The sequence below is a fragment of the Erinaceus europaeus genome, chromosome 16 (assembly GCF_950295315.1).
Source record: "Erinaceus europaeus chromosome 16, mEriEur2.1, whole genome shotgun sequence".
NCBI lineage: Eukaryota > Metazoa > Chordata > Mammalia > Eulipotyphla > Erinaceidae > Erinaceus > Erinaceus europaeus.
This window is the reverse complement of record NC_080177.1, coordinates 72,021,135-72,157,569: the sequence shown is the minus strand read 5'-3', so window position 1 is coordinate 72,157,569 and position 136,435 is coordinate 72,021,135. Positions and strand designations below refer to the sequence as shown.

At 39.3% G+C, this 136,435-nt stretch overlaps 13 protein-coding genes and 1 non-coding gene across 15 annotated transcripts; 11 read left to right on the top strand and 3 right to left on the bottom strand.

The window, feature by feature from the left end:
* Positions 1-10,067: 10,067 nt before the first annotated feature.
* LOC103127174 (olfactory receptor 11H12-like) lies at positions 10,068-11,082 on the top strand. Its single transcript, XM_007538068.1, has one exon. The coding sequence runs from the start codon at positions 10,135-10,137 to the stop codon at positions 11,080-11,082; it is 948 nt and encodes a 315-aa protein (XP_007538130.1). The 5' UTR covers positions 10,068-10,134.
* Positions 11,083-22,215: 11,133 nt separating this feature from the next.
* LOC103126318 (toll-like receptor 11) lies at positions 22,216-24,968 on the top strand. Its single transcript, XM_007537218.2, is given in 4 exon segments — positions 22,216-22,498; positions 22,501-23,847; positions 23,850-24,142; positions 24,144-24,968. Coding segments are annotated over 4 exon segments (2,748 nt in total).
* An 8,215-nt stretch (positions 24,969-33,183) lies between these two features.
* Positions 33,184-34,152, top strand: LOC103127163 (olfactory receptor 11H6-like). Its single transcript, XM_007538059.1, has one exon. The coding sequence runs from the start codon at positions 33,184-33,186 to the stop codon at positions 34,150-34,152; it is 969 nt and encodes a 322-aa protein (XP_007538121.1).
* Positions 34,153-37,320: 3,168 nt separating this feature from the next.
* LOC132533639 (small nucleolar RNA SNORA44) lies at positions 37,321-37,448 on the top strand. Its single transcript, XR_009545496.1, has one exon. It is a non-coding gene; the product is annotated as a small nucleolar RNA SNORA44 (small nucleolar RNA).
* A 1,455-nt stretch (positions 37,449-38,903) lies between these two features.
* On the bottom strand, positions 38,904-39,493 carry LOC103126308 (CGG triplet repeat-binding protein 1-like). Its single transcript, XM_007537206.3, has one exon. The coding sequence runs from the start codon at positions 39,425-39,427 to the stop codon at positions 38,969-38,971; it is 459 nt and encodes a 152-aa protein (XP_007537268.1). The 5' UTR covers positions 39,428-39,493; the 3' UTR covers positions 38,904-38,968.
* LOC132533366 (uncharacterized) lies at positions 39,494-39,796 on the bottom strand. Its single transcript, XM_060174165.1, has one exon. The coding sequence runs from the start codon at positions 39,654-39,656 to the stop codon at positions 39,579-39,581; it is 78 nt and encodes a 25-aa protein (XP_060030148.1). The 5' UTR covers positions 39,657-39,796; the 3' UTR covers positions 39,494-39,578.
* A 3,130-nt stretch (positions 39,797-42,926) lies between these two features.
* Positions 42,927-43,883, top strand: LOC103127153 (olfactory receptor 11G2-like). The gene has a single exon (XM_007538049.2). The coding sequence runs from the start codon at positions 42,927-42,929 to the stop codon at positions 43,881-43,883; it is 957 nt and encodes a 318-aa protein (XP_007538111.2).
* Positions 43,884-45,586: 1,703 nt separating this feature from the next.
* LOC103127145 (olfactory receptor 11G2-like) lies at positions 45,587-56,146 on the bottom strand. Its single transcript, XM_060174199.1, has 2 exons — positions 55,221-56,146; positions 45,587-45,680 (listed from the first exon to the last, which is right to left on the bottom strand). The coding sequence occupies exons 1-2, from the start codon at positions 56,144-56,146 to the stop codon at positions 45,587-45,589; spliced, it is 1,020 nt and encodes a 339-aa protein (XP_060030182.1).
* Positions 56,147-73,776: 17,630 nt separating this feature from the next.
* Positions 73,777-74,718, top strand: LOC103127135 (olfactory receptor 11H6-like). Its single transcript, XM_016193929.2, has one exon. The coding sequence runs from the start codon at positions 73,777-73,779 to the stop codon at positions 74,716-74,718; it is 942 nt and encodes a 313-aa protein (XP_016049415.2).
* Positions 74,719-83,017: 8,299 nt separating this feature from the next.
* Positions 83,018-87,412, top strand: LOC103127124 (olfactory receptor 11H6-like). 2 transcript variants are annotated; one of them, XM_060174164.1, is made up of 2 exons: positions 83,018-83,042; positions 86,466-87,412. In XM_060174164.1, the coding sequence occupies exons 1-2, from the start codon at positions 83,018-83,020 to the stop codon at positions 87,410-87,412; spliced, it is 972 nt and encodes a 323-aa protein (XP_060030147.1). The 2 variants fall into 2 exon arrangements, with proteins under 2 accessions (XP_060030147.1, XP_007538088.1); XM_007538026.2 differs by lacking the exon at positions 83,018-83,042 and having other exon boundaries at positions 85,997-87,412.
* An 8,795-nt stretch (positions 87,413-96,207) lies between these two features.
* On the top strand, positions 96,208-99,970 carry LOC103126298 (olfactory receptor 11G2-like). The gene is made up of 2 exons (XM_007537195.2): positions 96,208-96,227; positions 99,070-99,970. The coding sequence occupies exons 1-2, from the start codon at positions 96,208-96,210 to the stop codon at positions 99,968-99,970; spliced, it is 921 nt and encodes a 306-aa protein (XP_007537257.2).
* A 10,280-nt stretch (positions 99,971-110,250) lies between these two features.
* Positions 110,251-111,189, top strand: LOC103127113 (olfactory receptor 11G2-like). The gene has a single exon (XM_007538021.2). It carries the CDS (start codon positions 110,266-110,268, stop codon positions 111,187-111,189), a length of 924 nt encoding a protein of 307 aa, XP_007538083.1. The 5' UTR covers positions 110,251-110,265.
* A 2,350-nt stretch (positions 111,190-113,539) lies between these two features.
* On the top strand, positions 113,540-114,472 carry LOC103127102 (olfactory receptor 11H4-like). Its single transcript, XM_007538012.3, has one exon. The coding sequence runs from the start codon at positions 113,546-113,548 to the stop codon at positions 114,470-114,472; it is 927 nt and encodes a 308-aa protein (XP_007538074.3). The 5' UTR covers positions 113,540-113,545.
* A 13,030-nt stretch (positions 114,473-127,502) lies between these two features.
* On the top strand, positions 127,503-130,047 carry LOC103127090 (olfactory receptor 11H6). Its single transcript, XM_060175591.1, has 2 exons — positions 127,503-127,512; positions 129,053-130,047. The coding sequence occupies exons 1-2, from the start codon at positions 127,503-127,505 to the stop codon at positions 130,045-130,047; spliced, it is 1,005 nt and encodes a 334-aa protein (XP_060031574.1).
* Positions 130,048-136,435: the final 6,388 nt, after the last annotated feature.

Below are 136,435 nucleotides of genomic sequence, written 5' to 3'. Positions count from 1 at the left end.
ATTCTGCCACTTTAGATAGTGCTATAAATCATTGATCCTCCACTAGGAATACATGTAAAAAAATCAATGGAACCTTAAAAAATTGCATGCTTAGACCTTGTCCTTGAAGGTTCCAATTCAGAAAGTAAAGGATTATTCTCAAATATGGGGTTTTGGGACAAAATAAGCTAGTTTGTGTAATTATAAAACTGGAGATCATACAACTTTCTAGTTCTAGATGGGAACATGAATGCCCTTCAAGTTATGTGGTCCCTAAAATGTCTCCTATCCTGTTAAATGTAGATCATCAACATAGCCAGACACAGATGAGTTATCTAGTATGTGCACACATTCTAGCTGAAAATTTCTCACTCCAGCTGAGACACTGATAATACTGTTTTTGATAGTTATCCTGATGTGTTTTAAGTCAACTTTGTGATCAGCATTCAGCAGCATATGGTCAGGAATAAAACTCTTCCCTAGTCCTGTTCAAATTCACTTCTTCCATTATGCTTCTCCAGTGTTCCCTGATGCCTTCCTGCTGAAGTCTTCATTGTCCATATTCCAAACCAACTAAAAACTCAATGAGTCTTCTTTAATACAAAGACAGTACCCTAAATAAAGGAAGCTCTGATCAATACCCCAATTAAAAAACTGTCACTGCCAAATACCCCAATTAAAAACTGTCACTACCAAATCTAATGTAATTATATTTCTATAATTCTATTTGCTATCCTACTCATTCCATTTACAAGTAGTAAAATTATAAAATGTCTCTATGGAATCCTATATTTCGATACCTATTTGCTGTGGTTCTTTAATTACTACTAAAATCCATGTAAAAGATAGAACTCAAATAATGCATTCTCACTAAAGATTCTGATAAGAGACTACAGTTACCTAAAATATGAGAATGACCTCAAATCTTCCTTTCTTCTTCTCCCCTTTTCCCTCCTTTTCTCTCTTTTCACACATTATATTCTACGTCTCAGGGATCACACAGCTCTCTAGTTTTCGATATGAGTGGAATGTATCTGGACAGATTTGATCAAGACAAATCATATTAGAGCATGAAGAAAAGGAGGTACAGAGGTCAGGGCGGCACACACAGTTACCAAGTCAAGGACCCGGATTAAAACCCCTGAAGCAGGGGAGCTTCAGGAGAGGTGAAGCAGGTCTGCAAGTATCTCTCCTCTCCACCCCCTCCTCAATATCTATTTTTCCTATTAAAAAAAGGGGGGGGAGGACACCAGGAACAATGGATTTATTGTGCAGGCACAGTGATAACCCTAGTGGCGATTAAAAAAAAAAAAAAAGGATAGAAAAAGAAAAGGACACAGAGGCAAAAGTATGTCAATAGTTAAACTAATCTTCCAGTTATTTAGTATTTAAGGAACTGAATTTATATGTAAAATTCTAGGCTTGTGGGGATGGTTCTTGAAAGCAGAATCTTTTTTTTAGACAGGCAATATTTTGGGAAGGAATTTGTAAATTTGATTGACCTCTAACCTTCTTCCTCTTTCATTTTCAGTCAGACAAAGTAGCTTCTTTACTCAAAGACTTTCTTTTCACCCACTCCTTACTCTACTTTTCCAGGCCTTGCTGTCTCAGAGCTGTACAACACAGCCTCACCACTGTCTTCATCCAGCTCCCACCCCCATGCGCACAATTCCTTCTAATTAGAATGCCTTCCACATTTGGTTTCAGTTCTGTTTATCATCTGAGTCACTACTTTTGAAATTAAGTGAATAAAAACTATCTTTTATATGTTTTTCTAATTTATTGCAGTGGATGGTTTTACAAAATAAAATTAGAACATATATTAGAAACACAAATGTATCCTGTTTTTATAAAATTAGCTATTTATGTTTCTAAATGCTTAATTTTAATTTTTGTATCTCTAAACTGAGGAAATGAATACTTTAAATGGCATTTTTAACAAATATTTAATGAGGACCAATAAATGCAATACATTTTTTAAATTTCTTTATAGGGGGATTAATGTTTTTACAGTCAACAATAAAATACTGTACATGCATAACATTTCCCAGTTTTCCACATAACAATACAACCTAGGTCCTCCTCTGCCATCATGTTCCAGGACCTGAGCCCTCCCCTACACCAGAGGCTTACTTTGGTGAAATATAGTGCAGTACATTTCATCATGCTGATTAACAAAAAGAACTTAGGATCTTGGAGAGGAGACTACATAAGCACATAAATAAGCATAACACAAAGCAGTTTATGATTTAATTTTTAAAGTTACAAAAAGATGATAAAAGTGAAAATTCAGAGATGGAAAAGTTGCTTTGGCTAGGGGAATAATGGAAAGAAAGTGGAAAATTGTCATTTGAGTTAGAGTTTGTAAAATGGGAGGCGTTTTATTGTTTGTTTTGTTTTTGTTTTGTCGCTTGTATATAAAAGGATTTCAGATAAAGAAAATGACCACATAGAAGCAAGTGTTGGAAAGGAACTCTAAAGCAACCAGAAAGACAGAAATCACTAAAGTTAGGGCAGCAATCAATAACATTGAAAATAAGAAAACCATACAAAAGATCAGCGAAAGTGAATGTTGGTTCTTCAAAAGAGTGAACAAAATTGACAAACCTTTAGCCAGACTCACAAAACAAAAAAGGAGAAGACACATATAAATCAGATAGTAAATGAGAGAGGAGGTATCACAACAGACACTGCAGAAATTCAACATATCATGCGAGGCTTCTATGAACAACTATATGCCACCAAGCTAGAGAACCTGGAAGAAACGGACGATTTCCTAGATACCTACCAACTTCTAAAACTAAATAAAGAGGAAGTAGGTAACATGAACAGGCCCATCACAGCTAATAAAATTGAAACAGTTATCAAAAATCTTCCTAAAAATAAAAGTCCTGGACCAGATGGTTTTACAAATGAATTCTACAAAACCTTCAAAGAAGAACTAATACCTCTACTTCTAAAAGTCTTCCAGAAGATTGAAGACACTGGAATACTCCCTTCCAGCTTCTGTGAAGCCAACATCACTTTGATACCAAAAGCAGACAGGGACACAACCAAAAAAGAAAACTACAGACCAATATCCCTGATGAACATAGATGCTAAAATATTGAACAAAATTCTAGCCAGCCAGATACAACAGTATATTAAAAAGATTGTTCATCATGACCAAGTGGGGTTTATCCCAGGGATGCCAGGTTGGTTTACTATACATAAATCAATCAACGTGATCCACCACATTAATAAAAGCAAGACCAAAAACCACATGATCATATCAATAGATGCAGAGAAAGCCTTTGACAAAATACAACATCCCTTTATGATCAAAACACTACAAAAAATGGGAATAGATGGAAAATCCCTCAAGATAGTGGAGTCTATATATAGCAAACCTACAGCCAACATCATGCTCAATGGTGAAAAACTGGAAGCATTTCCACTCACATCAGATAATAGACAGGGCTGCTCACTATCACCATTACTATTCAACATAGTGTTTGGAAGTTCTTGACATAGCAATCAGGCAGAAGCAAGGAATTAAAGGCATACAGATTGGAAGAGAAGAAGTCAAACTCTCCCTATTTGCAGATTACATGATAATATACATAAAAAGAACCTGAGGAATCCAGCAAGAAGCTTTTGGATATCATTAGGCAATATGGTAAGGTGTCAGGCTACAAAATTAACATTCAAAAGCCAGTGGCATTCCTCTATGCAAACACTAAGTTAGAAGAAGTTGAAATCCAGAAATCAACTCCTTTTACTATAGCAACAAAAACAATCAAATATCTAGGAATAAACCTAACCAAAGAAGTGAAAGACTTGTTACTGAAAATTAGGAGTCACTACTCAAGGAAATTGAAAAAGACACAAAGAAGTGGAAGAAGTAACATCATCAAAATGAATATACTACCCAGAGCCATATACATATTTAATATACATATTAAATATACATATTTAATATACATATTAAATATACATATTTAATGCTATCCCTATCAAGATCCCAACCACATTTTTTAGGAGAGTAGAAAAAATGCTACAATGTTTATCTGGAACCAGAAAAGACCTAGAATTGCCAAAACAATCTTGAGAAAAAAGAACAGAACCGGAGGCATCACACTCCCAGATCTCAAGCTGTATTATAGGGCCATTGTCATCAAAACTGCTTGGTACTGGAACATGAATAGACACACTGACCAGTGGAATAGAATTGAGAGCCCAGAAGTGAGCCCCACACCTATGGACATCTAATCTTTGACAAAGGGGCCCAGACTATTAAATAGGGAAAGAAGAGTCTCTTCAATAAATGGTGTTGGAAAAAAATAGGTTGAAACATGCAAAAGAATGAAACTGAGCCACTATATTTCATCAAATACAAAAGTAAATTCCAAGTGGATCAAGGACTTGGATGTTAGACCAGAAACTATCAAATACTTAGAGGGAAATATTGGCAGAACCCTTTTCCATGTAAATTTTAAAGACATCTTCAATGAAACGAATCCAATTACAAAGAAGACTTCTTCTAGCGTTTCCCCTTCTTCCGTAGCCAGTCAACAGTGTCAGGTTGAGCCTGATGTAAAGTTTCGAGACCTCCTTTGAATCTGGAGAGGTGGCAGTCGTTGACTTTGTGGGTCATAGTCTGTCTGGAGCCGCAGGGGCAGTTCGGGTCATCTCTGGCTCCCTAGCGATGGAACATAGCGGTGCACCGGCCATGGCCTGTTCGATAGCGATTGAGGAGGGCCCAATCATAACGTGCTAGGTCAAAGCCGGGTTGACGCTTGCAGGGGTCTGTGATGAGGTGTTTGTTCTTTACCTCAGCTGACTGCCAATTCTGTTTCCAGAGACTGGAACAGAGAAGTTCAGTGTAGGCGTAGGGGACCAGATTGGGTGATGAGATGTCAAGTGTTGGACAGGGTGGGCGAAGATATCCAAGTATATTGGCAGGTCCGGTCCAGCGTAGACGTGGGAAATGAACTTAGATGATGCCGCATCCCGACGAATATCTGGCGGGGCGATGTTGCTAAGAACTGGCAGCCATGGAACCGGGGTGGAACGGATGGTTCCAGAAATGATCCTCATGGAGGAATATAATTTGGAATCGACCAAGTGGACATGGGGGCTACGGAACCATCCTGGGGCACAGTATTCTGCAGTGGAATAGCATAATGCCAGAGATGATGATCGTAGTGTGGAAGCGCTCGCGCCCCATGAGGAGCTGGCCAGTCTTACAAAGAAGACTAAGGCAAGCATAAACCTATGGGACTACATCAAATTAAAAAGCTTCTGCACAGCTAAAAAAAACTACTACCCAAACCAAGAGACCCCTCACAGAATGGGAGAAGATCTTTACCTGCCATACATCAGACAAGCGGCTAATAACCAGAATATACAAAGAACTTGCAAATCTCATCAACAAGAAAACAAATAACCCCATCCAAAAATGGGGGGAGGTCATGGACAGAATATTCACCACAGAAGAGATCCAAAAGGTTGAGAAACACATGAAAAAATGCTCCAAGTCTCTGATTGTCAGAGAAATGCAAATAAAGACAACAATGAGATACCACTTCATTCCTGTGAGAATGTCATACATCAGAAAAGGTAACAGCAGCAAATGCTGGAGAGGGTGTGGGGTCAAAGGAACCCTCCTACACTGCTGGTGGGAATGTCAATTGGTCCAACCTCTGTGGAGAACAGTCTGGAGAACTCTCAGAAGGCTAGAAATGGACCTACACTATGATCCTGCAATTCTGCTCCTGGGAATATATCCTAAGGAACCCAAGACATCCATCCAAAAAGATCTGTGTACACATATGTTCTTGGCAGCACAATTTGTAATAGCCAAAACCTGGAAGCAACCCAGGTGTCCAACAACAGATGAGTGGCTGAGCAAGTTGTGGCATATATATATATATATATATATATATATATATATATATATATATAATGGAATATTACTCAGCTATAAAAAATGGTGACTTTACCATTTTCAGCCGATCTTGGATGAACCTTGAAAAATTCATGTTAAGTGAAATAAGTCAGAAACAGAAGGATGAATATGGGATGATCTCACTCTCAGGCAGAAGTTGAAAAAACAGATCAGAAAAGAAAATACAAGTAGATCCTGAACTGGAATTGGCGTATTGCACCAAAGTAAAAGACTCTGGGGTGGGTGAGGAGGAGAATACAGGTCAAAGAAGGATGACAGAGGACCTAGTAGGGGTTATATTGTTATATGGAAAACTGGGAAATGTTATGCATGTACAAACTATTGTATTTACTGTTGAATGTAAAACATTAATTCCCCAATAAAGAAATTTAAAAAAAAGAAGGAAGTGTTGGAAACCCAAATCTAGTCAGAGGATTAGATACTGTCCAATTTATCTTTAGAAAAGTATAGGGTGGAGCTGGGTGGTGACACACTTGGCTGAATGCAATGTTACAATGTACAAGGACCATGGTTCACACCCTTGGTCCTACACTTGGCTGAATGCAATGTTACAATGTACAAGGACCATGGTTCACACCCTCGGTCCTACACTTGGCTGAATGCAATGTTACAATGTACAAGGACCATGGTTCACACCCTCGGTCCCACACTTGGCTGAATGCAATGTTACAATGTACAAGGACCATGGTTCACACCATCGGTCCTCCTCTGCAGAGGGAAAGCTTTGTGTGTGGTGAAGCTGTGCTGTAGGTGTCTCTCTTTCTCTCTCCCTCTCTCTCTCCCCCTACTTTCTCAATTTCTGGTGTCTCAATCCAATAAATAAATAAAATAAAAAAGATAAAGAAAAAGGAGTAAGACTTCTTTTTTAAAAAAGTGAGTGAAAGAAACAGAAAAGGTGATTTAAAGTCAACTAATGAACAACTTGGAATACTTTTTACGAAGGAAACTATTGATGATTTTTTAAGAGAAAAATAATATTAAGGGGAATTTCATTTTTTATTATTTTTTAATTTTTCATTTATTTATGTATTTATTTATTTATAAAATACAAATATCAACAAGGCCATAGAACAAGAGGGGTACAACTCCACACAATTTCCACCACTCCCTCCCTTGAAAGCTTTCCTATTCTTTTTTTTTATTTAAAAAAAGAGAAATTAACAAAAACATAGGATAAGAGGGGTACAACTCCACACAATTCCCACCACCAGATCTCCATATCCCATCCCCTCCCCTGATAGCTTTCCTATTCTTTAACCCTCTGGGAGTATGGACCCAAGATCATTGTGGGATGCAGAAGGTGGAAGGTCTGGCTTCTGTAATTGCTTCCCCACTGAACATGGGCATTGACTGGTTGATCCATACTTCCAGGCTGCCTCTCTCCCTAGGTGAATTTCTAAGAATTGCAGCAGTACAACTAAAAGGTAACATAAGGTCTAAGCAATTATTTTTCTTCCTTAGTCTTTCAGTAAGTATTTTTCCTTAAATAGTCTACAAGTCTGCAATCCACAAATTAGTGTGCCTAGGGTAAAACACCAAATGCCCTCATTTTACTATGTGATTTAAGTATTCATTGTAATGTGGGTGTTTTAATCTATGTAAACCCCAGATATATGAAGTAAAAAATGGTAGAGATACTAGACAATGAAAGCACATGGGACATCACATGCTCTGCTGAAGTATTTCAAGTAATAGAAATACTTACACTTCTTTCTTTGACTCCAGGGTTATCACTGAGGCTCAGAGCCTGCACTATGAATCCACTACTCCTGGAGGCCATTTTTTCCATTTTGTTGCCCTTGTTATTGTTAATGTTATTGTTGCCAATGCTGTTATTGTTGGATAGGACAGAGAGAAATGGAGAGAGGAGAGGAGGACAGAGAGGGGGAGAGAAAGAGAGACACCTGCAGACCTGCTTCACAGCTTGTGAAGTGACTCCCCTGTAGGTGGGGAGCCAGGGGCTCGAACCAGGATCCTTACCTGGTCCTTACGCTCTGCACCATGTGTACTTAGCCTGCTGCACTAGCGCCAAGCCCCAATACTGACACTGCTAGCTCTTCTCTCTCACATCTGAAGAATTCAGCCATACTGTCCATCTAAAAGTCATTTCTAGATTTTATAGATTTTTGTAGTCAGTGTCCTACAGTGTTCTGATAAGAGGCATGTTCAGGGTGGTATGGCCATAGACTCCCACAGTATTCTGCACCTCAGCAACCTCCTCACTGGATTGTCTTCACTTCACCTTTTAGCTTCCAAAATTTGCACAGTGATGTGTGAAATGTTCCTGATCTCCAGAGTATAAAGTTTTGTGGCATGTTGTGTCTGTTTTCTCAAACAATGCCTTTTGGAGTTCATACAGTAATAGAATCCCAGAGATGGTTTATGGATTCCATACATTAATCGTAAGTGATGATGATTTAGAGAATATGGTACTACTTTGACTTATTCCTCCGAGAATGGGTAATTATAAATTTCTTAAAGCTCCATTGGCTTATAAAGTTAGAGCCATCCTAATGTTATAAGGCTCTGTCTCAAGAGAATATGTGGCAATAAAATGATGCGGCTGGAAATAGAAGGGTCTGATACAGCCAGCCGGTACTTCAGCAACAATACCAAGAGTCATGATAGCTCACCTTTTGAGCTTCGCAGAGTGTCCTGGCACCATTCTATCCCTTCCTTTCCATTCCATGATTTCTTAATGTTGATTTACAAGTGCTTCCAACTTGATGGATTTTTCTTTTATCAGTAAAATAAGTACAAACATAACTTCAACCAAATCATTCTAAAAGATTTATCAGAGCCCTGGAGAGATTGAAAGGATTCCTTTTGGAAAAATGAAAAGTGTGTTTGTAGCTAAAATTTAATCCTTTACAGATTCTTCAGGACTCACAATCTTTTTTTTTTTTTTAATGAAAGAGCGAGATACAAAGAGAAAGACCATAGCACTGCTCAGCCCTGGTTCATAGTGGTGCTGGGGATTGAACCCAGGACTCACATTCTTATGTACAGACACACACAAACACACACACACACACACACACACACACACACACACACACACACACACTATCTCAAAGCTCAAACAGATTTTTTCTGTGATGCAGGAAGTTTCTTAGAAAATAATGCACTTAAAAAAAAATAATGCGCTTGATTTTTGTCATGTGATTTTTTTTAAGTTTTTGACAAGAAGGCAATAAATTTTTCAGAATTTTATAAGGACAAAGCTTCAGAATTTTATAAAAAGGACATCAAAACAAAGTTTCGGATCTACTTTCATTTTTGTCGAATTTTGTACAGGTGAAAGTGTAAGCAAAAGCTTAAAGCCTGATTTTCTATAGAAAACACTGCAATTTCACAAGACTAAAAGTCAAATTGGTAAGTAGCATTGGGGGATTTCATTTTATGGTGCTTAAGCTTACAGGAGCAGCAAGAAAGTAGAAATAGCAGCTTTAAAATCCTGACTAGCAACTTACTGAACAATATGGACATTTAATTTTCATATTTAAATATGTTAAGGATTACATTTAACTTATGAAATTCATGAAATTTTTGTACCTTTTGTACTAATTTCATGAATTTGTACTGGATCTATTGCACTACAAGATGATTTTACTCTAAAAAATTGGTACATTTATTAAGTTTTAATTTTCTATTAAATTTTATCCAGAAATGGCTATAGCTCATCCCTGCCCCCAAATCACAAGCTTACAAAATGAGTTTATCTTTAACTAGTTTCATTGTGGTAGCACAATAAAGAAGATAATTTAGAATCAGGCAAATGTTTTAGTTTTATACAGTTAGCTACCAACTATGTTCTAAACTTAAGGAATATAGTCAATAACAGTGAGACTACATATTTTCCTAACTAATGATTCCTTTGAAAAAATGACCCTAGGGCCAAGTGGTGGCAAACCTGGTTGAGCACACATGTACAGTGTGCAAGGACCCGGGTTCAAGCCCTCAGTCCCCACCTGCAGGGGGAAAGCTCTGTGAGTAACGAAGCAGGGATGCAGGTGTCTCTCTGTCTCTCTTCCTTGCTATCTTCCTCATCCCTCTTGATTTCTCTCTGTCTCTATCCAATAAATAAGTAATAGTTTTTTTTTTAAAAAAATGACCCCCACATCCTTTTGTTTTCTTTAAAAAGGAACACATTTGAAATTGTCCTGCTAACTCTATGTCTCTTGGTCTTGCAGGTTACTAACAAAATGAATGTCTCTGAGTCAGAGTCCAGCTTTGCTTTTGTAAGAGAATTTACACTCTTAGGTTTTACTTGTGAGTGGAAGATTCAGACCCTTCTCTTCTCACTCTTCACTACAATATATGTTCTGACTGTAACAGGGAATGGGGTCATTGTATGTGCGCTGTGGTGTGACCACCGACTCCACACACCCATGTACATGTTCCTGGGAAATTTCTCCTTTCTAGAGATCTGGTATGTCTCTTCTACAGTGCCCAAGATGTTGATCAACTTCCTCTCAGAGACAAAAACCATATCTTTTGTGGGATGTTTCCTCCAGTTTTACTTCTTTTTCTCTTTGGGGACATCTGAATGCTTTCTTTTGACCATCATGGCCTTTGATCGGTACCTTGCTATCTGCTGTCCTTTGCACTACCCTAATGTAATGACTGGGCATCTCTGTATCAAGCTGGTCATTATCTGCTGGGTTTGTGGATTTCTGTGGTTCTTGATCCCCATTGTTCTCATCTCTCAAATGCCCTTCTGTGGCCCATATATTATTGATCATGTTGTGTGTGACCCAGGGCCACTATTTGCATTGCTGTGTGCCTCTGCCCCAACAGTCCAGCAGCTTTGCTACACTCTCAGCTCATTGGTTATCTTTGGAAACTTCCTTTTCATTCTTGGGTCCTACACTCTTGTCTTATTAGCTGTGTTGCGTATGCCTTCTGCCACTGGGAGACATAAAGCCTTCTCCACGTGTGGGTCTCATTTGACTGTGGTATCGCTATTCTATGGATCACTGATGACCATGTATGTGAGCCCAGGACTTGGACATTCTGTCAGGATGCAGAAAATTGCAACCTTGTTCTATGCTATGGTGACACCATTCTTCAACCCCCTGATCTATAGCCTCCGGAACAAGGAGATAAAGGCAGCCCTGAGGAAAGTTCTGGGGGAACTTCAACATAGTTAAGATGTGATCAGTGATTCAAAAATATCAGAATTATTTAGTTATCCAAATATTTAAATATGGGTCTGGTGGTCTCAACTATGTAAATTTATGAAATTAAGCATTAGGGAGGCCTCATATAATCATAAAGTGGCCAGATTACATAGATAATTGTTGGAGTCCTCTTTTGCAGTAGACTGTATGCTAATTAAGAAACGTACACAGTTTGAATTGGAGAAATAGCTCACTTAGATTGTGTGCTGCTTCCCAGGTGCATAATTTGGCCTCTACCACACTGAAGGAAGCTTCGGTGCTGTGGTGTATTTCACTCACTCGCTCGCTCACTCACTAACCCACTCACTTATAATCTTTATCTCTCTCTCACTCTCTCTGCTTCTATGTCTCTTTTTTAGAAACTTTAAAAAAAAATTTTTTTCCCTTTTGTTGCCCTTGTTGTCGTTGTTGCATAGGGCAGAGAGAAATGGAGAGAGGAAGGGAAGACAGAAAGGGAGAGAGAAAGATAGACACCTGCAGACCTGCTTCGCCGCTTGTGAAGCGACCCCCCCCCCCTGCAGGTAGGGAGCTGGGGGCTCAAACTGGGATCCTGATGCTGATCTGTACACGTTTTGCCATGTGCGCTTAACCCTTTTTTTAAAGTGTCCACTTGAGTGTGTTCTAGATATTCTAGATATGATTCATCTGTGAAAATTTTATATACTATTTAATCATTTTGATTAACTGAATCAAATATGTAATTTTACTTGCTTAGTTGATTGTAAATAAAGAAGGCTGTGGTTCTTACATTTGATTTCAGTCTTTTTGTGATCTGATCATTCTAGTAAGTAAGCCTTTAAAAGTAATTATCCATAATTTCCTTGGGATAGTGATAGTTTGACAGCCTAATAATATCCAGCTATGTATGCTTTTCTTTACATGATACCCTTTTCTAAGACCTCAAGAAGCAGATTCTAATTCTATATATCAACATAATAACAGCAATGAGAATATTCAGAAATGCAGTAGTCTAAATATAAATGTTTTATCCAAATGAAATGCCACCAGGAACTTGTCAGATAAATTCATTAGCTTTTAAAATAATAGAACTTCTCTTTAAAAATTGGAGAGAGATAGGCAGGGGTAGATAGCATAATGGTTATGCAAACAGACTGTCATGCCTGAGGCTTTGAAGTCCCAGGTTCAGTCCCCTGCACCAACATAAGCCAGAGCTGATTAGTAAAAATAAATTGGAGAGAGAAAAAATCTGCTCAAAGATCAACACTTAAGTCCCAAAAAATCAGTTAATTTGTCATCTGTTACAAATACTGTTAATATTACTATGAAGAAAACTTTAAAGAAGGTAAATAAATATATAGTGTCTAATCACTCTAACACAGCTTTCATTTACATGTATATTTTATTTACTGTAACATCAAATTTAATTCCCATTTTATAATTACTTTTAGGAATTTCCTGTTCAATCAGTATGCTATGAATTGTAAATTTATATGAGACAAGATAAATTTCCCTAAAAAGAAAGCTGGCATTCTAAGTAGCTTGAAGATGACCTAACATAGAAGATGAATTTTCAGGGAAAAAAAAAAAGATTAGGAGAAAAGTGAATGCCACTACCACAAAATAATAGTTACTCTCAGAATTAATATTCAAGAAGCCATCCCTTTTCCCATCCAACACAAATTGTCTCACTGGAGATTATTAATATTTCAATGTTTTTATTGTAAATAATAATGTAAAATATTCATAAAGGTGTACCATCATGGTATTTTGTAAATCCAATAAATTACAATTCATAATTTAATCCAAAGCCAAAATTGAATCAGAAAATTCAGAATATAAGAATGCTATGTTTGCTGCCTAGGAAGTAGCACAGTGGATAAAGCATCAGGCTTTCAAGCGTGAGGTCCTGAGTTCAATCCCTGGCATTGCATATGCATGAGTGATGCTCTGGATCTCTAGCTCTTCTTCTTTGCTCTCTCATTAACTAATGAATAAATAAATCTTTTTTAAAAAGGATATTATGTTAATGCAGCAATATTTCTTTTAAGGTTTTACCTTAGAATAATTTTCTAGAAAAAAAATTGGATACTTTGTTCAAAAGGTAAGAGTGAGTTTGGGGCTTTTGAAGTGGGTGGCCCAAGTATGACACTTATTTGTTCCTTTGACATGAGATGTTGTCAAGCTCCACAGTCTGACCAGATTTCACAATTACATCTCTTATGAAGTCTTCTGAGGGTGATTATAACACCATGCTGGTCCCAGAGTACATGACTTTGGAGTTTCCTAGACTAGGATAAACAAAGGACACTAGGAGGAAAAGTGAGTCAAAACAGAAGGAGTCAAAGCAGAAAATATCATTATCTCAGAACTTAGGGGTTACTAAGTATGGCTAATGATTTTTTCAAATAATATCTTCTTACAATTCTAAGCATTAATAATCCAGAACCCATTCCATACTATCAAACTAGGAGACATTTCACTGTAACTCATACATGATTTTTCCAAGTCATTATATTCTACAGAGACAAAGAGAATTAGGAGTGGCAGCAAGAAGATAGTCTTCTGTTTTCTTTTCTTAGCATTTAAACTTTCAAAAGGACACAAGAAGGTGATTTAAAAAAAATAATTGTGCTGGTTAGTGGTTTCCTCAAGGGAAATGAAAAAAAAAGTCAGTATTTTTCTCTTTCAAATATGAATCATCAGTTGCCTTTAAACCTCTATTAAACTGACCAAACATCAACTCTCTTTCACATAGTGAAACTCATTAATGAAACCAAACATTATACATACTAATATATATATATACATATATATACATATATATATATACATATATATATATATATATATATATATATATATATATATATATATATATATATATGGTCATGGCAGGAAAAATAAGAGCATAAGGTACATAGGAAAGCAAACTTCAAAAGAAGAGAAGGTAAACTTACTAGTTTTTACAAATTTAGGTGTGCAAATTCACCACCACGATTTTCTCTTCTTAACAACCCTGAATCCTGATTTTATATGATTTTTAAACATGTATACCTATTCTAATATGCCAAGTATGAGAAATTCAAAAAACAATATCTAAAAGAGATATGTAGAATAGTGCTTTTAGATGTATTATGTACCTAAGCTTGCCCTGGCTTTAAATATTGTAAAAGGAGAATACTACTCTCAAGGTTAAGCCTTATAATATATGCCTTTCCAGAAACTTTTTATGGAATTCACTTAGTAAAATGGAGTAAATCTGAATCCCTAATACTTCTATTTCACTCAAAATCAGTTCTTTCTCTAAGGGAGAGAAGGAGCTTTGAAAAACAAAACCTGTCCTTATAGTTTTTGTTCTAGATACTTGGGATAAAAAACAAGAGAAGCAGTTATGCCAAGTGATCAGATGAATCACTGATAGCAAACAGGGAAATCATTTTTAGGAACATTAAACCTAATTTTTTTCTTCATCACCTAACCCCCCCAGATTACTAGTAGTACTTAAATCTGAATTGTTATGATTTCAGCATGAGTCTTTTATTGACTTCCACCTCTTTTTAATAATCTATTTCAAATACCCATGTATTTTAAGAAGCAGTATATACATATATATATATTAGTAAAAGTAGAGTCATTTTAAATGACTAGTTTGAAAAAAGAAAATAACCCAGAGTTACAATAATAATTAATTAATAAATTCAATATTCAACATTGAACCTACTTAACAGTAAAAACAAATATACAAAAAAATTAAAACAGACCATGATTTATCTCTAAGGAACTATAATTGTTGTATGTATTAAACTTAGACTCAGCACTCAGCAGCATATGATAGAAAACACAAGTAAGAATAACTTGTGCAAAAGAGAGATTTAATATTTTTCTCACGTAAAAGTTTTGGAGGAAAGTATTCCTTAACGGTGAAGAGACAGGTAGTTCCAAGAGGCTATCGGGGACTCAGGCTGTTCTCGCTTTTTGATAAACCTTTCTTAGTTCATATTTTCACCTCAAAGTCACCTTACAGCAACCTCAGACAGGTGAAAAGAGGTCAGCCTACTTCCCACTTTTATTTCTGATTGAAAAGAAGTAGATCACATAATGATCATTACCTATATAAGTGAGGCTGCAACATTTAATTGTGCAAGTCCGGCATGTGCTACCAGCATAGGCTGAGTAAGGGACTAAGGAAAAGGAACAGAAAGTATACAGCTAGCATAGATAGTATGCACTCTGCATAGATATGGAGCATAAAGTAACAAGATGAAGATGGTGGAAGTTTGGAGACATTCCCTTTCCTCGGACTCTCTAGAAATTTAATACTGAAGCAAACCTTTGTTTCCAGGCAAATAGTGAGACTGATGTAGTGGTGGTAGACACTTTGGAAGGCAAATGTTAATAAAAAATAAAAATCTCAAAACTAGCCACTGTTGAACATAAGGGTTCAGTCAAAAGTCATGGATATGTGTGGAAAAATAAACATCAGTTTGCTTCCCCAATTCTGAGCAAATAAAGCACATCATGTGGTAATGGGGAAATGAAAGCTGGAAACAAGAAATGAGAAAAATATTTTAATGTTGGCATAATCATGCTTCTGTAGTTGATACTTCCAAAACGGGCAGGCAAAAATATCCAAAAATAGTGCCAGTTAGGGCAAGCATAATATGAGTAAGAGTGTGATCAACCATTTTCCCTTCAGGGTCTGAAATTTCCAAACCCAGTACTGGCTCTGAGTCCAGAAGTGTCTCAATGATCCATATCCTTTGGAAAGATGATCCATTCATTCAGATAGAAATCCATCCTTTTCTTTTTCTTTCTTCTCTAAATTGCCAACCTCAGTTTGAAAGTAGGTTCTCTGTAGTAGTATTATATCTCTAGCATTACCAGCACTAGCAGCTTAGTAGTAAGACCATTAGGATGATTGAGAGAAAAACTAAACAGTGGTAGAGAGTGGAATGCTTTTATTGAAAGAAGAAAGGAAGAAAGAAAGAAAGAAAGAGAGAGAGAGAGAGAGAAATGAAGGAAGGAAGGAAGGAAGGAAGCAAGCTGATAAATGGAGAGTTTATTTCTTTAGCCATATAAAAGCAATGAGAACTAAAATCCTCAGATCAGGCTAGAAAAGAGGAAATCATGAAATTGAAAAAGTTAAGAGGTTAAAAAAAAAAGCTGTAGACTTTTAATAAGTCAGGAGGTTCAAAGAGCACTCTACTCATTGCCCTGAAACTCTGACCTTCAGTTTAACAGACGCGACTCACTTATGTGAGAGAGGGGGCTGAGCCACTGTGGAGGAAAGAATCACAGAAGGATGAGTTTCACACTTTTGCCTAGGAGAAGAGAAAACCTCTCCTGAGAAATTTCAGCTCTGTCCATTGGCCTACATTTGAACTGCTCAGAGGTAAACTGCCAGCCTAGTATTTGATGAGAATTGTAGAGAAGGTGGAGATGCAAGTAGCAGAAATTGAAAAGAAAGCAAAAAATGCTGATTCTCCTTTGCAAAGAAATTCATCCCATGGAGAGGGAACACCAGGCATCTCAATGATAAACAGCAGCAAGGCAGAACTTAAGGACAATAACTGGGTTGAAATTTGCCACAATTTAATTATTCAAATGAGCAAATGTCATTTGTAAGCTCTTATAATGTGTGATGCCTCCACTGAAACTGATTCTCTGGGGGGGGGGGGGGTCCCCTGGAGCTTATAATGTATCTGTATTAGAATGTACCCAGACTTTGTACCTCAAAACCATTGGTTTGAGATTTAGCCCAGCCTCGGAAACAATTTAGATATTAGAAGAGAGAGAGAAAAATTCAATAATAACAATGTTTGCTATTTGATACAAAAACAGCAGCATGAGTTAAAGAAATGGTCCTTCATAAAATGCAAGGGAATATACAGCCATAGAAATAGACCTCTCAGCAGCAATTATATTAAGTGATGTCTACAGTGAGGTGATAATTTTCCAGTGATAAATCCTAGACAATGAATTTCCAAGCCCTTCTAAAGCCTCCTCTCAACATTTAAAAAAATACTTTACTGGGGCTGGGTGGTGGTGCACTTGGTTGAGCATACATGTTACAGTGTGCAAGGACTCAGGTTCAAGCCCCTGGTCCCCACCTTCAGGGGGGAAAGTTTTATGAGTGGTGAAGCAGGGTTACAGGTGTCTCCCTGACATTTTCCCTCTGTATCTCCCCTTCTCAATTTCTCACTGTCTCTAATAATATGTAAATAAAAATATCTTGTTATTTATTTTTAATGAAAGAGAGATATGGATGGGGGGACGTGTAAGACCATATAATTTCTCAGCTCTGGATTATGGTGGTGCATGAGATTGAACCTGGCATCTTAGAGCTTCAGGCATGAAAGTCTTTTGCATAACCATTATGCTGTCTCCTAGCCCTTTTCTGGACTTTTTAATGAAGTCAAAGGCACATAAAGCTATGCACAGATGTTCCCAATAGCTAAAGGTATGTTTCTAGAGTTGAGATGGCATCAGTGTTTTCAAAACCACCTTTACATAGTCGCACAGGCAGTGTGTTAGCCACTGCAAACTAAGAGGAAGGCAGAAATGTCCCATGTATTGAATATCAAATCTTTTACCCAAAGACATAAGCTGCAAGAGAAATCCAAACCCCAGAAGGTGGATTAAGTGTTATTAGCTGACCTCTGTCTCTCCCTGAGCATCAACCTGATTTCTTGCTTTTAAAAGTCTTTTTGAGGATTAAATGGGGGACATAGACACTGTTTATTTCATAATGGTGAACTGGAGGTTTCCCATGGGAAAAGGATACAGAAAGAGGAAGAAAGGTGATCTCTTAACCCCTGAATTACATTCTTGACACAAAAATAGCAAGACATCATTTCATTATCTTTCCACGTTTTCATTCTCCCATTGGCCCTCTCTACTTTTCTTTGTTTTACCTGCTAACTTCTGAGGTTCTCCTTATAAATACAGCATAAATGCAAATTTAACTCACATGATGTATTTCCTTAGACCTCCCTGAGAACTTCTGTAGTGCATGGTCCAGGAGGTGGCGCAGTGGATAAAGCATTGGATATTCAAGCATGAGGTCCTGAGTTTGATCCCTGTGAGTGCATGTACCAGAGTGATATCTGGTACTTTCTTTCTCTCCTCCTACCTTTCACATAAATAAATAAATAAATTTTTAAAAAGAAAAATCAGGTTATAAGGGATTGGAATTTCAGAAGACAGAAAGTTATCTAGTTTTTTAAAAAAATGACCTTCTGTCATGGAAATTTCACCAGACTTGGAAGCATAAATAAATAACTCTACTACTTTGCCTACTGTGATGTCAGAAACCACATAACTTCTTTGATACCCAACTGCTTCATGAGTGAAATAAGAAAAACTGAGGTGGGGGAGATAGCATAGTGGTTATACAAACAGACTCCCATTACTGAGGCTCCAAAGTCCCAGATTCAATCCCCTGCACCACCATCAGCCAGAGCTGAACAGTGCTCTGGTTAAAAAGAAAAGGAAAGGGAAGGAAAGAAAAGAAAAGAAAAGAAAAGAAAAGAAGAAAAACTATATTAGACCCATAGACCTGGCATAACTAAAAGTCAAATAAGGGTGTATATTGAGATTTTAATGCATTTATATCATTACTACTTTTGCTTCATTATAATTTATTTATTAAGATTTTATTTATTTATTAATGAGAAAAATAGGAGAGAAAAAGAACCAACATCTGTCGTAAGCTTTACATTGGTTTGTTCTAGCCCTCCCCTGCCAAGAGAATTGGATGAGTCCTGTTAATTTCGCGGGCCTGCTTGGCCCCGCCCCAAGGAACCCCGAGAGAGGGTTCCTGAGTCCGAGAGTTCCAGTGTGCCAGAGTTTCAGAGGGTTCCCGAGTACGAGAGTTCGAGAGTTCCTGAGTTCCAGAGTAAGGGAGAGGGTTCCTGAGTTCGAGAGAAAAAAGAGAGAGTGCTTGCGCCGCCGCAAAGAGACAGCAGAGTTCTGTTTGGTGATTAGTTTGTCTTAGTTTATGAATCGTTGTTCCTGAATAAAGAAATACAGCTTCCCTGCCCAGCCGTTGTCTCCGCGTCTCTGTTACCCGCCCGAAGCTAGACCCGCCCGACCGGAGCCTCCAGAATTTTAACAACAAATGGCGCCCACGTGGACCTGACCTGCGCATCTCTCAGATAAGTAAAGACAATTTGGCTACCTATGCACTATGGCCTTCTCTTCTGCTTGTGAAGAGATCTCCAAAGGCCTCTGCTCTTTCTTCACGAGACTGTTTTGCTGTTTCTGGAACATTTATCTCTGGACCACTCTGTGGTTTCCACTCGCTCGGGCGAACTCAGAACAGCCAGCGGGAAGAGCCAGCGGGCGGGAGGCGAGGTGCGGAGCTGCTGTTTCCACCTGGTTAAACAGCCAGCCAGCCGGCTGCGCCCAGACAACCCCACGCACCGCGCCCGCAGCCCCGCAGCCCCACAGCCCGCAGGAGGCCTACACCAGCACACAAAAGCCCCAGGAGCCCGACGCCAACATGCTGGAGCCCGATGCCAACACGCAGGAGCCCGAGGCCAGGCCACAGGAGCCGGCTCTCCACCGCGTGGCGCAGGGCACTGGACGCGTGGTCCCTCCACACTGCTCGGCCACTGTGAGCAGGGCAGCAGACATGGCAGGGCCATGGGGCAGGGCCACGGCGGCCTATCATGGCCGCCACCCCTGGGCATCTAGGCCCACGCCTTCCACAAAACTGGCCTGCCTGCCCTCTTGCTATGAATTCTGGAACCATCCCGGGCCTCCCGGACCCCCGGGCTCCCTGCCGAAACTGGGCACATGAGATCTCCAGCCGCTGGTCCGGTCTGAAGGCAGACAAGCTGGAGTATGCAGAAATTCGTGCAGAGATCGCAACCTGCAATTCCTAAAAGTGAAGCTGCGCGGGAATGGAGCTGCGTGGGAAGCCACCTCCGAATGGTGACCCCCCCCAACCACTAAGACAGTACAGACTTAAATTCGTGTTTAAAATGACATGTCTTCGTAACAAAGGTTTCTCTCCTTGTGTATTAATGACCATGTTTATGTGTATGTTTAAAGTTTGATAAACAGTAGCTTTAAGGCTAAATTCTTACTAGTCAAAGTTAAATGAAAAAGGTTTTCAATATAATTCTCATATAGATAAAATTAACTTACATTTAAAGTCTAAGGTAAAAATTAGTTAACAATCAATATATTTTAACTAAGTTGGTCTAAACAAAAGGTTAAATAGACTTGTTGATATGTAAAACACTACCTTCTCTATTAGAAATGGTAGATCGCACAATGGCTATGCTAATTATTCTCATGCCTGAGGTTTCCTCTCCGGCCCACACCTAGGGTGTGTCTCCATCTTGAATGGGTGTAACAAAAGGTTAAAAGACGTTGTTGATATGTAAAAGTCTCAAATTCCTTCTCTATTAGAAACGTTGGATCGTGCAGTAGATATGCTAATAACAAGTTTTGTTTCATAGTAAGTAAGTTGCAGCCAGCTGCCTGTGGGACTCTAGGCCGTTCCCCGCCCCCATGCAATTGCCCATCGAGGCAAATAGCCCCCCAGAGGCAAGAAATGTTTTTTTTTTTTCAGATATGGCCCCCTCAGGCCTTCCCTTGGCAACATGCTGGTTTTTGTTATATATGTTTCTGTTCACCCCACACCCTTGATACTATAGTCATTTAGTTAAAAAGAAAAGGGGGAATTGTCGTATGCTTTACATTGGTTTGTTCTAGCCCTCCCCTGCCAAGAGAATTGGATGAGTCCTGTTAATTTCGCGGGACTGCTTGGCCCCGCCCCAGGGAACCCCGAGAGAGGGTTCCTGAGTCCGAGAGTTCCTGAGTTCCTGAGTTCGAGAGTGACAGAGTTCCTGAGTTCCGGAGTTCGAGAGTTTCAGGGTTACAGAGTAAGAGAGAGTGCCAGAGAGACAGAGTTCCTGGGTTCCTGAGTTCCAGAGTAAAAGAAAGAGTGCTTGCGCCGCCGCAAAGAGACAGCAGAGTTCTGTTTGGTGATTAATTTGTCTTAGTTTATGAATCGTTGTTCCTGAATAAAGAAATACAGCTTCCCTGCCCAGCCATTGTCTCCGAGTCTCTGTTACCCTCCCGTGAAGCTAGCCAACCCGCCCAGCAGAGCCTCCGAAATATTAACAACAAACATCACTCTGATACATATGTTGCCGGGGATTAAACTCAGGAGCTCATGCTTGAGAGTCCAATGCTTTATCCACTGCCCTGCCTTCTGGACCACACCTCATTCTTTTTAATAAAACAAGTACACATGCTGCCTGGTTTTGAAAGTGGCTCAGTTAAAGTATTTCCCTCCACAGAACTTAGAAACCTGAGGTGGTCATCATCAGTCAGAGGTTTCAGAACTGTCACCAGTTTCCCTACTGGGATCTTGTGGGAGTCTCTCCTTGTTGGTGTCGTCGTGTTTCTTTCTCCGTGTACAGGGGGGAATATCTGACGTGTACAACTTGAGCAGAATGTCTCCTTTATATTCAGTGAATGCCAGAAGGTAGTGTGTGCTGTGTGCCTCAGAAAGCCCAGGCCTGATAGTGCTGGTGTAGAGTCAGAGGGGACAGTTCCTCCTGCCCTCTAGATTCTTCTAGGGCTTTCACTAATCCAGATTTCCAGATAAAAGTATCATGCAGCCACAAAAAAACTACATAGATTATAAGGATTTCGTTTTCTGTTTTCAGTGGAGGATTTCAGTGAAAGAGAAACTTTTATACCCTGAGCAAGGGAATAGAATGAAGTCATGGGGCTTCAAGGAAGGAAAGGCAGGCGACTTGCATGTAGAGAAGAGAGTAACTCACTCGATAAAGACCAGATGTTCTGTGGATATATGTTTATGTTGTTGTCACAATAGGCTTCTCTGGCAGAAAAATTATATCTGGAAATAGTCATACATCTGGCTAAAACTCTGGTTTTTCATTCTTGTTGATTGTTAGTGGAGTGATACATATATTTTTTTCAGACCTGGGAGGACCTCAGTGGGCCTTTTCTGAAATAAATTCACCTACCACGGGAGTTCGCCTTAAGGATGTCAGTTCCGCGTATCTTGGGAAGGCAGGTTCTAGGAACCGTCACTTGTTTTCAGAGGGTTTGACACTCCTTTTCTTTCCCTTCTTTTTCCTAGAAGACGTACCAAGGATGGAAAGACCACTGTTTTCTGTTCTCTTCTTCTTGCTGCTAACCTTGATAAGCCCCATCTTGCTGAGCTGGGCATGGACTGCACCCAACTGTGCCATAGCCAACAGCTCCCTGTTGCCCAACATCTCTTTCCACGTTCCTTCCTGCACCCTGATCCCAGGACTGCACTTTTGCGCATCATGCTTCAATATTTCAGACTTGGCCCAGACCCTGGACATGGTGCCTCCAAATATAGAGACTCTCTGTCTCCAGGGCTCAGTGCCCACACTGCCAGTAGACGCTTTTCCACGCTCCAGCTTCTGAGGCTGCAGATGGGCAACCTGCAGATCACACTGGAGGCATTTCACGGCTTGCACAGATTGCAGCAACTCTCCTTTGAGCACCACACTCCCTGCTGTGTACATCCGCTCCTACCTCTTGATGCCCTTGAGCCCCTCCAATTCCTCAACACCCTTTCCTTCCAAGGCTACTGCCTGCATCGCAGCCAGAATATCCAGCCGCCCATCAGCCTGACTCATCTCTCCCTGAGACACAGCTGTCTGATGGAGCTGTGGGAACTGCAAGGGCTCTTTCCAAACCTTGTCCCTGCTTCCACTCCTGTAACCAGTGGCAGCCCGAGAACGCCCTACCTGCAGGTGTTGGATCTGTCTGCCAACCCACAGCTAAGCCAGGTAGGTGGCAGAGCTCTGCACGGCCTCCAGCTCCACTCCCTGAGGTTGGATCGTATCCTGTTGAGTGCATCAGACCTCCCAGATTTGGGACTTAGCCACTTGAACACCCTTTCGCTCGTGGGAACAAGTCTGGAAAAACTGCCTGGGAATGTGACAGCCTACTTGGAACTTAGTGCACTTGACCTGGGGAGGAACCAAAGCCGGAGCATCGAGGAGGGAGAACTCCTGCGCTGTGACTCCCTGGAGTTCCTCAGTCTTCATGCCAACAGCCTGCAATTACTTCCTTCCAGTTTCCTGTGTGCTCTAGCCCAGCTTCAAAAGCTCAACTTGTCAATGAATAAGCTGGGCCTCACCTTGAGGCTCCCAGAAGGACTGGTCAGCTCACACCTGAGAGTGTTAGATCTGTCCCACAATGAGCTCTCCATGCTCCCCCCTAGGGCATTCTCTTCTCTCCCTCAACTCGAAGAGCTCTGGCTGAGTGGTAACAACATCTCCAATTTATCCAGTGAGAGCCTGGAGGGGCTGAGATGGCTGAAGACTCTAGACCTGAGCTGGAACCAGATTGAGATGCTGACTCCAGGCTGGCTTTCCTCGCCCCCTGCCCTCACCTCACTGCACCTTTTGGGCACCCATTTAGATAGAATCTTGGGCAATCAGTTCCAGGGCCCCCAGAGTCTGAGTCATCTGTGGTTGGGTTCTACTACTGCTCTGGAAATCTACCCTCCCTGGCCTCCAACACTGCTTAGCTTGGAGATGCAGGCAATAAGCTACATTGATTTTAACCCCCCCAGAGAAGAACCGTTCTTATTCTTGGAGAACCTGACCATACAAACTACCTACCTGTTGCTGCCCTGGCACAGCGAGGGCATTCACTTTCCTAACCTTCGGCACCTCACTCTGCGAGGCTGCGAACCCCACATTTTTGACAGCAATAAATCCACAAGCATCTTTTCACAGCTTCCTCATACTTACATTTCTGGTTTGATGGTGATGTTTTAGGATATCTGAAACTCACTGAGCTGCCCAGGCTGCGAGTGCTTGAGCTGGGGGACTCGACCTCTTCCATACAGCTACAACCAGCAAAGCTAAAGGTGCAGCTGGAGCAGCTGCCTCGGTTGCAGGTGCTGGCACTGAGCAGCCTGCACCTTAAGACCTTCTCTGTCTCCAAGTTTGGAAGCTTGCTTCTTCAGCTGCAGCTGCTGGTGCTCAGCTCTGAATGGGCTCTGGAGCTAGATGACGGCCTTGAAGAACTGACACCCCCAGATGCCTCCCTATGTATATTTCTCAGATATTACGTTCACCTGTCAGTGTGAAAACTCTTGGCTGAGTCCATGGGCAGTGAGAACTCCCAAAACCTTTATGTATGGGCTGGAGAGATCTATCTGCAAGGTTGATGCCTCTGATGACTCCAACAGGACCCTACTCTCCTTCCTTTCTGCCCACTGCCAACAGGATCTTAAGTTTCAGAGCTTTCTTGCCAGCTTCTCTTCAGTGTTCCTGTTGACCTTCTTTGCACTGCTAGGCTGTCCTCAATGGTCCTGGAGTTACCGTCTCCGATCCCTGTTTCATGCCTGGTTCTGGAGAATAGGAGGGCGGTGCCCCAGAAATCAATTCCACTTTGATGTCTATATATCCTATTGTGGGCAGGACCAAGTCTGGGTGCTGGAAAAGCTAGTTCCTTCCCTGGAGAAGCCTCTTCCAATTGGTGAAGGTTTGAGGCTCTGCTTGCCTGAGAGGGACTTTGGAGTTGGGCAAGACAGGATAGAGGCTATAGATGCCAGCATGGAGAACAGTAGGACCATCCTCTGTGTGCTCAGCAGCCAGGCCTTGCAAAGTGCCTGGTGCAATCTGGAGTTAAGGTTCGCCACCTACCATCTACTGGCCAGTCCTAGGACCGCTCGGCTCCTGCTGCTGTTTCTAGAACCTATTGATTGGTCTCATCTGCACAGTTACCACCGCCTGGCCCGTTGGCTACAGAAGGAGGACTACTTTGACTTGTCCCAAGGGAAGATACAGTGGGATGCCTTCTGTGAGCAACTCCGGAAAAGGATAAAGAAAGCCAGGCAAGACAGAGAAGACTAGGGGCTGTGGAAGAGAGAGACAGTTATGCAGGCACAATTCCCAGCAAGGCCCTGGATGCTTCATCACCAAAGAGCAGGTTCAGAACAGCAGTCTGTTGGCAATTAAACGGCATAGAAGAAGAAACCCAATCCTCATGAGGTAAAATAGTCATAAGTATGTGAAAGCAAGACAACTCCTTCAGAAAAAGTAGTCCCAATACCTGCTAATCCTGTCAACAAAAGGCAAACTCTAAAAGAAAAGGGCACATAAATAGTTTCTGGATTTCTCATCCTGCCTAATGAAGTCAATCAAGGGCTGGTGAGATAGCTGACTGCTCACTCTTTCTGCTGGGAGATTTCCTTCCCCTTCTGAGTAGTGATACACCCACCTTTCTCTCCCCCAACACACACATTTCAGATCTCTGGGAAATCTGTACTTGATTTCCCGTGTGCAAATGTTATGCAGCAGCAGTCCCCCAAATAAAACCTTCATGCTCTACTGCCACCTTGTGGCCATGTCTTTCTCTTTCTTCAATCACCCCTCAAATCCCTCAGAACCGTTGCAAAATTAAGGGTTCATTCCAATTTTTTAAATTTATTTTTATTTAAGAAAGGAGACATTAACAAAACCATAGGATAGGAGGGGTACAACTCCACACAATTCCTGCCACCCAGTCTCCATATCCCATCCCCTCCCCTGATAGCTTTCCCATTTTCTATCCCTCTCTGGGAGTATGAACCCAGGGTCATTGTGGGTTGCAGTAGGTGGAAGGTCTGGCTTCTGTAATTGCTTCCCCGCTGAACATGGACGTTGACTGGTCGGTCCATACTCCCAGTCTGCCTCTCTCTTTCCCTAGTAGGGTGGGTCTCTGGGGAAGCAGAGCTCCAGGACACATTGGTGGGGTCTTCAGTCCAGGGAAGCCTGGCCGGCATCCTGATGGCATCTGGCACCTGGTGGCTGAAAAGAGAGCTAACATACAAAGCCAAACAAATTGTTGAGCAATCATGGACCCAAAGGTTGGTCATTCCAATTTTTGTACCGCATAAATATTACATGTTTTTTCCTTTCAGGAAAAAAAATACCATTTTTTCTATTAATAGTTTTGTTATTTTTATATATAACTTGGGGAAATAGTCCATAATTCTCTTTGCTCTCCCTACTTTGTTGTCAACGAATAACCATTGGAGCATACTATTCATTTTCCCAGCATCAACAAAAACCACAGACTCGCAGCGAATTAAGCACACATGGCTCGAAGCACAAGGACTGGCATCAGGAACCTGGTTCGAGCCCCCGGCTCTCCACCTGCGGGGGGGGGGGGTTGCTTCACAGGTGGTGAAGCAGGTCTGCAGGTGTCTGTCTTTCATTCATCCTCTCTGTCTTCACCTCCTCTCTCCATTTCTTTCTGTCCTATCCAACAACAACGACAGCAATAACAATAATAACAACAGTGACGATAAACAAGGGCAACAAAAGGAAAATAAATAAATAAAGTTTAAAAAATAGTCTCTAGTATGCAACTTGTCCCATCACTGGATAAATTTCTTTGTTAAGGGAGTCAGGCTGTAGCGTAGCAGGTTAAGCGCACTTGGCGCAAAGCGCAAGGACTGGCCTCAGGCTCTCCACCTGCAGGCGATATCATCTCAGTAGCAACAACAATAATAACTACAACAATAAAACAACAAGGGCAACAAGAGGGAATACACAAATAAATAAAATATTTAAAAAATTCTCTTAAAATATTATCCACTTAAACTACAATATGTTTTCCTCTACCCTTAAATATTATTTTTAATATTGTACATTGAGGGTTAAATGGGACAAATTAGATTGCTGTATTAAGTTGCCACTCTTCCTATGTTTCAATGGTGTTTCTTTTCCCAACTAAAATATTCCTTTCATAGTAATTCATTATCCTTACCTCTAAGCTCCTTTAAGTTGCATTTCCCCATATTCAGTGCAGCTTGCTCATGTGATTCTTTTAAAAATATATATTTTATTAATTTTGTATAGAGAAAAAGAGAAGTTAAAGGAGAAGAAGGAGCTAGAAAGGGTGAGTGAGACATCTGTAACACTGTTTCCTCACTTATGAAGTTTCCTCCCTCTCAGGTAAGGTTTGGGGGCTTGAACTTGGGTCCTTAAGCAATGTGAAATGTGCGTTCAAAACCAGGTGAGTCATTACTCAGTCCCTTATTCATGTACTTCTCAAATTATGAAACTCAGAACATTCAAAGGACTCTATATCTGAGCCATGTAGAGTTAAGCAGGATATGCTCACTACTTCCATCTACAAAGGCTAAAGTGACATTATTAGTTCTGACAATCACTGTGTTGATTTAAATGTTTAATTTACGTTTCTCCTTATTAAATCTGAAATGCTTAATGAAACCAGACTGACAGAACAGATTCACGGAATTTAAATAAGGGGCAAGAGTTTGTGGTCAATTAATAATAGGATCACTGTTACTGGTCCAAAAATCCAATATCACCATAGGATACTTGGAGTTGGGTTATGTGTAGAATCATGGAAATTAGGGAACAGATGGAGTCTTTCATGTGTTTTGCAAATTATTTGTAATAACAAACTTGTCACTGTGTCCTTTTTGTAGAATCTTTTGTCTACATATTTTAATTTCAAAACCCAGTGTCATCCTTTGTGAGAGAAAACACTGCTACATTACTAATTAGCAATTTATATAAGACACATAATGTGGACACACACACACATATAAGGATATATAGTGTATGTGTAAGTATTTATACACATACATAGAAGTTTACATATATAGTAGTATATTCATACAGATGCTTCAGGTAATATTTAATATTCTAATCCAAGCTAAAGATCAATTTATTTGTCAGTTTAGACCCAGACCTTACCATCTTTTCCCTTTCCCCCTAGAGGAGAGGCCAATTTATTACTCTTAAAGAAATACTGAGATTTGGCCAAAACTTTCTCATTGTTATTCCTAGATAAATAAGGCCACTGGGAGGTATTGAGTAATCCAGGAGGGTCAGAGATAAATCTTGACATGCTTATTAAAAAGTGTGCAGGGGACTGCAGGTCAGAGGTGAGGCGTGACTGCACTGATCATCATTCCTCCAGGATGGGCCATCTGGGGCTGAAGAGTTGCAGCTTAGAACATGTGAGCACCACACTCTCCTTCAGAGGCAGAGGCCTATTTGCTCCTCCCCCAAATAAGAACCACTACAGTTCCCTTTAGCAACTGCTGGTAACCACCTCTCCAGGCTCTAAGTGTGGATTTCAGTTTCTAAACTTGACATTACCTTCCAATGAACACCCATTTATAGAAACCTGCTAACAAAGAACTTGGATACAAAAACCTTCGCCGTGTTTGGCTTTGTGGTACACGTTCTCCTGCTGAAACGAGAGACCAAGGAGGCAGGAGAACTTACATACTTCAAGAAAGAGAAACCTAAGCTTGGACGGCTCCTCCCTAGTTTTCACCTAGTAACTTCAGGTAAGGTCCAGCTCTGATAGTTTTGGCAATATCTTTTTCAAGAAGCTTTCCCTCTGCAGGTAGAGACTGGGAGCTCAAACCCAGGTCCTTGCGTATTGTAACATGTGCGCTCAACCACATGCACTACCACCCGACCCCAGTGGAAATTGTTTAGACTCTTAACTATACAACATAGACTCCAACATTAAAACTCATCTGAATAAATTTAATTCATGTGCTTGCTTATAAATATGCAAGTAAATATATTTAATAAAGGTAACTAAAGTTTGCCCAAGTAAGTTCCTAGATGAACCATAAAGCTATAGAGTCGAAAAATCAGTTATGTCTCCGATGTTAAAGTAATAACACTTCAAAAAGGGAAAAAAGAAACGGTCAACTTTACTTCAAATCTTATCACTTAACTGTGTCAGGTGTAGCCTATTTCCTGACCCTGAGTATGTGGCAGGAGAAAATACCAGGCAGTATGAGAAGAATATTTTCTTATTAATGAACACTGGCTAACCACAGAGACTACAAACACATTTTTCTTAAGAAGAAGAAATTTAAGACAGGCCACTTACTTATTTAAAAGCCCAAGAAGGGGAGTCCGGTGGTAGCGCAGCGGGTTAAGCGCACGTGGTGCAAAGCGCAATGACAGGTGTGAGGATCCTGGTTTGAGCCCCCAGCTCCCCACCTGCAGGGGAGTCGCTTCACAAATGGTGAAGCAGGTCTGCAGGTGTCTATCTTTCTCTCCCCCTCAGCCTTCCCCTCTTCTCTTCATTTCTCTCTGTCAATCCAACAACGATGACAATAATAACTACAACAATAAAACAACAAGGGCAACAAAAGGGAACAATAATAACTACAACAATAAAAAATAAATTTCAATAAATAAATAAAAGCCCAAGAAGATACATGTACAAACCATTATATTTACTGTCGACTGTAAAGCATTAATCCCCCAATAAAGAAGAAGCCTGTAGAAATATCCCAACATGGGGCTGGGTGGTGGTGCACCTGGTTGAGCGCACATATTACAATGCGCAAGGACATGGGTTCAAGCCCCCAGCCCCCAGCTCCCACCTGCAGAGGCAAAGCTTCATGAGTGATGAAGCAGGACTGCAGATCTCTCTCTCTCTCTCTCTTCCTGTCTCTCTCTCTCCCTCTCTCTTTCTGTCTCTCTCTCCTCCTTCTCTATCCCCCTATTCTTCTCAATTTATGGCTGTTTGTATCCAATAAATAAATAAATATAATAAAAAGTTTAAAAAGAGAGAAAGAGATATGTCAACATTAGAGCCCTACACTCTCATGCCTGACACCTCAGAGACCCCTGTGAAATATGCAGCGTCCCCATAACCACAGCTCATCAGTGCTCTGGTTTTGTCTCTCTTGTTCTCTTTCTCAAAAGTCAGTAAATAACTAAGCTTTAAAGTCTTTCTCACAATTAAAATTAAAAAGTAAGGGCGGGACGACAAAAAGACCATACAAGTGATTCGATGAAAACATTTAAAGTTGTAGATAATTCAATACAGAAACTGACTCAGAGAGAAGATGGCAAAAACCGGTGTCCACTCACATTCACTTAGAACTTCATTGTGACTTAGTGGCAGTAAGACAGCATAGATCATGAAGCAGAGGAGATGAAGAGCTTCAGAGAGGGGTAGGTCAGCGGGGGTTGTCTTCAGTAGACTCTTGTCACCGATACCCTCCTGCTTACTCAGACTGAGTGAAGTCTCATAGTACAGATAAGTCTTTGTTGCCTTCCTATTATTTTTTTTTCTTTCAGCAAAATGATGATTCCAACCTGAATAGTTTTTGACATCTTGTACAAAATGCAAACAATTGCTTTACTAGTTGGTTACTTGATATTGATATATACATTGACTGAGACTTCATTGACTGGAATATTTAATGAAATCTACAATCGATTGAATATTGTTCTGGATTCTGGAAATTTATCAATGAGTAAAACAAAGCTCTCATATTGTCTCAAGGGGCACATGTTACAGTGCACAAGGACCAGGTTTGAGCCCTTTGTCCCCACCTGCAGGGGGAAAGCTTTGCAAGTGGTGAAGCAGGGCTGCAGGTGTCTCTCTGTTTCTCTCCTTCACTATCACCCCCTTCCCTCTAGATTTCCGGCTGTCTCTGTCCAATAAGTAAAGATAATTTTTTAAATGCACACATATTTTAAATCATATGTATTTGAAATAGCAAGTGCTTTAAAGATATATGCTTTGAAGAAAACTACAGACTAAGGAGAAGTAGCAAAGAAGGGCTAAATTAAGGAAGAATTTCTGAGTCTCTAATTTTTTAATCTCTAATTTTTATCATAAATCTGAATAAAGTAGGAATTAATATGATGTGAATACGGGGAGTGCACAGCAGAAGCCAGGGGAAAGCACAGGTCACTTTCAGCACAATCCAGAGTCAGTATGGTTGGAGTGGGGTCAGGAGAGGGACGAGTGGTAGGAAATGAGAGCACAGAGTTGATGGAAACACTAAAAATTATTTGGATTTTGAATACTCTGAATATGAGGCCTGAGTGTTTTGAACATAGAGTATTGAGAAAGTAAGTATGTGGCCAAAGTCTGTGACCAGAGCAACGAAATAAATGGAGCTATTGTTGGTGAAATGACAAAGAAATAAGCATCAGCAAACTTGGATGAAAAGACTCAAAAGTGGGGGCCAGGTGGTGGCGCACCTGGTTAAGTGCTCACATTGCAGTGTGCAAGTGCCCAGGTTCAAACCCCTGGTCCCCCACCTGCAGAGGGGAAGCTTCAAGAGTGGTGAAGCAGGGCTGCAGGTGTCTCTCTGTCTATCTCCCTCTCTATCTCCACCTCCCCTCTCAATTTCTCTCTGTCTTTATCCAATAATAAGTAAATATATTTTAAAAGAGGCAAAGTGTGAGAAGCAGTGTAAGGATCCCGGTTTGAGGCCCCTGCTCCTCACCTGCAGGGGGGTCGTTTCACAGGATTCTCTTCCCCTCTCTGTCTTCCCCTCCTCTCTCCATTTCTCTCTGTCCTATTCAACAACAATGACATCAATAACAACAATAATAACCACAACAATGATAAAAAAACAACAAGGGCAACAAAAGGGGAAAAAATAGCCTCAAGGAGCAGTGGACTTGTGGTGTAGGCACTGAGCCCCAGCAATAACCCTGGAGGCAATAAAAACAAAAGAAAAAAAGAATCAAAAGCTATTATACTTTAGTTATGCTAGATAGCAAAAGGAATTATTAAGCAGGAAATTAAGTAGATAAATTCAGGTCACAGAAAAGTCTTCCTGTGTAGAGAGATAACTTTTTTGCTTCTTCTCACATAAATGGCTGTTATATCAAGGGATTAGTTGAAGGTCACCTACAGAGAGCTGTAAAAGGAAAAAAAATAGTGTTAGGTACTGGAAAAAAAACATATATAGGTCAACTCAGCTAAAAGTACTCTCCGGTACAATGCTTAGAATGAATATTTCAAGCACAGATCTTTAACTAAGGCTACTTAAGAATCAGAGTGCTTTCAATGATAACACTGTGGCTATTTTTGCTCTGTGCGACAAATATATAAAGAGTACCATCAGGAATCATTCATTTACTCAGCACTTGATCGATTTCAACAGAGGACTGATGCTTCTGAATTCAAATTGGAGTGAATTTAAGGTAAGAGGTTATGCTGGCTTATAGTCTGAACCTCATCCTCGCGCTAGCTAAATTCCCTTAAAATATTTGTTCAAGATGCCAATCCAAGACATGTATCCCTCTTTAGCAACAAGTTTTCAATTGTATAGGGAACCAGCTAAAAACAAAATGTACTTTGGAGAGCTATACACATGTTACTAAGTACTGAAAGAAATTAGCGATGCAAATTTTGGGATTTATTGATGGAGATCTTTGAAAATATGAGAGTGCACCAATATTGAACTTGGCCTTGCTGGGAGCAATTATCAGTTAAGTCATTGTCCTTATTTCTTCTCCAACATTCCCAATATTATGTGGAACAAAGTTTCATCTAAAACTCTTTAATCAAAGTACTTTGTTCATGGATATGGTGAGACTTACTTACCAAATCCCCCACATTTTTATATTGTGAACAAATTTTAAATCAGTTAAGGATAATAATTAAAATGTAAAAAATAAGACTGTGTGAGTGATAATATTAAATAGCACAATAAAAAGCAAATTCTTGATTTCTGGCAATACATTCTTGCAATATTGTCTTCTCTATAGTGACACAAATCTTGAGCTGTACAATTGTTTAATCCTACACATGATCTTGTGTAATTACAATCCATATTGATATTTCTGAACTAGACAATAGGCTCCTGAATGATGAGGGAGTAATTCACTAGTTTATGAGGTTCTGGGATACTACAAAAGGGGTTGGAGGGCAGTAGTGGCTGAGTAAGTCCTGATGAACAACGAATCACACTGGTAAGGTAGTAATAAGTAGTCTGACAGCCAGTCTCTTTATTTCATCACAGTATCACTGCAGGCACAGAATTCTGAAAATCTCTAGGTACCCAACACTAAGCTACTTACTTAGCTGTAATGAGGCTCAGAGAACATCTAATGAGAAAATTTCTGGGGGGTAGATAGCATAATTGTTATGCAAAGAGACTCTTATGCCTGAAGCTCCAAAGTCCCAGGTTCAATCCTAAACAGTGCTCTGGTGAGAGAGAGAGAGAGAGAAGAGTCCTGTGGAGGAAAAAAAAAAGACAATTTCTGTGAAATCATTTACAACATGACAATGTCTTGTTTTTGCAGGTATAGGAGGAGGGAAATGAAAAGCCAAGGAGGGAATAATCACTCTGATTCTGTGAAAGAATTCATTCTTCTTGGATTCCCATGTGCCTGGAAAATTCAGATTCTCCTCTTCTCTCTCTTCTCTGTGACCTATGTCCTGACACTCCTTGGGAACCTGTGCATCATCTGTGCAGTGTGGTGGGACAACCGTCTCCATACCCCCATGTATATCCTTCTAGGGAATTTTTCATTCTTGGAGATCTGGTATGTCACCTCCACTGTCCCCAACATGCTAGCCAACTTTCTATCTGACACCAACATCATCTCCTTCTCTGGCTGCTTTCTCCAGTTTTACTTCTTCTTTTCCATGGGCACCACTGAGACCTTCCTTTTGTCTGCCATGGCCTTTGACAGGTACCTTGCCATCTGTAGACCCCTGCACTACCCTATCATCATGACTGTTCAACGCTGCATTAGAATAGGATTCTGCTGCTGGTTGTGTGGCTTCTCCTGTTTCCTTTTCCCAGTTTATCTCATCTCCCAGCTCCCTTTTTGTGGCCCCAATACTATCGATCACTTTCTGTGTGACCCAGGACCCCTTCTGAAGCTGTCCTGTGTGCCAGCTCCTGCCACCGAGATCACCTGTGCCATCTTTAACTCTGTTCTCATTTTCTCCACCTTCCTCTTCATTACCAGCTCCTACACCCTGGTGATCAGAGCTGTGTTGAGGGTCCCTTCAGCAGCAGGGCGGCAGAAAGCCTTCTCCACCTGCGGCTCCCATCTGGCCGTGGTGTCCCTGTTCTATGGCTCCATCATGGTGATGTATGTGAGCCCTACAGCAGGCAATCCATCAGGGATTCAGAAAATTGTGACTTTATTTTATTCTGTGATAACTCCTTTTTTCAATCCTTTGATCTACAGCCTCCGGAACAAGGAGATGAAGGAGGCCCTGAGAAAACTATGTAGGATTATGAGATTTGGTCCAAGACAGCCTCTCAAGAACTAGAATCTACACACATAGAATGTATAACAATGTGACTTTAGAAGGAGAATTTGAGAAGCAAATGTATTTCCTATATTCCCTGAAATATGTTTAGGGATACATTTCAATGAAGGAAATAGCAAAGGAAATCTTACAAGAATATGTATAGTTTGTACTAGGATTTACTGCATTAATATTCCTGTGTATACTGAATAGAAACAGAAAAAAATTCCAGATATCCTCTGACATTTTTAATTAAAATAAAAACATAATTTAGATGTCAACTGGTCACATTCTGTCTTTTTCATACTTAGGTAATTTGATTCTATTCCCCAGTTTTGTAGTAACTAGATCTATAAAAGCTCTACCATTATCTCTTTCTTAATTTTTTTATTATCTTTATATATTGGATAGACAGTTAGAAATTTAGAGGGAAGGGGGAGACAGGGAGAGAGACAGAGACACCTGAAACACTGCTTGACCACTCGCTAAGCTTTCCCCCTGCAGGTGGGGACCGGGGGCTCGAATCAGGGCCCTTACGCATTGTAACATGTGCGTTCAACCAAGTGCCACCACAACCCGGCTCCTCCACCACTATCTCTTTACACACCTATACACACACACACACACACACACACACACACACACCATTCAAACATGACCATGTGCGTTTCTTTCCTTTGACTCTTAATTCCAGGTGCTGCTTTATTTTGATTACTCCACAGATGTACAATTGATTCCACTTTTGACATTTTATTCAAAACCAAACTTACAACATCTTTGTGTGGGTTTATTAACAGTGTGGCATAAGGGAGAATCAGAGGCAGAGTCTCCAGTTGAACACTTAATTATTTAATAGCTCATGTGATGCTTCTTTCTTCTTCTTCATCTACTGTTCCCCACTGACAAGAGTTGCCAAAATGTCTTTCCCTCTCTTATTAAATTATTAAATTATCAGGAGTTATTTGAGCTGATATAGAAAATGTAAACTGTATAAACTAAAGAAAAAAGAAAACATGAGAGACGTGCTATATGAAGTCTGTAACATGACTGAGTGTATGCTGAACATAGATTTAAGTTTCAGATAACTGTTTAATTAGCTCTTTGAAGCAAATTGCATGTTCACTAATTTTATCAAAGTTGAAAGTTTTCAGTTACAAAATATTAAGAAAAGTCTTGTATTTAAAGGAAAGAAAAAATACTTTGAGAATCTCACATGATTTATAGAGCAAAGAGTATGTAAGAGATCAACAATTTTTAACTATATTAGCTAAGAAAAAAGGCAGGGGCTGGGTGGTGGTGAACCTGGTTGAGCACACATTATAGTGTACAAGGATCAAGGTTCAAGTCCCCAGTCCCTGCCTGCATGGGGAAGTTTCATGAATAGTGAAGCAGTGCTGCAGGTGTATCTTTGTCTCTCTCCTCTATTTCCCCATCCATCTCAATTTCTATCTGTCCTATAAAATTAAATTAAGAATCAATAAATAAAAGTATAAACTTCTAAAAAATGAAAAATATTCAAACAAAACCAGAAATCAAAGTATGCACATTACTACCAATTTACATAAATAAAAAGTTACAACACAGTATTGTTAACAATGGCATGCCAGCAAATTGAATAACTTAGTGAAATGGGAAAATTCCTAAAAACACATAAAATATCAAATTGACTCTAGAAGCAATAAAAGTCTGAATAAATGTAAAACAAGAATGTTTTAGAATATTTGAAAGGAACCCTCCCCCAAAAAAAGTAAAGTCCCAGGGTCACATGACTTTGCTGCTACACAACACTAAACATTCAAAGAAGAAATAATACTAACACACTGAAACTATTCCAGAAAAATTAATAGTAGGAAACACTTCGAAATTCACCTTAGAATGTCAGCATTGCCCTGAGTACAAGGACACTTTAACAAAAGAAAATGATAGGACAGTATCTCTGATGAATATAGATATAAAAATATTGAACAAAACACTAACAGACTGAATTCAACATCACATTAAAAGTATCATCTCTCATGATCCACAGGGATCTACGCTAGGTACTGAAGTGTGGTGATTCAACATACACAAATCAAAATGAAGTCTACCCCTTTAATGGAGTGTAAAAATCATCTTGTCAAGACTTCCAGAGTGGAGCTGTGGCCACCTAGTCTCTGAAGGCTGGCTTTTCCCCAGAAAGCAAATTTTTTTAAAAACTCAGTAAATTTTATAAGAGCATGGCTGGAATTTCTGTTAAGTTATTCTTGTCTGAAGGTTGGCTGTGTGTGAACAGAGGAAACAGGAGAAGAAAATGAGAGATCCAAGCAAAAAGAAATGGTACTACGTTGTCAGCAGGTATCATTTTTGCAATTGCATTAAATCCACACCAGATTCCTTCAGGAGCCATGTGGCCTACAACAAAAGGAGCTCAGCACTGCTTTTTAGTGCTCTAGATGTTCAAACAGGGTCTTGAGTGAATTTTAACATATTATCCAGGGAACCTGGGGAACTGGACATTGTATCCTTAAGGTAACTAAGAAGCCAACCAACCAAACTCTAAGGTGTCACAACTGCAAACAAGACTCTGGTGACTTCCCTACATTCTGAAAAATTGATTTATACCTCACAGCAGAGTTCTCACTTTTGGGAAATGGTTTGGGAAAAGCAGAAGGATGTTTGGGCTCTCCCCTGACTATTTAAGGGATATTAGCTTCTATGATATTAAGTCACTTCAAATTCCTCCCCGTCCCTGCAACTCACATACAAAGCAGAACCCAGAACCACCTGCTGACTAAAAACAGAAGCCAAAATAAATGGGTGAAAGTAGGAAAATACTGGTTCTGGAGAATCAACATGCCAGTCAGACACTTAATGATATAAATTCAGAGGAGCTATCAGAGAAAGAATTTAGATAATACACTGTCAGGAAATTTGAAGAAATACAAGCACACATATCAGCATGTGCAAGGATCAAAGTTTGAGGCCCCACTCCCTACCTGCAGGGGGAATGCTTCATGAGTGGTGAAGTAGGTCTGCAGGTGTCCAGATGTCTCTATTTCCTTCCCCCTCTCAATTTCTCTTTGTCCTGTTAAATTAAAATGGGGGAGGGGGTAAAAATATAGTCACCTGCAGTGGCAGATTTGTAGTGCAGGCACCAAGTCATAGGTTAAACACACACATTTCCATATATTCATTAATTTCATATGGACACAGCATGTTTCCAAGGTTTATAATTGGTTGTAACCAGGGGATCTCCAACTGCATGCAAGAATAACCTGGAAAGATTTTGACAGCACAGCTCAGCATAATAGTAACTGCCACTCAACTTTCCTGTATTTCAGAGCATGGGTCTTTCTCTTGTTGCCTTTCTCTTGAATTTTCACCAGTTCCAGGTAGAATGAGTATATGAAATTTTTAACTTATTCAGCAGGTTCCCTGGCAGTGGCAGATACTGAAGATTGTGACAGAGACCAGTTGTGCTTTTTAGTAAGATCTATTTCCAGTAAATCTTCTCTCAACTGCTCTTAGAATGTAATCATAATATAGAGAAAGAGAATCAAGAGGAACCAGGCTGAGACAAGGACAAGTGTGGCAGGGGCTACAGTGGCCATATAGTCTTGAGGTTTGAAGACTGATCCCAAGCACTGCATTTTTCTCTGGTGTTGATCAAAATAAAATATTTTTAAAGATGGGGAAAAATTTCTATGACATAAACAATAAATTCTTATAAGCACATGTCAAGAGATGTGCAGAATACTATTCCTGACATCCCCAAACTGAAAACACTCCAAATTGTTACCCCAAGAACAGAGTGGGAAAAATATACATTTATAGTCATTGAAAATATTATGCACCAATGATAAATGAACTATGGGTATATGAAAGGCTGTACATAAGTCTCACAAATTCAATTATGACAGAAAATTTCTTGAGTCAAAACAGACCTCAGATGATTTTATTTATGTACATTTTTAAAACAAAGAAACTGATAGTGTTGAGTTGGGGAGACAGTATAATGGTTATTCAAAAAGACTGTCATGCCTGAGGTTCTAACATCCCAAGTTCAATCTCCAGGACCACCTTAAGCCAGGGCTAAGGTCTCTCTTTCTCTTTGTATCTTTCTCATTAAAATAAATAAATAAATATTTTTTAAAAAATTGATAATATTAGGAAGGTAGAGGTCACTTTAGAAAGGGGAGAGAAGTAGTTGGCAGAGTCACGATGGGCTCCTGGCTGCTTAAGTGATGTGTGACAGTGGTGGTGATGAAATAAGTGTGCACATTTTCATTAGTTCAGCAAACTATATATACACAATATGTATACTTAGTGGTACAATATTTAAAACAACAACAAATGCTAAATCACATCATTTTAGTCTCTACTCTAACTTTCCAGGCCTTGTCTGACAGTTGAAGCCACATTTCTCAATGATTCATATGGCCCTAAGTGATCTGTACTCACCTTACTCTTGGCCACCACGTCTTCCTTTCCTAATGGACTCCTCACTGACTGACTCTCCAAAACACCATTCTCTCCTGTCTCTGATTCCTGTGAGTGACAGTTTCCTTGACCTGGAAAGTAATAGTAATATACCTGCAAAATTCTCTCATTTTAAGGTAATGCTTAAAGAATACCTTCTTTGTGAAGTTTTCCTTATCACTCTGCAATCAAAATTTCTCATTCTAATATTCCCTCCCCAGCACTCGATATATTTTTCTAGATTTTGTTTTATAGTATGCTTTTTTTTTTTGAACCACACAATCAACACAACTTTAATACTCCACATTATTTAACTTGATCACAATGGTGGTGACCTCCTTGTCAACAATCTTGTGAGTTGAGGAGCTGATTCTCATTTTCATACCCCATCAGGCAGATACGCTCTCCTGAGCTGGTCTGACTTGGATCTGGAGCCTCCGTTCTTCACGTGTGGAGGCAGGAAAGCACGGACAGCTGGACGATCAGCCTTCTCAAGTGGGATGTTGGCTTCCAGACACATTTTCACAAAGTAACACTGACTTTCTGTTTGTGCAGTACTGTTGCACTGCAGGGATGCAGTTAGGGGCCTCTGCTTTTTTCTCACATTCTGCTCTTCAAATTCTGCCTTCCTCTTGGTATGAGTCTTTGACTTGAGGTGGTCACTGATGGCAGACTTGCGAACATGATTCAGAACCACGTTGCAACAAGTGCAGAAGAGTTTTCCTCCATCTTCATGCAACTCACCTCCAAATTCAGTGACTCGGTCCAGGGGAGTCACATACAAAGCAGTCTTAGACCGGTTGCGAGCAGGTGGCGCTGTCACTACAAATCGCTCCATTGTGACCTTGATTAAGGTTTGGATTCGTTTCCAGCTTTATTTATTATTATTATTTTATTATTTTTATTTTTTGGTCTTGATTCTTAGAATCCTGCCTGCAAATTCCGGCAACTTTCCGTGTGGTCAAACCCCGGACAGGCCTTGAAAAAAATCAGTTTTTCAACAAGTGGTGGTGGGGAAATAGTTTCTGGGCTTGCACCCTGTTTTCCCTGTGGTGTCGGGAAATCATGCCGCTGCGTAAGATCCAAGTCGCCACTAGGGGAAGTCAAGACTCGGCCAGAAAGGAAAGCAAGAGGAAGAAGAGGAGCAGGAGGGTGAAGGAGGAGGGAGGAGGACCCATAGCCCCTGCTACTGCCAATGCCGGGCCGCCGCCTTTGCTAGATGGAGCCCCACTGTGGCTGCCATGTGTTGTTTTCGACGGGTTATGTTGTTTTCGCCGGGCTGGCTTCACGGGCGGGTAACAGATGACCAGGGACTCATGGTTGAGCTGTAGGCAGTATCTCTTTATTCATGAAGGATGCAGCACAATCTAAGACGAGCTAAGTTAAACTCAAAGTACAGTACCCTAAAACTCACAATGCTGTCTTTATATATAATTCCCAAGTAGGGTGGAAACAGGATGTGACATAGAGAGAGTGGAGAGAAAAGTGACTGGTGAAAATCAGAGTGTGACAAAGAGGGGGCAGATTAGGCGAGAATCCTATCACTGAACCACAAATGCCCTGGAGGGAGGGTGGAACTTGTTAACAGTGGTTATGTAAATAGAATGAAGTGGTTCTGTAAATAGAATAGTGTTAAGCAGGGGGGATTTAAACCAAATGAAACAGAAGGGGTCTCATGCATACCAACAGCCGTGTCCCCCTATAGTATGCTTTTTTAATGTTTATTTATTTTTCCTTTTGTTGCCCTTGTTGTTTAACATTGTTGTTGTTATTGCTGTCGTTGTTGTTGGATAGGACAGACAGAAATGGAGAGAGGAAGGGAAGACAGAGAGGGAGAGAAAGAGAGACACCTGCAGACCTGCTTCACTGCTTGTGAAGTGACTCCCCTGCAGGTGGGGAGCCGGGCTGCGACCGGGATCCTTACACTGGTCCTTGCGCTTTGCATCATGTGCGCTTAATATGCTGTGATACCACCTGACTCCTTTATAGTATGTTTTTATTTACAACATTGCACTTCTCTCTCCAGTATATTGTATAGACTATGAAAGGATGGGTTTTTGTGGAGGGCATTACTCTAAAGTCCATAGGTTATAACAATGGTTGGTATAGCATAGGCACTCAAGAAATATTTGCTGAATATCAGAATGCCAACTAAAATTTTTAACTGAAAATTTATGGTACTCTACATAGAATGTAACATAAATGTCTTTTTTAAAAATCCCAAGTTACAGGCATTTGATGAACAAAGAATTATTCTTTAAAATGCATATAGGCAGGTCAGGAAGTGGTCCTCCTGCTTTAGTGCAAATGCTACTCAAAGCTCAAGGAGTTGGCTTTAAGCCCCTGGTCCCCACTTGCAAAGGGAAGCTGTACTAGTGGTGAAGCAGTGCTGTGGATGTCTCTCACTCTCTCCTTCTCTCCCTCTCTCCCTCCCCCTCTCAATTTCTCTCGGTATTGTCAAGTAGAAGGAAAATAATTAAATCATTGAAAATGAGTAGGCAGAAATTTAAAAGGCAAAAATAAAATGAATATAAGGAACTTAATGGAAGAGTCTCTTAATTGGAAGTTATTATGACAATTCCTATCACTGCAATACCTAATTATTCCCCAGGAACCATCAACAAAGCATGGATACTAAGAAAAAAAGTTGTGATCTATTTCCATTATCTGTACTTTGGGGAATAATGAACCCTGGTGTTTGATCCTAAATAAATATGAGTAAATACTAAATAATAATGATAAAGGAAAGGGAAGGAAAACCAGTTGACAAATACTAGTAAATCATCAGGAGTCCCAAATCTCAACAGGCCATGATACAAGACAATGAACATATATAACACCTTCTTTGGGTTTCACTTTTGACACAGTTTAGAAAGATGTCTTTCAGAGTTCCCTTACTGCAATTTCTGAGAGACTACAGATGGGTTTATTCAATGTCTTGGAAGTTTCTCACATGTCTTTGGGTGCCATCAAGCAGCAGTTTATCTTTTACTTCTGATCTTCTCAACATCCATCCAAGTGAGTGCCAAGTGATTATCCTAAGTTACATATATTCATTGATTTGCAAAAAGACTTAGTATAAAGCATTTCCTTCTTGTCTTTGAGAAAACAAGTTATTAGATTGAAATATTAATATAAAAACTTAAAATTATGAATACTTTTTCTCTGCATTCTAATAAATGTTTCTCACTTAGTCCATATATCCCTTTGAAAGATAAAAAATGAGATAGATATATATGTCCTAAGGATTTTAAGTGAAAATACATATTAACTGATAAAGTATTAGAGAGCAATTTATATTGATTTTATTTGCGGGGTAAAAAAAAAATGGCAAATCTCTCTTACCATTGGCATCTGTTCTCCCATGTATATGTACTACCTTTCAGCTCCACTATATTTTTTCAGTGGTTATTTATTTTAAATATTTTTATTATCAAAGACTTAACATTGCTTTACAAAATAATATTTCATGGGTATAGTTTCACACTGGTATGTATAACTCAGCATATCTGAAGTGCTTATGCCCCCACCCCTTGCTTCTGGTAATAATCAGAGTTTTCATGAAGTCTGAAAGACAAATTGATTACTCTTTTTCCTGCAAGCTCATCTGCTTTAGCTATTTATGCTATACATGAGTGAAAGAATACAATGGCTGTCTCTCACCTCTTATGTCTCTTAGCTTAATCACCTCCACTTCTATCCATTTTGTCCCACTCAGTTCCCACATACAAATGAGCCCTAACTTTATGTAAATTGATTTGTCTTCTTTAAACTTTCAGCATGTCTGAGTTATTTGTTATTATTTTTGTTGCATTTCCCTACAGGATTTCCTCTAAATTAGAGTATAGGTCCTTTTTAATCTCCAGGAAATATTCAGAAAACAAGAAGGTAAGTATTAATAATTATTTGAAACAAGTCCTGTGTCAATGATTTCCAAGAAAATCCTGTGTCTGTGATTTCCTATTTTCTGAGTAAATAGGACACAAATCTCTAAAGGACAAAGAGGCAGTGCATTAAAATATATTTTTTTAAAAAATAGACAATATATTAGCAAAATTAATTATCCCCTAAAGTGTATGTCAGCCATAGCAAGAATATCTGGTAAGTAAACATGTAGAAGCATATAATGCTATTAACCAGGGCCATTCAGATGCCAGTGATTAGAACTCTTTCACACTGTTTATAGTGAATCTGGATGCCAGAAAAGAAAGCATTTTTATATTAAAAATCAGCATGAATGAATGAAGTAGAAAGAAAGCAATATAACCTTGGGGGGCTGGGTGGTGGCACTCCACTAGCTTGCTATGACCAGTGTCACCTCCATGTTTTTCAGAGAAATGAATGCATCCGGCACAGAAGCCACCACGTCTGTTAGTCATTTCATCCTTCTGGGCTTTCCCTCCAGTCCAGAAATGCAGCTTGTCTACTTTGGGCTCTTCTCAGTCACATTCACCTTGACCCTGACAGGGAATGCAGCCATTGCCTGTGCAGTACGGTGGGACCGGCGCCTTCACACCCCCATGTACATTTTCCTGGGGAATTTCTCCCTCCTGGAAATATGCTATGTCACCACAACCGTTCCTAAAATGTTAGCCAACTTCCTGTCCTCAAGCAAATCCATCTCTTTTGTGAACTGTTTTGCCCAGTTCTATTTCTTCTTCTCTTTTGGGTGTGATGAGGGCTTCTATCTCTGCATCATGGCTTTTGACAGGTACCTTGCCATCTGCCGTCCTCTGCACTACCCACGCATCATGAATAAGCAGATGTACACCGGTCTCATCATCTTGGGATGGTCAAGTGGTTTCATCCTCTTCATCACCCCTGTTATTCTCATTTCATGTTTACCCTTCTGTGGCCCAAACATCATCGACCATTTTATGTGTGATCCTGTTCCTTTGATGATGCTGTCCTGTTCTGAAGACACCATCACTCAGCTCGTTTACTCTACTCTCAATATTATATTCATGATCGGCACCTTTCTCTTTGTTCTTTGTTCCTATGCTCTAGTAATTCTGTCTGTGCTACGGATGCCCTCGGCAGCAGCAAGCAAACGCAAGGCTTTCTCCACTTGTGCTTCTCATCTGACTGTGGTGTTGTTGTTTTTTGGTTCTGTTATGGTGATGTATGTCAGCCCTGGATCAAGACACCCAGTAAAAAAGCAAAAAATCATCACGTTGTTCTATTCTGTGATAACACCTCTTTGCAATCCTCTAATATATAGCCTCAGAAACAAGGAGATGAAGACTGCTCTGAGGAAAATCTTCAGGATTGAAAGGGGTGCTCATAAAACATGAATGAGAGCCAGATTCCATATCTCAAGGGATGTGAGTGATATATTTGTCTGTAAGTTTATTCTTTTATTTATAAACTACAACAGTGAGGACCCATTATCATCTTAAACAACATTTACCACAAGGTATATAGTCCTACTTAAGATTATACTTCAACATTTGAGTTCAATTCTGTTTTGTATTAATATCAGTTAGTGAAATTTCATGTTCCTAACCTAAGCAGTCCCTCTATGTGCCATTCAATTAAAAAAAATGGCAAATGTCTGCTTTGGGTTACTAAGATAAAGCACCTAGTACACGTGTAATAGATCATAGACTGTATGGGAGATTCAAACTGTTAGTCATTAATTCTCCACTAGAACACACTGTCTAAAAAAAGACTTGAGATTGGAGAAAGTCCATCAAGGATGAAGTGCAGTCTGAGCATTTAAGGAAACAGACTAATAGTGCTAGCTGTATAGAAAACGATTTTGGAAAAAAGACAAGCATTAGTAATTTAAAAGGTATCAATCACCCAGAATATAGTAAAGATAAGGACTAAACATAAAATTTGAGCATTGCCCATGGCATAGCACACTACAGGATAATTTCAATGTAAACAGTATCTTTGGGTGCCATGTTGTTTTGTGTTGGAATCTTGACTTACTTTAGCAGTGCCATAAATATTTTAAAGCCATGTCTGTAAAATATTACATTAGCATTGCTGATTTAATTATGATCATTTTGTCTTGCATTTTTAAAGTATGTCTTTAAAACATAATTTAAAAGGATCACAATTATAAAATATAATTTATACTAGTTAACATGTACTTTTCAAGAATTTGTTTGCTTTAGGATTAAGTAAGTGGGACTAAATCAAGCTGAAGAGCTTCTACACACTGAAAGAAAATTCCAAATGGGTGAAAAGTCAACCCAGAAATTAGGAGAAGGTATTTACACATCATATATATGACAAGAGATTAACATCAGACATCTACAAAGCACTCACACAGATCAACAACAGTAATTTATAAATTCATCCAAACTGACTTCAATGATATGTTTAAATCATTAACAATTTTAACACCGATTTTCATCTGTGGAGGTTAAGGAATGTTTATACCAGTTCTATTCATCTTACTTATAAGTGAATTAGTGATTTTAAATAAAACACTGTGTGTCTCTAAACATACATTTCTTATATTTGCTTGTTGTTAGACTTTTCTCTCTTAAATTCTACCTCACATTAATGTTTCTGTCATCTGATAATATTGCAGATTTTTAGTATGTTGTTGTCAAGTATTTATTTCCTTAAGACATAGACCTTCCTTTATTGCACTTTTTTTTTCTCAGTTTATTCCTAGGCTTCACAGTGGGAAGTGAGGATACCTCACACAAAGGAAGAAAAGAACTCCACACTTAATTTATAAACAAATTGTCTAACCTTATACTAGTTCAAAGAAAAAAAAAAAAAAAAGCCTACTGCTCACTACACTACCACCCTCTCAGAGGTAGGCAGAATGCAATAATAGAGGACAGCCTCACAAAGACTGAGATATATTCTTAGAAGTCAGTTTTATATGGCAGGACACATGACCTGCTGCTATACAAGATAAGTGTGTATGCACAGAACTAATGGCAGCTACAATGAGCTCCACTGGTCTGCCAGGGGACAGGAGTTAGGGGGAGTATCAGATAGAAAGATCAATGACTTTGAAGAGGCAGCATCAAGATGGACATCTAAAAGTAAGCATTAAACATGCAAGTATTTGAGTCTCAAAACAATTTCCACTAGACAAGATCCTCCAGAGCAGAGATACTCTAAAAACAGGCAGAAAACATTAGTCATTAAGAATGATGAAGTCACCTTCTTCACCTCATCTTGAATGGATGGTGAAGGAGTCACATTAAGTGAGATAAGCCAGAAAGAGAAGGGTGAATGTGGGATGATCTCCCTCAGGGGCAGAACTTAAGAAACAAGAACAGAAAGGGGAAACACAAGCTAACACTTGGAGTGGTGGTATACAGCACCAAAGCAAAGAAATCTGGGGTGGGGAGCTAAATGTGGGGTTGGAGGGAGGGAGGGGGGTTTCAGATCCTGGTACAGCATGGTGTACCAAATTTGAGATGAGAGTGTTTTGAAGACTTGGTGAGATGAGAAATTATACCCCTTTGCCAACAACTGTACTGTAAACCATTCACCCCCCACCCCAAATAAAGACTAGATGACTAGAAAGCACTGGCCATCCAGGAAGAGTCAGGCAGCTGTGACGCCATTCACTTCAGTGTTTATATAAACCAGGAATTTGTAGGCTGTGCTGAAGGCTACTGTGGGGCACAAATTAATGGCAGGATAGTGAAGCAATCGAATCATTCTCAAGTCTCTTGGGAAGCAGATTTCAGTGAGAAACTGCTAAGCTCCTAATGTCACTCTGTACTTGGAAAAGAGAAACCATAAGTAGCTAGCAAATTAATTGCAAAAACCTTTTTTCCTGGAGGATTCAAACATTTGTCTTTTATGTGAGTTTTTTCTCTCTCTGACTTCCTTTCCTGTGAATACCTGGTGCAATAATGTGGGGTCCCTGCAGAGAAAGTTAAAGCAAATGTATGTGATCACAGAACTCACTGGCCCTATCATACACAGAATACTGGGGAAGCTATTTACTTAATCAAATGTAGAATGTAATATTAAATATTAACCAAGGTTCCTCAACTTAAGCATTTGTTGATATTATGGACCTGGGTCTGAGCCCCTGGTCCCTGACCTTTAAGAGGGTGGGTGTGGGGGGTGGCTTCACAATTGGTGAATCAGTGTTAAGGTGTCTCTCTTTCTCTCACCCCATCTATCTTCCAATCTCTCCCAAATTCTGTCTGTCTCTATCAACAAAAAGAAAAAAGAAGAGAAAAAGAGATTGGCTGCAGGAAGCCGTAGATTCATCATACAGGCACTGAATTTAGCAATAAGCCTGGTGGCACTTTTTTTTAAAAAATGGTATAAAGTTAGAAGAAAACCTACAGTCAAAAAAAAATTAAAATCAATATATGGAATGAAATAGTGAAAATGGGGCAAAAAAAACCACCAGAGAATAAAATAGCTATCTAACAGTTCAGCGAAATCAAGAGAAAATTAACAAAATAACCTTTAGTCAGACTCACATAGAACAAAAAGAGACAAAACAAATAAAATAAAACCAGAACTAAAAGAGAAGATGCAAATGAAACTATAGAAGAGAAAAGAATCTGGGAGGCCTGGCAGTAGAACACCGGTTAATCACACGTGGAACCATGTGCAAGGACCTGCACAAGGACCCAGTTTTGAGCCTGTGCTCCACACCTGCCCTGGGGAAGTTTCACTAGTGGAGAAGAAGGTGTGCCGTTATCTAGCTTTCCCTCCCAGTCTCTCCCCATCTCCCCTTGCAGTTTTTCTCTTTCCTATGGAATAAAATAAAAAGAGTAGAAAAGAAAAATAAGTGGCTGCTGAGTGTGGTGGATTCATGGTGCCAGCACCGAGCCCCAGCAATAACTCTGGAGGAGAGAGAGAGAAAGAATGGGGGATAGCAAAGAAGAGAGACATGCAACACTGCTTCACCACTCATGAAGCTTCCCTCCTACAGGTGGGGACTGGGGGCTTGAACTCAGATCCTTGTGCATGGTAGCAGGTGCTCTCTGCAAGGTACAAATTACCTCTTATTCTAATTTCCATCTATATTGAAATATAATTGGCAACAGCTCATGTGTGTAACTTGTAGCTGTTGAGAGATGATCTTCAATAATGTCACCACAAGGCGAAATAGTGTTTTTGTGAGATCACGGTGGTATTAACTAATGCTGTGATAGTGATCACTCTGCAATATAGCATTGTATCAAGTCGATATATTGCAGACCTTAAACTCACATATAGGTTGTTGTGAATTATATTTCAGTATATAGATGGAAAATTAAAATAAAAAAGAATTCAATTGAAGATGTTATACAAAGAATAATGGAGGTAGAAGAGCTTGTTACCAGTGGGCTTCTCCTCAGATGAAAGGGATCTGGGGTTAATCTGGCACAAATCTGCCTTGTCCCTCTCAAGACATTTCTAGCACATGCCCCCTACCTTTTTTTCCCAAGGCGAGATGTCCCTAGATCCTAAAATCTCTCTCAATATCCTCTTCACTTGTTTCCAAACTCCCTCAAATCTTTGTTCAAGTGTTAATCTGAACAGTTTTCCTTAAAGTGTTACCTAGGTTAATAAATTCTGCCCAATTTCCAGCATATCTCTTTCCCATGCTTGATACTTCTCAAATAAAGAAGGTGGCATACTTATTATACTTATTTATTTGTGTTGCTTATTTTCTGTTGCTCCCTCCTCCTCTCTCCCCCACTATTGAATTTTTCCATTTGGTGCCTTTTTTTTTACCCTGCTACATTCCTATTGCCGACTAAGCACTCAAATGAACAGTTGTTGAATAACCTTATACCAGTATTGGTGGTTAAAATATGATTTGGGGGGAGTTGGGCGGTAGCGCAGCAGGTTAAGCGTAAGTGGCACGAAACGCAAGGACTGGCCTAAGGATCCTGGTTCGAGCCCTCAGCTCCCCACCTGCAGGGAAGTCGCTGCACAGGCAGTGAAGCAGGTCTGCAGGTGTCTATCTTTCTCTCCCCCTCTCTGTCTTCCCCTCCTCTCTCCATTTCTCTCTGTCCTAACAATGGCTACATTGAATAACAACAATAATAACTAAAAAGGGAACATAAATAAATAAAAAATTTTAAAAAACAATAAAAATTTTTTAAATGTGATTTTTCTTTTCTCTTCTTCTTTTTTTGCCTCCAGGGTTATCACTGGGGTTCATTGCCTACACTGCAAATCCACTGCTCCTGGAGGCCATTTTGTTGCCTTATTGTCTCCCTTGTTGTTGTTGTTGGATAGGACAGAGAGAAATTGAGAGAGGAGGTGAAGACAGAGAGGGGGAAAGAAAGATAAACACCTTCAGACCTGCTTTACCACCGGTGAAGCAACCCCCCTGCAAGCGGAGAGCCTGGGGCTCAAACTGGGATCCTTACGCTGGTCCTTGCGCTTTGCACCATGTGTGCTTGACCTGCTGCACTACTGCTGGGCCCACAAAAATGTGATTTTTTTTTTCTAATGATAAGCAGAAATTTCAACTGAAAGTCTTAATGACATTTTAAGACCTGTATAGAAAGACTTTTTTTTATCTCCTTCAGATAGAAACAAAGAATCAACTGGAAGGTTTTCCTGTTGTAGAAATTACAACAGACACCATGATGATTTAACCTTTGTAATACCAGGAACCTCTTTGCAGACTTCTAGTTAGAAGCAGTGAAAAAGGAAATAAGCAACCTAATTCTGCAAGTGCACTATTCTCCAGGGAATGGCAGGGCTTGGAATTCCACTATAAATAAATAAATAAAATTCATAATCTCCTCTGCTTAAAATTTACTTTAAAAACATGAGGGCACAAGGTCCCAAATCACAAAAGCCCATGATGAAAGGAAATAATGTAGATAATAACATCTTCCTCTAAGCCTAAATACAAGCTCTGAAGCTGAGGAGAAAAAGACATTCAAAATTCATAATTTGAACTCACAGCAGATAACTAACTGATCAAATTTTTTCTAAAAATTTACATAGCTTCATACAAAGATAGAATTTTAACTTATACATTTGTTTTTCTGGCAAATATTTCTTGCTTTAACATATAGACATGTATATATGTACACTGGGTTGCTGGAAAAGTTTGATGCATATTTACATAGAAAAATACATCATTCCAACACCCAATATTTCAATCAAAGAATTTTAAAATATGAAATATTGTTTTTCCAGTTTCCCCAAGTCTTTATAATTACAGTTATCTGTGTCATACTCCCATTCAATACTAATGAAAACACAGTTACAAAGATTTTTGGTCATGTGGTCTGGGGCAGGGGGTGGGGGAGCAATGAATGGAGCACTGGACTCTCAAACACGAGGTCCTAAGTTCAATCCCTGGCAGCACATGAACCAGAGTGATGTCTGGTTCTTTCTCTCCCTCCTCCTATCTTTCTCATTAATAAATAAATAAAATTTTGAAGAAAAAAAAAAGAATTGTGGTATTGCCATTTTCACAGGAACAGTAGATGGTGGTGATCAGAACAACTAATGTTCACTCTCCAGGTCTAACAGAGTGTCTCCTGAAACTCAGAAATATTTTCTAACTGAGATCACTGGATTTTGCCTTGGGGCAAAAGCTTCCTCCACTGTGAGCAACTGCTTTGATGTGGTTGAGTTCAAGGAGGAGAGCTCATTCTCCACCTCTACTCTCAATCTCAAACTGAGCTGTCAGTGACAATGCATGATTCACACGAGCAAGGCACATACATTTTCTGGCTACCACATAAAGAAGAAAAAAATTAAATAACTTAAATATGCAAAAATATAATTGCAACATATAACTAGTGGAAATTAATAAACTGGGCATGTGTTTTTTGCATCCATTTTTTCATATTAAGTCTGACACATCTACATTCAGATCGGCCTCATTCTGAGTGCTCCATAAGTGGTTATCATATTAGATAGTATGGTTTCTTATCTTCTCCTTCGTAGTGACAACGGTGGGAGTGTGAAGAATTAGTGCTAGTAGGTTAACAGCTTTCATAAATAGCCTTAGCTGATTTATGGTGTTTTCATCAGACTTTCTTGTTTCCCCTTCAACCTCATCCTCTAATGTCTTGGAAATGTAGGTTCTCGGCTTGCTGTCTTCCACGCAACAGCACAGGCAGGATCTCTGGCTGAGAGTAAAGATAGCATTTTCTGGAGAAAAATGCTTGTGGCTAGGAATCTGGGGTGCTTGGTGGTCCCGATGTTGTGGGACCAGCCTGTGGCTGTCACACATCCACCCTGCCTGTTTGTGTTCTGAGCGCCTCCATCCAGTAGATTCCAGCAGATGCCACTTTCCACTCTACCTCCTTCTCTGAAGCAGACCAGCCATGCATCTTAATTACAGGAGGTCTTGGTCAGCTTGGAGCGGAGCTTGCTAACTTTTTGAGGAAGCGATTTGGGAACATGACTTTGTCTGGCATCAGGAAACTCCCAGATTACATTTTTCATGGTGGCCCGTTCATTTACTCTGACATTTTGGATTAAAAACTTGAAAGTTTTTAACAAATAAAGCAAAGATAACTATCTATTTATAATTTATTTATTTCCTTTTGTTGCCCTTGTTGTTTTATTGTTGTAGTGATTGTTGTTGTTATTGATATCGTTGTTGTTGGATAGGACAGAGAGAAATAGGGGAGAAGACAGAGAGGGGGAGAGAAAGAGAGACACCTGCAGACCTGCTTCACTGCTTGTGAAGCGCAAAGATAACTATCTTCTTTGTTCTAGTATGGTCAGACCAGAACCAACCGTTTTAGGAAAAGAACACAATGGAGTTAATGTTGACATTTTTATTTTATTTTATTTTATATGTTTTATTTCTTTATTGAGGGATTGATGGTTTACAGTTGACAGTGAAATACAATAGTTTGTATGAGCATAATATTTCCACATAGCAATACAAGCCCCACTATGTCTTCCTCTGCCATCATGTTCCAAGACCTGAACCCCCGCCCCCACCAACCCCAGAGTTTTTTCCTTTAGTGCAATACACCAATATGTGTTTCCTTTAGTGCAATACACCAATATGTGTTGACACTCTTACTAGCAGATGGTTGCAGAAAGGTTGATTTGGAGGGAGAAGAAGGATACTTCACTAAAAGCTGACAAAGATCTGCAGTACTGTCTTTAATTTTGTTCATTGTTGTGCAAAGGCCAGGGATATGCCATCTTACACATGGAAATCTGGGACTTTGAAAGCTTCTTAAACAGCCATTGTGTTCTAAGCAGTGTAGCTGGCACTGATGACACATTGGTACATGGGATACTGTTCTTTAGCCACTTTAACAATTTTAAGTGTACATTCTGTTGCATTAAGTAAATTCACATCGTTAAGTAATCATTACCACTAGCTATCTCCATAACTCTTTTTTTAATAATCTTTTATTTATTGGATAGAGACTGCCAGAAATGGAGAGGGAAGGGGCAATAAAGAAGAAGAGAGATACCCACAGTCCTGCTTCACCACTCACAAAGCTTTCCCCTTGCAGGTGGGGACTGGGGACTTGAACCTGGGTGGGTGCACATTGTAGCATGTACCCCTAACTAGGTGTGCGGCCACCTGGCCGCCTCTCCCTAACTCTTTTCACTATACCAAACTGAGGCTTTAGATTCATTTAACCAAAACCTTCACACTAGACCCTGGCAACTAGTATTTTACATTCTAGTTCTATCAATATGACTGCTGTAGATACTTTTTAAAAGTAAAATTATATGTTTTTTGTTATTTCGTGACTGACTAGATCCTCCATGTTTCAGAAATTCCTTCCTCTAGAATATTAATTAATATTACACATTTTGTTTATTGGTTCATCTGCTGGTGAGCATCTGTCTAGCTTCCATCTTTTAGCTAAAATTTGCTTTATATATACCTTTATATGAGATAGCTTATTTGATCCACATAAACTACTTACCACACCACCACCATGTGCCCTTTAAAAAAAATTGTGAAAGTTTTAATTTGTTGATATAGAACCAGAAGACAGACCTCATCAAATTCACAAGTTTCACAGTATGAATAACTACTTCCAATAACTGTCTCACTTCCTAAGACAACGAACTGTACAGTACTGTGGCAGTAATTCTCCTTTTAAGTTGAAGTTAAATAGATTTCATTCAAAAATCAAAACATTTTTTACTAAAAATAGTCACTCATTTTCTCTACTGAAATGTGTTAGGATTATAACTTAAGAGTTTTTAAAAACACTACTGAAGCTGATATTTGACAAAAATAACTAAATTAGAAAATATTAATATAGTTATTACTGACAATAATCCACTAGATAACCATAGTTGTTGTTGAGGTTCAGACAATGTTATTAATTCTTGCATATACTAATTTATCCCAAGACAATACAATGTAGGAATGATTTTAGGATCACCACCAGTTAAAATTGAAGAAAAAAAATAAGAGACAGCAATTTGAGTAACCTGTGCCTAGTCACTTAAGCGTTAAAATGAGCTTTGACAACGCAACGAGTGCCACCTCAACATGCTTCACCTCAGACTGTGTCCAGAGACTTCACGTGTGGAATGACAACCCTTCAGCTTCATTACTCGGGTGAGACCTTTCCTTTCATAGTATACTCTAATTCCATCTCAGGTGGTTCACTTCCTAACAAAGTCCCAAAACCTAGATATACACCAGTTTCTGTGAGAGAGAGCATATGTTCACACGTATCCGTAAACTACTGCAAAATATATACCTGAAAGCAGAAGTGCACTAGAGTTTGCAGTGAGTACCCCCCAACACTTCCTCTCCACTATTCCAAGCTTTGGGTCCATGATTGCTCAACAATTTGTTTGGCTTTGTATGTAATAAAAAAAAATGAGCTTTGAATTTTAATAAATTTTCCTATGACAGCATTTATTCCAAACCTAGTGTCTTGTCTTACTTTGAAGTATACTTTCCCTTTTTTTCCCACATAATTTTTTTTTATTTAAGAAAGGATTAATTAACAAAACCATAGGGTAGGAGGGGTACAAATCCATACAATTCCCACCACCCAATCTCCATATCCCACCCCCTCCCCAGTAGCTTTCCCATTCTCTATCCCTCTGGGAGCATGGACCCAGGGTCATTGTGGGTTGCAGAAGGTAGAAGGTCTGGCTTCTGTAATTGCTTCCCCGCTGAACATGGGCGTTGACTGGTCGGTCCATACTCCCAGTCTGCCTCTCTCTTTCCCCAGTAGGGTGGGTCTCTGGGTAAGCAGAGCTCCAGGACACATTGGTGGGGTCTTCAGTCTAGGGAAGCCTGGCCGGCATCCTGATGACATCTGGAACCTGGTGACTGAAAAGAGAGTTAACATTCGAAGCCAAACAAATTGTTGAGCAATCATGGACCCAAAGCTTGGAATAGTGGAGAGGAAGTGTTAGGGGGTACTCACTGCAAACTCTAGTGCACTTCTGCTTTCAGGCATATATTTTGCAGTAGTTTACGGATACGTGTGAACATATGCTCTCTCTCACAGAAACTGGTGTATATCTAGATTTTGGGACTTTGTTAGAAAGTGAACCACCTGAGATGGAATTAGAGTATACTATGAAAGGAAAGGTCTCACCCGAGTAATGAAGCTGAAGGGTTGTCATTCCACACGTGAAGTCTCTGGACACAGTCTGAAGTGAAGCATGTTGAGGTGGCAATCGTTGCGTTGGTTAGGTTGTGATCGGCAGATGCAATATTATTTGATATGGATTGGGAGAGGCATACGGGAAAGTGGGCCCTGTCCAAGGGTTCCAGGACAGGGGGAAGTAGGGGCTCTATAGTGGAGATGTGAGGTTCCTGCTGTCTTAGGGTTCAAAAAGACAATCGATAGTTAATGTTATCATCACATTGTTTGGTAATTGGGTTAACTTTGAAAACTCCTTTTGTTAGGGTTTGCTGTACAGTACCCAGTATCTTGTATATAGCTGTGCTATTGGTTGCTTCTGATCTACTTGGTCTAGGCTTTTTGAGAGTCTGCATATCAAATACACAGCCTATATATTGAAAAGATTCAGTTTGTGTTTTGAAAAACTTCGAGACATACAATTAATTTTCCCCCTCTCGTATTAATTAACTAGTGATTTATATGAGTACATTTTACTAGGAGTGTACATAAACACCATTCCCACCACCAAAAGACTGTGACCCATCCCTCCCACCCACTCTCACCCCCACTGTCCCAGGAAGCTGCATGTCTGTCTACTCCTCACCACAGGGTTTTTACTTTGGTGCCCTACTTACAATTTGATCAGGTCCTGCTTTTAGTTTCCCTTTCAGATCTTCTTACTCAACTTCTGTTGATGAGTGGGATCATCCCATACTCATCTTTATCTTTCTGATTTAGCTCACTTAACATAATTCCTTCTAGTTCTGTCCAAGATGGGTCAGCGAAGGTGGGTTCATTGTTCTTGATAGCTGCATAATACTTTTCCTTTTTTTAAATTTTTATTTGTTTATTATTAGATAGAGACAAAGATAAATTAAGAGGTGTGGGGAGATAGAAACAGAGAGACCTCTGCAGTCCTTTTTCACCATTCATGAAGTTTTCCCCCTACAGGTGGGGACCAGGAGCTTGAACCTGGGTTCTTGCACACTGTATTGTGTGCACTTAACCAGAAGTGCCACCTCCTCATCCCAAAGTACACTTTCTCTTCTTGATTCTTTAAAACAAAACCCAGAAAGAATCTTAAGCACACCAAACTGTCTCTGAATCAGGAATTAACTTTGAGCTTTGCACATAACTTTCCTCAGTGCAACCTTCATCTCCTTGTTCCTGAGGCTATAGATCAGAGGATTTAAAAGTGGAGTTGCAATTGAGTAGAACATGGTCAAAAACTTCTGTAGCCCAGGCTGACTGGCTGTTCCTGGGCTCACATACATCACCATGATAGAGCCATAAAATAGGGACACCACTGCCAGATGGGAGGCACATGTGGAGAAAGCTTTCTTCCTGCCTGAACCCTTGGGAACCTGCACTACTGCATAAAGGACCAGTGCATAGGACGTAATGATGTAGAAAAAACTGATGAATATTAGCACAGCGCTGAATGTGCTACAAGTCAGAGTTGTCTTGGGGACGGGAACACAGGATATAGCCAGAATGGCCCCAAGATCACACAGGTAGTGGTCAATGACATTTGAGCCACAAAAGGGAACTTGAGAGATAACAGAGGCTGGTGTCACCAACCAGAGGAATCCACCCAACCAGCAAGCAGACACAAGGGTTCCACAGACTTTCCTAGTCATTATGGTAGGGTAGTGGAGTGGACGGCAGATGGCAACATACCTGTCAAAGGCCATGAGGGCCAGGAAGAAGAGTTCTGTAGCACAGAGAGAGAGAAAGGTGTAGAACTGGAGGATGCATCCAGTAAACGAGATCGTCTTAGTCTTGGAGAGGAGGTTGAATAGCATGTTGGGCACATTGGAATTGATATAGCAGATCTCCAGGAAAGAGAAGTTGGCCAATAAAATATACATGGGAGTGTGTAGTTGCTGGTCCCACCATACAGCCCAAATAATAGCACTGTTGCCCAACAAAGTCAAGATGTAAATGATAGAAAACAATACAAAAAGAAGGATTTCCACTTCCTTACTATACACAAAACCCAGGAGAATGAATTCATGAATGAAGGCAGTGGAATTAGTTTTATACAAATGAATCATAGCTCTCTAACCTGTGACATGCAAAGATATAATCAAAATTACATATTAAGAGTTCCTACTTTATTCTGCAATTGATTTCTCATTAGAAGTAGTTGGTGTTGTCAGTAGGTAATAAAATGGAATGTTAACGTGAAGAATATTTATCAAAATAGCAAACAGAAATACAACTAAAGGAGGCTGGGCAGTGGAGCGCTTGGTTGAGCTCATATGTTAACATGTACAAGGATCCAGGTTCAAGCCCCTGGTTCCCACCTGCAGTGGGGGAGCAGGTCTGCAGATGTCTTTCTTCCTCTCTACCTTTCTATCTCTCCTTTCCCTCTCAACTTCTGCTGACTTTGTCCAATAAATAAAAAATAAAAAGAATGTTTAAACAATAAACACAGCTGATAATTTTACTTTAAAGGTTGCGTTACTTTGAATATTTCCACTAGAAGCTTTTCTTCTGATTTTAACCTGTCAGAAAAAAAATAAAAATAGAGATAAATCAATATATACCTTAGCTGACCACCTTTATTTGTCTCAAGCACAGTTAATAAACTTCAGGAAGATATTTGTGTTTTGAGCCTGAATTTGAATTATTTTTTTATTGCCTATACCATTATTCCAGTGGTTCTCATAAAGTCCATTGGCAACTTAACCCAAATAGGTTAAAGTACTACTAGCTAAAGTAGGAACATTTAATCAATTAATAATATTCAGGAAGTTTGCTATTTTTTTTTTCCTACCAGCATCATTGCTGGGACTCAATGCCTTTTTAATAGTGGCCATATGTTTTTTTTTCCTTTTCTTTTCATTCCTTTAGACAGATGGACAGACAGACAGACAGACAGACAGACAGGTGTGACACACTGCAGCACCGAATTTTTAAAAGATTAACGCTTACTCTTAATGCATATTTTTCCCAAAAAGAAACTCATGAGGCATTTCCCTACCTAGTCAGGTTGCACCAGAGTGAAATGTATGGTTAGGTGACTTCCTCAATAAATTCAGACCTATTCATCTATTCTGTGATTTGTAGAATTCATTCATACTCACTCTGGAAAGGTAAATCCGACCTCCAAGTGGATTCAAAAGTCCTGTCTTCAGGAGTAAATTCCTATCAGTCAGCACTTCTGGCTCAAGATTTATTATTTAAGGAAAAAGTATCTCCTCTATTTCCCCTTCTTTCAGTGTGTTTTCTTTCTCCTGAGGATGCAACCAAAAGGAACATTGGGAGGTGTCCTGACTGCCCTCTAGGGTGCAGAAATCTTTTTTAATGAGTCCTGAGAATTTGGATTTATCTCTTGTCATTTCAGATATCTTAAAGGGTACTGTGACTTTTAAGAACTTTCACTCTACTCATTCTGAAAGACTCTTTGACAACCACTATTCTAGATGAACATATTGTACTCACAAGGAAATACTAAGCACAAATTAGTATCCATCAAAACATTAAAAGGAGTCATTTTACCATAGTATAAAACAATAAAATAATATAAATTAAAACACAGGCTGTCCATAAGTTTGTGTACTATGATGAATTGCACCTATAAATTTAATTCTAGTTTTAACTTCTTGGGCAATTATAATAACTAAATTAAATCTTTTAACTTTTTAGGCATTTAATTAAGTGAAATATCTGTACGAAACAAAATAGGCTATTTTGACACTTATTTCATAGTATCTCTTGATATGCCAAATTCTGAGCCTCTTTATTCATTCTACATTATCAGAAATTGTTATTGTGATCATAGTAATTGTTTATCAGATAACAGTGAGTGGTAGAGTTGCAGATGACATGATAGTATACATATAAAATCCAAAAAGAATCACGTAGAAAAGTCTTAGACATAAATAGGCACTATAGTAGAGTTGCAGGCTACGAAGTTAACACAGAAAAAAAATCATTGGCATTCCTCTATACAAACACTAAATTAGAAGAAGATATCAAGGTTTCTATCTCATTTGCAATAGAATAAAAATAACTGGGTATCTAAGAATAAATTTAACAGAAGTTAAAAAAAAAACTTGAACTTCAAAAACTATGTCACTATTTAAAGAAACAGAAAACTCAACAAAGTGGAAAGATAGTCCACATTCATAGTTAGAAAGAATGAACATTATTAAAATGACCAGCCTACCCTGAACAGTATTCCCTATCTAGTGGGATCTGTACGACCCTTATTAAAAAAAAAAAAAAAAAAAAAAAAAGACATCCTGCTGAATGAGAAAGATGTTTACATCCCACAGATCAGATAAGGGGCTAATAGCCAATGTATATAAAGATCTCATAGAACTCAGCAACAACAACAAAAAAAAACCTTATTGAAAAGCACAGCTGAACAGATTCTTCACCAAAAAAAAAAAAAAAAAAGATACAGGTGGCCAACAGACATATGGGGGAAAATGCTGGGTGCCGGGCAGTGGCACACCAGGTTAAACACACATAGTATGAAGTGCAAGGACCTACACAAGAATCCTGGTTTGAGCCCAGGATCCCATCTACAGAGCAGTTGCTTCATAAGTGGTGAAGCAGGTCTGTAGGTGTGTAGGTGTCTCTCTTTCTCAGTCCTTCTGTGTCTTCCCCTTCTCTCACAATCTCTCTCTGTCCTATCTAATAAAATGGGGGGGGGGGAAATGGCCTACAGGAGCAGTGGATTTGTAGTGTAGGTACTGAGCCCCAGAAATAACCCCAGAGGCAAAATAAAATAATATAAATTTTTAAAAAGGAAAAATAAATGCTCAAGCAACTAATCATCAGAGAAATGCAGATCAAGGCAACAACAAATTAACACCTCACACCTGTGAGAATTTCATGTTCTATAAAGAATGGAAACCACAAGAGGCTGAGAGAAATGTGATAAAAAGGATCCTGTGATACTGTTGTAAGAATGTGACTTAGTCAGTCCTTGTGGAAAACAGTTTGGAAAATCTCAAAACAATAAAAATGGAACTACCAGATGAGAATGATGTCACTGCAGTTATGTGACAGACTCACACCTGAAATTTAGAGGTCCCAAATTTAATCCCAGTATTAATACTGCCACAAATTGAGTAGTACTTTGGTTTTAAAAAAAAAATGTGGGGGAGGGGAAATAGCATAATGGTTATGCAAAGGCACTTTCCTGCATGAAGCTCCAAGGTCTCAGGTTCAATCCTCCACACCACCATAAACCAGAGCTGGGCAGTGCTCTGGTAAAAAAATAAAATCAAAATTTTTTAAAAAATGATTTTTTAAAAATGGGTGGAGAGTGGGCTACCTTATGATATAGCAATTCCTCTCCTAGGTATCTATCCAAAGAACACAAAGACACTTATCTGAAGAGATCTAAGCACAAATATACTCACTGCAGCATTATTTTCAATAGTTCAAATTTAGAGCGATCCAAATGTCTAATGACATGAGTGGTTAAGGAAAATGTGGTATATATTCACAATGGAATGCTCTCACTTATAGGTGGTTCTTATGAAAGAAAGGAAAAATATAGCAGGAGAGGGATAGATAGCATAATAGTTATGCAAAGAGACTCTCATTCCTGAGGCTCCAAAGTCCCAGGTTCAATCCCCCACACCACCATAAGCCACAGCTGATAAGTGCTCTGTTAAAAAAAATAAAATGAAAAATATAGGGTAACACATAATTAGATTGGACTACTGCAGCAGATTCAAAGACTAAGGAGCGGGATGAGAGGGGACTGATGGTAAGCAGAGTCTCTTCAACAAATGGTGTTGGAAACAATGGGTTGAAACATGCAGAAGAATGAAACTGAATCACTGTATTTCACCAAATACAAAAGTAAATTCCAAGTGGATCAAGGACTTGGATGTTAGACCAGAAACTATCAGATACTTAGAGGAAAATATTGGCAAAACTTTTTTCCGCATAAATTTTAAAGACATTTTCAATGAAATAAATCCAATTACAAGGAAGACTAAGGCAAGTATAAACCTATGGGACTACATCAAATTAAAAATCTTCTTCACAGCAAAAGAAACCACTACCCAAACCAAGAGACCCCTCACAGAATGGGAGAAGATCTTTACATGCCATACATCAGATAAGAGTTTAATAACCAACATATGTAAAGAGCTTGCCAGACTCAACAACAAGACAACAAATAACCCCATCCAAAAATGGGGGGAGGACATGGACAGAATATTCACCACAGAAGAGATCCAAAAGGCCAAGAAACACATGAAAAAATGCTCCAAGTCTCTGATTGTCAGAGAAATGCAAATCAAGACAACAATGAGATACCACTTCACTCCTGTGAGAATGTCATACATCAGAAAAGGTAACAGCAACAAATGCTGGAGAGGTTGTGGGCTCAAAGGAACCCTCCTGCACTGCTGGTGGGAATGTCAATTGGTCCAACCTCTGTGGAGAACAGTCTGGAGAACTCTCAGAAGGCTAGAAATGGACCTACCCTATGATCCTGCAATTCCTCTCCTGGGGATATATCCTAAGGAACCCAGCACATCCATCCAAAAAGATCTGTGTACACATATGTTCATAGCAGCACAATTTGTAATAGCCAAAACCTGGAAGCAACCCAGGTGTCCAACAACAGATGAGTGGCTGAGCAAGTTGTGGTATATATACACAATGGAATACTACTCAGCTGTAAAAAATGGTGACTTCACCATTTTCAGCCGATCTTGGATGGACCTTGAAAAAATCATGTTGAGTGAAATAAGTCAGAAACAGAAGGATGAACATGGGATGATCTCACTCTCAGCCCGAAGTTGAAAAACAAGATTAGAAAAGAAAACACAAGTCGAACCTGAAATGAAATTGGATTATTACACCAAAGTAAAAGACTCTGCGGTGGGTGGGTGGGTGGGGAGAATACAGGTCCATGAAAAATGATGAATGACATAGTGGGGGTTGTATTGTTAAATGGGAATCTGGGGAATGTTATGCATGTACAAACTATTGTATTTACTGTTGAATGTAAAACATTAATTCCCCAATAAAGAAATAAATTATTTAAAAAAAAAAAGAATCACAAAAAAAAAAAAAAAAGAAAAGAAGTGAAGTGAAGGCATGGCCATAGAAGTGAATACAAATGAGTAAAAATATAGATAGATAGATATAGATAGATACAGATCTATAGTCAGCCCGTATCTGTGACCTTGGGAGAACCATTATAGTTTTTGCCGGAGGGGAATGTGGACACAGAACTTTGGTGGTGGAATGGCGTGGAATTATACGCCTATTATTTTATCTTATAAATCACTAATAAAAATTAATAAAGAGGAAGTTCAGTTCATGTGACGAACAAAACCCACAACTGTCTGAGTATCCTCCGCTTCTCAGTTTTTCTTTTCTAAGAAGACCTCTGTCTTTGACAGCTGGAGTTCCTAGTTTCTGTAGATCAAGGGAATGAAGAACTAAATCAAAGGATAGGAGTTTCTTTTTTGCAGAAGAAAGAGTACAGTCCAAAAGGGGAGGGAGTGGAATGAAAGAGCCAAGATTAGACTTGAGAGAAAGTCTGAAGCATTTGGGGAGGAAAAAAAAAAAGAGGGGACTGATGGTACCTTATGGTGGAGGCTGTGGCGTGCTGACATTTATCATAAGGAGGTGTGAAATTATGCACCTTTGACAACAACAGTCTTGTAAACCAACATTTCCCCAATAGAGGCCTATGAATAAAAAATGAAAGTGAGTTATAGACCCTTTTTTGCTTATTGCACTTTTTGATACCTCAACAATACTTGTAATGAAACATATCTGGGTTTTCCTTAATAGAAGAGATCACAAAGTGGTTTAAATGTTGAATAGGAATGACTCAGGGGTTTATGTAGAAAATCTTACCTGTCCAGGGCTATTACTATGGGATCATTTATAGAACTCTTATTAATTTGTCCCACGTAAGGAACAACTGTCTAAATAACCTAGTCACTAGTTGTATATAAATGTAATTACTTCCTAGTTCTTTAATTTGTACTTCCTTTTCTTGTTTTAGTTCTTCTTTTCCAATGAACAGATTACTAATACTGAATTTCTGTCTGTGGAAATGTACCTTTGTGATAATACAGTTGGGGGAAAAATGGAATCAGCTATACCTGTGATGCTTCTGAGGCTGTAACTAACCATTGTTGCCACAGAAAACGATGAAAACACCATGAAGAAAAACATTTGTAGTTCCTAGGAATTAGAGTCCCAACAAATCAAACTCAGAAACAGTAGATTTACTGATCACATGCATAGCTTGCATTGACAGGTGGAATTCTGTTCCAAAGAAAAAACTCAAGACTAAGGGCATTTTTATTGAAACAAAAGCTCCATTTCAGGATTATCTTCAATCATAGTTATATCACTTTGTCAGTTTCGTATCTATTTCACTTAATAATCTGCCTTAACTTTCTACCTTCTCCATTGCAACTTTGTGATGATACAAAAGGAAAAAAGAACAAAGTCAAAAGCTGGGAAATAGATACATTATTTGTTTTATACTCACACAATGGAGTACAACCCACACACTTAAAAAATATATTTTTCCTAATTATTTTCTTTTGGGAGATAATAGTTTACAGTACAGTTAGTGGAACACTGGTACCAATTCTCATTCATAATAAGGGTTGGCATGCCCCCCTCCCCCAACTTAGGTCTTTCTCTGTCATCATACACCAGCTCCTCAACACCCTCTCTGGCTCCTCACACTATCATATTGACACACTCAAAAATGTGAATGAATCTCAAAATACTTAGGCTAACCAAATTTTCTCATTCTCGTCATTCTTGTCTGTTAAGATGTATAATTGCTTATTGGCGGATATTGTCCTTTGCAGTATAAAAACGCAGTGTTGTTTTATTTTTAATCTCTACTATTGATGTCTACAGCACCTCTCAGCTTGCCTAAATTACAATAATCAAAAAGGCTTCCAAATATTTCCAGATGTGAGGCAAAATCATCCCAAACTGAGAACCACTTGAGCTAAGTTAAAGTACCTACCCAAAAGACTTCACACTGTTTAATTCAATTTATCTGAACTTTTTAAAAATAAAGAACTAAAGGCAGTGGTTTCCAAAGGTCAGTGTTATGAGTGGAGACATCCATAGAAAAGGAGGAAGAGGAAATAAGAGTGATGATGGAAATCTACTCTATGGTGATTTTGTTTTGCCTCCAGGGTTATTGCTGGGGCTCCATGCCTGCACCAGGAATCCACTGTTCCTGGAGGCTATTTTTCCCCTTTGTTGCCCTTGTTGTTTTATCGTGGTTGTGTTTATTATTATTGTTGTTGTTATTATTGATGTCATTGTTGTTGGATAGGACAGAGAGAAATGGAGAGAGGAGGGGAAGACAGAGAGGGGGAGAGAAAGATAGACACCTGCAGACCTGCTTCACAGCTTGTGAGGTGACCTGCTGCACTACCACCCAACCCCATCTATGGTGATTTTTTATATTCCTTGTACACCAACAGGTATTTATAAAAGTTAGCTGAATTCCACACTGAAATACACAATAAGTCTTAGTATAAAATATTTATGCCTTCTAAAATAAAAATCAGATATAAAATTAAGTAAGTGAGGAAATATCTATAAAAATTCAGGGGAGGGGGTGGGATATGGAGATTGAGTGGTGGGAATTGTGTGGAGTTGTACCCCTCCTACCCTATGGTTTTGTTAATTAATCCTTTCTTAAATAAAAAAAAAATGGTGACTTCACCATTTTCAGCCAATCTTTGATGGACCTTGAAAACTTCATGTTAAGTGAAATAAGTCCGAAACAGAAGTATGAATATAGGATGAGCTCACTCTCAGACAGAAATTGAAAAACAAGATCAGAAAAGAAAACACAAATAGAACCTGAACTGGAGTTGTCTTACTGCACCAAAGTAAAAGACTCTGAAGTGGGTGGGGGTGGTGGAGAATACAGGCCCAAAAAGGATGACAGAGAACCTAGTGGGGGTTGTATTGCTCTAAGGAAAACTGGGAAATGTTATGCATGTACAAACTATTGTATTTGCTGTCGAATGTAAAACATTAATTTACCACTAAAGAAATTAAAAATAAATAAATAAATAAAGACATAAACTGATTTCAAAGAAAAAAAAAAAAAAAAAATTCATGACCTACGGGGGAAGCTTCACAATCAGTGAAGGAGTGCTTCAGGTCTCTCTCTCACCTCCTCTCTCCCTTCTTTCCTACAAGTTTCTCTCTGTTATTAGCCAATAAATAAATGAAATACAAAAATATTATTTAAAATAAAAAAGGTTAGACACTGGCTGACCACACTCATACATGGGATATAAGCCAAAAAAAAATTCTAAAATTAAACAAATAATGCACCCAGAGATTTTACTTACATTATTTTAAGATCAAAAATTTGAAATAACCAACACATTAGGCAAATGTTATCAAAGCAGCTTAAAAATATTCAAGTTTTAATTGTAAAAATTAATAAAACTTTATATATGAAAGATATTAAATTATTGGTGCTGTATGGCCTCATATATCTAAAGGAAAAAATATTGCCTTTAGGACAAAAAATATTGGAGGATGTACACCAAGCTTTTCCCTTAATTTACATACACCTGATAAAGTTATTTCTTATCTTTATTGATTTCTATAAATCTGTAAACTATATGTATAGATACATATTACTTCAAAAATCAGAACTTTAAAAATTGTATGTCGGTTAAATCTGGCGAACAGTGTTAAAATAATTAATAAAATATAACTGAAATAACTTAAATGTAAGGATTTACCCTAGTGCCTGACATAAGATGTGTTATCAAAAGTGGTTTGTTAATATTTAAAAATGCAGTCTGCTCTCAGAGAAAACTGAGTTCAGATATTGCCATTCCAGTCTGAGAGGTGGTGCAGTGGATAAAGCACTGGATTCTCAAGCAGATATTGCCATTCCCACTAATTAGATGTAAAATCTTAAGCAAACTAACTAAAATCTAAGTTTCAATGATTTCATTTCCAAAAGAAGAAATAGCCAATTTCCAACATCTTGGATTATTATTAAAATTGAATGAGTTTATTTGTTACCGTTACTCATCTTGCTGCTAGGCACATTCAAGTTTTCAGTAAATATTAACTGCTAACAGTTCTATGGCAAAATAAAAGAGCAGCTATAGGCATGGGTAGAATTTTAATCCATGTAATGAATTCCGAAGAGTGAACAAAATTGATGTCTCTTTTACGAAAGATTCAAAATTGCATGTCAAATGGCCATATCAACAGAGTAGTATGCTTGGTCAAAGCTGAGACAAGTGTCAGATGGTTAAAATAAACACATTAATAGAGGGATCCTTGCTGTAATATCTTGCAGCAAAGAAATATCAGTGAAAAGTCTCTTTGGGGAAGCTGAGCTTGGCCCAGTGGTATTTTCACCAGGGACAAATAGAGAAAACAAGCTTTCATTCTTATCAGTGCTAGAGAGAAAGGGAGAGGAAAAGTATCATTTCCAACTTAATAATATTTTCCCAAATGCACTGAAAGCACAAGGGAGAGAACTCTTAAGATTCTTAATACAGAGAAAAGAAAAGCTTATTTGCAGATACCACTGCTATTACTAGTCAGTGCCTGAGTGAACTTCATCAAAGGCTTAAGATCCATATTCCATGAATGTGAAGCAGAAAATGTATATCTTATAGCTCAAATGTGTGTAGAAAGTATTTTTCTACCTTTCTAGATTTTAATGTTTTCTTTTATTTTGTCTTAGTGATAAGAATACACAGAGAGAAAGATAAAGGGAGAGAAACCAGAACATTGTTCAGTTCTGGCTTATGGTGGTGCAGGGGATTGAACCTGGAAGCTCAGAGCATCAGGTATGAAAATCTTTTGCATAACTATTATGCTTGATCTCCACCCCTCTACCTTTTAGTTAAAAAATTACTTACAAATCATATATATTAGAAAGACAAAAGAAAATATACATAATTTTCACGTGGTTTTTCTTCTTTTTTGCATTATCTCTTGGGCTCCATGCCAGCATTACAAATTCACTGCTCCTGGTAACTCATTCATTCAGTCTCAGTCTCTCTCTCTCTCTCTCTCTTCCTCTCTCTTTCTCTCTCTCTCGTTTCTTTCTCTCTCTTTTTTTTATTTATTTTTATTTATTTTTTTTTAATTTTTTTTATTTAAGAAAGGATTAATTAACAAAACCCTAGGGTAGGAGGGGTACAACTCCACACAATTCCCACCGCCCAATCTCCATATCCCACCCCCTCCCCCGATAACTTTCCCATTCTCTATCCCTCTGGGAGCATGGACCCAGGGTCATTGTGGGTTGCAGAAGGTAGAAGGTCTGGCTTCTGTAATTGCATCCCCGCTGAACATGGGCGTTGACTGGTTGGTCCATACTCCCAGTCTGCCTCTCTCTTTCCCTAGTAGGGTGGGTCTCTGGGGAAGCTGAGCTCCAGGACACATTGGTGGGGTCTTCAATCCAGGGAAGCCTGGCTAGCATCCTGATGGCATCTGGAACCTGGTGACTGAAAAGAAGAGTTAACATACAAAGCCAAACAAATTTTTGAGCAATCATGGACCCAAAGCTTGGAATAGTGGAGAGGAAGTGTTAGAGGGATACTCACTGCAAACTCTAGTGTACTTCTGCTTTCTTACTTTGGTGCCATACTCCAAACTCAGTCAATTTCTGGTTTGCGTTTCTACTTCTTTTTTTTTTTTTACATGCATAACATTCCCCAGATTCCCATTTAGCAATACAACCCCCACTATTTCATTCATCATTTTTCGTGGACCTGTATTCTCCCCACCCACCCACCCACCCCAGAGTCTTTTACTTTGGTGTAATACTCCAATTCCATTTCAGGTTCGACTTGTGTTTTCTTTTCTAATCTTGTTTTTCAACTTCTGCCTGAGAGTGAGATCATCCCATATTCATCCTTCTGTTTCTGACTTATTTCACTCAACATGATTTTTTCAAGGTCCATCCAAGATCGGTTGTCTTTCTCTCTCTTTTTTTTTATTGGACAGAACAGAGAGAAATTGAGAAGGGAAGAAGAGATAGAAAGGGAAAGAGAGAATGACACCTGCAGACCTGCTTCACTGCACATGAAGCATTCCCCCTGTAAGTAGGGAACCTGGGGCTTGAACCCAGATCCTTGCACTGGTCCCTATGCTTAGTACTAAGTGTACTTAGCCAGATGCACCACCGCCTGGCACCTATATGTCATTTCCATTATTTCCAGTCTTGTGGACTTTAAAATACATCTTACTCTGTAATCTAAAATTATTGAAGAAAAGTAAAACCCAAAATGTAAACTAATGTCATTTCCCTTTTTGTTTATAGGAAAGAAAAGTAGACTGAGGATAAGCTGTAACTTCTTCCAATGAGAGAAGAGTGACAACATAATCTCTCTCCAGAAGCTGATGGTTATCATTTCTCATAAGATTGCATTTAATTTCTTAAGTTAATTCCTAATCTCTGCATTTGGTTTCTGAGATGGTATTGCCACCCAACGGTAGAAAACAGCCTTCAGAATGCCCTGTTGGGAGTTCTCTTTTTCTCCTCAGTTCTGACACAGAGGCTAACTTTATTGACTTCAAAGTCAAGCAGCAAGTAAAGAAGAGGTGATATCCTACATGGTAAGTCAAACACGGCATAATTATGGGGAATTCTAGGTACCTTGAAACAATTCAGGAGTAGAAAAATCACAGAAAGATGCTTAGGAGAGATAGAAGATCTAGATGAATAAGTATATTCAAAAAAACATGGCTTATAATTATTTGTCAGATTAAAAAGAAACACTTATTGCTCATAGAAAAAGACTGAAACATAGACATATGCAAATAAATATATATTCATCTTGAAAATGACTTTGAAATCCTTAGCCACTAGTCAATTTTAATTCTTTCCAATAAGTTTTCTATTCCTTTGTACTATATACTTTTTCTGCAGTAGTATACAGAACTACTTAAGTACTTGAACTCCGTAAAACTCTATAAAGAACTTTATAAACTTTTACTTATCAAAGCATCATCACCCTATTGCTTATTTGCAATAGAATCTCAGTCCAATCAACTCCTTTTAAGTAGGAATCTATATTTTAACATGATTCCTAGGAATTCTTATTCACTGATAAGATGAACTTGCTTATTATTAAATTATCTACACTTGAAGTTTTGTGTATATGAATATTTTAAAAGTTCTAAAACTCCCTAAGCTAACCTGCCAGAAATAAGATAGAGCTATATAGGTATAAATATTCCTCCAACATTTTTTCTGAAAGTCACCAACTCTGGTATCATGGTTCATTGTGTTGTTGGGACAGGGAGATGAATGATATCTGAAAGATTACTCAGAGACAAGTTCTATGTCTAACTAAGATCCCAGAGGTGCCTTCCATGAACACGCATCACCATAAAAGTGTGTGTGGCCCACAGAAGTCCTCCATCTAGGGCCAGAGTCTTTTTATTACTAAAGTACACTGTATATCAGAATTTTTTATCTCAAAGATGTAGATTCAAACAGTAAACAGAACAAGCAGTAGAGTAAGTGGTTAAATGGCCCAAATAAAGCACAGTGTGGTAATTGAGTCTAAAGATGGTAGATTTTAACTCAACATATGAATGACTGCTATGATTTACTGAGTCCTCTCCAGATCAGGGGCTAAGATTTAATGTCCAGGAGCTGTTGCTACACAAGAATTGTTGCTCATTAAACCCATCCATACTTGAGGTGTTTGCAAGTACCTTACTGAACACGGAGTCATTCAGGTACTGAGTTAGACATTAAGCCTAAAGTCATAAAATATCTATTTTAATTGTTCTCCTACAATTCGCTGAGTAATTTAGAAAACAGAGAAAAATATACAGAGAAAAACTGTATATTTTATATTTCAATTAATAACCATAGTCTAGAAATGTGGAAATAATAATTCCCACAATTTACATTGGAGTTATTCATTTTTAAATCTTTTTGTTTTATTTTAAAAAATAATATCTCTAATTTTCAAGACATTTTACCATGTAATAATATATGTTCCACAGCATCCCTTGCTTTGAGAAACAAACAAGAATAAGGTATCTGTAAACTTGTACTGAATTTTTAAATGATTTAGGCCCATCATCAGCTATAAAGCAAAATGAAGTGCAGAAGATCAAGCTTAAAAGACTGTACTTAGCACATAAGTGTTCAATTAGTAGTATCAAAATTGAGAGACAGTGGGAATTAAACTAAAGTTCATGATGACAGCAATAAAAATAGCTCATGCTGTTATTTAAACATATGTTACTAAGTATGTTGTGAAATATTGTATAAGACCCTTAAACTCTGCATGAATAGTGTTGTAAACAGTTCTAAATTTGTGTTAAATTTTTCCAAACATGGAAGTCCCTGAAATGTTAAGGAATAACGTAAGTGGAGAGGCAGAGAAAGGAGGACTAGCCACAAGGATAAGGACATTAGTGAAATAAATTAATTATAGAGAATGAGTTTTTCTGTAGAGTTTTGTGAGTTTTTCACCACATGAAGATCTATATGCAAAAGTCTTTCAAATACCAGCTGATAGAATTGTGGTGAGAGGGTGTCCTTGCCTGCAAATTTTATGAGATGTTAGAAAAGGACTGGGCTGTCTTTTCCTTTCTAGAGAGAAAATGGCAAGGGACCGACTAATCCAAATCAGGACAGCTCAAAAAGGCTACAAAGAAAGCAAAAAAGATGTGTATAAAAGAAACTTACATCAAAATGAAATAAAACAGTCCTCATTTGTTTGGAGTACGTTTGATTCACGGACCTGCACAAACTATCTACTGCGTGTGCAGAGTGAATTTACAGATGTGATTTCAAAACCACTTTGATAATATATTTTAATCCAGAGAATAAGAGAAAGTAAACAGACCCTGACATTGATTCTTAGAAAATTATGAACAATCTGTTAATAATCATTTTTGTATTATTCATCTATCTTCTTTCTCTCCTTCCCTTTTTTGTGTTTGCTTATTTGTTTGGGTTTTTGTTTGTTTGTTTTATAATCACTGAGGCTTCACCACACTGGGCCAACTTTTTTTTTCCAAATAAAAAGAGACAGATAGCAGAATAGAAGGTAAAGATGGCATAGCACCAAAGCATGCTCCAGTGCCGTGAGGTCTGGGCTCCAGCCTGGGTCAGATGTATGATAGACCAGGTGCACTGCTCAAGTAAGGAAGATTTTGCAGCCTTAGTCATCTACCTGCAGTTACTGATAAAAATAGATATTAACCTAGAAAAGTTTTCAGTAAGCTTAAAAAAAGCATTTTACCATGTTTAACATAAAGATTTTAATGAAATACTCAGATAAAAACAAATGTTATCCAACTTAATCAAAGTTGTGGGAGAAATCTAGTATTTGAAAGTCTTAGGTCTTTATACTGAAGCACTTGGTGAAATTCATTAATTGACCACCTTCTGTTTAAAATCTTAATAACACAAACTGGTTTTAAAGACATTCTTGTAAATCTACTGGTTTTTCTACAGATAGATTTACAAGTCCAAGTTTCGGTTATGTTTTTCGTTGCGTTGGTTAGGCTGTGGTCAGCGGATGCAATATTATTTGGTTTGGATTGGGAGAGTCATACAGGAAAGTGGGCCCTATCCGAGGGTTCCAGGACTGGGGGAAGTAGGGGCTCTATAGTGGAGATGTGAGGTTCCTGCTGTCTTAGGGTTCAAAAAGACAATCGATAGTTAATGTTATCATCACATTATTTGGTAATTGGGTTAACTTTGAAAAGTCCTTTTGTTATGGTTTGCTGTACAGTATCCAGTATCTTGTATATAGCTGTGCTATTGGATGCTTCGAATCTACTTGGTCTAGGCTTTTGAGAGAGTCCGCATATCAAATACACAGCCTATATATTAAAAAGATTCAGTTTGTGTTTTGAGAAACTTTGAGACATACAATTGATTTTCCGCCTCTCATATTAATTAACTAGTGATTTATATGTCTACATTTTGCTAGGAGTGTACATAAACACCATTCCCACCACCAAAGGACTGTGACCCATCCCTCCCACCCACTCCCACCCCCCACTGGCCCAGGAAGCTGCATGTCTACCCCTCACCACTGGATTTTTACTTTGGTGCCCTACTTACAATTTGATCAGGTCCTGCTTTTAGTTTCCCTTTCAGATCTTCTTAGTCAACTTCTGTTGATGAGTGGGATCATCCCATACTCATCTTTATCTTTCTGATTTAGCTCACTTAACATAATTCCTTCTAGCTCTGTCCAAGATGGGTCAGAGAAGGTGGGTTCATTGTTCTTGATAGCTGCATAGTATTCCATTGTGTATATATACCACAGCTTTCTCAGCCACTCATCTGTTGTTGGGCACCTGGGTTGCTTCCAGGTTTTAGCTATTATAAATTGTGTTGCTATGAACATAGGAGTACACACCTCTTTACTCACCAAAATATATAAAGAGCTCAGCAAACTTAGCACCAAAAAAGCAAATGACCCCATCCAAAAATGGGCAGAGGATATGAACAAAACATTCACCTCAGAGGAGATCCAAAAGGCTAACAAACATGAAAAACTGCTCTAGGTCACTGATTGTCAGAGAAATGCAAATTAAGACAACACTAAGATACCACCTCACTCCTGTAAGAATGGCATACATCAAAAAGGACAGCAGCAACAAATGCTGGAGAGGATGTGGGGACAGAGGAACCCTTTTACATTGCTGGTGGGAATGTAAATTGGTACAGCCTCTGTGGAGAGCAGTCTGGAAAACTCTCAGAAGGCTAGACATGGACCTTCCATATGATCCAGTAATTCCTCTCCTGGGGTTATACCCCAAGGACTCCATAACACCCAACCAAAAAGAGGTGTGTGTACTCCTATGTTCATAGCAGTCTCCTTTCTTAAATAAAATTCTTTTAAAAAATTTTATCATCTTTATTTATTTATTCATTGGATAGAGACAGTTGAAAATCAAGAAGAAAGGGAAATATAGAGAGTGAGAGAGACAGAGAGACATTGCCCCCCTGCTGGTGGGGACCAGGGGCTTGAACCTGGGTCCTTGTACATTGTAATATGCACTCAACCAGGTGTGCCACCACCCGGTCCTGAATAGTAACATTTTAGACACATTTATGTTAGTGGTACTATAAAAAAGTGAAAACATCATTATTATATCATTTTATTGCTTTTCCACAATCATGCACCAAGGCTCCTCTGCCTTCCCCACCCACACACCCTAACCTTCTTTCCCCAGAGTAAAACAGGAGGCAAAAAGCATAAACTCATTTCCTGACTTAATCACTCCCTGGTTTGGAAATTCAGGTATTCTGTCTCTTTGAACCTTAATCTCCTTTAGGAAATGGAGTAATAATTCTTGTCATGTCTCCTTTCTAATCAAGATAGAAATATATATATGTATATATATCACAAACACAAAATATAACACATTGCACCTAAAGGTTAACTTATTCTAAACAAATTCCCTTCCTAGTGTCCTCCTCCAAAATACCTCCCCTCCTGCAAAGCTCCATGGAGAAGTGGCAGCTACTGCCAGTACCTGTGCCTTCTCCATCTCGTAACTGGCACAAAGAATTCTACCATTAGGTCCTGTGTCCCACAGCTGCTACCACAGAGCCAGAATAGCAGCTCTGATTTACAACAGAAGACCTGGTGGTCCCTCTCCCGCAGCCACCAATTCTAAGCCTGGAACTGGACCAACTTTTCTTCATCTTGATATTATATCCTGGGTCCAATTACGCTAAAAGAAAGATTACTTGTTCCCTAATGGCAAAGCTAAAACAAAGGAGATACTCAAAGATTGGGGTGCACTCTTTGAAGGTAATACCCTATATTTCTCTGTGCTATTGTAGTTATAATACACAATATTAAAATATTATTAGAATATTAAAATATTAAAAGAAAACTAAAATTAAAATTAAATATTAAAAGAAACCTGCATATATGCAACTTGTTCTGAGTCAGTCTCCAGTAAATGCTACTTCATTAAATTTACCATGTGAAATATTTGGTCAAGTACACTTCTGCACATAACACAGACATGAAGACTGTTAAAATCTTCATGAATTCTGGGGGCTATCAGCTTATGCAGGAGCTTGTTGGATTTTTTTTTCCCCAGAGAACTAGTCTTGTTAAGAAAGGATAAAAAGCACATTTAAACTATGAAGTTCCAAATGTGGAAGAGAGATGAAAAATATAGATGAAACAAGGATGATAGACCTATATTCCAAGGCAGTATACAATTTTCTATTTTTTCAATTCTAAGTAAAATTTTCTTTTCAAGATCTTTACCAATATTTTATTAATTGAGAATAGCTGGTATATTTAAAAGTGAATAATCATATGTAGAAGATTAAACTCAACAACTGTAATGTACAAAATCAAAACCACTGAAAAGTAGAAACTATTTGTCTAGAACCCTTGCCTCTATGATCAGGACGATGTGTTCACTCTGAAGGGAGGGGGGAGACAGGCATGACTCTGAAATAAAGAGACATAGTATTAGCCAGAGGCGACCCGAACTGGCCCTGCGGCTACCGACAGACTATGACCCACATAGTCAACGACTGCCACCTCTCCAGATTCAAAGGAGGTCTCTAAACTTTACATCAGGCTCAACCTGACGCTGTTGACTGGCTACGGAAGAAGGGCAAACGCTAGAAGAAGAAGTATTCCTTGCATATCTAACTTCTACTGTAATTTTAACAGGACAGAAAGAAATGACATTAGAGGTCAGAAATATTTCCCACACAGTGAGTGAGTTCATCCTTCTGGGCTTCCCTTGTCGCTGGGAAATACAGATATTTCTATTCTCCATCTTCTCTGTGACTTATGTCCTGACACTCCTTGGAAACATGGCCATCGTGTGTGCAGTACGCTGGGACCGCCAACTCCACACCCCCATGTACATTCTTCTGGCCAATTTCTCCTTCCTGGAGATATGTTATGTCAACTCAGATGTGCCCAACATGCTTGCTAACTTCCTCTCCAAGACCAAAACCATATCCTTTGCTCAGTGCCTCCTGCAGTTGTACTTCTTCTTCTCATTGGGCACAACTGAGTGCTTGTTTCTGTCCATCATGGCCTATGACCGGTTCTTGGCCATCTGCCGCCCCCTGCACTACCCCACTATCATGACTATGAGGTTCTGTAGCAGCCTGGTCATATTTTGCTGGGTGTATGGTTTCCTCTGGTTTTTGATCCCAGTGATCCTCGTTACCCAGCTACCATTCTGTGGCCCAAATGTGATTGACGACTTTCTGTGTGATCTGGGTCCTCTGTTGGCCCTGGCTTCAGCCTGTGTGCCTATCCCAGGAACTGTTCTTATATGTGGCACTATGAGCTCTCTACTCATTTTTGCCACTTTTTTCTACATTACTGGTTCCTACACTCTAGTACTGAGGGCTGTAGTACAGGTGCCCTCTGTGGCTGGTCGGAAAAAAGCCTTCTCCACCTGTTCCTCACATCTGGCTGTCGTCTTTCTCTTCTATGGCTCTGTAATGATGACATATGTGAGTCCAGGGTCTGGACAAGCAGAGGGCATGCAGAAATTCACAACTCTGTTCTACTCAGTTTTAACACCTCTTTTTAACCCCATGATATACAGCCTCCGAAATAAAGAAATGAAGGATGCCTTAAAGAAAGTTTTAGGAGTATCTTAAAATTGGTTTGTGGTGTTTGTAAGTTTTTCCAGATGAATTCAACCTGTGGACCTTTTGTATGTGCACAGTTAAGAAACTGGAAAGTAAACATGAACATCATAAAGGAGGCATTTCAAAATCCTGAATGTCAGATCACCAATAAAGCCTATCCCTTTGATGGTCTTTTCTCCTTGCATTATAGTTCACTGTTCACAAATATGTCTTATCATTTTATTACACTATTAGTTTTTTCCATTTCCTATTAGTGAGCTAATATTTCTTTACAAAATTATGAGATAGCAGGGGTATAATTCCACACTGTCATCAGCACCAGAGTTCTGTGCTTCCACCCCTCCATAAACTGCAGTGGTCCTCCCAAGGTCACAGATATGGGTTGACTACTATTTCTGTAACTATCTGTCTATATTTATATATATTTGTCCATTTTTTCCCTATAGTCCTGCTTTCTAAGTCACACCTACACCTGTTGCTACTTCTGAATGTCGTTCCTGTTTTCGTCTCTCTATGGGTCCTGATGAATTGGACTTCAGAGGCCTCTGATCATCTTCCCCTATCATTTCTCCCCCTCTGGTAGTATGGACCAAAATTCTTTATGGGGTGCAGAAGATATGAGGTCTCACTTCTGTAATTTTTTCTCTGCTGGATTTGGGTGTTGTCAGGTCAATCCATACACCCAGCCTGTTTCTATATTTTCCTAGTGGAGTAGAGCTCTGGAAAGAGCTCACCATTGGTGAGGTCATCTTCTCAGGGAGGTAAGAATGGAATCATAGTAGTATCTGCAACTTGGTGGCTGAAAGATGGTAAGATATAAAGCATAATAAAGTGTTTAGTAAACAGGAACCACAAAGTATGACTAGATTATGTGAGAATAGGGATATTAGGTTGGAAAGAATCTAGGACGTCTATTTTAGTTATGTTCCTACGGGCTTATGACTTTTGTAGTTTTTGCTTTAGCTTCAATACTAACATGAAGGTAGACTAAAAAATATTGTCTGGGAAGATGGTTTCAGAATTGAGAATAGGGCTAGAAAGCTGCATTAGGGCAGAGAGTAGCTTTGACCGCACTAAAATTCTAGGTGTATTTCCTCCCTAACTTAAGGTTAGAGCCCATAAACCTAATACCATCTTGGATACAACAAATGGCAGTCAACACTTTAACAACCGGGAGAAAGTCTAAGCTTATCAGATAAAGAAAGGACTACAAAAGCTGGACAAAAGCAAGAGACTGTCTCACTTAATGGTGGTCTTTGGGGTCACTACCAAGCCACCCCCTTGTCTGGGGCCCTAATCAAGGAATCCTTGGATTTCCACACAGATACAATGGGCCTACACTTCTAATAGATCCTTCTCTCCACCAGCACTGGTCACTTCCATCAGGGACATCATCATAAACCTTCCTGTGGGCCTCTCCAGGACCTTGCCCCCACTGCAGAGCAGCAATGGTAGGAACTATGCCTTTCTGTGAAGGGAGGCTGGGTCATCCTACTCTACCACCCAAGGAAAACTGATTCTGAAATGAGTACACCCTAGAATGTTCCCAGCTGTAACCATAGACTGCAATTTCAGACTGACAAGGACTTGGAGGATACACAAACTCCTGTGCTAAATGTGAATATATATGGGTCCTGGGTCAGACTGGTGGGGTAAACTGTTAACTATATTTATAAACTATTGTTTTTTAGTGGAATGAGACCTCTCATTGTTCCCTACTCTCCACCTCCTTCATTCTGTAGAAACATGTATTTTGCCTATTCTGTACATTTCAAATATATGAAATTATATGATGTGTAACATTTTTGTGGCATTTTTCACTTAGCATAATGTTCATCCATGAACAACTAACTCATTTATTTTACAACTTGTATGATTACTTATTCCTTTTTTGTGGAATAATATTCCAATGAATATGTAGACATACCACATCCATTTATATATCATCAGCTAATGAGTATTCAGGTGGCCTTCCTTTTGTAGCTAATATGAAAAAATGATGCTATGAATATGCTATACACACCTTTTTTGTAAACAAAGGCATTTATTTTTCCTGGCAAAGCAAGCATACTATGTAGGTTGCTGGTGCTCATGCGGGGTGACTAAAGCCAGGAGGTAAGCTTACCAATGTTCTCTCACCAGTTCTAGTGACTGTGTGATAAAGAAAGAGGACTTGGGGAGTATCTTGGTACAAACATTCGATTTATTTGAGGGTGGGCTTGGGTATATAGAGAAAGTTAAACAAAGAACATTTTTCAAATATGTCAGAAATTGCAGGTTTCTTAAAGGTCAGCTTGCCCATATGGTAGGGGGCTGTTATGACAAGAATTGATGTGATACATAAAGGTCAAGACAATTAGTCTTCATGATGCAGGCAGGTTAATTATCTAAAGGCATTTGAGAGAAGCATAGGGGTTAAACCAGTAAGGTGAGATAGAGAGAAGAAAATGCTTGATGTAAATCATAGATTTCAAAGGGCATAAGGAAATAACATTTTGAGGCTACTGTCTGGTGTTGGGGAGGTATATGATAAAGTGTGTTCTCCTTTGTGATCAAAAAGGTGGGGTGGATGTGTGAACTTTGAGTGACTATATGAACTTTGAATGAACCTTAGAGCAGGCAGCCATGTGGTCTGCTGCTAGCAGGGAGAAACTGTGAGATTTCTGTGAGCTTGAGATGCTGACAAGGAAAAACTGAGTCTTAGAGACTTTTCCCTCTTGGCTCATCTCTATATGGAGAGAGGCTAACAAGTGGGGAATCTTTCTAGACCTCCATCCAAGATGGGAGAGCTTAGCTAAGCTCTTCGAAGCTTTCACATAGTCCCACAGTAGGTGAGCTACCTTACCAGGCCCCTAATTTCTTTAAACGTTGGTATAATGAATCCTTTCTATTATTTCTCTAGTACTTCTCCAGTTCACCAGTTTCATGTTCATTTCTTTTTTTTTTTTTCCTCCAGGGTTATTGCTGGGCTCGGTGCCTGCACCATGAATCCACCGCTCCTGGAGGCCATTTTTCCCCCCTTTTTGTTGCCCTAGTTGTTGCAGCCTCGTTGCGGTTATTATTGCCATTGTTGACGTTGCTTTGTTGTTGGATAGGACAGAGAGAAATGGAGAGAGGAGGGGAAGACAGAGAGAGAGGGGAGAGAAAGATAGACACCTGCAGACCTGCTTCACCGCCTGTGAAGCGACTCCCCTGCAGGTGGGGAGCCGGGAGCTTGAACCGGGATCCTTACGCTGGTCCCTGCGCTTTGCGCCACGTGTGCTTAACCCACTGCACCACCGCCCGACTCCCTCATGTTCATTTCTAAGATATTATTCTCTTCAAGGAATTTGTCTTAATTTTACACATGTTGCCTTTTGCTTCTAAGTGCTGGTAATACAGAATTGAACAAGGAACATAAATAGAGACTTTGTTCTCATTGAGACACCTTCTGGAGAGGATAAAAAAATGACAATATAGAAGTATAATTCCAGGAAGTCAGGCAGTAGTGCAGCAGGTTAAGCACAGGTGGTGCAAAGCGCAAGGACCGATGTAAGAATCCTGGTTCGAGCCCCCGGCTCCCCACCTGCAGGGGGTTCGCTTCACAAGTGGTGAAGCAGGTCTGCAGGTGTCTATCTTTCTCTCCCCATCTCTCTCTCCCCCTCATCTCTCCATTTTTCTCTGTGCTATTCAACAACGACTACAACAATAAAACAACAAGGGAAACAAAAAGAGATAAATAAATAAATATTTTTTTAAAAGAAGTATAATTCAAAATACTATCTTTTTACCACCTGGTTTGTCACTGAGGCTTAGTGCCTGCACAAATTCACTGCTCCTGGCAGCCATTTCTTTATACAGAGTGAGAGACAGAAGGAAAAGAGAGAGAGAGAGAAGAGGAGATACCTACAGCACTACTCTACCACTCTTGAAGCTTCCTTTACAGGTGGATACCAAGGCTTGAACTTGGGTTCTTATGAATGGTAATATGTGCCTTACTGGGTGTGCCACCACCCTGCCTCTATTCCAAATGCTGTTAATTAATACAAACAGAAGTAGAATAAAGGAATAAAAGGTCTGTAGCAGTGATATGTAGTTCATATTTGGTTTCCAAGGAAAAAAGACAGATATTAAAACTGAAGGAAACAATGAATTCCTAGGAGAAGATTCCATACAGGGGGAAAAAATGTCTGGAGCAAAAATCCCGAAGTAAAGGTAAAATTAGCATATTCAGGTTGTATCTCCAGTGTGACTGAATTGTAATAAGTTATAGCAATAATGTGTACAATCTGCTGTAGCAAGACAAACTATCTCCCAAATAAACCGTAAGATAACCTGGTAATAGTTCAGTGAGGCTTGTTAGATTTAAATTCATGCTATATTATCTTGGGAAAAAGTCAAAGAAACAAGAATCAGTTTTAAATAGAGTATACCCTCAGAAAATTGACAATTCAGTGATTGTCATCTTGCTAATTTTTATCTAAGCAATAGAGAAAATTAAAGACTATGCCACTAGAAAAGAAATAGGAGTCACATACACATTAACATGCAGATGATGATATTCAGTTGCTTTTTTTGTGGTTGTGAAATGTCACTATCGTTGTTACTCTCCATATCTGACTCAGAATATTCTAAAGCCATGGAATAATCTTATCTGACATTTCCTGGAAATAGTTAGCAGGGAATACTATAGCATAGTTGGTAGACCTTGGTTTGCTGGGTTATATATATTTTTTCTCTCTAATTAGAGGACATGCTTACTTTGTATTAAAATGTCTTGAACATTACATATATTTTCTCTCCATATAAACTCATTTACTTTTCACAACAAGTGGATGAAATTAACATTACTATCACTTTAAAGATGAGGGTAGTGAATTACAAAAAGCAAAAGAACTTACACTAGATTGCAGATCTCCTGGGGACACTTTACAATAATCCTTCTTAAGACCAAGCCTCTGGAAGAAGCACATGTCATTTGGAAGAAATAACTGCTCTAAACTGTCTCCACCTCATTGCGTAGTGACTCTAAGAAGAAGAAAAAATTATATTCTTGTGGTGCAGGAAGTGGCACAGTAGATAAAGCACTGGACTCTTAAGCAGCAGGTCCTGAGTTCAGTCCCTGGCAGCACATGTACCAGAGTGATGTCTGGTTCTTTCTTTCTCATTTTCCTATCTTTATAATTAATGGATAAATAAAATATTTTTTAAAAATTATATTCTCCTTGTTATAATTACTCTTTCAATTAGCAGAAGGTGAACTGCACTGCATCTTCACATTGTGCACTTATTGCCACTTCTCTCTTCTTATCTGGATAACACTGTTTTATAAAAAAGAGAACATTAAAAAGTTCAGACAATATGATCAAATGGTATTTGTCTCCGATGCAACTGTGGTTCAACTCCCATATACCAATCAGTAAATGTATGTCACATGAACAAAGTAGGAGAACAAAACCACATTATTTATAGTATGAATAGATGAAAGAAAAGCATTTGACAAAAGTTAATGCTCATTCTTTATTAAAATATTCATCACAAAAATTCAAAATCATATCAAAATGGTATTTTCCACAGTAATAAATAAATGATCCCTAAATTCATCTGAAAGACCCCAAATAGACAAAGCACTGCTGTGGAGGAATAGCACAGCTGGAAGCCTCACTAATTCTTTTATCAAACTAAACTACAGAAATATAGAAATAAAAAATAATGATGTAATAAAAACATACATAGATATATGGAACAAAATAAAAACTCATAAGTAAACATATATATTAACCTAATCTTAACAAAGACGTAAGGGAATGATAGAATCTTCAGTCAGTGGCATTGAAAAAAAATGGATATCCACATACAAAGGAATAACATTCAAAACCTGTCTTAAGAGACTTCCAGAGACATGGATGAATAGGAGCTATGAATAGGAGCCATTTGGGTTTGCTTCCCTGACAAAGTAGAAAAAGAAACAACAAAAAATTACCTGAAAACTAAACAAAATACAAGGTACTTCTTCAGAGACTCATTAAGCCACAGGTGAGTGCAGAAACAAGTGGCCAGTGGGTGAAAATGGAGTGAGGAAGAGATTCCTGGAACTCAAGAAGCTATACTTGGTGGCAGCTGGCTCTGAACTGGGAGTTAAGCAGCTGAGTACATTGCTAGTGGTGGGAGAAGACCAAGGATAGCATTCTGGTTCCTCATCTTATCTCTCCAAGACCACTGGCTGTCAAACTAGTTAACTCTTTTTCAGTCACCAGGTTCCAGATGCTACCAACCAGACTTCCCAGGGCAGATGACCCCACCAATGTGTCCTGGAGCCCCACTTCCCCAGACCCCTGCCCCACTAGGGAAAGAGAGACAGGCAGGGGGTATGGATCAATCTGTCAGTGCCCATGTTCAGCGGGGAAGCAATTATAGAAGCCAGACCTTCCACCTTCAACATTCCATAATGACCCTGGGTCCATACTCCCAGAGGGTTGAAGAATAGGAAAGCTATCAGAGGAGGGAATGGGATATGGAGTTCTGGTGATGGGAATTGTGTGCACCCTTCTTATCCTATGTTTTTTGTCAGTGTTTTCATTTTATAAATAAACACTTTTTAAAAAAAAGACATGAACCTAAATGTCCACTGATGGATGAACGGGTAAAGAAAATGTAGTTACAGTCAACAGTATTTATACACCTTTCCCACATTAGGGAGCTACTCTCTTCCCTGATCCAGCTTTCTGGTCCTTTTTCCAGTCATAATATCATCTCCCCAGACAATAACTTGGATCCACCTGCATATCAGATTCCAGGCTCAGAGGAAAAAAAAAAAATCTAGTATAGCCACAGGCCCTTTGGAACATAACTAAAATATGCCTACTAGCTATCTACAAAACGGAGACCACCCCAAACACTTCATCTGCACTACTCTAGCCTTTATGATTTCAACAACTTGTTTGGCTTCATATGTTAACTCTCTTTTCAGCCACCAGGTTCCAGATGCTAGCATGATGCCAACCAGACTTTCCTGGACAGACAACCCCACCAATATGTCCTGGAGATCTGATTACCCAGAGCCCTGCCCCACTAGGAAAAGAAAGAGACAGGCTGGGAGTATGGACCAACCTTTCAATGCCCATGTTCAGTGAGGAAGCAATTACAGCAGTCAGACCTTCAAGGTTCTGCATCTCACAATGACCTGGGTTCCATACTCCCAGAGGGTTAAAGAGTAGGAACGCTATCAGGGGAGGGGATGGGATACGGAGTTCTGGTGGTGGGAATTGTGCGAAGTTGTACCCCTCTTATCCTATGGTTTTGTCAATGTTTCCTTTTTGTAAATAAAAAATTTAAAAAAGAAAAAAAAAGAATAGTAAAGCTATTCTTGGGGGAGGGGATGGGACATGGAGTTCTGGTGGTGGGAATTGTGTGGAGTTGTACCCCTCTTAACCTATGGTTTAGTCAATGTTTCCTTTTTATAAATAAAAGAAAAGAAAAAAAGAAAATGTGGTGTGTTTGTGTGTGCGTTCATTTAGTCATAAAAAATAAGGAAATTTTCTTTTTTAAATTTTTTTAAATAAAGGATTAATTAACAAAACCATAGGGTAGGAGGGGTACAACTCCATACAATTCCCACCACCCAATCTCCATATCCCACCCCCTCCCCCAATAGCTTTCCCATTTTCTATCCCTCTGGGAGCATGGACCCAGGGTTATTGAGGGTTGCAGAAGGTAGAAGGTCTGGCTTCTGTAATTGCTTCCCTGCTGAACATGGGCATTGACTGGTTGGTCCATACTCCCAGTCTGCCTCTCTCTTTCCCTAGTAGGGTGGGTCTCTGGGGAAGCTGAGCTCCAGGACACATTGGTGGGGTCTTCAGTCCAGGGAAGCCTGGCCGGCATCCTGATGGCATCTGGAACCTGGTGATTGAAAAGAGAGTTAACATACAGAGCCAAACAAATTGTTGAGCAATCATGGACCCAAATCTTGGAATGGTGGAGAGGAAGTGTTAGGGAGGTACTTACTCACTGCAAACTCTAGTGTACTTCTGCTTTCAGGTATATATTTTTCAGTAGTTTATGGATACGTGTGAACATAAGCTCTCTCTCACAGAAACTGGTGTATATCTAGGTTTTGGGACTTTGTTAGAAAGTGAACCACCTGAGATGGAATTAGAGTATACTATGAAAGGAAAGGTCTTACCCGAGTAATGAAGCTGAAGGGTTGTCATTCCACACATGAAGTCTCTGGACACAGTCTGAAGTGAAGCATGTTGAGGTGGCAATCGTTGCGTTGGTTAGGTTGTGGTCAGCGGATGCAATATTATTTGATATGGGTTGGGAGAGGCATATGGGAAAGTGGGTCCTATCCAAGGGTTCCAGGACTGGGAGAAGTAGGGGCTCTATAGTGGAGATGTGAGGTTCCTGCTGTCTTAGGGTTCAAAAAGACAATCGAGAGTTAATGTCATCATCACATTATTTGGTAATTGGGTTAACTTTGAAAAGTCCTTTTGTTATGGTTTGCTGTACAGTATCCAGTATCTTGTATATAGCTGTGCTATTGGATGCTTCGAATCTACTTGGTCTAGGCTTTTGAGAGAGTCCGCATATCAAATACACAGCCTATATATTAAAAAGATTCAGTTTGTGTTTTGAAAAACTTTGAGAGATACAATTGATTTTCCCCCTCTCATATTAATTAACTAGTGATTTATATGTCTACATTTTGCTAGGAGTGTACATAAACACCATTCCCACCACCAAAAGACTGTGACCCATCCCTCCCGCCCACTCCCACCCCCCACTGGCCCAGGAAGCTGCATGTCTACCCCTCACCACAGGGCTTTTACTTTGGTGCCCTACTTACTGTTTGGTCAGGTCCTGCTTTTAGTTTCCCTTTCAGATCTTCTTAGTCAACTTCTGTTGATGAGTGGGATCATCCCATACTCATCTTTATCTTTCTGACTTAGCTCACTTAACATAATTCCTTCTAGCTCTGTCCAAGATGGGTCAGAGAAGGTGGGTTCATTGTTCTTGATAGCCGCATAGTATTCCATTGTGTAATATATACCACAGCTTTCTCAACAAAGATTACGCAATTGAACACTACAGGTTTTATGCTAACTGAAATGACTCTGACAAAGTTTGAGTAGCTATATTTATATGTGCTGTCTTAAAAATCCAAACTCATGGAAATGGAGAACAGACCAGTGGCTACCAGTGCTACTGTTTCGAACATAGTAAATTGGGTTAAAGATACTGAAATGTACAGACTTTCAATCATAAGGTAATTGTACCCTCAAAACAGTCCTTCTATAAACACAAAGCAAGTAATCAAAAGAAATTTCCCCTACAGAAAGTGGGCCCCAATGACCAGCTAATCAACTCTAGAGGGAGACAAACATTTGGGATACAGCTGATGGTTTTCCACATGAATTCCCATTTTATGAATACATAGGAGACTAAATCCCTTAAGAAAAAGAACAGCCATAGATAGGTTTTGCTATGCCACAAATATGCCAGTTTCTCTCCAAACCAATACAATGTCTGGTAATGTAAGCATCTATTCTGGTGCCATGCCCTTCATCTTGTCTGTCTTTTGCTGCTGTGAAAATATAAGGTCACAAACCATACTTGCCAAGTCTATAAAGAGATGGAATCTGAAGAGACACAATACTAGGGCAGCTTTTAGGTAAGCCTTTTATAACTGCCTTCTTTTCTGTGGCTGTAGAAATGGTAGCAGCTCTAGGGGGCCTGGAGGTAGTGCAGTGGGTTCAGCACACATGGTGCAAAGCACAAGGACTAGCATAAGGATTGGGGTTCGAGCCCCAAGCTCCCCATCTGCAGAGGGGTCACTTCACAAGCAGTGAAGCACGACTACAAGTATCTTATCTTTCTCTCCTGTTCTCTATCTTCCCCTCCTCTCTCGATTTCTCTCTATCCTATCCAACAACAATAACAACAGTAAAAACTAATAACAACAAAGGCAACAAAAATGGGAAAAATGACCTCCAGGAGCAGTGGGTTTGTAGTGTAGGCACAGAGCCCCAGTGATAACCCTGAAGGCAAAAAAGGAAGAAAGAGAGAGAGAGAGAGAGAGAGAGAGAGAAGGAAAGAAATGGTAGCACCTCAGGTTACATGAGTGAACGTAAAAATATTTATCTTTACAACTAAAAGATGTAGGAATATGGAAAATGAGATGCATACAAAGAGGGCTTGTCAATTTTAAATTCTACACCAGGACTTCTAATCAGTGAGAACCAGACTTCTGGGGGTACAGAGACAACTATTAGTGAAGTTACATCTAGAAATAACTGATGTAACAGCTATAAGCAGTCAAGCAGGAGGAAAAAAACAATAACTTCAACTCTCTTGGTTTTCAAACCCCATATGCCTTCTAACAGAGGGCAGATCGCCAACCACTGCAGATGGGAGAATAAGATGACAGAACACATTAGACAGATGAGTTTTCTTCCATGTAGCGATAAACATTTGCCTGGTTCTTTTATACTTACCTCTAAATATTCATATAATCTGAACGTTTATTGTAATTTTATTTAGTTTATGTTTCTCTATATGCCAATGTAAGTCAAATCATATGGTATTTACCTTTAACTAATTGACACCTTCTAGGTTCATCCATACTGTATCAAATAGTAGCATTTCATCATTCATTACAATTTCATGGTGTTCCATTATATATATCACATCTTCATTACCAATTCACCTGTCAGTGAACACTTATGTTGTTTCTAACTCTTGCCTATCTACTATAAATAATGCTGCAATAAACATGCTGCAAGTAAACATATCACTTCAGTTAATGGATTTACATTAGGGAGGTAAATAATCCAAAGAAAGAGAACTAGATTGGATATATATGGAAGTTCTACTTTTAAGCTTTTGAGGAATCTCTAAACTTCTCTCAATAATGATAATAATTCCCACCAACAGTATATAAAGGGTCCCTTCTCCCTGTATTTCTCTAATATTGTTACTGGTCATTTGGATGCAATAATGATAATAATTCCCACCAACAGTATATAAAGGGTCCCTTCTCCCCGTATTTCTCTAATATTGTTACTGGTCATTTGGATGCAACCATGTTCCCAGATAGGAGATGATACGTCATTATTGTTTGATGAGTATTTTTCTTTTTTTTAATTTTTAATTTTACTTATCAATTATTGGATAGAAACAGAGAGAAATTGAGAGGGGGGTAGAGAGGGAGAGAAATAGAAAGTCACCTGTAACACTGCTTCACCACTTGTGGAGACCAGGGACTTAGACCCAAGTCCTTGTGCATGATGGTGTGTGCTTAACCAGGTAAGCCAACACGTGGCCCCCAGGAGTATTTTTCTAAAGGTAAGCAATAATAAATATCAACTTTTGTGTGGTGCCAAGAACAACTCGGAGCCTCACAATATAAGACATGTACTTCAACACAAAGTCACCCTCCTGGCCCAAGTGTCTTTTTATGTTCTTACTGATCCCCTGTATATCTTCTTAGAAGAAGTGTCTAAAAAAAAAAAAAAAAGAAGAAGAAGAAGTGTCTATTTAAAATGGGCTCTGTTCTTTTACTGAGAAAAAAAAAAAAAAGAGGAGTAAAAGATTTCAAAATTCAAACTCTAAATATACCAGGCACTCTCAAAGTTTTGAAGACTTTAAAAGCATAATTAATTTATTTAGTAGAATAATATAATCTCTTGTGATCTCTGAAGGAGAATTCCTGAGGAACAGGAAAAAGAGAAAGGTCATCTTCACTCTTGTCATATTTCTCTCTTCACCCCCTTAGGAAGTCATGAATGTGTCAGAAGTCAACACAGTTACTGAATTCATACTCCTGACGTTTTCCTGCTCCAGAGAGATTCAGATCCTTCTCTTCATACTGTTCTCTGTGTCTTACATTCTGACATTGATGGGGAATGGGGCCATCATCTGTGCAGTGAAGATGAGCCACAGGCTCCAGACACCCATGTACATTCTGCTGGCCAATTTCTCCTTCCTGGAGATCTGTTACATCAACACTACTGTTCCCAATATGTTAAGGAACTTCCTGTCTGAGACCAAAACCATCTCCTTCACAGCCTGTTTCCTCCAGTTCTACTTCTTCTTCTCCATGGGTATCACTGAGACCTTCTTACTACCTCTCATGGCTTTTGATCGGTACTTAGCCATCTGCCGACCCCTTCACTATCCTACCCTCATGAGCACTCGTCTCTGCACACACTTGGTGACTCTCTGCTGGGTAACAGGGTTCCTCTGTTACCCACTCCCTATATATTTTATCACTCAACTTCCTTTTTGTGGCCCCAATATCATTGACCATTTTGTTTGTGACCCTGGTCCTATTCTGGCCCTGTCCTGTATCCCTGCCCCTGGAATTGAGCTTTCTTGTTCTATCTTGAGCTCTCTTATCATTTTTATCACTTTTTTCTTCATCATTTGGTCCTATAGTCTGGTTCTCAGAGCAGTGTTACAAGTGCCTTCAGCAGCTGGTAGACATAAGGCCTTTTCCACCTGTAGTTCCCACCTGGCTGTGGTGTCTCTGTTCTATGGAACTATCATGATGATGTATGTTAGCCCATCCTCTGGAAATCGAGTTGGGATCCAGAAGATTGTGACCTTGATCTACTCAACAGTGACCCCACTTATAAACCCTCTGATCTACAGTCTTCGGAACAAGGATATGAAAGCTGCTTTGAAAAAAGTTCACGTGTGTACAAAAAATAGTCAAACCAAGTAACAGTTCATGAGTGGACTTAAGGAATAATTTTTTTTTCTCTTCAGACATAGTTGTCCCTCATTTATTTTCACCTATTCAAGCAAACCCAGATTCATCAATTACTTCCTACACAAGTAATGGATCAGTGTTGGCCATGTTAAATCTGATCTTGACTTCAATAAGACTTCATAGATGGTAACCAACCTGAATTACAAATTTTGGATTTTTAGATTTTGCCCTATCCTAAATTCTAACAACTCTAACCTATTATCTATGATCATTCACTTGGTCCCCAAACTTGTGCTTTTCTTTTTTTTAATATTTTATTTATAAAAAGGAAACATTGACTAAACCATAGGATAAGAGGGGTACAACTCCACACAATTCCCACCACCAGAATGTTGTATCCCATCCCCTCCCCTGATAGCTTTCCTATTCTTTATCCCTCTGTGAGTATGGACCCAAGACCATTGTGGGATGCAGAAGGTTGAAGGCCTGGCTTCTGTAATTGCTTCCCCACTGAACATGGGCATTAACAAGTCAATCCATACTCCCTGCCTGCCTCTCTCTTTCCCTAGTGGGGAAGAGCTCTGTGGAATCAGAGCTCCAGGACACATTGGTGGGGTTGTCTGTCCAAGGAAGTCTGGTAGGCATCATGCTAGCATCTGGAACCTGGTGGTTGAAAAGAGAGTTACCATACAAAGCCAGACAAATTGTTGAACAATCATAGACCTAATGGCTGGAATAGTGCAGATGAAGAGTTGGGGGGATCCTCCATTTTGTAGAAAGCTAGTAGGCATGTTTTAGTTATATTCCAAAGGGCCTGGGGTTATACTAGTTTGTTCTTTTTTCCTCTGAGCCTGGAATCTGATATGCAGGTGGATCCAAACTATTGTCTGGGGAGATGATATCATGGCTGGAAAAAGGACCAGAAAGCTGGATCAGGGAAAATAGTAACTCCCTAATATGGGAAAGAGGTATAAATACTGTTGACTATAAACCCCATCCATTTGATGTGACCTGGGGCCTATTTTCAGCTTAAGAGCCTATGTGATCTCTGCATCCCTCTAGATCTGAACTCACGTTCTGTGGTCATGAGTAGGAACATTCCAAGCTGCCCCAATATCGACCCATCTTCCTCAGGTGTAGCATTCTTCCTCAGGTGTAACATTCTACACCTCAGGTGTAACATTAAGAAAACACATTTTTATACTTGATTTCTATGCCTAACAATCTCTGTATACTCCTAGGTGAAATGAATATTTTTATTTCTTTGTTCATTTATTGACTACAGACATAAATCAAAAGAAAACGGGAAGACAGAGAAGGTGAGAGAGAGGGAAAGAGAGAGAAAGATGGACTTGCAGCCCTGCTTCAGCACTTGTGAAACTTTCCCCCTACAGGTAAAGACCATGGGCTTGAAACCAAGTACTTTCACACTGTATCATGTGTGCTCAACCAGATGCACCGCCACCCAGTCCTGGAGTCACATTTCTGATTATGTGACAGACAGAAATAACAAAACATATTAGTTGAGGAAAGTGAACAAGTTGCAGTGACTACATACTCGAGGTAAACCAACACTCATAACTGTAGCAGCAAATGTTTCTTTTTCTACTTTGATTTTCAAGTCCTCGGTAGCATAAGAATAGACTATATTCTTCCTATCTTTTCCTACCAATGTAAGATAACTAGATATCTGGAGACAGTTTTACATTTTAAAAGGAGAGGATATGTAATGGCATTGCACTTTTAGGTTAGTTTCAGTGAAGGGAGTTAGAGTTGCACTTAAGTCTACGGTTCAAGAGAGACAAAAGCAGAAAGACAACATAGCTAAGAGAAGACAGATGCAGAGGAGTCTCACAGCAAATCCATAATATTTGACCCAGCTGGTTGGCCAAAAGTAAAGTGTTCATTTGACACCTGGATTGATACATTTTATTCATTCAATAGACAGTGTAAATAACTTTGTGATTTACAGTGAATTTTATCAATGTAAAAAATAAAGGGCCTAGCTGTGTGATAGTTATATTCTAATCAGTCACCAGAGAAAAAATAATCTACTAATTTATAATTCCATTAAGTCACTAATAATATAAAATAGAAGAATACAGGAAATATTGTGGTAAGACAAGGTATAATTTAGATAGGATGGTCAGAGAATGGCATACTGGGGAGGTCTTTCAAAATAAAGGAAAGCAGGGGAGAAAGCACTTTCATGCTTCAGGCTCTGAAATTCTAGATTCAAGTCCCCACACCACCATAAACCAGAGCTGAACAGCACCTGGTTTAAAAGTAAATAAATTACGGGAGCCTGGCAGTCGTGTACCTGGTTAAGCACAAATATTACCAAGCACAAAGGCTCTGGTTTAACCCCTAACTCCCCACCTGCAGAGGAGATGCTTCCCAGGGGTTTGCAGGTGTCTATCTTTCTCTTCCTCTCTCTCTCTCTCCTCTCTAAATTTCTCTCTGTTTTATCTAATAAAAGTTAAAGGGAAAGTGGGCTGGGTGGCAGCATGTTAAGAGCACATGCCGCGGAGCGGTAGGACCAGCGTAAGGATCCGGGTTGGAGCACCCAGCTCCCCACCTGCTGGGGGGTGGGCGGGGGAAGGTCTCTTCACAGGCGGTGAAGCAGGTCTACAAGTGTCAATCTTTCTCTCATCCTTTCTGTATTCCCCTCTTCTCTAAATTTCTTTCTGTCCTATCCAACAACAGCTATAACAACACTAGCAACCACAACAAGGGCAACAAAATGGGAAAAATAGCCTCCAGAAGCAGTGGATTCGTAGAGCTGGCACTGACTCCGAGCAATAACCCTGAAGGCCAAAAAAAAAAAAAAAAAGTAAAGGGAAAGAATAAAACATCAAAACATTTTTAAAAAGGAAAAACTATGGATTTGTAGAGCTGGCACCAAACCCCATCAATATCCCTGATGGCAAAATAAATAGGAATAAATTATGCAAAGGCATAGGGAAAATACAGGTTAAAGTTAGGGGGTTGAAAAGAATAAGAAAAGATTAGCTTGGGCTATGTGGGGAGAAAATTACATATGTGCCTATGGAGATAGGCAGATCAGATCATCCATAAACTTCTAAACCAAACAAAGTGTGCTTTTATCTGAACTCCTGTAGAATCCTACTCAACACACATACTGAAAAGAAAAGTTCAATAAAATTTTCAACTTAATAAAAATTCAAACCTTTGAATGTTCTCTTTAATGGACTATTTACTCATATGTCTAATTATATGTGCTTTCATTGTACTATATATATTTTGCCATGTTTCATTATTTACCTGATGTAGCAAAATAACATGCATAAGAGTAAAGAAAGAAAATAATAATTTTAAAAAGGCAAAAAATAGAATGAGGATGTATGGGGGGTACAAAAATGGGGGGAGGACTTGGACAGAATATTCACCACAGAAGAGATCCAAAAGGCTGAGAAACACATGAAAAAATGCTCCAAGTCTCTGATTGTCAGAGAAATGCAAATCAAGACAACAATGAGATACCACTTCACTCCTGTGAGAATGTCATACATCAGAAAAGGTAACAGCAGCAAATGCTGGAGAGGGTGTGGGGTCAAAGGAACCCTCCTACACTGTTGGTGGGAATGTCAGTGGGTCCAACCTCTGTGGAGAACAGTCTGGAGAACTCTCAGAAGGCTAGAAATGGACCTACCCTATGACCCTGCAATTCCTCTCCTGGGGATATATCCTAAGGAACCCAACATATCCATCCAAAAAGATCTGTGTACACATATGTTCATAGCAGCACAATTTGTAATAGCCAAAACCTGGAAGCAACCCAGGTGTCCAACAACAGATGAGTGGCTGAGCAAGTTGTGGTCTATATACACATTAGAATACTACTCAGCTATTAAAAATGGTGGCTTCACCATTTTCAGCTGATCTTGGATGGACCTTGAAAATTTCATGTTGAGTGAAATAAGTCAGAAACAGAAGGATGAATATGGGATGATCTCACTCTCAGGCAGAAGTTGAAAAACAAGATCAGAAAAGAAAACACAAGTCGAACCTGAACTGGAATTGGCGTATCGCACCAAAGTAAAAGACTCTGGGGTGGGTGGGTGGGTGGGGAGAAGAATACAGGTCCAAAAAGGATGGCAGAGGACCTAGTGGGGATTGTATTGTTATATGGGAAACCGGGAAATGTTATGCACATACAAACTATTGTATTTACTGTCGAATGTAAAACATTAATTCCCCAATAAAGAAATTTTTAAAAAGGAAAAAAAAAAAAAGAAAACAGGTAAAAAAAAAAAAAAAAAAAAAAAGATGTGTGAGGGGGCAGGCAGTGTCACAGTGGGTTAAGTGCATGTGGCCTGAAGCATAAGGACTGGCTCAAGGATCCCGGTTCTAGCCCTGGTTCCCCATCTGCAAGGGGACCACTTCACTGGCAGTGAAGCAAGTCTGCAGGTGTCTATATTTCTTTCCCCATCTCTGTCTTCCCCTCTTCTCTGGATTTCTCTCTGTCCTATCCAAGAATAGCAATAATAATAACAACAACAATAAGGGCAAGGAAAAGATGGGAAAATGGCCTCTAGGAGCAGTAGATTTGTAGTACATGCACCAAGACCCAACAATAATCTTGGAAGCAAAAATAAATAAATAATAATAAATGCATGGATCAAGATAAAGATGAGTATGGGATGATCCCACTCATAACAGAAGTTGAGAAAGAAGAACAGAAAGGGAAACTCAAAGCAGGATCTGACTAAATTTGTAGTAGGGCACCAAAGTAAAAACCCTGGGTGGAGGGTGAGGGTGGATGTTCATCTTCATGGGGGGAGGGAGGAGGGGATGGGACACAGTCTTTTGGTGGTGGGAATGGTGTTTATGTACACTCCTATTAATTTGTAGTCATATAAATCATGATTTAAGTGATATGAGAGGGGGAAAAAATGAATGTCTCAAACTTTTTAAAGCACAGACTGAGTCTTTTTAATACCTAGGCTGAGTCTTTGATATGTTGACTCTCTTAAAAGCTCAGCCCAGGGAGAACAAAAGCAACTGGTGGCTACATACAAATAATGTCAAAGGACATGAAATATGGTGAGGCTGTGTATGATACAGAAAATCCTAACAAAGGGATTTTTCAAAGTTAACCCAATTTCCAAACAATGGGATTATAGCAATAACTATCTATTGTCTTCTTAAATCCTAAAACAACAGGAATCTCCCACTTCCTGTATAGAGTCTATGTTTCTCCCAGTCCTGGAACATCTGGGGTGGGGCTCACTTCCCTGCATGCTTCTCTCAAGTCAGGTCAAATGATATTGCATCCACTGATTCCAACCTAATCAATGCAACGAGTAACGTCTCAGCATGCTTCACCTCAGACTATGTACAGAGACGTCAGGCATGGATTGCCAACCCTTCACCCTCATCACTCGGGTGAGACCTTTCCTTTCATGGTATTCTCTAATTCCATTCCAGGAGGTTCACTTCCTAACGAAGTCCCAAAACCTAGATATAGGTCAGGTCCTGTAAAATAGAGCATATGTTCACATGTATGCATAAATTAGGGCAAAATATATACCTGAAAGCAAAAATACACAATAGTCTGTAGTGAGTCAGTATCAAGTTCATAATGAAATAGTGTCTACTTAGACTTAGATATCCTCCTCACCTACTTCCTACTACAGTTCTCTCACTCACGCCAAAGCTAACCTTATCAAAGCAAGAACTGCAAAAGCTGAATAAGGGCAAGAGACTGACATACTTTAACGATGACTCTTTAGTCACTATCAGGCCATTCCACCAGCTGGGGCCCTAATCGAGGAGTCCTGAGATTCCCAAACAGACTTGATGGGCCTAGAACTCAAATAAATCCGTCTCTCCATTGTTACTGGTCATTTCTATCAGGAACAACAAAATAGACCCCTTTCTGGGCCCCCATAGGACCTTTCCCTCAACTTGGATCAACAATGGTAGAGAATGTTCCATCCTTTGAAAGGAGGATGGACAACATACTCTATGCTACACCTGAGGAAGATGGGTCAATACTGGGGCAGCATGGAATGCTCCTACTCATGACCACAGAATGTGAGCTCAGATCTAGAGGAATGCAGAGTTCATATAGGCTCCTAAGCTAATTATGGGCCCCAGTTCACATCAATTCAATGGGGTTTACAGTCAACAATATTTATTCACCTTTCCTATATTAGGTAGCTACTCTCTTCCCTGATCCAGCTTTCTGATCCTTTTCCCAACCATGATGACATCATCTCCCCAGACAATAACTTGGATCCACCTGCATATCAGATTTTAGGTTCAGGAAAAAAAAAAAAAAATCCTAGTATAGCCACAGGCCCTTTGGAATATAACTGAAATATGCCTACTAGCTATCAACAAAATGGAAGAACCCCCAACACTTCATCTGCACTATTCCAGCCTTTAGGTCCATGATTGTTCAACAATTTGTTTGGCTTTGTATATTAACTCTCTTTTCAGCCACCAAGTTCCAGATGCTAGCAGGATGCAACCAGACTTTCCTGGACAGACAACCCCACCAATGTGCCTTGGAGCTCCACTTCCCCAGATCCCTTCCCCACTAGGGAAATAGAGACAGGTTGGGAGTATGGATTGACCTGTCAACACCCATGTTCAGCGGGGAAGCAATTACAGAAGCCAGACCTTCCACTTTCTGCATCCCACAATGACCTTGGATCCATACACCCAGAGGGGTAAAGAATAGGAAAGCTATCAGGGGAAAGGATGGGATATGGAGGTGGTGGGAATTGTGCAAAGTTGTACCTCTCTTATCCTATGGTTTTGTCAATGTTTCCTTTTTATAAGTAAAAAATTTAAAAAATAAAAATATACTTAAGCAAAGAAAGGTTTATATTATATTATATATAAGTATTATATTATATTTAAGGATTATATTATGTTATATTATATATAAGAATTATATTATATATAAGGATTATATTATGTTATTTCAATCAACTGATTGACTTGTTAACAATTTAGTCTGCCTGTAAGATACTTAAGCAAAGAAAGGATTTCAATTTGCACAGGTAAAACTAATTATATTTATGTATAAATATAATATAATTCATATAATTTATATATAAATATAATATAATTCACTTCCCCCAAGGGAAGTGAATAACAAGCATTAAAATATCTCTTGATACTGTTCTCTTAGAAGCAGTTAATGGATCCTCAAGGATATGAAAAACAAGATTGAATTCCTGACAGACTGCTTCAAACCCCCTTCAGCCTTCAGCAAACAAAACCAAGTATCCTTACTACAGCCATTTCCACTTATATAATGCTCTCTTCTTACAGCCAAGACTACCCCTTCTGTCTAAGAAAACAAAGAAGAAATTTAGGAGTCACTTCGGTCTGGAACTCCCTTTGCTGACTCAGGTAATAAGGTTACGTACTGTTTAGAAAAATTTTTTTAAAAAACTTAATCTACCAACTTTTTACCCATTGTTATCTCTGAATTTATTTCAGTCATTACATTCAGCCAAAATTTCTTTTAATTTTATTAGTGATTTATTATTAATTTACAAAATTATAATATAACAGGGGTATATTCCTACCCCATTTCCACCACCAGAGTTCTGTGTCCCCATTCCCTCCAATGGAAACTGCAGTAGTTCTCTCAAGGTCATAAATATGGCTTGACAATTTTTTCTATAACTATATTTCTATATATTTGCCCTTTTTTCCCTATGGTCCTGCCTTCTCTTCCTTTATAATTCACAACTATACCTACTGCTACTTCTGAATGCCTCTCCTTTTTTCCTCTTCTCTCTCTGGGTCCTGATGGAAATGGAGTTCAGAGCCATCTCCCCCTAACATTTCTCCCCCTCTGAGAGTAAAATTCCTTATGAGGTACAGAAGGAAAGAGTTCTGGCATCTGTAATCACGTCTCTACTGGACATGGACGTTAGCAGGTCAACTGATTTCCCCAGCCTGTTTCTATCTTTCCCTAGTGGGACAGGGCTCTGGAGAGGTGACATCATGTGGCAAATTGGTGAGCTTGTCTTCTCAGGGAAGTCAGAATGGAATCATAGTAGCACCTGCAACTTGGTGACTAAAAGGCAGTAAGATATAAGGCAGGACAAAATGCTTAGTAAACAGGAACCACAAAGCAGGAATAAAGCAGGTGAGAATAGAGAAAGAAGCGAGGAAGTCTATTTTAGGTTATGTTCCTAGGGTCCCATAATATTAGTAATTTTTACTTGAGTTTATAACTAACATGGAGGTGGACTGAAAATATAGTCTGAGAAGATGGTTTCAGAGTTGAGAATAGGGCTACAAAGCCAGATTAGAGCAGAGAGTATCTCTCAAACTTGAAGAAAATATGTAAGTACAATTAACTGTTTACTCCATCGATCTGATCTGGGTTCCATATATTTAGCACAAGAACCAGTATAACCTCTGAGTCCCTGTCAGTCTGAGCTCAACGACCATGGTCATAGCTGGGAACATTCTAGGCTGTGCTCATTTCAGGAGCAGTCTTCCTCGAGTGGCAGAAAGACTGAACCAGCCTCCCTTCAGAGAGTGGGGCAGTCCCTACCATTGCTACTTTATAGTGAGGGCAAGGTCCTGGAGAGGCCCACAAGAAGGATTATAATGATGTTCCTGATGGAAGTGTCCAGTGATGGTGGAGAGAGAGATCTTAGAGCTCTAGGTCCATCATATGTATGTGTGAATGCAAGGATCCCCTGAGTAGAGCTCCAGATAATGATTTGGCCTTGTATTGGCCAAAACAGCTGCCATTAAGAAAGGCAGTCTCTTGCCCTTTTCCAGCTTCTGTAGTCCTTTATCTGATGAGCCTAGGCTTCTCCCAGTTGTTAAAAGCATTGAGTCTCATTTGTTGTATCCAAACCAGAATTAAGTTTATGGGGTCTGACCTCAAGTTAGGGAGGAAATACACCTAGGATTTTAGTGGGGCCTCTGTTAACCTTAAGTTTTACTGCATTTACTTATTTGCTTATTCTAATAAAGCTTAGTAATAATTTTTAGAAATTGATAGGTATTTTTCTAATGTACAAAAACAAGCAAAACAAAATGCTTTGATTTCAGAATGTATACTATTAGAGCTATTAGAAAAGCTACTGGTCTTCTACCTTTCCATGTCTTCACAGGTACAACGTAATTAAAGTGGCACAAAACATATTAACAGGAGAAAAATACCAAATTTCATTTTATGCACATGAAAGTGTTATTATGGATATAAAATTATCTGTACAATTGCAAACACCCAATTCACATAATTCTATAAAAAAAAAAAAAGAATTTATAAGACTGTGACAAATGGACAAGTAAAGAAATTTTTGACATTCTTGATTGGACAATTCAAAGCTGAGTAGCATTTGTTTACAAACTCCCCACCCCTCACTCTGACAATGAGTGTTGCTCTGTCTCTGTTAGGAAAGGACCCCCTCAGGCAGAGTTGTAAATCCTGCTTTCAGGGATAACAGAGAAGAAGAGAGTCAAAGAGAATTTCTCTTCTGGGAAAGAGGGAAGTTTTGGGTCTTTTTGTTTGTTTTGTTGTTTTTTGTTCTGTTTTTCATTTTTCTGGGGGGGGAGGTGAGTTAATGGCTTACGGTATAGTTGTTGACACATGAGTACAAGTTCTCCTCTTTGCATCCTTCAAGCAATAGGACCTCAAGGGTTTCTCCATTCCTTCCCTCCCTCTTCTTCCAAGCCACTGCACCCAGTCTGAGTTTCACAATGTAATTTCCCTCTCTATCCTTATTTCTTAAGTTCTCTTGGTAAGTGAGATTATTCAGTATTTTTCCTCCTCTTTTTTACTTATTTCAATTAATATAATGACTTCAAGTCCTATCAACGATGAAGCAAGGGAGAGGACTTCATTTTAACAGCTGAGCATCATTCCACTGTGAATATGTACCACCTCTTATGGCTACTCATCAGTTGTTGAACATCTGGGCTGCTTATAAGTTTGGGCTATTACAAATTGTGTTGCTATGCCCATAAGTATACATAGATCACTTCTGATAGGTGTTTCTGTTTTCTCTGGTCAAATTCCCAGGGGAGAAATTGCTGGTTTATAGGATAGATCCACTTCTAGTGTTCTGAGAAATCTATAGACTTTTTTCCACAAAAGTTGGACCAATATACACTCCTACAAGCAATGCAGGGTTTTTGATTTTTTTTTCCTTTTGCTCCCGCATCCTCTCCAATTTATTCTTTTTAATGCCTGACATTCTCACAGGTGTAAAGTGGTACCTCATCATTGTCTTCATTTGCATTTCTCTGATAATCAATTACTTTGAGCACTTTGTTGTGTGTCTGTTGGCCAACTGGTTCTCTTTGGAAAAGATTCTGCCCATGTCACCCCGTTTTCTAATGGTGTTGTTGCTTTGTTGCTAAATCTACTGAGGGGGTTTTAAATGTATTTTGGTTATTAGTCCTTTATCTGAATTATATTGTGCAAATATCTTCTCAAATTCGGTTAGGTATCTTTCTATTTGAGAGATGGCAGCTTTGTCTGTACAGAAGCTTTTCAGATTGCTATAGTTCCCATGATTTATTTTTGGTTTTGTTTTCTTTGCTGTCAGACTCGAGTCTTTGAAGGAATTTCCAAAGTGTAGATCATGAAGTATTCTGCCAATGTTTTCTGCAGTCTAAGCTCTCCCAACTGAGCTATTTTGGCACCCAGTGTTTTCTTACATGTATTTGATAGTTTCTGATCTGATGTCCATGACTTTGATGCACTTGGAATTGACTTTTTTGCATGGTGATATGTGGTTGTCCAGTTTCACTCAGTGTACATTTCAACCCAACTTTCTCAACACCACTTGTTGAAGAGAAGAAGAAAGGAAAGCTTAAGGTGCCATTTATTCATCCATCACTTCTTTAATTTAAAAAAGTGCTCCACAATACTTAGTGATTAAATTATAAGAAAAATGAGGAAGTGATTAACATAAAGGAGAATGCTGCAGCTTGAAAAATATTGAGGCAAATGACACTGGTTGGGATAGAGCACAAAGAGAGATTCTATGGGTCAAATGGTATTTGATTTTTAGATCTCAGTGGCAGTTAAATGGAATTTTATAATAATTACCAACTAGGAAGTTGGGCGGTAGCTTAGTGGGTTAAGCGCACGTGGCACAAAGTGCAAGGACTGGCGTAAGGATCTGGGTTCAAGCCCCCGGCTTCCCACCTGCCAGGGTGTCACTAACAGGTGGTGAAGCAGGTCTGCAGGTGTCTGTATTTCTCTCCCCCCTTCTCTGTCTTCCCCTACTCTCTCCATTTCTCTCTGTCCTATCTAACAATGATGACATCAATAACAACAACAATAACAACTACAAAACAATAAAAAAACAACAAGGGCAACAAAAGGGATAATAAACAAAATAAATAAACATAAAAAATTTTAATTACCAATTAAACTGTATTTACACATTAGTCACATTTCCATGCATTTCACAACAAAGAAACATCTTTACCTTCCACTGATATTCACTGATTTCTAGTATTTTTCAGAAGAATAGTTAATATAGGATAGCATGTCAGTATTAAGCAAAAGTAGAATGTAAGTATTGCATTCTCCAGGATGTCTTCCTTATGTATCTGGGCTTCTATCTGTCTCTGCATAGCCATTTATCATCTACTGGTTCTTTCACAGCTCATAAACACATGAAAACCTCCAACTTTAGCAGTATCACAGGATTCATCCTCCTGGGCTTCCCTTGCCCCAAGGAAGGACAGTCTCTCCTCTTCCTGCTGTTTGCTTTTGTCTACCTCCTGACCCTCATGGGCAATGGTTCTATCATCTGTGCTGTGTATTGGGATCAGAGACTCCACACACCCATGTACATCCTGCTCGCCAATTTCTCCTTCCTGGAGATCTGGTATGTCACTTCGACTGTCCCCAATATGCTGGCCAACTTCCTCTCTGACACCAAGGTCATCTCCTTCTCTGGATGCTTTCTTCAGTTTTACTTTTTCTTCTCCTTGGGTTCTACAGAGTGCTTTTTCTTGGCTATCATGGCGTTTGATAGATACCTGGCCATCTGCAGGCCGCTGCACTACCCAACCATTATGACAAGGCATCTCTGTAAGAATCTGGTACTCAGCTGCTGGGTGCTTGGTTTCCTATGGTTCTTGGTTCCTATCATCCTCATTTCCCAAATGTCCTTCTGTGGATCCAGGATCATTGACCATTTCCTGTGTGATCCTGGTCCTTTATTAGCTCTCACTTGTCCAAGAGCCCCTATAATAGAGTTAACTAGCTCAACCTTAAGCTCTCTACTTTTATTCATTCCCTTTCTCTTCATCATGGGGTCCTATGCTTTGGTGCTTCAAGCTGTACTAAGGGTGCCTTCAGCAGCTGGGAGAAAAAAGGCTTTCTCCACCTGTGGTTCCCATCTGGCTGTGGTTTCTCTTTTCTATGGCTCAGTGATGGTCATGTATGTGAGCCCAACATCTGAGCATAAAGCTGGAATGCAGAAGATAGTGACTTTGTTTTATTCTGTCCTTACTCCACTCATCAACCCTGTGATCTATAGCCTGAGAAACAAAGATATGAAACATGCTATGAAGAAATTTCTGAGAATATAAAATGTAAAGTATTGGTTTTAAAAATTGGCTCACACACTAAATGTATGATATGGAAAGACTCCTGAAATAATATAACCTTATAAAATGCTATTAAATCACCAATAAAATATTATTAAAATGTTAGGGAATCTCAGTGTTGATTTTCAGCTTCTTCAATGAAAAGAAAACCAACAACATTCATAAAGTCATTCATAAAGTCATTCATAAAGTCATTCATAAAGTCATTCATGTTGTTTTTAAACTTTATATACTACCATGGTTTTCCTACCTCCTACCTATTACAGGACTGTAAGTGATCTCAAATGTTTATTCCAACTCCCTGATTTTATAAATGATAAAATAATAGTTTACAAAATTAAGATGAATATGTTGGGGAAGTGTACTTTTCTGCAAACTCAGAAAACCTCTCCACAAAGGTAAGAGAGAAAGAGAAGAGTTTCTGTTTTGTTTTGTTTGTTTGCTTGTTTTTAGATAGAGCCAAGAGGCAGAGAGAGACTATATTAAAGAGACCACAGCACTGAATTATCCCTCAATGCAGTGGGGCCCAGGTTTGAACATGGGTCACATGCATGGCAAAGCAGCACATTGTCCAAGTGAACTACTCCACTGGCCTGAGAATAGTTTTTTTTTTTTAATTGGGGAATTAATGTTTTACATTCAACAGTAAGTACAATAGTTTGTACATGCATAACATTCCCCAGTTTCCCATATAACAACAACCCCCCTAGGTCCTCTGAATCCTTCTTGGACCTGTATTCTCCCCACCCACCTACCCCAGAGTCTTTAACTTTGGTGCGATATGCCAATTCCATTTCAGGTTCTACTTGTGTTTTCTTTTCTTGAGAGTGAGATCATCCCATATTCATCCTTCTGTTTCTGACTTATTTCACTCAACATGAAATTTTCAAGGTCCATCCAAGATCAGCTGAAAATGGTGAAGTCACCATTTTTTACAGCTGAGTAGTATTCCATTGTGTATATAGACCACAACTTGCTCAGCCACTCATCTGTTGTTGGACACCTGGGTTGCTTCCAGGTTTTGGCTATTACAAATTGTGCTGCTATGAACATATGTGTACACAGATCTTTTTGGATGGATGTGTTGGGTTCCTTAGGATATATCCCCAGGAGAGGAATTGCAGGGTCATAGGGTAGGTCCATTTCTAGCATTCTGAGAGTTCTCCAGACTGTCCTCCACAGAGATTGGACCAATTGACATTCCCACCAACAGTGTAGGAGGGTTCCTTTGACCCCACACCCTCTCCAGCATTTGCTGCTGTTACCTTTTCTGATGTATGACATTCTCACAGGAGTGAAGTGTTATCTTGTTGTTGTCTTTATTTGCATTTCTCTGACAATCAGAGACTTGGAGCATTTTTTCATGTGTTTCTTGGCCTTTTGGATCTCTTCTGTGGTGAATATTCTGTCCATGTCCTCCCCCATTTTTGGATGGGGTTATTTGTTGAGTTTGGCAAGCTCTTTATATAGGTTGGTTATTAAACTCTTGTCTGATGTATGGCATGTAAAGGTCTTCTCCCGAGAATAGTTTATTACTGCATAAACATTAAAGCAAAAAATTGGATACATCAAAAGAAATTTAAAAAAAAATAACCCATTGTGTGTACAATTGATAACAAGGTCTCACTTACTCAAGTATAATGAGGAGATTAAGGAGCTCACCATGCTAGTAGAGAAACATAAGCAAAAAAGCCCACATATATAACAGAGATATCCAGAACACTAACAACAGATTCCAAAAAACTCAACTTCTATCTCTCCTGCCCTGCCCCACTTCAACTATATAAAAGGCCAACACTACTTCATGGGGAGGAGGTTGGTTTGAGATCAGACACTCTAGTTTCTGACTATGAGTTCCAATAGCAATAAAGCAAATTCCTTCTGAAGTTGAACGATGGCCCACTCTCTGATTCCACAAACAGCCAAATTCAGGAGTTGGGGGGGAGGCGAATGGTGGCACAACCAGCTAAGTGCACATGTTACCATGCTCACAGACTGGAGTTCGAACCCCTGCCTCAGGGAAAGCTTCACAAGCAGTGAGGCAAGTACTACAGGTGTGTCTCTCTTCTTCTCTACCTCTCCTTCCCCTCTCAAATTCTCTCTGTCCTCTCTTTAAAAAAAAAAAAAAAAAAAAAAGGAAAGGAAAGGAAAGGAAAGGAAAGGAAAGGAAAGGAAAGGAAAAGAAAACTATGGCTGCCAGGAGCATTGGATCCATTATGTAGGCTTCAAGTCCCAGAGATAACCCTGGTGAAAAAAACAAAACCAAAACAAGCAAACAAACAAAAAAACCCACCAAACTCTGTCACACTTATTTCTGTTTGGAAAGAAATTGCTTTGCTGCTATTGCTATGTGCACTGGAGGATGGATTAAAGCTCAATTCAAGGACTTCAAAGAGTGTCCCTTTTAATTTTATTATAAAGATAAATAATAGGCTAGAGCCTCCATATGCCAACCAGTAAATGTATATCACATTAATAAAGTTGGAGGACAAAATCTTATTATCGTATGAATAGATGAAAGGAAAACGTTTGACAAAAGTTAATGTTCATTCTTCATTAAAATATCAGCTATCACTGATAGCCCTGGCAACTAAAAAATTTAACAGAAGATCTGATTCTGTCTTTCAGGGACATATATGCATGCATCTAGCAATTAGGTTAAAATCTGCTGCTGCAGGATCAATCCCAGTCTTATACTTGTGCAACCATGAGTATGTATTTTTAATGTTTCAAGATCAGCTTCTTCTCCATTAAAATGGGTACATAGCATAATAGCAAAGGGAAACTTGTGCCAGAGGCTCTGAAGTCCCAGGTTCAATTCCCCACACCACCATAAGCAAGAGAAGATCAGTGTTCTGGTAAAAGAAAAAAAGGAAAAGGAAAAAAAAATCAATAATAGCTACTGATTTAACTTGGGGCCAGGAGATGGCACACTTGACTGAGTCCAGTAGTTACAAGCACAAGGACCCAGGTTCAAGCCCCTGGTCTCCACCTGTAGAGGAAAAGATTTGCAAGTGGTGAAGCATTGCTGCAGGTGTCTATCTCTCCCTCTCTATCACCCCCTTCCCTCTCTATTTCTGGCTATCTCTATCCAATAAATAAATAAAGATAATTTTTAATTTAAAAAAAACACCAGTGAGTTCTGTATCTCCACTTTTCCAGAGCCCTGCCCCACTAGGGAAAGAGAGAGACAGGCTGGGAGTATGGATTGATCTGTCAACACCCATATTCAGTGGGGAAGCAATTACGGAAGCCAGACTTTCCACCTTCTGCACCCCATAATGACCCTGGGTCTATATTTCTAGAGGGTTAAAGAATAGGAAAGCTATCAGGGGAGGGAATTGGATATGGAGTTCTGGTGGTGGGAATTGTGTGGAATTGTACCTTTCTTATCCTATGATCTTGTCAATATTTCCACTTCATAAATAACTTTTTTAAGTACAAAATGTGTGCATAGTATTTAAGCACAGGGGTGTAGCAAAAATTGAAGTAAAGCATGTCACATAACTAGTAATGTTGAAGGATTTAATAAATATTATTATCTTTACTGTTGCTATTGTGGTAAATATGCACAAAACTGCAGTTCCCTAAGTGGAAATAGATATGGATAACTGAACCGGGAGGGCACGGTTCTCATCTCATACTATACATAGTAGAATTCTACACTTGCATAACATCAACTGATGTTAAAATATGGACCTGTGCCATATCTTCATCTTTTTTCCCCTAAACTTTATCTTTTATTCTCATTTTATTAGTTATTTAATAATGATTTACAAGATTATTAGATTATAAGGAGATAGTTCTACACCATGCAAACCACCAAAGTTTTGTGACACCCTTCCCCATGCCCCAACAATAACCACCAGGCTTGGAAACAGTTTGGCCACTTTTTTCTTTTTTTTTGCAAGCTCATGTATTTCAATTCCCTATAGTCTGTATATAATCAAAACTATCCACTTCCAGAATTACCTCAATGACTGTGCCACCTATTAATCTGTAAGGAAATCTGCAATCAATGTTGTCTTTTGTATGCCTGTCTTTTTTAAAAGTATCATATTTGGGGGTTTCTTGTTCATTTTAAGGTTTTGAAATATAAAAAGTTTGTAAAATTGTTTACTAAGCATACAGTGTTTGAGAGGTCACTGTCTGGTTTCTACCACAATATTTTTTTAAAGAAAAATGTGCATGACTAAAAAGTAGTAAAATTTCATTCACATATTTTTTATTTACCAGTGCAGAAGATAGCAGTGAGTTGTTTCATATTCCTAAGCCTAGATTAAGTAGACGTATCAACTGTGACGTAAATGGCAGCAAGTATCTATGCAGAACACATTGTTAAATATGTCAAATACAGACAGAAAGACTTGGTCCTGATTTATGAAATCAAAAAGGAATTTTTATTTGAAGATTTTGATTAAAATCATACTTCAGGAAATTGTTAAAACTGTGACCACAAAATTATAGCAATAGTCAGACATTTCATTTAGCTAAGCTATCCCTAAAGGATACATTTCCCACAGAATAAATATTTGATTTCAACTTGGATATTTCTGGCGATAAATTTTGTTCCTTTGAAGTTGATTAAGTTTCAAACTGTGTTGTCATCATTCACTTTGATAATTTCAGTAGAATTGCTTTCTTTGTATTCTGAAATATTTTATTTTTATGTTTGAGATACTAGTCTAATGTGAAGATCTAATCATTACTAAGTTTCAAAAGTGGTCTTTGGTGCATTTGTGTGAGTATGAACACACAAGCATGTATGTGTTTATGCTTCTGTGTGTGTGTGTGTGTGTGTGTGTGTGTGTGCACTTGCTCATAACATGTCTGGAGTGGGGATTTTGAGTCTGACAGCTGAAGCCAGATTTCCTGGTTTGAATTAGCTCTACATAACCTAACAGGTTTGTATTTGGGGGCAAGTTTTAAACTTTCTATCAGTTTTCTGATCATTCTTTAAGTCGAGTTTGCACGTCAACAGATTTCAGTCTACTGCTGCCTTCACTACAAGGCTTGTCTTCCCTCAAAGTCTACAGGGAAATCAAAGTAAACAATAAAATTGGATTGTAAAATACAGTAAAATTATATAGTGAGTGATTACACAATTGATAGAATTCCTTCTAAAAATGGATCAGAATTCTAAGCTGTAACTGAGCTTCTATGTAGAGCTCATTTTCACCTCCCCCATCTTTTGCTTTTGACTTGCCCCAGATCTCTCTATTTCTGTGTATTGCCTCAGCAATTTTGTTTTGTTTTGCAGGTTATTGGTGGGGCTCAGTGCCAGGACTGCCAAATCCACTGCTCTTGGCAGTCATTTTATTTTAAATAGAGAAATTGAGAGTGGAGGGGGAGATAGAGAAGGGAAGAGAAACATAGTAACCTGAAGACCTGCTTCACCACTCATGAAGCGTCCCCCTCTGCCGGTGGGGAGAGGGACTCAAACCAGGAGTCTTGAGCTTGGTAATAGGTGTGCCAAATCAGGTGCACCACTGCCCACTCTCCCTCAGCAGTTTTTAATCCTTCCTTGAGGGCTTAAAATGTATATCCATGTCTTTTCCATCACCATACCTATTACTTTTCTTTCATTTTTAACCCTCACTTGGGTATAATGTGCTCATGTACTCATCTTTTGATGGTTTACCCTCAACAAATGTTTTTATTAAATCACCCAGAAATATTGATACTCCTACAGAGTATTCCTGTATCATTATTTATACTAAACTGGAGTATAAAATATGTGTTGTACTTCTATCTTCTTTTTTATGATCGTTTCCTTTCTGAGTCTTGATTTTCCTTTATTGATTGAATAATGATCAACAAGACCATAGGATAAAAGGGGTACAATTCCACACAATTCTCACCACCATGGTTCTCTATCCCATCCCTCTACTGGAAGCTTTCCTATTCTTTATCCCTCTGGGAACATGGATCCAGGATTATTTTGGCATGCAGAAGGTGGAAAGTCTGGCTTCTGTAATTGCTTTTCTGCTGGACACAGGCATTGGCAGGTTGATCCCTATTCCCAGCTTGTTTCTGTCTTTCCCTAGTGGCTCAGGGAGGGGTGGGGTTCCAGGGTACATTGGTGAGGTCATCTGTCCAGTAAAGTCAGGTTGGTGTCACAGTAGGATCTGCAACTTGGTGACTGAAAAAAGCATTAAGATGTAAAACAAGAAAAATTGTTTAATAATCATAAACCTAAAAGTAGACCCTGGAAGGTAGGAGGTTGAGCCAAGCTGGGAGGAATCATGACCCCCAGATATTCCCATCTCCCACAGCTCTTGGAAGAAATGGTGGGGAAAGGGAGAAAATAACAGTATAGGAAGTAACAAGAATGGGTTTGAGATGAAGAGCAATGTCTTTCCTTGCCACGTTTGAATCTTATATTGGAAACAGACTGGAATAGAAAAGCTGCTCTACAAGGAAATAAAATGAACTAATAAGTCTTTGAGATGAAACACCTGTCGTAGTCATGGATACACCACTGTGAGTTGTACCAAAGGACCTCTATCTGCACAGGGTTGAGGAAGGCACAGAGCTAGTCCCTCCAACACCTGCTGAAGAGGAGCTATGGAATCCCTGCTCTGGCCTCTCATGGTCCTCAGAAGAGCATCCGAGAAGCACTGTCTTGAAGCTCACAGGGTCTAACCACGAGCAAAAGGAGATTTATAAGGAAACCAGGGTGCTACTGGGTGTTACTGATTCCTGAAGTGCCTCTACATGTCTCATCATACCCCCTGCCATTCTCCCTTTATGAAAATCAGAGGAAGTTCTCATCCCAAAACCCTAAACTCCACTTACTAGAGACTCAGGGGACAGTGTGTTGTCTCATAACCAACAACCTTGTCTTAATTTAATCAACTTTTTGTAGAACACCTTGTAGGTGAGCAAATGGCATGGAGGTTGATTGCCTCTCAGAGTGTTCCTGGGGTGTTTGATGTTGATGGAGGTAGTATTTTCTACTGTACTGTAAATGCATCAGGGTCTCCAAGGACAGCAAGTCCCTGAGAAACTCATTAGTACAGAGCATCTCCTGACAATATTCTCCTTCTAGAAGTGAGTAAGATGATCCTTGCAGAGCTTGAAAACACAACTCACTCCCTGGAGGCTTGGTTTATAATCCCTTCATCCTCAGCAAGTACCAAGAGAGCTTCACCAGATTTCTCACCCTTCACTCCTTCAGGGTTATTGCAAAGGAACCCACCTCCCTTCTCCAGGAAGATCAGACACTGACAAAAGAATCTCAGGTTTGAGTTTTCCTCTCGTCCAGAAAAAAAGAGGTGATGTAATACTTAGAGAAGAAAACAGAGGGAGTGGGTGGTGGCATACCTGGTTGAATGCACATATTATAATGTGCAAGGACCTACCTACGGGGGGGGGGGGGGGTGCTTAGCGACTGGTGAAGCAGTGTTGCAGGTATCTCTCTCTCTCTCGGCATCTCCCCCTTCCCTCTTGATTTCTGGCTGTCTCTGTCAAATAAAGATAGTAAAATGAAATTTTTAAAAAAGAAAACAAACACAAAAGGACTAGAAAAACTATAAGTCTCCAGTGAAGACTCCACTTTGCTTCGGCTGAATATTATGCAGCTACAAGTCCTTAAAACTGCTGTGTATAAAACCCAAGCCAAAGCTCTTTCACTTGTTAATCTATTCTGAGTGCTCAAAACTTTAGCAAAAGTGCTACTGAACACATTGTAGAGCTGAAGAGGCCAGGAAAGAGTTTATATAACTGATTTGAGACCTTTTCTACAATCGATGAGTTGTAATTCAAACCCTAGACTCCTTATTCCAAATCCTTTGGCATTCTACCATATTTTAGCTGCCTGCAACTTCATATATATATGTATATATATATATATATATATATATGTGGGAAAATTGTGTTTGTTTCAAAAGATTTTCACATAGAGAACACATGTAGGGAAAAAAATCTCCTGTCCAAACTAAATAAAGCAGGGAGAAGTGCTGTTGTAAAAGCAAGCCGATATGCCTCTTACACACCACTACGCCTTCTTGGACTAGCCTTGAAAAGTAGGGGAACTATCCAACAGGCGTAGTACCAATTGTAATCTTGGTAGCAATAATAATTATTATTATTTATCATTATTATTGTTACAGAGACTCTGTGGCCTCCAAACAAAAAAAAAGTTTGTTAATCTTTAATGTAGAACATTAGAGAAGGGTGTATCTCTACTGGTGTGTGTGTGTGTGTGTGTGTGTGTGTGTGTGTGTGTGTGTGTGTGTGTTCCTAACACCAGACCCTCTCAGTGTGATCAGAAAAGTATAGACAGTGTAAAGCCTGCTACCCATCTTGTCACACCTTATTTTTAAGCTTGCAGTGCGTATGTTGGTAGATATGTATATGCCCACTTTGTGCAACAGTGTGTGTGTGTCTAGTTTGTGGGGGGTGGGGTGGTAATTAACAGAACTATGAAAAAAAAAAAGAACTGTGAGATGGTGTTGGAGATAATAAAGAAAGGTCAAACCAAAGGCCCTGTTTTAAAGATTTTTTTTATTTTACTCTAAGTGTACTGGGAAGATACCAAAGTCTTTGTACAGGGAAAGGACCAATCTAACTGCCTTCTTTTTTTAGTAATTTATTTATTAATGAGAAAGATAGGAGGAGAGAGAAAGAACCAGAAATCACTCTGGTACATGTGCTGCCCCCCGGGTCTTGAACTCAAGACCTCATACTTGAAAGTCCGATGTTTTATCCACTGCACCACCTCCCAGACCACCTGCCTTCTTTTTAAGAGTCACACTAGCAGTGGCCCGAGAGGTGGCGCAGTGGTAAAGCTTTGGACTCTCAAGCATGAGGTCCAGAGTTTCATCTCTGGCAGCACATGTGCCAGAGTGATGTCTGGTTCTTTCTCTCTCCTCCTATCTTTCTCATAAATAAATAAAATCTTAAAAAAAAAAAATCACACTGGCAGCGGTATGAATAAAGGCTGTGCAGGATAACAGAGACAACAAGAAGTTAATTAGGACAGCAGAACAGTGACCCAGAATAGATTAGATGATTGCTTGAATCACAGAGAACTGGCTGGACATAAGACTTATTTTGGAGCCAAACTAGCAAGAAATAGTTGATGGATTAGATGTGAGGGCAGAAGAAAATGAGAAAACGTTTCATTAAGATAAGTTATATCTGGTGTGGGGAGAAAGCAAAATGGTTATGCAAAAGGCTTTCGTGACTCCAAGGTTTCAGGTTCAATCCCCAGCACCACCATAAACAAGAGCTGAGCAGTGCTCTGGTCTTTCTCTCTACATCTCTGTGTCTGTCACACTAAAATAAAAATAAGTAAAATATATTTTTAAAAAATAAGTTAAATCAAAAAATGTCTTAAATATTAAGTCTGAGATATTGATTATTCCTTTGTCAAAGAAGGTGTTCACTCTCAAAATGAAATTTCAAGAATCCCAATGGTGCTCAAAAATAGCTCATCATTAGTAGTAGTGACTGTTTTTAATCTATCTTAAAATTCTCTCCTCTCTCTCTGCCTCTCACTGACTCTCTGTCTCCACCTAAAATGAAAAAAATTCTTCTTTGAGTCCATGCTACATAGAGACATAGTTTGACTAAGTTTCTGACACAAATACAAGGTAGTACTTCTTCCACTATACTAGGTGAGGATAGACAGAAAGATAGAAGACAGGCCAGGCGGTGGTGCACTGGGCTAAGTCCACATGGTACAAAGAACAAGAGCCCAAGCAAGGATCCGAGTTCGAACCTCAGGCTCCCCACCTGCGGGGGCAGAGGGCCACTTCACAACGGTGAAGCAGGTCTGTAGGTGCCTATCTTTCTCTCTCCCTCTCTATCTTCCCCTCCCCCTCTTAATTTCTTTGTATCCTGTCCAATAAAATAAAAATCAAAAACATGAAGAAAATGATAGAGATATGATAGGTAAATTATTAAGTCTAAAATGCAGTAGATAAAAATCTTCAAACATGTCTGTAACACTCTCCTTCAGAAAATTAAAATCCCAATCAAAAGTTTTCTTCAGTCCTCGGTGAAACTATGAATGAAAAGAAACACCCGGTTCAGTATCTCAGTTGTAAAGAATAAAAGAAACTATGGATTCACCTTTATTTCCTTTATTTATTTGACTTTATTTTTATTTAATCAATTTATTGAGAATGGGTGATGATTTACAAGACTGTTGTCACAACTATGATTTGTTTGTATTTTAATTCTTAGGCTGTTTTCAGTATAAATCTGGGTATCATGTATCTATACATAATTATGCAGGATTTAATGTTCTTTTCACAGCTCATAAACACATGAAAACCTCCAACTTTAGCAGCATCACAGGATTCATCCTCCTGGGCTTCCCTTGCCCCAAGGAAGGACAGTCTCTCCTCTTCCTGCTGTTTGCTTTTGTCTACCTCCTGACCCTCATGGGCAATGGTTCTATCATCTGTGCTGTGTATTGGGATCAGAGACTCCACACACCCATGTACATCCTGCTCGCCAATTTCTCCTTCCTGGAGATCTGGTATGTCACTTCGACTGTCCCCAATATGCTGGCCAACTTCCTCTCTGACACCAAGGTCATCTCCTTCTCTGGATGCTTTCTTCAGTTTTACTTTTTCTTCTCCCTGGGTTCTACAGAGTGCTTTTTCTTGGCTATCATGGCGTTTGATAGATACCTGGCCATCTGCAGGCCGCTGCACTACCCAACCATTATGACAAGGCATCTCTGTAAGAATCTGGTACTCAGCTGCTGGGTGCTTGGTTTCCTATGGTTCTTGGTTCCTATCATCCTCATTTCCCAAATGTCCTTCTGTGGATCCAGGGTTATCGACCACTTCTTATGTGATCCAGGTCCCCTTCTAGCCCTTACTTGCAAAAAAGCTCCTGTGATAGAACTTGTCTTCTCCACTTTGAGTCCTCTACCCCTTGTCATTCCCTTTGTCTTCATCATGGGGTCCTATACCCTGGTTCTAAGAGCTGTATTCAAGGTGCCTTCAGCATCTGGGAGAAAAAAGGCTTTCTCCACCTGTGGATCTCATCTGGCTGTGGTTTCTCTTTTCTATGGCTCAGTACTGATCATGTATGGAAGCCCAACATCTGAGCACGAAGCTGGGATGCAGAAGATTGTAACACTGTCTTATTCTGTTGTGACTCCACTCCTTAACCCAGTGATATACAGTCTTAGGAACAAAGACATGAAAAAGGCCTTGAAGAAATGTTTGGGAATATAAAAAGTACTCATAAGAAAGGTCCTGGACCACTAGACTCATATTTTAACTTATTTTCAGGTTTAAAATACTAGTTATTCAAATAATTTTTCATCCTAATACTGAGAAAAACCAGAATCACCTGAAAGTATGCTTCTATTGTCTGTGACAAAATTGTAACAGCCTCTGTAACATTTATATTCTGACAACATCTTTCCCATTGCTTCTTGTGGGCTTCTTCAAGACCATACCCTCACTATGAACTACCACTGGTAGGGGCTGCCCCACTCTCGAAAGGAAGGCTGGGTCCGCCTACTCTGCCCCTCGAATAAACTGTGCCTGAAATGAGTGCAGCCTAGAATGTTCCATACTCCCAGAAGGAAAAAGAATGGGAAATCTATCAAGGGAAGGGATGGGATATGGAGTTCTGGTGGTGGGAATTGTGTGGAATTGTACCCCTCTTATTTTATGGTCTTGTCGGTGTTTCCATTTTATAAATAAAAATTTTAAAAAAGAGTGTTCCAGCTGTGACTGTGGATTTCAAGCTCAGACTGACAGGGGCTCAGAGGTTACACAGCTCATGTGCTAAATATGAATAGATATGGGCCCTGGGCCAAATTGACATGGTAAACCTAAGTTATATTTATATACTTTCTTCAAGTTTGGGAACTATTCTCTACCCTGATCCAGCTTTCTAGTCCTATTCTGAGATCAAATGAGATCAGGCGTGTTCAGGGTGGTATAGACATAGATACTAGTCCTATTCTGATCTCTGAGTTTCCCTTTCTGTTCTTCTTTCTCAACTTCTGTTTATGAGTTGAATCATCCCATACTTGTCTTTATCTTTTTTTTTTTTTTTGCCTCCAGGGTTATTGCTGGAGCTCAGTGCCTACACCATGAATCCACTGCTCCTGGAGGCCATTTTTCCCCCTTTTGTTGCCCTTGTTGTTGTAGCCTTGTTGTGGTTATTATAATTATTGTTGATGTTGTTTGTTGTTGGATAGGACAGAGAGAAATGAAGAGAGGAGGGGAAGACAGAGAGGGGGAGAGAAATACAGACACCTGCAGACCTGCTTCACTGCCTGTGAAGCGACTGCCCTGCAGGTGGGGAGCTGGGGCTGGAACCAGGATCCTTACACCGGTCCTTGAGCCTTGTGCCACATGTGCTTAACCCTCTGCGCTACCGCCCAGCCCCCAGGCCCCCGTCTTAATCTTTCTGACTTAGCTCACTTAACATAATTCCTTCTAACTCCATCCAAGATGGGTCAGAGAAGGTGGGTTCACTGTTCTTAATAGCTGCGTAGTATTCCATTGTGTATATAGACCACAGCTTTCTCAGCCACTCATCTGTTCTTTTTTTCCTCTTTTCTCTCTGGGTCTTGGGGTCCTGATGGAATTGGAGTTCAGAGCCCTCTGGTCATCGTCCCCTACCACTGCTCCTCCTCTGGACATTCACAGAGACATCTCACTACTGACTTCACTCTGGGAGCCAATTTACTCAAAACTGTAGCAAAACTAGGGATGGCTACACAAATGCTACACAAAGGACACCTGAGATTCTTATATTCAGCCCAAGGGGGCGGGGAGAAAACATAACAGTAAATTCTAAGATAAAGTTTTAATTGCACTCTTGAGAGTGTTAACAATATACTTTCCTCTTCAACCAGTTTTAGCTCCTTTTGAAATCTCATGAGGCTCATAGTCCCACTTGCTTTAGTCAGTCTGAAGTAAAAGCAACTCATATATAAAACACACCTGTTGCAATCCCTGTTGGGCAAGAACAATGAAGGTCTGAGCATCTGGGAATGAAGTAGTGGTGGATGAATGTATCAACCTACTGAGACACTCACGCCTAACTGGATGTTTATTTCCACTGGCTATCGTTTATTGCCAAGCAACAGTAGCCTGTTGCTATAATTTTCTTCTGAGTAATTCAGGAAGAGAGTTTTAGCAGTTAATTTTGTACATCTAAGATACTCAGGGCCTGGCCCCTAGCCTTTAATTCCATGTAAAGGAAAAAGAGGAGTTTGAAAATACAGACTCATTGTATGTCCCCAAATTTGTCCGCACTCAATCCTATCATGAATGGTAAGTAACTTTTCCTCCTGTCTTGGTATAGCTATAATTTGTTAAGACAGCTACACAAATATGCTTGCTCCAGGGGAATCTCCATTTTATTGGCGATGGAATCCAATTTTACTGAAATTTAGTATCACTATGATTGCTGACTGGAAGCTTTTAAATAAGAATTAAGAGTCAATGGCTTTTCAACTATCAAAGAATCAATATAGGCACCTTGCATGAACTAACTGAAAGTATTTCATGAAAATAAACAGGTTTTTTATGGTGTTTTTCTGTCTTTTCTGCAGCCCTGGAATTCATGAACAACTCGGCAGCAAGAATTGTGACAGAGTTTGTCCTCTTAGGCTTCCCTAGTTGTCAGGAAATGCAAAATCTACTCTTCTCACTGTTCTTTCTGGTCTATGTATTTACTGTAATGGGAAATGGGACTATTATCTGTGCTGTGAGGCTGGACAAACGGCTCCATACACCAATGTACATCCTCTTAGGAAATTTTGCTTTTCTTGAAATCTGCTACATCACCTCAACTGTGCCCAGCATGTTAGTCAATTTCCTCTCAGAAACAAAAACCATCTCTTTTGTAGAATGTTTCCTCCAGTTCTATTTTTTCACTTCCCTTGGTACAACTGAGGCATATTTTCTGTGCATCATGGCATATGACCGGTACCTCGCAATCTGCCGTCCATTGCATTACCCAACAGTCATGACCCAACAAGTCTGCTACATCTTGATGTTTCTTTGCTGGGTATTTGGGTTCCTTAGTTACTCTGTCTCCACTGTTCAGCTCTCTCAGTTGCCTTTCTGTGGGCCCAACACCATTGATCACTTTGTTTGTGACATGGAACCACTGATGGCTCTATCCTGTGCTCCAGCCCCAATAACTGAGATTATCTTCTATATCCTGAGCTCCCTTATTATCATCCTCACTCTTCTCTACATCCTCGGCTCTTACCTCTTTTTATTAATTGCTGTGTTAAAAGTGCCTTCAGCAGCTGGTCGATGGAAAGCCTTCTCCACCTGTGGATCACATCTGACAGTGGTATCTTTATTCTTTGGAACTCTTCTGGTAATGTATGTGACCCCCACAGTTGAAAATCCAGCTCAAATTCAGAAGATTATGACTTTGTTCTATTCAGTGGTGACTCCTTTCTTAAACCCTCTGATTTATACCTTACGAAACAAGGAGATGAAGGCTGCACTAAAGAAAGTTCTAAAGATGGAATGAGTCTAAACTAACCTACAAGACACTAAGCAAACCACCATCCAGAGAGATACAGAATGACTAAGAAAGAGTTTATTTACCTCTGCTAATCCTCCAGTGTACACTTTGAAAAGGTGGTTTTTGAATAGGATTCCTCTGTGTTTTATTCTTCAACTAACCTAGAAAAGTTGATTCATATTATAATCCAACTGTAACAACCATATTTTAATGGGAATAACTCCAAGACCAGGGAAAGTTCCACTCCATGGAATATAAATGTATTTTTTCTCCCAGAAGCAGCTGAATTGCACATTCATAAGAATATCTGTTATAAGAATAGTTATCTCAAGTGAATCATCACTGACCTAGCCAAAGAATTACTGAAGATGTTCCACTTTTTACTGGAGGGATTAATGATTTATAGTAAATACAGATTCTAGAATCATGCTCTGCTTCTTTCTCCCTCTGTCATACATAGATAAATATTAGGGCTAGGGTAGATAGCATAATGGTTATATAAACAGACTTTCATGCCTGTATCTCCAAAGTCTCAAGTTCAGTTCCCTACACACCAGCATAAGCAAGAGCTGAGCAGTGCCCTGGTATAAATAAGTAAATAAATAAATAAATAAATAAATCTTTGCTAACATGAGCTAAAATAGTAATTATTTCACTCAACAAAGATTTATTGAGAACCTGTTATGTTCTAGGCATCCAAATACTGTAGGAACAAAACTATCTACAAAGGAACATGAGGAAAAGTAAAGGAAGGCAGGTTGGATAGGGCCCACTTTCCCGTATGCATCTCCCAATCCAAACCAAACAACATTGCATCTGCCGATCACAAACTAACCAAAGCAACGATTGCTACCTCAACATGCTTCACCCCAGAATGTATCCAGAGACTTCACGTGTGGAATGACAACCCTTCAGCTTCATTACTCGGGTGAGACCTTTCCTTTAATAGTACACTCTAATTTCATCTCAGGTAGTTCACTTTCCAACAAAGTCCCATAACCTAGATATACACCAGTTTCTGTGAGAGAGAGCTTATGTGCACACGTATCCATAAACTACTGCAAAATATATACCTGAAAGCAGGACTACACTAGAGTTTGCAGTGAGTACCTCCCTAACACTTCCTCTCCACTATTCCAAGCTTGGGATCCATGATTGCTCAACAAATTGTTTGGCTTCATATGTTAACTCTCTTTTCAATCACCAGGTTCCAGATGCCACCAGGATGCTGGCTAGGCTTCCCTGGATTGAAGACCCCACCAATGTGTCCTGGAGCTCAGCTTCCCCAGAGTCACACCCTACTAGGGAAAGAGAGAGGCAGACTGGGGGTATGGACCGACCAGTCAACGCCCATGTTCAGCGGGGAAGCAATTACAGAAGCCAGACCTTCTACCTTCTGCATCCCTCAACGACCCTGAGTCCATGCTCCCAGAGGGATAGAGAATGGGAAAGCTATCAGGGGAGGGGGTGGGTTATGGGGATTGGGTGTTGGGAATTGTGTGGAGTTGTACCCCTCCTACCTTATGCTTTTGTTCACTAATCCTTTCTTAAATAAAAAATTAAAAAAAAAAAAAAAAAAAAACCTAGACCAGAGAGAACAGAAGCAACTGGTGGCACAGATATAAAGATGTTGGGTATTGTACAGCAATCCCTAAAAAAGGAACTTTTCAAAGTTAACCCAATTACCAAATAATGTGATGATAACAATAACTATCCATTGTCTTCTTGAACCCTAAGACAGCAGGGACCTCACATTTCCACCATAGAGCCTATATTTCTCCCAGTCCTGGAACCTTAGGGTGGGGTGCACTTTCCTGCATACTTCTCTCAATTCGTATCAAATAATATTGCATCCATCGATCACAACCTTATCAATGCAATGAGTGCCACCTCAGCATGTTTCACTTCAGACTGTGTCCAAAGACTTCAGGTGTGGAATGACAGCCCTTCAGCTTCATTACTTGGGTGAGACCTTTCCTTTCATAGTATTCTCTAATTCCATTCCAGGTGGTTCACTTCCTAACAAAGCCACAAAACCTAGATATAGACCAGGTCCCCTGAGATAGAGCACATGTTCACATGTATCCATAAACTAGGGAAAAATATATACCTGAAAGCAAAAGTACACAATAGTTTTCAGTGAGTACCCCCAACATTTTATCTGCACTATTCCAGCCTTTAGGTCCATAATTGTTCAACAATTTGTTTGGCTTTATATGTTAACTATCTTTAAAGCCACCAGGTTCCAGATGCCAGCAGAATGCCAACCAGACTTCCTTGGAAAGATGACCTCACCAGTGTGTCCTGGAGCTCCTCTTCCCCAGAGGCCCACCCTACTGGGGAAAGAGAGAAGCGGGTTGGGAGTATGGATCGACTAATCAACACCCATGTTCAGCGGGGAAGCAATTACAGAATCCAGACCTCCCACCTTCTGCAACCCACAATAACCTTGGGTCCATACTCCCAGAGGGATAAAGAATAGGAAATCTATCAGGGGAGGGCATGGGATATAGAGATCTGGTGGTGAGAACTTTGTGGAGTTGTACCCCTCCTATCCTGCGGTTTTGTTAATGTCTCCAATTTAAAATAAATAAACAAATAAATAAAAACCTTCATGAATTGAAAAAAAAAAAAAAAAAAAAAAAAAAAAAAAAAAAAAAAAGGAAGGCAGGAAGTGTGGAATGATGGCATTTTAAATAGAACAGATAGAAAAAGCCACCGTGTGTGTGTGTGTGTGTGTGTGTGTGTGTGTGTGTGTGTGTGTGTGTGTGTAAGTAATTTTCTTAGCTACTCATCTGCTATTGGACACCTAGGTTACTTCCAGGTTTTGGCTATTCCAAATTGTGCTATTATGAACATAAACATGCAGAGATCTTTTGGGGTGGGTGTGTTTGATTCCCGGAGTAATTGCTGGGTCATAGGGTAGCCTTCTGTGAGTTCTCCAGACTGCTGACCAATTTACATTCCCACTAGCAGCGCAGCAGGGTTCCTTTACTCCTTTAACCTCTCCAGCATTTGTTGTTACTATCATTTCTGATGTTAAGACATAGTCACATGAGTGAAGTGGTATCTCATTGTTGCCTTTATTTGTATTTCTCTAATAACCAATGACTTGGAACATTTTTCATGCCTATTGGCCTTTTGGATCTTTTCTGTGGTGAATACTCTGTTCACATCCTTTCCTCATTTTTAGATGGAGTCATTTGCTTTTTGGTGCTGAGTTTAGTGAGCTCTTTTTATATCTTGGTTATTCGCCTTTTGTCTGATGTATGTCGTGTAAAGATCTTCTATTATGTAAGAGGTCTCTTTGGGTGGTGGTTTCTTTTGTTTTGCAGAAGCTTTTCAATCTGATGCAGTGGTATTGAATTATTTTTGTTTTTGTCTTCCTTGCAGTTGGACTTGTGTCACTGAAGATGCTCATAAAACTTAGATAGAAAAGAGATCTGCCAGTGTTTTCCTCTAAGCATTCGATAGTTTCTGGTATAACACCCAAGTCCTTGAAACATTTGGAGTTTACTTTTGTGTGTTCACTCTTCTGTACATTCCAACCAAGTTTTTCCAACACCATTTCCTATTTAAGAGTTTGGCCCCTCTTGTCAAAAATTAGATGTCCATAGGTATGGTGTCATTTTTTGAATTTCGAATGTTCCTAGAGAAATTTTTTGAACTTAAGAGTGAATTTGTAGTGCTCTTGACTGCTATATTCATCATATGTCACTTCATATTAGTGAAAGTAAAAGTTTATCACTGTAGGTTGTTGTGAGAAGAAGGAACTGAATGCCCTTCTCTGGGAGGGAAAGGGGCACCTTGGTGGTGAGTGAGGTGGGTTAATACACATTTTAGAAGGATGTGAAATTGTGCTCCCAAGACAACCGCCTTGTATACCACTTCCTTCATAAAAACTAACAAAAACTTAGCATTATAAATGAACCAGAGGGGCTAAGTATGAATTATGTTATAAAATAAGAGGAAAACTAAAACCATATGAGGCAGAGACTGAAAGAGAGAGAGAGAGGAATTTGATTTTTAAAAATCATTTTATGGGGGAGGTTAATGGTTGCATACAGTACAGTTGTTGATGCATAGGCACCATTTCTAATCTTCCATAGTGGATGTTTGCAGGACTACACCCAATACAGGTTATTGATTCATTTATTTATTTTCACCACCAGGGTTATCACTGGGACTCAGTGTCTGCACGACGAATCTACCATTCCCAAGGGCATACACCCCCCCCCCTTTCTTTTTTATTTGATCAGACAGAGAGAAATTGAGAAAGGAGGAGGATAGAGAGGGAGTATTGAATGGCACATCCAGCAGAAGCAAAGCAGTGTATCTGGGCACACTGGCTGAGGAGGAGATCCAGGAAGGAGATCAGGCTATTAAGCCAAACACCCCATACACACACCAGCAGCCTTGGCTGTATTTGCTCAAATAATGCTACAGCTAGAGTGTTGGAGGCTAGGCTGAGCCAGGTCTGCCTGGGCTGGGCTGATGACTCTGGGGAAAGAGGGGAAGACAGCTGCTGGTTTGGGTGATGATTCCAGTGCACGATGGTGAGAAAGGACCTAAGTTGGTATTTCCTGTCTGCAGGTGGGAAGCTTCATGAGCAGTGAACGTGCTTCCTTATTTCAAAAAGGCACAGGAGCAGGAATCATGGAGTATGATTCCTTGACTGCATTCCTTTGACTTTTTAAATTTAGCTTTAGCATACTAAATGCTGGCAGAGCTCTGGCAGATTTTTTTTTCTCTCCAAGCCTTTATTTTTTAATTAGTGGCTTAGTGGTGGTTTGCAAAATTATAAGATAGTAAGCGTATAATTCCACATCATTCCCACCACCAGAGTTCTGTGTTCCTATCCCTCTCCACCAAAAACTGCAATCATTCTTCCCAAGTCAGAGATATGGATTGATTATCATCTTTCCGTCTATCTATCTATCTATCTATCTATCACCTATGTGTCTTTCTATCTATATATCACCTATGTGTCTGTCTATCTATCTATCTATCTATCACCTATGTGTCTGTCTATCTATCTATCTATCACCTATCTGTCTATTTATCACCTACCTATCTTCATCATCTTTCTGTCGTCTATCTATGTCTCTATAGTTTTTCCCATTTTTATTCACTTCTATCATTCGGCCTTCCTTTCCTTTTCTAAAAATTTTTTATTTTATTTTATTGGTGATGTAATAATGATTGACAAGATTATGAGACAAGAGGGGTACAATTTGATGCAATTCACACTACCAGAGTTCTGTATCCCATCCCCTTCACTGGAAGGTTCCCTATTCTTTATCCCTTTGGGAGTATGAACCAAAGAACTTTTTGGGGTGCAGAAGGTGGAAACCTGGCTTCTGTAATTGCTTCCCTGCTGGACATGACCATTGACAGGTTGGTGCATACTCCCAGGCTGTTTCAAGATAGAGAGAAACTGAGAGGGCAACGGAAGATAGAGAGACAAACAGAGAGATACCCGAAACCCGGCTTCACCACTCAGAAAGCTTTCCCCCTGTAGGTGAGGACCAGAGACTTAAACCTGGGACCTTGTGTAATGTGAGCATTTAACCAGGTGTGCTACCACTTGGCCCCTTTATTTCCTTTAGAAGTCATACCTACAACTATTACTACTTCTAAGTGTCCTTTTTCTTTGTTTCTCTCAGATAAGTGAAACAGTTCAAGTCATTTTTTTTCTCATTCTATTGTGTGTATGTGTGTTTTAATTTCAGCTATCATATTTTTGTCAGTTTCTAAGAGTTCTTTCTTGTTCTTTACAAGATTGTAAGATTACAGTATGTATTCCACATTGCACCCATCACTGAAATTCTGTGCCCCCAGTCTCCCAAAGATAATTATGAGAACTATGGTTCTCAGTATTTATATCTCTATAATTTTGTCCATTTTTATTCACTTCTATGGTTCTGCCTTCACTGGTCCTCACAAAGTTTTAGAAATAGTTGTTTGCTTCTGTTTTTTTTTTTTCAAGTTCATGTGTATCAGCTCCCTAGATTCCACATATGAATGAAACCAACCAGATATTGTCTTTGATCTCTGTTGGTATGCTTCTAAATTCTGCTTATAAGACCTTCTGTTTTGATCATCACATTAGGTTCGCTTGTATTGCTTAACTTTGTGGTCTATTTACATAATCATTGTTTTCATTGGTTTAATCCCCACTGGTTCGTGGGCTTTTTCCTTCTCCCCACCCCCTATCCTATGTACTTCTTCTTCCTGACACTTCCGCCTCAGGAGATATATATATAGGACAGGATTGTGATTAGAGCTAGCTAGCTTGCACTGCATCCCCGCTCCAATAAAGATTGAACTGCGTCCCAGCTCAGTCGTCTCTCTCCCACCCAAGAAGCTAGCCCGGCCCAGCAGATCTCTACTTATTTCACTAAGTATAGTCAACTATAGCTCCTTTTTTCCCAAAGAACACAATAGCATAAGTTATATGCCATAGGGAGCCAGGCGGTAGCGCAGCGGGTTAAGCGCAGGTGGCACTAAGCGCAAGGACCGGCATGAGGATCCCAGTTTGAACCCTGGCTCCCCACCTGCAGGGGAGTCGCTTCACAGGCGGTGAAGCAGATCTGCAGGTGTCTGTCTTTCTCTCCTCCTCTCTGTCTTCCCCTCCTCTCTCCATTTCTCTCTGTCCTATCCAACAATGACGACATCAACTACAACAACAATAAAAAAGACAACAAGGGCAACAAAAGGGAAGATAAATAAATAAAATTACAAAAAAAAAATTAAAAAAAAAAAAAAAAGTTATATGCCATAATTTCTTCAACCAGTCATCTTCCAATGAACATTTAGGCTTCTTCCACTCTTGGGCAACTGAGAAAAATGCAGCTAAACATATGGGTGCATACGTCCCTTCAAATCAATGTTTGATTGTCCTTTGGATAAGTGCCTAAGAATGGTATTGTTGGGTCATAAGCTAAGTTCAACCTAATTTCTCCTGTTCAGGCCAGCTCCAATCCCCACCCAACTGTGTTGTCCATGAGGCCTTGGCTTCAGGATTTTTTAAATATTTATTTTATTCATTTATTGTTGGATAGAGACAGAGAGAAATTGGGAAGGGAGGGGGAGGTAGAGAGGGAGAGAGACAGCTCTACTTCACCACTCTTGAAGCTTTCCCCCTTCAGGTGGGTACCAAGGGCTTGAACCTGGGTCCTTGTGCACTATAATGTGAGCACTTAACCAAGTATACCACCACCTGGTCCCTGGTTTCAAGATTTTTCTATGCCTCAAGTTTTAGTTCCTGAAAGTTTAACTAAGTGCAAACCAAAAATGCCGCATATCAAACAAAACAAAATAACACTACCTGAAAAAATGCAGTAAGATAAAAAGCAGAAAAAAATGTTTAATGAACAGGAACCACAAAGTAGAAATAGAGTTTTTGTCAATGTTCCCTTTTTATAAATAAAAAATTTTTTTAAAAAACAAGAAGCTTAGGTAACTCCCAAAGAAAACACTATTACCTCTTGTTGTCTGATCAAAAAGGCAATCAATAAAACTTCTTGGACTGTTAAAAGAGAGAGAGAGAGAGAGAGAGAGAAAGAAAGAAAGAAAGAAAGAAAGAAAGAAAGAAAGAGGGAAGATAGGGATTTTAGGGTTGATAGAAACTAGGAAATCTATTTTCAGTAGGGGCCCATAATTGTAGCTTGATAGTCCACTGCAGGTGGATTAAAAATATTATCTGGGAAGATGGTGTCAGAGTTGAGAATATGACTAGAAAGCTGGATTAGGGCCAAGAATAGCTCCCACATATGTAATTTGCAATTAATCATTTGCCACATCTATCTGACCCAGAGCCCATATATTTTCATATTTAGCACAGGAGCCTGTGTAATCTACAAGTCCCTGTCAGTCTGTGTTTGCAGTCTATGGTCACAGCTGGGAACTCTATCTCCTTCAAGATTTGGCTTAAATATTGACTTTTTTAAATTTCTTTATTGGGGAATTAATGTTTTATATTTGACAGTAAATACAATAGTTTGTACATGCATAACATTTCTCAGTTTTCCATATAACAATACAACCCCTACTAGGTCCTCTGTCATCCTTCTTGGACAGTATTCTTTGATGCGATATGCCAATTCCATTTCAGGTTCTACTTGTGTTTTCTTTTCTGATCTTGTTTTTCAACTTCTGCCTGAGAGTGAGATCATCCCATATTCATCCTTCTGTTTCTGATTTATTTCACTTAACATGAATTTTTCAAGGTCCATCCAAGATCAGCTGAAAACAGTGACATCACCGTTTTTTATAGCTGAGTAGTATAGCTGTGTATATAGACCACAACTTGCTCAGCCACTCATCTGTTGTTGGACACCTGGGTTGCTTCCAAGTTTAAATGTTGACTTTTAAGAATGATGAATTCACCCTCTTTACCTCATCTTGGATGGAATTTGAAGGAATCATGTTAAGTGACATGAGCCAGAAAGAGAAGGATGAATATTGGTTGATCTTGCTCATGGAGAGAAGTTGAGAAAAAAAAGAACAGAAAGGGGAAACACAAAGGAGCACTGGGTTTAGTGTGCTGCACCAAAGTAAAGGACTCCGGAGGTGTGCGGTGGTTTAGATCCTAGTGCATATGGTGGAGGAAGACTTAGGCTTAGGGTGAGAGTGTTTTGCAGAAAATTGAGAAACTTTACACATGTCTCAACAACTGAACTTACTGTAAGCCATTAATCCCAATAAAAAAGGAACTATGGACATGCCATAGTTACTATAGCCATTCACCCACCAAAGGATTTCTTGTTGTTTCCAGTTCTGTGATTTTGAATAAATGTCAGCAACACTCATTGAAGTGTTTATGTGTAGACATAAATATTCAAACACGGGTAGTAAATATCTAGAATGACAATTGCAAAAAACTGAAAAAGAATTGTGCTGAATATAACAAAATCAAATATATTATATGTGGACAAAGAGAGTTCTTGATTTTAAGTTATCACAAATTAGACAACAAAGCTCAATCAGGTCTGCTCTGAAAACACACACACTTTTTTTATCTGCTTTTTTTTTTCTCTCTGTCTCTCTCTCTCTCTCCCATTATTTTATCCTACTTCCTTCTCTAGTCTTCCCTTACTATGAGGTAATCAGTTTCTTAGAGGAAGGATATCGTCACAAAGAAGAAAATTCTTCTGACCTCTGTTGGATATCCAGTTTATCCAAAACTCTGTGGTTTGCTAATCAAACCACTGGTGAAAATACAAATAGACATAGATACAGAGGATTAGATGCATGCAAGAGAGCAAGATATTTCCCAGTGAACACTCAAGAGAATAATGGTTCCTACCCAGGAGAGACTTACAAACAATAATTGCTAAGATGAAGAATGGATCACATTCAGTTCAAATATGGATCCCCATACACAAATGAGCCTTAGGACGTGCAATGAGGATGATCTTGTTACTTGAGTTTCTCTCTTATCTTCCTCTTGGAGCAAGGAACACAGTCAGGTATGTAAAGAAAGTCTGTCTGCATCAATGCATCACTGCTTCTGTACTCCCACAGTGGTCAGACAGTAAAAACACACTAATTCTTCCGTGGTCTCATTAAGTCTTTATTTGTTTGTTTGTTTTGGTGAGATGATGTATTATGCCCTGTAGCTCTCTTCTCCCAACACACACCTGCGTAATGCTGGGTGACATATTCACATTGAGTCTATACTGGCATCACAGAGTTACAAATACAGCATTCACTTTGGGGTAATGTGAAAACAGTCTGAGTCATTGTTAATTTTTTTTTTTTTTTTTGGATAGAGACAGCCAGAAATCAAGAGGGAATGGGAAGAAAGAGAGAGACCAACAACACTGCTTCACCACTCACAAAGCTTTCCCCCTGGTGGGGACCAGGCACTCGAACCCCAGCCCTTGTGCACTGTAATGTGTGTGCTCAATCAGGAGAGCCACTACTGGCCATAATTGTTTATAATTTTGTACCAGTTTGTTTATCATTTTAGCAGTGAAGTTTTCAAATGTCCTTCAGCAAGAGCAATTAAAGCAGACCGTTCTTGTGTTTTTTTCCATTGTGTTCTTGTACAATGAGAAGAGGCAAGTATAAGCTGAGAAAGAAATTGTTCAAGGCGTGTGGGCGGTAGCTCAGAGGGTTAAGCGCACATGTTGCAAAGCACAGGGACCCGCATAAGGATCCCGGTTTGAGTTCCCGGCTCTCCACCTATAGGGGGGGTCGCTTCACAAGTGGTAAAGCAGGTCTCTATGTGTCTTTCTCTCCCCTTCTCTGTCTTCCCCTCCTCTCTCGATTTCTCTCTGTCCTATCCAACAATGACATTAATAACAACAATAGCTTCAAAATCCCAGGTTCAACCCCCCCACACACCACCATAAGCCAGTGCTCTGGGATAAAATAAAAATAAATTAAAGAAATTACATCTATCCAGAGGAAGGGAAACAAATATTGGATTATTTCACTCATACATAAGATTTGGGGGTGGGCTCACTTCCGCGGGCAGACAACCCCACCAATGAGTCCTGGAACCCCGCCTCCCCAGAGCCCTGTCCCAATAAGGAAAGAGAGACAGGTTGAGAGTATGGATCAACCTGCCAACGCCCATGTTCAGCAAGGAAGCAATTAGAGAAGCCAGACCTTCCACCTTCTGCACCCCATAATGATCCTGGGTCCATACTCCCAGTGGGTTAAAGAATAGGAAAGCTTTCAAGGGAGGGGATGATATACGGAGTTTTGGTGGTGGGAATTGTGTGGTATTGTATTGCTCTTATATGGTCTTGTCAATATCTCCATTTTATAAATAAAAATAAAATATTTGGGGCTAGGTGGTGGTAATGCACCTGGTTGAGCACACATGCTACAATGTACAAGGACTGGGGTTTGAGTCCTGGCCCCCACCTGCAAGGACGAAGCTTTGCGAGTATTGGAGCAGTGCTGCAGGAATCTCCCTGTCTCTCTTCCTCTCTATCTTCCCCTTCCATTTTGATTTCTATTATTATCTAATAAAAACTTTTTAAAAGATTTAAGAGAACAAGTACAAAAGCAGGATGAAACACAAATAAACCCTGGGTCTATCCCTGCAGACCTGGATTACTAAAGAGGGAGGGGAAAGAAAATGAATTCAAGTGAAATGAGGGTAGCACTTGGGCTGGGGTGAGGTACACTAATACTTATTTGGGGGAGACAGCACAGCATTGTAAAACAGTATTTTTCAATTAAAAGAAAAGTAATAATAAGGTTAAAGACATAAATATTTAGAGGAAGAAGACCCCTGGAAGGAATGCTCCTCTTTAAACAGCTAACTGAAGTCCCAGTAAGTGACAGTGGCTATGAGGGAGGAGAATATGGCTTCCTGGACTGCCCAGGCTCTGACTTTCTCTTCTTTCCAGCTGGTCACTTGATTTACTACTGAGAAGACTAGAAGGTGAAAAGGGTGGATTTAAACTTCCTACCTGAGCTGCTAATGAAGGTACTTTGGACACGGAGAGAGTAGAAATGGATTTAGTGAGATCTCAAATGACCTGTGAGATTTGATTATCCATCTTTTTCTAACCATATATTCCAGATAACTAAAATTCAATCACTTCACTAACATAAAAAGTTTTTGAGTATTTTCAAGTCAAATGACCCAGTCAAGAGTCATGAGGTCTGGTTCCGGGTCAAAAGTCATGACTGTTATTGGTGCCAATACCTATTATTGGTTATTATTGGTGCCAAAATCTTCCTGGACTGTGTGGAAGTCAATTCACGATTCTACTCACTGCCTTGACAAGACCAAAATAAGTCATCCATACCATCTAAAGTTGCTCTCATGCTACTACTATTTTTTAATTTGTTATTAATAGTTTGTTATAAGATTGTAAGACTACAATGTATGGTTCCACACCACACCCACTACCAAAATCTGTCTCCCCACCCTCCCACCTCCCAAAGATCACCACGATAGTTCTCATAAGTCTTTAAACAGTTTGCTTGCTTCTGTTTTGTTTGAATTTTTTTGGCAATCTTATGTAAATAAGATATCTAGATTCCATATATGAGTGAAGCCATCTGGTAGTTACCTTTCTTTCCTTACTTATTTCACTAAGCATAATCACCTCCAGTTCCATCCGTTTTGTCCCAAAGGACACAATATCATCTTTTTCATTGCAGAATAGTATTCACTGGAATATAAATTCCATAACTTCTTTAGCCAGTCATCTGATGATGGGCATTTAAATTGCACCCATTCTTTGGCTGTTATGAATAATGCACTAGGCTACTAGTCTTAACACAGAGACTTATCTTTCTTTTTGTGTGTGACACTGGGAATTCATGCACATACAATTCTACTGCTCCAGGGCTGACTCCCTTCATTTTAGATAGAAAAAGAGGCACCACAGCACCAAAGGTTTTCCCACTGTTGTGGTGTGCTATTTCCTAGCCCCTAAATTATTTATAATTAGAATAATTATCACTGTTTGGGTCTAAAGGCTATATAGTAAGTATGCTGTGAAATAAAGCTCAAGGAAGTCCCATAGAGGTAAAAACATACAGATGTAGGTAGCAATCTTGGTGGCTTTAAAAATCATAAGTTCCAAAAGGGAGGAATCTTTTTTCTATTCATCACATACCCCAGAACTTAGCACACTATAAAAACATAATAAATAATGAATGAACACTTGTTAAATGCCTAAGTGAGTAAGTCAAGAAAGCATTAAATGAATGGTTCGACTTTTCTTTGGCAGTCTAGTAACCATTTTCTTCAGTCAAAAATGACAGCATGTGGCCTGGTAAAAAATAAATATAGTTATGGAAAATATATTGAAACTGTCAACAGTCAAAATGTGTGTGTGTGTGTGTGTGTGTGTGTGTAGCAATTACACTCCATCAAATTGGACAAAATACAGATTTTTATTAAAGTCATGTTTACTGAAGATTTTTATCATTGTAATAAAAATAATTACTAGCTGTACAATAAAACATTTATCTTCTGGGTTTACTCCAGGTTTGATAAAGTACTGATCAAGAAACAAGCCTTACACTCTCTGCAGTCTGTATAAATGGCATAAAGATGGAATTCTGTAAGTACCGAAATGATTGCATTAAAAAAGATAATATGATCAATTATCCTACCTTTGTAAATTGAAATACTGCTAAATTTAAATTATTCATGTGATGTAGCCAAGTGTCTTAAATTTGGCCCAGGAAATTTAGAACATAGGCATAAGCCTGGACCAACCGTTTTTAGATGGTTTTTAGCAAAATATCCAAGACTGCTATCCTCTCTTCACTTTGGTTCAGCCATGACATGCAAGGCCTTCTTAGTATCAACACACCCTAAAGCTAGCTTTATGTTAATTGGACTTTTTTAAGTAAAAGAAACTGATAAATAAAGAAGTTACAGTATGGAATATTGGCTTGCTAGCAAAAAAAAAAAAAAAAAAGAAAGAAAAAAAAAAGCATGTGGTTTAAAGAAAAGAAAATCTAAGAAACTGAGTTAGTCAGCTGCAAGTTGCCACTAGAGGTCAGCCATAATGTATGTAGTGCAATGAACTCTTGAGAGGAAACAAGCCAGGGAAATGGTGACTTGCAAAACAAAAGGGACAGAAAGCTGTAGTAAGTTATTCAAGCACCCACTATCACCAAAATGGAAGAGGAATTAGATCTATTTTATTTAAGTTCAAGATAGGGTATTCCCAGCATTGAGAGAAATAATACATACAAAGAAGTGTTTGGGGGAGAAGCAGAGCTCCTCAGTCAAGAAATGATTTGCATTGTTCAGCAAATCCAATTCCCACTTGGTAGAAAGTGATCTACAATGGACCAGATAGATGGTCCTCTATCCTGAAGGTTCTGTAGCACCTCCCTGAAAACAGCAAAAGCAAGGGGTTCAAAACTACCATGCCATTCTTTCTGTTTAGTATATTTGTTAAAGAGAGAGAGAGAGAGAGAGAGAGAATTATTCAAGGATCAAATTACAACCTCATGCATGCAAATACAGCATTTTATTCCACTCTGCCACCTCTAGGACCACTCTTTTCTTTATATTTCACATATGAAACTCTAAAAGGGCAATTTGATTGTTGTTTTTACTTCACAGTTATACCTATCTTTATTTTTAATGAAAGCAGGCATCCAGTTTACAATTATGTGTAGGCTGCCCAAGGAGAAATGACTTTAATGTGAGAGAAACACACAAACAGGATGGGGCATGGATCAACCTGCCACCATCCATGTTCAGTAGAAAAGCAATCACAAAAGCCAGCCCTTCCACTTCCTGCACCCCAAAAAGAATTTTGGTTCATACTCCCAGAGAGGGATAAAGAATCATTTTTAAATCATTATTAGATCACTAGTAGAAAATTTTTAAAAAGATAAGTAAGTAATTTATTGAGACGCAGGGTTTTAGGAATATTTGAAATTAAAAGGGATTTATTGTAAAGAACCTACAAACGAGGTAGTGTATCTCAAAGTTACTGGGCTTGGACATTTAGATAAATTCTTAAATGCCTCTGACATTCAGGCTCCTTAACTATAAAATAAGATAAAATGAACCTCTCTAGAGCTAAAGACAAAATGAGATAATAAATACAAAACTGATCATTTCAAACAATTTGATAGTTAAATCTGTAAGTTTTCATTATTATCCTTCGGTTATTCCTGTTTTTCTAACAGCTTTGGCATATGAGAACACAACAATACATTTTGTGACTGAGTTTGTCCTCGTGGGTTTCCCCGACCAGAGAAAGAACTTCTTTTTCTCCTTCATCCTTGTGATCTATCTTCTGACTCTGTTGGGGAACGGGGCAATTGTCTGTGCAGTGAAATGGGACAGGCAGCTTCACACACCCATGTACATCCTCTTGGGAAATTTTGCCTTCCTAGAGATCTGGTATGTTTCTTCGACTGTCCCAAACATGCTGGTCAACATCCTCTCTGAGACCAAGACCATTTCCTTCACTGGCTGCTTCCTCCAGTTCTATTTCTTTTTCTCACTGGGCACAACAGAGTGCTTCTTCTTATCAGTGATGGCTTATGATAGGTACCTGGCCATCTGTCGCCCTCTACATTATCCCTCCATCATGACGGGGAAGTTCTGTGTGATCCTAGTCTGTGCTTGTTGGGTGAGTGGATTTCTCTGCTACCCAGTCCCCATCGCCCTTATCTCCCAACTTCCCTTTTGTGGACCTAACATCATTGACCATATTGTGTGTGACCCGGGCCCATTGTTTGCACTGGCCTGCATCCATGCTCCTATCACTGAGCTCCTTTGTTACACCTTCAACTCAGTGATCATCTTTGGACCTTTCTTCTCTATTTTGGGATCTTACACTCTGGTACTCAGAGCTGTGCTTCGTGTTCCCTCTGGTGCTGGTCGAACTAAAGCTTTCTCCACATGTGGTTCCCACCTAGTGGTGGTGTCTCTATTCTATGGAACTCTTATGGTGATGTATGTGAGCCCATCATCAGGAAATCCAGCAGGAATGCAGAAGATTGTCACTCTGGTATACTCAGCAGTGACACCACTCTTAAATCCCCTCATCTACAGTCTTCGAAACAAAGACATGAAAGATGCCCTAAAGAAAGTTTTAGGATTAAAAATTAACAAAAACTGAGAAGCATTTAAGAGAAGCCAAGCTTGTCATTTCAAACTTATTTATTTATAACAGGGAAAGACTTTGGTAATCCTGTTCTGGCCTGTAATTAAGCAGATGGAGCAACTTAATTTCTTCAGTTCATTAGTGATAAATGTTCAGTAAAGCACTTTAAAGATGACCTTAACTTAGTAACTACATAACGCTCATATATGTTATTTTCTTATGATGTGTCTTTGCTGGTGTTAATCTTATGGAAGGAATCCATTTCATGTATACCTGGGACCTCTTAAGAGAGGGTAAAAGCTTCCAAACTTAGAAAATAAATATTCTTTAAGACAATGAATTAAGAGGAGCTGTTATTCTTATTATCTCATAATTTTGTAAATCAATACTGAATCACTAATAAATTAAGAACAAAGAGGACCTGACAAAAAAACTCTAGCAATGGAAATCTCAAATCTTCATCATGCAGAGGCAAAGTACAAATTCTTGCTTTTTACAGCCATTACTCAATAGAATGTTCCGTTCAAGCTATTGGACTGTTCAAGCTATTTTTGGATTCTACCGATGCACTGTTTAAGACCTGCACTTTCTGGTGGTCAATATTCTTATTGTACTCTAACTACACCCTTTCCCAATTAAGGATATTTATTCACAGTTTTTTCACCACGGAATCAATTGTGATTAATGTAATTAAATCAATTGTAATCAACAATGATATGACACTGAGGTACACAATACATTTATGCCTCTCAGAAAGCTGTAAGGCAAAGCCAGAGAAAGATAAATTTCATTCAGAGAAAAACAGATTGCATTGTTGTAACCAAACCTCATACTAAAACAAACAAAAAAAATCAGCTCAGACACCAATCCACTTAAAATGAGACAACATTCTTTTAAAGAATTGGGTGGATTAAATTAGGAGTGCCAGAAAAATATATCTGCTAATACAGGATTAGATAAAATAATTAGATAAAAGGTTTGAAAAATAATTCATATTTTTCAAACCTTTCTATCACAAATGTATGTTTGGCAATGGTCGTCAGAAAAAAGGAGGCATATAGGGACATTAATTCTCTGAATTCAAAGTTTATCTTAAAAATTATCATTGATTATAGTTTCTAGTCAATATTACATACATAATTAGTGTGACACAAATTACTGTTTTAAGTAAAGCTGTTCATTCAGAAAGATATTTATTAGATGGACTGTATATCCCATATGACAAAAATCACAGTTCGAGGAGCACAAACTCAAAAAGGTCTCCAGAGACATAGTAGTGAATCATTTTTAATAATCCCTATGTACCAAATTATAGAAAAAAGTATTGATGAGGAACCCTACCTCCCCAGAGCCCTGCCCCACTAGGGAAAGAGAGAGGCAGGCTGGGAGTATGTATCAACCTGCCAAAGCCCATGTTCAGTGGGGAAGCAATTACAGAAGCCAGACCTTCCACCTTCTGCACCCCATAATGATCCTGGGTCCATACTCCCAGAGGAATAAAGAATAGGAAAGCTATCAGGGTAGTGGAGGGGATACAAAGGTCTGGTGGTGGGACGTGTATGGAGTTGTACCCCTCTTATCCTATGGTCTTGTCAATATTTCCATTTTACAAATTTAAAAAAATTGAAAAAGAAATGAAACTACTGTGTACAAAGACCCAGGAGATGGCATAAAGCCTTGGACTCTTAAAAAGTTTGTTAAGACAACCGAGAGTGTGGGGGAAGATGGCGGACTAAGAAGCTGCTAGCAGCGTGTGCTCTGATCACATCTGCAAACGGTAGGATTTTCTGCCTTTAGCAGGCCAGTCAATCAGAATTAGAGTAAAGGTGGCACGGACTAGCGGGCGGGCTGCTCCAGACTTCCCAGGCGGCGGCGGGCAAGGCGGGTGGCCGGGCATTGTCCTCCGCCCGGGAAGGCGGCTCCTCCGCCGGTTGCAGAGCGCTGCTGGGCGGCCGGCAGAGGACCCGGAGGGAGCACTGTAGCTCGGGGGCTTTCTCTTGGGAGTCTCCAGGGACCACCGCGACCCTGAGGGCGAATCCAAAGACTTCTTAAGTATAGCTCTCATTGGATCAAAGGACTTGGAGCTAGTTTTCATTTTCGAGAAATCCTTTAAAAGTCTGGGGGGGGGGGGGTTTCCCGGAAGATGGCGGACTGAGAAGCTGCTAGCCGCTGAGCTCCGAACACATCCCCTGGAGACAATAGGATTTTCTGCCTTTAGCAGGCCAGCCAATAAGGTGTCATAGCGGTGACAAGGAGATGACTATAACTTAATTTGGGTTAAGAATTAGAGTAGGGGAAAAAATTCTTTTTTCTTCCTTTTAATTTTCAAGCATATCTCCTTCCCCCCTCCCCCCCCCCCCCCGCCACAAGCAGTCCCTGGGGACCAGCTCCTAGCAGGATAACCCACACCACCAAACAGGGTGCTTTTTGAATTCACTGATACACATTTGGGAAGTTCCTTGCACTGCTCTTTAATTACAACTCTTTTTCTTATCTTCTCCCTTTTCTCTCTCTTGTCTCTCTCTCTCTTTTTTTTTTAATCTTTTCATACACTTCTTCCTTCTTCTTTGCCTTTCTGAATTTGTGAATTACTTTGGGGAAGAAATCTGACTCAGAGCGGACTCTCTATGTGTGTATCTATGCTCTAGTTCCCTTTCCCCTCTTGTTACCCCTAGAATATACGGTGGATAGTAGATTTGCATAACTGTCTATTCTTGCTATCCTCTCTTTCTTTTCTCTTTCTTCACTGGGATTTGGTTACTATTTTTTCACGGACTGGAGAAATTGTTTGGCTAACTGGTAACAATTAAACTACTTCAATACTTACTTCAGTTGCTACTGTAATTCCAGAGGTTGGTGAGTGCAATTGTCATAAAGGTATTTAGTACAGTGTTACTTGTACTCAAGACACAACAACTGAGGAACAACAGAGCATAAAAAAAAAGAAACACATAAATAAAAAAAATGGGTAGATCAAAAACAAATAAAACTGCTACTCCAATGAATGAAGACAAGAGCCCAGAAGAAACTAGAAATCAGCCAGAAGTAACCATAGATAAGAAAAGTATGCAAGCAATAATAAACTTATTAATCACAGAAATGAAAACAACACTGGAGGAAAGGAATGGCAGTATTAGGGAAACAACAGTTGAGACCCCCAAGGAAAATACTGATTATCTTGAGGCAATTAGAGAACTGAAAGCTAAAATAGCTGTAATGAAGAAAGAAGCTGAGGCAAGGGAAAGCAGACTAACAGAAGCAGAAAACAGAATTAGTCAGACAGAGGATGAGTTAGAGAAAACAAAGAAAGAGGTGAAAGAGCTTAAAAAGAGATTGAGAGACACTGAAAACAACAACAGAGACATATGGGATGATCTCAAAAGAAGTAACATTCGTATAATTGGCCTGCCAGAGGAAGAAAGAGAGGAAGGGGAAGCAAACATTCTAGAGGAAATAATACAAGAAAACTTCCCAGACCTGAATAACAGAAAGGATATCAAGGTTCAAGAGGCCCAGAGAGTACCAAACAGAATCAACCCAGACCTGAAGACACCAAGACACATCATAGTCACAATGAGAAGAAGTAAGGATAAAGAAAGGGTCCTAAAGGCTGCAAGAGAGAAACAAAAAGTCACATACAAGGGAAAACCCTTAAGATTATCTGCAGACTTCTCCACTCAAACTCTAAAAGCCAAAAGGGAGTGGCAAGATATCTATCGAGCCCTGAATGAAAAAGGGTTTCAACCAAGGATAATATATCCTGCTAGACTTTCATTCAAATTAGCTGGAGGGATCAAAACCTTCTTAGATAAACAACAGTTAAAGGAGGCAACCATCACCAAGCTGGCCCTGAAAGAGGTACTAAAAGACCTCGTATAAACAAGAACATCACTATAATACTTGCAATATATCAGAGCAAACAAATTCTTTTTTAGAACAATGGCACTACAATACATTAAATCCATAATATCAATAAATGTCAATGGCTTAAACTCACCCATCAAAAGGCACAGGGTGGGGGGATGGATCAAAAAACATAATCCAAACATATGCTGCTTGCAAGAATCCCATCTGTCACAACAAGATAAACACAGACTTAAAGTGAAAGGATGGAAAACTATCATACAGGCTAACGGACCCCAAAAAAGGGCAGGAACAGCTATTCTCATCTCAGATATGATAGATTTTAAATTAAATAAAGTAATAAAAGATAGGCAAGGACATTACATAATTATTAGAGGATCAATCAGCCAAGAAGACTTAACAATTATTAACATCTATGCACCCAACGAGGGACCATCTAAATACATTAAGCATCCACTGAAAGAATTTCAAAAATACATCAATAGTAATACAATAATAGTGGGAGACTTCAATACCCCACTCTCACACTTAGACAGATCAACAAAGCAGAGAACCAATAAAGATACAAGAGAATTGAATGAAGAGATCGACACACTAGACCTCTTGGACATTTTCAGACTCCTCCACCCCAAAAAACTGGAATACACCTTCTTTTCAAATCCACATAACACATACTCAAGGATAGACCACATGTTAGGCCACAAAGACAGCATCAATAAATTCAAGAGCATTGAAATCATCCCAAGTATGTTCTCAGACCACAGTGGAGTAAAACTAACATTTAACAACAAACGGAAAATTATTAAAAGACACAGAATTTGGAAACTAAACAACATGCTCCTTAAGAACCACTGGGTCAGAGACTCACTCAAACAGGAAATTCAAATGTTCCTGGAAACTAATGAAAATGAAGACACAACCTATCAAAATATTTGGGACACAGCTAAAGCAGTACTGAGAGGGAAACTTATAGCCATACAATCACATATTAAACACCAAGAAAAAGCTCAAATGAACGACCTTACTGCACACCTCAAGGACTTAGAGGAAGAGGAACAAAGAAACCCTAAAGCAACCAGAAGGACAGAAATCACTAAAGTTCAAGCAGAAATAAACAACATCGAAAATAAAAGAACCATACAAAAGATCAATGAAGCCAAATGTTAGTTCTTTGAAAGATTAAACAAAATTGACAAACCCCTAGCCAGACTCACCAAACAAAAAAGAGAGAAGACTCAAATTAATAGAATTGTAAATGATGCAGGAGATATCACAACTGACACCACAGAAATCCAGAGAATCCTGCGAAACTTCTATAAAGAACTATATGCCACCAAGCTAGAGAATCTGGAAGAAATGGAACAATTCCTAGAAACCTATGCACTTCCAAAACTGAACCAAGAAGAACTACAAAATCTAAATGCACCAATCACAGACAAAGAAATTGAAACCGTTATTAAGAATCTCCCCAACAACAAAAGTCCTGGACCAGATGGCTTCACAAACGAATTCTACAAAACTTTCAGGAAACAGTTAATACCCATACTTCTTAAGCTATTCCATAAGATTGAAGAAACAGGAATACTCCCTTCCACCTTTTATGAAGCCAATATCACTCAGATACCAAAAGCTGATAGGGACAGAACAAAAAAGGAAAACTACAGACCAATATCTCTGATGAACATAGATGCCAAAATCTTAAACAAGATCTTGGCCAACCGGATACAGCAACACATCAAAAAGATTGTTCATCATGACCAAGTGGGATTCATCCCAGGAATGCAAGGTTGGTTCAACATCTGTAAGTCAATCAATGTCATTCACCACATCAATAAAAGCAAAGCCAAAAACCACGATTATCTCAATAGATGCAGAGAAAGCCTTTGACAAAATCCAACACCCATTCATGCTCAAAACGCTACAAAAAAATGGGAATAGATGGGAAATTCCTCAAGATAGTGGAGTCTATATATAGCAAACCTACAGCCAACATCATACTCAATGGACAAAGCTGAAAGCATTCCCCCTCAGATCGGGGACTAGACAGGGCTATCCACTGTCACCGTTACTCTTCAACATAGTATTGGAAGTTCTTGCCATAGCAATCAGGCAAGAGAAAGAAATCAAAGGAATACAGATTGGAAGGGAAGAAGTCAAGCTCTCACTATTTGCAGATGATATGATAGTATACATAGAAAGACCTAAAGAATCCAGTAGAAAATTACTGGAAGTTATTAGGCAATATAGCAAGGTATCAGGCTACAAAATCAATGTATAAAAATCAGTGGCATTTCTTTATGCAAACACTAAATCTGAAGAAGAAGACATCCAGAAATCACTCCCATTTACTGTTTCAGCAAAATCAATCAAATACCTAGGAATAAAGTTGACCAAAGAAGTGAAAGACTTGTATGCTGAAAACTATGAGTTGCTACTCAAGGAAATAGAAACTGATACCAAGAAATGGAAATATATCCCATGCTCATGGATTGGAAGAATAAATATCATCAAAATTAATATTATCCCCAGAGCCATATAC

Bases quoted from the DNA above. Each gene is read 5' to 3' on its own strand.
- LOC103127174 (XM_007538068.1), top strand. From the start codon at position 10,135: ATGAATGTCTCTGAGTCAGAGTCCAGCTTTGCTTTTGTAAGAGAATTT.
- LOC103127163 (XM_007538059.1), top strand. From the start codon at position 33,184: ATGAAAAGCCAAGGAGGGAATAATCACTCTGATTCTGTGAAAGAATTC.
- LOC103126308 (XM_007537206.3), bottom strand. From the start codon at position 39,427: ATGGAGCGATTTGTAGTGACAGCGCCACCTGCTCGCAACCGGTCTAAG.
- LOC132533366 (XM_060174165.1), bottom strand. From the start codon at position 39,656: ATGATTTCCCGACACCACAGGGAAAACAGGGTGCAAGCCCAGAAACTA.
- LOC103127153 (XM_007538049.2), top strand. From the start codon at position 42,927: ATGAATGCATCCGGCACAGAAGCCACCACGTCTGTTAGTCATTTCATC.
- LOC103127145 (XM_060174199.1), bottom strand. From the start codon at position 56,146: ATGATTCATTTGTATAAAACTAATTCCACTGCCTTCATTCATGAATTC. The intron at 45,681-55,220 runs GTGCAAAGCTCA...GCCTGTTTTTAG, and splicing joins GTTGCACTGAGGAAAGTTAT to AGTATCTCTGCTCTGGAGGA.
- LOC103127135 (XM_016193929.2), top strand. From the start codon at position 73,777: ATGACATTAGAGGTCAGAAATATTTCCCACACAGTGAGTGAGTTCATC.
- LOC103127124 (XM_060174164.1), top strand. From the start codon at position 83,018: ATGGGAAAGTGGGTCCTATCCAAGG. The intron at 83,043-86,465 runs GTTCCAGGACTG...CCCCTTAGGAAG, and splicing joins AAAGTGGGTCCTATCCAAGG to TCATGAATGTGTCAGAAGTC.
- LOC103126298 (XM_007537195.2), top strand. From the start codon at position 96,208: ATGAGCCTAGGCTTCTCCCA. The intron at 96,228-99,069 runs GTTGTTAAAAGC...CAACTTTAGCAG, and splicing joins ATGAGCCTAGGCTTCTCCCA to TATCACAGGATTCATCCTCC.
- LOC103127113 (XM_007538021.2), top strand. From the start codon at position 110,266: ATGAAAACCTCCAACTTTAGCAGCATCACAGGATTCATCCTCCTGGGC.
- LOC103127102 (XM_007538012.3), top strand. From the start codon at position 113,546: ATGAACAACTCGGCAGCAAGAATTGTGACAGAGTTTGTCCTCTTAGGC.